Genomic DNA, 105,519 nt, shown 5'->3' on the forward strand with positions numbered 1-105,519 from the left:
TCATGGCAATGCCAGATCCTTAACCCACTGAGTGAGGCCAGGGATCAAACCCGAGTCCTCATGGATACTAGTTGGATTCGTTAACCTCTGAGCCACGATGGGAACTCCCTGGCCCTTGGCTCTTAATACCCTTGCTCTCTGCCCTGTCTATACCCCATCCTTTGCTTGTTTCACCAGGGAGCAGGTGGTTTTCTCCCCTTGGGACACTCTTTTCTTCAAATGCCCTTTGCTGCATTTACTCTTATTTATTTGTCATCTTTCTGCCTAAGTATCCTCTCCAGGAAGCCTCCCTTGTTTCTTCTCCGAGAACAGCCTGCGTGTCCCCTACTCTGGCCCTCCCCTTCCTTCCGACCACAACTGAAAACTCTTTGGAGGTCAGGAACCAAGTCCGACTTTCCTGTTTCACAGCCAAGTTTCTGACCCACACAAGTAGTTCCTCACAGGTATTTTCAAAAGTTCACTTTATGCCAACTTGCTTTTACGAAGACCTACATTAGTGCTTGTTTTCACTAACAGAAAGAAATCTGAGGAAGATTTTCACTTTATGAAAAAAAGACAAAAAGAGAAAAGAACATTCAGTGTTCATTTTGCAGCATGCCGTTACAGAGGCAGCATGCACCCCGTGGCACCCCAAGCAGTGAACATGGCCCAGCAAATTCCTTCTCCAGGAACTACACCCAGCATCTTAACATCAAGCTGCCATAGCTTTGAACTGTGTCTATGAGCATCTGTGGGTTATCTTGATTTATTTTGTGTATCTGTTAGCAAGATGTGATAAGGTAATTGCTTCTTCCAGTTTGACTTGTGAAAGGTTTCATGAGAACCCTCTCCTCTCAGACAGTGAGGGAAACCTGTCACTGGTATTTATGAAACAAATCAAGGGACGCTCCATCTATTAAAATGTCTAGGCATATGTTGTTTATTATTTTGTTACCTTCTTTCCATTGCACAATTCCACATCTATTTATTTTCACTTTTATTTTTTTTTTTTACAAAGGTACAAGGAATTTCAGAAACAACATTAAAACAATCAAACTGTTTCAGGCACGGTTTCTTATTAAAAGCATAGATCGATTTCTGACTTCCCGCTTCCCTCTATGATACAATCCCAATGATTGTAGAGCTGAGGTGGATACACCCCAAAGCTCATCTCCCAATGCTGTCTTCATTCTCAGAAAGGTCCTGAGTCAACAGGCAGGGGGCTCTTAGGGCATGGAGTAAGGAGATGAGTACATATTCTGCTTGCCCTGAGCCTGAGGGCCCCGCAAAGGCTGGGCGAGTTCCACTTCATCAGTCAAGACCAAAAATGTAATTTTAAAAAATGGCTTAAAAAAATATCTGATAAAAATTACCTATCCCTCTCCCTTGTTGTGAAATAATTTAAATAATTTATTGTAGATGTAAAAAAAAAAAAAACAAAACAAGAAAAAGAAGTTTGTTCTTGGATGCCTTCGCATTGCTTTCAAGCATGAAGTCTAGGTCCCTTAGGGATGGGGAGAGCTTGAGAAGGAAGGGATGGCTCTGGGCAGAGGAGGCATGCGGGAAGCTCCCAGACTAGCCCTACCTCCATGCTTTGCAGCCAGTACTGTGGGCTTGATGATTCTTCATTCTCTGGGGCTAGGTCTTCCCTTCTGATCTTGGAGATACCAACACCCAGCTGACTCATAGGAGAGTAGGATGTGTCAGTGAGTGGGGGTGGGAGGGCTTGTAAACTCTAAAGTGCCGGCCACAAATGAGGTGAGAGAGGTAGCCCCCTCCAGTGAAGCTCTGCTCCCTACAATTCTGGGATTTAGCCTTTGGCAAGCTTGGCGGGCCCCTAGTGACTGAGTAAACACAAGGAATGTGGGCATCTGGTATGTGTGGGCAGACAAGGGGACTCAGCCATGGCTAAGGGAAGGGGAAATCAGAAGCACAGAGCCCTTATTGTGTTGCAGCTGGGGGTCCGAGACACCTAGGACAATGCTTCTTGACTTTTTTAGGAGCTTCCAGCCTGGACTTAGAAGATCGGGTTGGAGTCCCAAATCCTGTCTGGTGCTCATTGTTCTCATCTTTACTGCAGATAGGACCAGCCCAGTGAGTCTCTATCCTCACCGAACTGCAGAATCACCTGGGAACTTATAAAAACATACACAAGGCCAGGCCCTACTCTGGAGCTTGGGCCTCAATTGGTCTGGGGTTGGGTCTGGACCCTGGCATTTCCTAAATGCTCCCAAGGGAATTCTAATGTACAGCCTGACTTGAAACCTACCAGGCTAGGTGGCCTCCTGCAGTCCCCATCTTAGCTCCAGGATCGCCCTGTGCAATGGGCAAAACTCATCGTCTGCAGCTCTTTGGTAAGGAGGGGCACATTTAACGTCCCAGTCTCTACTGGGCTGTTGTAAAAGAGAACCATGGAGACAGGGCTCAGAAACCGATTTACAAAGGAGGGACACAGAAAAACCCTCAGGCTGAAAGGGAAGGTCAGGGTCATCTGGTCCCACTTCCTTGCCCAGTGCAGTCATCCCTCTCCAGCAGCCCTCATGGGTGGGCGGCCATTCAGTTCTGCTGGAACACTTCCGGTGCTGGGGGCTCCCTATCTCCTGGGGAATCTCTTCTGTGACTTTGAGCTGATATCTGCCTACATCATCCTGGAGGAGGCAGGCTCTATGCCCTGAGGACTTTGGTGGTGGCTGTCAGTGGTCCTGGGCACCACTCTGCTGTCTGCATCGCCACATGAGCAATAGTGTCTACCCACATGTAGCTGATTCTGGTGAAAAAAGCATGGCCTCCTGTTTGTGTTCTACGATGAGGCTGAACCTTGAGTTACTTCCCTGAAAGTAAACTTCCTCTGCCCTTTGTCAAAGTCTTTTGAGTCCCTGCAGCAAACCCAGATCATCACCCTACATGTAGTTTTCCTCAAGTCATGGCCAAGGTTTCTTATCTCAGGTGGCAGATTCTACAGAAGGCAGTGCATTCCTGGGGCCCCCTGGTTTAGATGAAGAAAGTGAGACCCAAGAGGAGGTGACTTGCAAGAGGTCACTGAGCAACTTGGGGGCACAGCTGAGGCCAGAACCAATAGATTCCTGCCCCGTGGGCTGAGAATTGCACAACTGCTGCAGCATAAACAGCAAACAGACAGACCCAGGAGACCAGGAGCTCAGCTCAGCTGTGCCATGAACTCTCTGGGGACCTTGATAACTTGCCTTTCTCTGGGTCTCAGTTTCCCTACCTGTAAAATAAGGAAGTTGGGCCACATCACTGGGTTTCAAACTTCTAATTTTTTTTTCTTTTAGTAGCAGAATTACATAGCCCATGGAAGTCAATATATAAAACAGAGGAGGGGAGCTGTCTGGTTGGAATGCGGGTCGGGGGCACTAGCTTTTCACATAGCCTTCACCCCTTGCGATGGACCTCAGTTTGAAATCCACAGGCAGGTTCACCTCCTAGGTCCTTCCAGCTCTAACTTTCTACAGTGTTCTTCCCCTTGAGAAGTTGTCATGGACCCTTCAAAACAATTCAACAGAAGGCAAGGCATCATCTAAGAAGAGTCAATTCAGACACTGTTGTTTCAAGAAGGCAAATAGAAAATCGGCACCAGGTCCCACTGGAATCTTTCAGCGACCAAGAGTTTTGCTTCTGGTAAAAAATATAGAAATTGTGGCAGTCTCGGGGAACCTGCGGTTTGGTTCCGGACCTCCACGTGGAGCCAAGTGGTGTCCCTGAGGGCGGAGGAGGGCAGAGGCCTCTGCTCAGAACCTTTCTGAGCCCATCCGCAAGTTTTTGATCTCCAGTTCCAGTTGTTTGGCCTGGACCTCGCGCTGGGTCAACAGCTCTCGGAGCCTTCGGATCTCCTCCTGTTGCCGATAGAACATCTGCAGCAGCTGGGAAAGCACAGAGCAGAGGAGAAGGTCACCTGCGTGCCCAGGGATGCAAGGGGCAGGATATCAGCAGAAAGAATTAAACACTGCTCCTTTTGACTCAGAAAGATAGGAGGATTAAATTAGAATGGCTGAAACCTGAGGGGCTTCAGAGATCTTTTACAAAAACCTTGTTTTCTTCCCTCAGTAAATGAAAATTTAAAAGACTTGACACTTCAGACATTTTTGGCCTCCTTAGATTGCCATGTGAGTGGAACAAAAGATATGTGGCCCTGAAGTTTTGGAGATGGAAGTTTTCACTGTGCGACCTCCAGCAAGTTACTTACCCTCTCTGAACTTCGATTTCCTCCTCTGAAACTAGAGGTCAGAAAACTAACCTCAGCAACATTACAATATTGCTGCTATAGAGAATGGTACTAGATGTCCAACAGGTGTCCCCCACTAAAGATCATCATTATTCCACTGGATGCTGATAACACCCCTATGGGGGTGGTATTATTAGTACCCTCCTCTTCACCACTGAGGAAACCAAAGCCAATACGAGATTCAGCCCTCAGGTCCCAGGCCCTGGAGTTAGCAGTCAGTAGAGCCAGGATCAGAATCCTGCTGTGAGACTCTGGCCCTTGTGGTTTTAGCTACTACATACTGACTTCCAGGGCTGTTGAGAAAACCCAGTAGATACAGAAAATATATCCAAAGTGCCTCCCTACCCAGAATGTGGCACACAGTAAACACTTAGCAAATGCTGACTGTGAGAGCACAGAAAATCCTAGAGTATCAGAACTGGAAGGGTCTTTAATATCCACCAAGTCAAACCCTCTTCATTTTACAGATGGTTCCCCACCACCTGTAAGGAAACCCACCACCTTGGCATACAGATGGTGCTTATTATCTGTTTGTTGAGTGAATTAGCAAAATGCGTTGAGCGGCTAGGCTAGGCCATGCAGCTGGTTATTTTTCTCACCCATTTTCCTCCCTCCTGATTCCAGCGGCTCACAGCTGCCTTCCCTCCCCATGCAGACCCACCCGACCCGTGTTCACACCTCATTCTCTGTCTTTGGTGGGGGGCATTCGAAGATGTCAAAGCCATTTGTGAGCCAACTTTTCTTCTCCTCCAGCCTGTGTTCTGTTGCCCACTTTGGCGACCTCTCCTCTAGCAGAGAGAAAGGCCTCTGGCCATCTTCTGCAACCAGCCTTTCTGTCTGGTTGAAGAGCCGAGGCGAGGTGGGGGCTGTGGAGTTGGAGAGAGGTCTCTCTGGGGGCAGAGGCCGGGGGCTCAGCAGCTCGGAGCCAGGCCTAAGGGACATCAGGACTGGCCCTGGGAGGGAGGCAAAGGGCTGTGTGAGGACTGAGTGCCCCTGAGCAGATGGCAAAGGGGCACTGACACACACAGGCACACACAGGCAGAGCCACATGCAGGCAGAGAGATACACGTGACAGGTGTGGCAGATTCGGCCACATACAGACAGACACAAACCCACAGACTAGGGCAATCTGAGTACAAGTGCATATTTCTGTGATTACCAAGCAAGGCTTGGTTTGCAGGAGCTGCCCCAAACTCCGTAAGCTCCTCAGGCAAAGCCTTAACTGTGTTCTGTAACGACAGTCTGGCCTGGGTTGCACTCTGCCATCTACCAGGGCATGAATTCTGCCAACACCCCGAGAAGCAGGGGAGATAGGCACCACAGATACAATGAGGAAACAGAGCCCAGAGAGAAGCGAGACTGAGAGATAACACATAAAAGGAAGAGGGTAGCAGGAAGCTGCAGGGTGGGAGTGGGGGTGGGAGCATGCGCTGCCTTGCCCTGCGCTGCCCTTGTGTTCACCGGCCAGGGAGGGAAAGTCAGGGCAGGCAGAGTGGACAGAAGGGCTGCTGCCTAGAGGGTCTCTGGGGTCAAACAGTAATTGCAGAGGTAGCCAGAGGATGGGTGGGGCAGCATCCAGCGGAGATTATCCAGTCACTGCACAGCCCGGGGTTTAAAGATGTTTTCCATGGAGCAAAATCCCTTAATTCAGAGGGAGTTTCCTGAGCCACCTGGGACAAGCCCCTCCCTTCCTGGACCCATTTGTGACTAACCAGTGGGGACCAGTGGTCAAGGACCAGTCCTCTAGGGTTACAGGAGAACATAAACACCAGCCAAAAACTTCCCAGCTACTTGGGGCCACTGCATTGACTCCCCACATTCGCCCGAGGCCCTTTCTCACCTTTATTTATTCCATTGAGCCACTCCTGGGCCGTCATAGAGGGCTGGGCACCTGGCGTGGGTGGGTAGATGTCCTCTTGGTAGGATTCTGACTGTGGGAGAATCAGGACAGTGAGGGCGGAGAGCCCCCTTAGTGATCTGGGGGTGCAGCTCTCCCTAACCTCTGTGAGCTGAGGAAACTGAGGCCCAGAGAGAGCAAAGTGACAGGCCCAAGGTCACAGAGTAACTCAAGAGCAGAGGTGGGCTGACAGTCGGGACTCCTAGCTCCCAGGGACAGCTCACTGACCAGGAGAAAGGCCTTTCCTTTGAGGCTATCAGATGCCCTGTTGCTGCCCTAGGGGGGTGGGCTCCAGGGTCCGAGTCCTGGGGTCCTTCTTTCTCCTGGAAGGATTCCCCACCTCCCTTGCAGACAGCCCCGCCACCCTTACCCGTCGGGGTACAATCATGGATATGGGCTCAATGAGGCTTTTGGTTGTAATCAGCTTGTAGAAGCGGAAGATCTCGCAGGAGGACACTTCGAGACCTCTCTTTGGCATAACACCTGCGGACAGACAGCCAAGGGGGGCCCAGAGGTTCCTCAGGGTGGGCTGCACACCTGGAAGTGAACAGAGACCACCCTCCTCCCACCGCCCTTCCTTCAACAAACAGTCCCACACTGGGCCAGGCCCTGTGCTGGGGAAAAGGGGTTGAAATCATTCAGACTCTGCCCCTACTTTCGAGGATTTAAGTGATTTTAGCTGAATCTTTACAGGCAGTGTGCTCTGCTCAACACTCTCCATTGCCATCCCCACAGTTCCCCACCCAGATGCTCTTAAGAGATTGACTCCAGCTTCCCTTTGATTAGTCTTAACATGCTATCTTTTGTGTGTGTGTGTGTCTTTTTAGGGCCATACCTGGGGCATATGGAAGTTCCCAGACTAGGGGTCAAATTGGAGCTGCAGATGACTTCCTATGCCACAGCCACAGAAAAATCAGATCTGAGTCATGTCTGCAAACTATACCACAGCTCATGGCAACGCCAGATCCTTAACCCACTGAGTGAGGCCAGAGATTGAACCCTCCTCCTCATGGATAATAGTCGGGTTTGTTACCACTGACCCATGATGGGAGCGCCTTAACATGCTATCTTTCTCTATTCCTTTACTGGTTTTTTTTGTTTTTTTGCTTTTTTTGCTTTATAGGGCCATACCATACCTGCAGCATATGGAGGTTCCCAGGCTAGAGGTTGAATTGGAGCTGCAGCCACTGGTCTACACCACAGCCACAGCAACTTGGGATCCAAGCTTTATTTGCGACCTACACCACAGCTGAATCTTTAACCCACTGAGGGAGTCCTCATGGATACTAGTGGGGTTCGTTACTGCTGAGCCACAAAAGGAACTCTGCCATCCATTTACTTTTTTTTTTTTTGTCTTTTTAAGGCTGCACCTGTGGCACATGGAGGTTCCCAGGCTAGGGGTCGAATCCGAGCTACAGCTGCCAGCCTACACTACAGCCATAGCAACACAGGATCCGAGTTGCATCTGCAACCTACACCATAGCTCACAGCAATGCTGGATATTTAACCTACTGAGCAAGACCAGGGATTGAACCTGCATCTTCATGGATGCTAGTCAGGTTCATTTCCCCTGAGCCACGACAGGAACTCCCATCCCTTTACTTTTAATCAAGCTGTGTCTTTATGTATACGTTTCCTGTAGACTGCATATAGTTGTATCTTTTTTTTTTGTTGTTGTTATTTTTTTTTTTATCCCTGAACACACTTAAAAAGTAGGGCCTCTCTCTTAGGTCAGTGCCTCCTATTGCCTTGCTGCTGTTTGGGCTAGAGCACCTTCATCTTCTGCCCATGCTGTGCTCAGCTTCCCTTTTGGCTCCTCAAGTCTTGCCTCCTCCAGGAACCCCTCCCTGACTTCCTCCTGTGTGATCCCAGAGAACCTCCCACACATCTCAACTAGAATTCTCATCAACTCAGAAAGCTGATCTGGGAGTTCCCGTCGTGGCGCAGTGGTTAACAAATCCGACTAGGAACCATGAGGTTGCGGGTTCGGTCCCTGCCCTTGCTCAGTGGGTTAATGATCCGGCGTTGCTGTGAGCTGTGGTATAGGTTGCAGACACGGCTCGGATCCCGCGTTGCTGTGGCTCTGGCGTAGGCCGGTGGCTACAGCTCCGATTCGACCCCTAGCCTGGGAACCTCCATATGCCGCGGGAGCAGCCCAAGAAATGGCAAAAAGACAAAAAGACAAAAAAAAAAGAAAGCTGATCTGCTCTCTCCATTCTGGAATGTGAGCCCCTCCAGGTCCCCCTGCATCTGACTTATCTTTGTCTACCGAGGCCCCCAGTGGCCTTGGTGTCCCACACTCACCTATCCCCTTCTGTGGGTTATAGGAGCGGTATTCGGTCAGGTAGTTCAGGTGCGGTTTGTCAGCGCTCACCTCATAATAGCGGATGTTTCCATCTCCCTGAGGAGAGGAAGGTACAATTCAGAGCTGGGTCCCATCAGCCCCCCTACTGGCCCCCATTGCCATGTAGTAGAAACCTGGCATTCACTCTGAGTCAAGAGTTGGCAAAGCCACCTCACACAAGGGCACACCAAAGAACTGCCACTAAGGCAGTGGAGGGGGGGTTCCTAATTTTAACACTCAATCCTCTCAACCAAGACCCGAAGCCCACCCATGTGCCTCCAAGGCAGAGGCTCTGGGAGCACAGGCCTGAGCCCTACTCCCATCTGAATCACACCCAAAGGTCAGAAGTGGGGTGTCCTGAGACTGTCCAGGGGGTCTTACCCCTGGGGCAGTTCTGGTTGTTACTGTCATAATGACTGGGCAGAGGTGGGTGGGCATGGCTCCTGGCATTGGTGGATGGGGGCCAGGGATGCCAAATACAGGAGAGTCCTACTCAATGAAGACCCACTCTGCTCCAAATTGGAAGGTGCCACTGCTGAGAAACACCAACTGGTCCTTTCTCATCTGGACCCAGAACTGGGGAGGGTCTAGCTCAGGGTGGCTGCCCAAAGTCCTGGCCCCAGGTGTTCCTGTGGAGCCAGAAAGGTGGGGACTCAGCAGGGGTGAGAGTATCCAGCCACTCTTGCCTGCCCCTGCCCCTGCCCCTGCCCTGCACCCCAAGGGTCCCAGGCTGCTGTCTGGTCACCAAAGGGACTAGGCTTGGGGTAGTTCTGCCTCCCGCCTCAGGGGTCCAGGCAGCCACCTCCATCCCGTGCCAGACTGACCTTCCCCACCACGTAGAGCATGTTGGTGTCCGGGTCATAGAAGGGAAACAGCACACCTGAGGAGCCATCCAGGTCCTCCTCCGTGAGAGGCACAGAGAGGTCGTCCTGCAAGGGAAGGGAGACCAGGAAGGCCCGTGGGTCCCTCACAGAGGCCTTGATGGTGTTCTCTGAGATAAGATTTCCTCCCACAGGGCTGTGTGTGCATGTGCATGCGTGTATGTGTGTGTGTGTGTGTGTGTGTGTGTGTGTGAGAGAGAGAGAGAGAGAAAGAGAGAGAAAGATCCCCACCTTTTCTCTTTCCAGCCTTTTGCCTTTAATGAATCACTTCTCAAACACATGATGTCACTCCAGCCCTCGCCCTCCTGCTTTAGATCTACTATAGTAGAAGGAGATTCAGAGAGAGGGGAAGTGATTTGTCCAACTCTGGCCAAGGGCTCCTTCAAAACAATCCTACTTGGCCTGGCTCCTCCTTCAACCCCCCCCCCCCGCCCCCACCGCCCCAAGGGCCTTGACCAGGCACACACGCCTCCCTATTTCATTCCAAGTCATCACTCCAGCTGTTCCCTCCTCTCAGAAGGCCCTCTCCTCCCATCCCCTCAATCCTAGTCCCTGACCCAGCCAGCTCCCCTCCCCCACACGGAGGCTTCCCCTGGGTCCTGACCCCTCCCCGTCCTTGAATGACAAGAGGCGCAAGGTCTGGGCAGGCACCAGCAGGCTGTTAGCGGCGTCTCCCTGGTTTTCATCAATCAATCCCATCAGCCAGTGCACGCGTGAATGAACAAATGACGTCAGGGCGCAGCTGAGGGGGCGCTGGTGGGGTTGCTCAAAAGACTCACCTGATCCCACAGGGCCATCTGCCGGTTGTTCCATCGGGATGTGCCCGTGGACAGCAGCTTCTTCAGGTTCCCCAGAAACAGCACTTTGTTGGCCCGGTGCCCCTTGTAACTGGCTTCCTGCAGGGGTGGACATGTGTAGCCAGGGAGTCCCTGCCTTTGCTTCTGCTACTTCTCCACCTGGAATTCCTTCCTTTCCCGTCCCAGCTCTGCCTGGAGAATCATGCTAGAGATACCACCTCCAGGAAGCCTTCTTGGGTCTCTCCCATCCGCAGGGAATCTCTCCCACTATTTTTGTTTATAGAGTTCTTTTTCTGAGCTAGAACAGAAGCAAATTCTGGCCCAGCTCCATGTTCTTCTAGAAGATTATGACGGAGTACCCACTATATGCAAGGCATGGGGCTGGGTGGGCCCTGGCACTTGGCTTATCTCATTTAATCCTCCCAGAGGAAGGACTAGTGGTCCATTGCTGCAGATGAGAAAATAGAGGCTCAGAGAGCAGTACGTGCTTGTCTAAGGTCTCATAGTGGATAAACAGTGGTGCCCTGAGGTCTCTTGACACCATGCCATGCCTCCTGACAGAGCCGAGGCATAGTGACAAGCTTTGGAGGTAGACCAGGTTCAAGTCCCAGCTTCTGATATGGGCCAGCAAGTCACTTAGCCTCTTTGGCTTCAGTTGCCTCATCTGAAAAATGGGGATGGCATCGTCTACACCTCCCAGCAGATGGGATCACGCATCTGGCTTGACCAGAACCACGGACGGCATTACTGCCCTGTTCTCAGAAACCTCCCCCGTTCCCACTCCATTCCTTGCTCCTCCCACCCCGAGCCAGACACCAGCCCAGCACTGACCTGGAGCACAGCCCCTGCTCGGGGGTCGAGAACCCGAATCTTTCGGTCTTTACAGGCAGTGGCCAGCAGGCTGCCGTTGGTGTTGAAGGACATGGAGAGGATCACGTCTTGGTGACAGGTAATGGTCCTCACGGGGCTCATGATTACAGACTCCTTTGTATCCAGGTTCCAGACCATCACCTACATGGCAGCGAGCCGGCTCTGAGCACAGCAGGCACCCCACCCCACCCAGACTCACACACCAGCCAGGCTGCAGTGAAACGCGGTATCCCCAGGAGGGAAGCCACAGATGGCAGTCTGGCCAAGAGGCCTCAGGTGGGAGGATGGATCTGCCGGCTAAGGCTGCCATGTGGCAGGAGGGGGAGGCTGGGAGTCAGGCTATCTGGCCGTGAAAAGAAAACACCATCTGTTTGGAGCAGTGAAACATCCATGCTGGGAGGACCCAACGGGACTGGCTCGTCTGGAGGGTTCAGTCATTAGCAACCATTTCCACCACACAGGTAAAAGGGGCTGCCGTGGTGAGCTGCACAGGCTGTGTGCTGCACAGCTCTGGGGAAACCCATTCCCATAGTCTATAATGTAAATAGTGCCCCCTGGAGTTGTGTGCAGAATACACTGTATAACTATAGGCAATAGCATACCCTACATAAACAGATAATAAAGCATGTCTGATCAGAAAGCGGAAAAGGTCCTCTCAGCCACTCCTATCCCATCCTCTTATCCATCACTGAGGCCCTGAGCTACATCTGTAAAGCCCTACAGAGAGTGGCCCAAGAAATAGCAACAACAACAACAACAACAAAAAGACAAAAAGACAAAAAAAAAAAAAAAAAAAAAAAAGAATCTAGGTCTCCTTGGGAGTTCCAGTTGTGGCTCAGTGTTAACGAACCCAACCCTTATCCATGAAGATGCGGGTTCGATCCCTGGCCCCCGCTCAGTGGGTTAAGGATCCAGTGTCGCCATGAGCTCTTATGTATGTTGCAGACATAGCTTGATCCCTGCATTGCTGTGGCTGTGGTGTAGGCCAAGAGCTGCAGCTCTGATTCAACCCCTAGCTTGAGATATTCCATATGCTGGCAGGTTCCCCATCCACAGGGCTTCCAGCTTGTTAGCTTGGCAGTCAATGGAGCAGGGGGAGGCTTCTCCAGGTGTGATGCTTCACATTCTCTCCAGGAAGACAATGGATTGAATAGTGACCCCCAAAACTCATGTCTACCTGGAACTCAGAATGTCATATTATTTGGAAATGGGTCTTTGAGGATGTAATGAGTTACAATGAGGTCACACTGGGTTTGGGTGGACCCTAAATCCAGTGACTCAGGTCCTTATAAGAAGAGGAGAGGACGCAGATACACAGAGAAGGCAGAAGACAGAAGCGGATTGGAGTGGTCCAGCTACAAATCAAAGAATGCTTGGAACCACTAGAAGCTAGAAGAAGCACAGGATTCTGCCCTAGAGTCTTTGGAAAAAGTATGACCCTCCTAACACCCTGATTTTGGATTTCTGGTCTCCAGAACTGTGTGAGAATCCATTTGTTTGTCTGTTTTGCTCTTTTTAGGGCATGGGTGGCCTATGGAAATTCCCAGGCTAGGGGTCTAATCGGAGCTGCAACTGCCTGCCTACACTACAGCCATAGCAACGTAGGATCCGAGCCTCATCTGTGACCTACACCACAGCTCACAGCAACACCAGATCCTTAACCTTCTGAGCGAGGCCAAGGATCGAACCTGAGTCCTCACGGATACTAGTTGGATTCGTTTCCATTGCACCACTACAGGAACTCCTGAGAATACATTTCTGTTGTCTTAACCCACTTGATTTGGTCCTGTGTCAAGGCAGCCTCAGGAAGCTAACATACAGACCTACCTTGTAGTCATAGCCGGAGCTGAAGAGGATGTTGGCGGCTGTGGGGTGCCACTCCACCAGGCCCACTCTGCGGGCGTGGCCAACCAGCTCCTTCTTGCAGGCTGTGAGGTTCTTTGTCATCAGCTGCTTGGGGATGTCCCAGATTTTAATCTGTCAGGGGAGACACAGCCCAAGGGCAGTGTTAGCCAGGGTTACCTCGGTATCCCCACAACCCCAAGCTACAGAACAGGCAGTGCTCAGCAGAAGGGCCAGGAGAACTCTCTGTATCTACATGTCACTCAGTGGAGAGGCAGCTGGGATCCCTCAGAGGGACAGGGGCTTAGCTAAGGTCCTCCAGCCTCAGCAGGGGCTGGAGGTGAGCCCAGGCCTCTGATAATCCTTGCAATCCTAATGACCTGAGGCAGTGGGTGAATGGATGGGACACAGGCCTGATTCCCAGGCTGGATGTCAGAGCATATTGGCGTCCCAGCCTAGAATATCCCTTAAAGTACAGTAGGCTACCCCATCCTGGTCCCAAAGGCTTAGGGTATAGCTTCGAATGCCAAGGGGAAGAGTTTATGCTATTTCCTCAGGCCATTAGGGAGCCAGAGCTGTCTCTGGAGCAAGACAGGGCAGGGAAAACCTCTTCGTTTATAGGGGCCCTTTGGATGTCCTGGAAGAGAAAAGACTCAAGGCCAGAAGGCAGGGTTGGATGGGGTCACAGGCTTATATTTCACAGTGAGGGCCTCGTAGGAGGGGCTGCAGCTTCCTTCCAGAGTAGGGTTGTTGAGGATGGAAGGGGCTTACATGGTAGAAAATAAGCTCCCCTTCATGGAGGCAGAGAAATGGAGGCACAGAGCGATGCTGCAGAGGGTGACAAAGTTTTTCCAAAAGATGGGCTTTCCCATTAGAAAATGAATCTCACTGAATCTTCCTTAGATGGTGGGAGCTATTATGCCCATCTTATAGAGGGAGGATTGAGGCCCATAGAGAGCAGGGGTGGAGCCCCAAGTCCCACAGAGCCCAGAACTTCTCCTCCTCAATCTAACTTACCCCCTCTGCACACAGTGACCTCACCTCATGAAGGATGAAGGAGTCAGGAGTGTTGGAGCTGAGTCCAGACACCCTCTGTCTCCCTCTGTCCCAGTCCTAGTCCTCTCGGAAAAGGGAACCGCCTCACGCACTGACGCTCACCGTGGCATCTTCTGAACAGGAGGCGATCTCAAAATCATCAAAAGGATTCCACTTGACGTCTAAGACGTTCCCTCTGTGTCCGCAGACCTTCGGGTAGTGGGGGTCCAACTTTCCTGTCTGAAAAAAGTGCCCAGGAAGGTTGGGGAGGGCAGGGGGCTACTTCCACCTTAGCATCTGGATGGTCACTCAGCAAACACTGAACAGACAGGAAAATGAACTGGGCGTGGATCTAGGACTTACCACTAATCCCTGTGTGATCCTGGGGGAGTCATGGCACTTAGCCTCAGTGTCCTCCTCAGTGAAATGGAAGCAATGATAGGTATTTCAGAGGGTTTATTCGAGGATCATATGAGATGAAGTGTGGAAAGCATCTAGCACAGTGCCTGGCACATGGCAGGTGTTTTAAAAAAATGACATTCCCAGAGTTCCCGTCGTGGCTCAATCGAACCATGAGGACACAGGTTCGATCCCTGGCCTCGATCAGTGGGTTAAGGATCCAGCATTGCCACGAGCTATTGTGTAGGTCACAGATGTGGTTTGGATCTGGCGTTGCTATGGCTGTGGTGTAGACCAGTGCTACAGCTCCAATTCGACCCCTAGCCTGGGAACCTCCACATGCAGCAGGTGTAGCTCTAAAAAGACAAAAGACAAAAAATAAATAAATAAAAAGATAAAAAAGGACATTCCCTTCATACCCTGCTGGTGGGAATGCAAAAATGATGCAGCCATTGGCAGCTCCTCAAACAGTTAAATAGAATTATTATATGACCCCTTAATTGCACTTCTAGGTCTATACGCAAGAGAAATAAAAACAGGTCTACAAAATACTTGCACCCTAATGTTCATGGAGTATTATTCCCAATCACCAAAAGGTGGAAACAACCCAAATGTCCAGCACCGAATAAATAGATATAAAATGTAGTATATTCATACAATGGACTATTTCCCCCCAAAGGGGAATAAAGTACTGATACATACTACTACATGGATGAACCATGAAAACGTCATGTTAGGGAAAAGAAGCCAGCCACATAATGCATGGTTCACTGTTTGAGTAAATTATAACATAATACTTGCAACCCGGAATTCAGAGGCCTGACTAATGCATACGAAAAATCTATAATAGGTAAATCCATAGAGAGTAAGAGCAGCTTAGTGGTTGCCTAGGGCTGGGGGGAGGGGGCAATGTGGAGTGACTGCTAATGGATATGGGGTTTCTTTGGGGGGGTGGTGAAATTATTTTCAAGTTAGTGTTGATGGTAACACAATCATGTGAATATCTAAAAACTATTTTTTTTTTGGCCAACTTTTGTGGAAGTTCCTAGGCCAGGGATCAAACCCGGACCTAGGAACCACAGCAATAAGCTGCTGCAGTGAGAACACTGGATCCTTAATCCATGGCGCCACAAGGGAACTCCTTAAAACTCATTGTACACTTAAATGCTGAATTTTATGGTATGTGAGTTATATTTCAGTTAAAAAAAAAAGGGCAGGAGTTCCTGCTATTGTACAACGGGATCGGCAGCATCTTGGGAATGCTTGGATGCAGGTTCAATCACCAGCCTGGCACGGTGGGTTAAGCACCTGGCATCGTCACAGCTGTGGCTTAAGTCACAACTGTGCCTCAGATCTGATCCCTGGCCTGGGAACTCCATATGCCTGGGAGTGACCAGAAAAGGAAAAAAAAAAGAAAAAAAAAAGAAAAAAAATAACAAACAAACAAAAAGGTATTTAAGAAAAAACTCCAGACTTTCTGAAAAGACAGAATCCTTCCTTGTAGGATTAGCCAAAAATTTCTTACAAAACTGCAGAGCTTGAGAGCTCTGAGCCCAAAGAATGGTAAACACCCCAAAGCTCTCCTATCCTGCACCTGTGGCAGGTGTTACTAATGGATCCCAGACCCCAGATGGGAGGAGGCACTTGCCAGGTCACTTGGAGTCCCTGACTCTGGCTCCCAAGTGCAGGTCTGTGGCTTTCTTACTCTGCTCTGTGGGAGCAGCAGCCCTCTCTGAGTCAGTGTCCAGCCGCCCTTCCTGTAGACAGCCTTTCCCGTCTCTTGGATCATTTTTTGGGTCAAAGGGCATGAGCAGCGCTGGATCTTTTGCTATGGCACACCCAAGCACTCTCAGGGCCTCGATCTCTGCTTTCTGGCCCAGGGCCACGCGCCTGTTTCTGCCCCGACTGTTTCTCAGAAGAGCTGATTGTCCCCTGGCCTTGGCCGACTGGAAGCAATCTGCCCAGGAGCCCTATTCAGACTCCTGCCTCCCTGCTCTGTCGAACCACAGACTCAGATGCCTGACAGCCAGGCCTGGCTCTCACAGATGCTTCTCCCAGGCCTCTAAGAGCAGAAGCCCCAGCCCCAGACAGCTTCTCTTCCTTCTCAGTGAAAAAGAGCTGGCTGGTACTCCCTGGAGGCTGGCAGGTTCTGTGCCTAAAAGGGTTTGTGCGGAGGACTGACATTAACAGGCATTAGCCAGTCCGATGGGCTATTGACCCAGCTGCTAAAAGCCTATGAGGGCAGGGACATTTATAATCAGGAGGCCACTGCTGCCTTTTAGCCCATTAGGGCAGCAGTCAGCCAGGGACAGGCCTCTGATTTACGGGGGTGCAAGCTCTCAATCAGAGGAGATACACCTGCCCTCTTTGTAGACCCCAGGGAGCTGCTTAGCCTGGAGAGATGGCACCTCTGAGTCTCTGAGGAGCTGCCCTGGGGCAGACAGAGTGGATGGGACCCCAGGAGGGAGAGCCAGGTGGGAGGGGACCTCAGCTACCATGAGGGGATAGGCTACAGGGTCTGTGGAAGAGATTTTCCCCAAAAATAAAAAAAGAGACTAGTCCATACCCTGCCTTTCTAGAAGGAGAATCTGAGTGTGGAGGGAACAAGAATATGCTATGGAAGCCTCTGAGGTTCAAAACATCAGCTGGGATGGGATTGTGGGCTTTTTTTTTTTTTTAAAGGACTGCACCCAAGGCATATGGAAGCTCCCAGGCTAGGGATTGGATCGGAGCTGCAGTTGCCGGCCTACACCACAGCCACAGCAACGCCTGATCTAAGCCATGTCTGCGACCCACACCACAGCTCACGGCAACACCAGATCCTTAAACCACTGAGCAAGGCCAGGGATCGAACCCTCATCCTTATGGATCCTAGTTGGTTTTGTTACCACTGAGCCACAAAGGGAACTCCAGGATTGAAGGGCTTTGATGAGAAAGGCAGGACTTTGTGTGCAGGGGGAGAGGGGGTCCTGGGAGGTGTTTAGGCAAGGAAGTGACATGGTCTGACATATGCCGAAGAAGGGTCCAGCTGGCCTCCAAGAGCACAGCAGTGAAGTGCTCCCCTCCCCCCACCCTGCTTCCAGGCACCTATAGGCCATGTGTTCATTTGCACCCCTCTGGCCCATGCCCCCACTGGTGATGCTGCAAGGCCCACCCCTGGGGCCCTGCCTGCTGTTGCAGGCATTCCTCTTAATCTCCACACTCCATGGCAAAGTCCATCTCCTACCCTGAGAGGGTGGGTCTATTGTAGGACAGACTCCAGGATCCAGAGCCCAACCTGGCACAACTCCAGGCTCAGAGCTGGCCGGTCCCCAGACTTTCCCACTGCACCTTTGTTCCCTGAACACAGCCCTTGGTTGCCTAGGCTGCAAGCGCCACCCTGCAACGGGCTCAACCAGGGTCACAGTACATAAGAGGAAGGGACTGGGAAGTCATTCCCTTCAGGACACATGACACCACCTGGGGCAGCCTGGCCCTTCTGAAAATAATTTCCGGGACACAGTCGTGAGGCCAGGCACCTTCCAATCCTACTCTCCGATAAAGAATTCGCTAGCTTGGGATTTCCCATTGTGGCTCAGCAGTAACAAACCCAACTAGTATCCATGAGGATTTGGGTTCCATCCCTGGCCTCACTCTGTAGGTTAAGTAGCTACCTTTGTGTCTGAGTTTTTTTCAAAAAAGAATTAGAAAGAATTAGAATAGAGCTTAGCTGCTGAAAATGTGGTTTGTACAGAGCAGCACTGGTATCATCTGGGAGGAGAGAGGCCAGATTTAGCAACTAAAAAAAGAGGATGCTTAGTAAAATTTGAATTTCAGAGAAATAGCAAAGAATTTTTAGGAGAATTATGTTCCATGTAAAATATTACTTAAGCTATAAAATTATTTATGAAAATAGCTTGGCGGTTTCTTGTAAAACTGGAACATGTGACCACTTTATAATCCAGCCATTGCACCCCTGTGCATTTACTCCAGAAAAATGGAACATATTTATGTTCACACAGAAATCTTGTTCACAAATGTTTATAGTGGCTTTATTCCTAACAGCCCCAAGCTGGAAACAGTCCAGATGGCCTTCAACAATGAATGGTTTGACAAACCGCATGGAGCCACACCACAGCCTACTACTCAGCAATAAAAAAGAATGAGCAACATACAACAACCTGGATGGATCGCCAGAGAATTGTCCTGAGTGAAACAAAGGCAAGCCCAAAAGACTACATGGCATTCTTAAAATGGCAAAAGTAAAAAAATGGAGAACAGATTGACCATGGCCTGGGATGAAGATGAAGGTGGGGGTGGAGGGAAGTGGTTGTGACTATAAAAGGCAATATGGGAGATGTTTGTGAGATGGCAACATGCAGGTCCACTAAATCAGAAACTGCATTAGACACTCAGGTGTGACCGCTGATTAGTAGCTTCTAGCTCCTACTGTGCTTGGATTCCTAGGTAGCCATTAACCTGTGTCCTCTAGCTATTGATGATGTTCCTAAAAGCCCAAAGGGAATCACACATTTTATGCAGGATCAGGTTGAGCTGACAGACAGCTGAGTTTCAACCCTCTGGTGGTTTCCCATTGGTCTCAGAACAGAGCCAGAACTGCTTCCCTGGCTTACAAAGCTGTCACAGTTCTGGCCCTGCTCTCCTCTCTGACCTCACCTCCCACCATGCTTGCCTTTGTGACAGTGCACCAGTTCGTTTCTCAAACACACCAAACCCATTCCCACCTCAGGACCTTTGCACGTGCTATCCATTCTGCATGAACATTCTGTAGAGCTTCAAGGCTTTCTGTGCAATGTTACCTCCCTAGAAAGGGCTTCCCTCCAGTCTATACAAACTAGGTTCGCCCCTTCCCACCCAGGTCACATTCCATCACATCAGACCAATTCATTTTCTCACTATCCAGCATTAGTACTCATTTATACTGGGTAGTTCATGCTAGCTAGAAAGTGACAGTTCTGAAAGAGTCTGAGTAATAAAAATCAGAAAAACACATTAATCAATTAATCAATCAATTAAGCATACAGTTTGTTAGTGGAATCTTATTATTATTTTTTGGCCTCACCCATGGTATGCAGAAATTCCTGGGCCAGGGATTGAACCTGTACCACAGCAGTGACCTGAGTCACAGCAGTGAAAATGCCAGATCCTTAACCCACTGTACCACCAGGGAATTTCTGGTGGAATCTTTTAAAAACACTCAGAGCATGGGAGAAACAAGTAGCTAAACAGGCCATCTCTAGGGATCCTTCCAGTCCTGACTTTCAAGCCTTTCCTTAAATCTCATCTTACCCTTGTCCCTCCGCAGCATGAAAAAATTTCATATCTCTAGACTACAGTTCGCACTTCTCACCCCCACACTCAAAGCCCTTTTCATCTGGTCCCAATCCCCTTCCCCAAGGTATTTCCCTTCCTCCAGCCTCTTCACAGACTGTTCATCAGTTGAGGTCAAGACTGCTTTCTGCACTGTTTCCTGAATATTCCATGTATAGTCCCACCTGTATTCCTTTGGCAAATATGCCCTCCCTATTTTTTTTTTTTTTTTTTTTGGTCTTTTGTCTTTTTAGGGCCAAACCTGCAGCATATGGAGGTTCCCAGGCTGGAGTCAAATCGGAGCTGTAGCTGCTGGCCTACACCACAGCCAGAGCAACTCTGGATCCTTAACCCCACTGAACAAGGCCAGGGATCGAACCTGAGTCCTCATGGATAGTAGTCAGGTTCGTTAACCGCTGAGCCATGACGGGAACTCCAGGCCCTTCCTGTTTATTTGGATGGACAATCATTGAGCAATTTGTTCAGTCAATGAAAATTTATAAGCACCAACTGTGTGTGCTCACAGGTGATACATGGATAAACAAAGCAGTGGTTCTTCCCCGCCCCTGCCCTGCTGCAAGTACATTAGGATGTGCTACCAGAAGAACACAAAGAATGCAAATGACTCTAATTCAAAACACTCAGGGCATAGTATCCTAAGAAAAGAATGTACAGTGGAATAGGTCATAAAAAGGAGAATGCTGTGGATATTTGGGGGAGGGATAAAAAGTGGCTATGCATGAACACCATATATAGTTCCATTTACTTAGGTCATCTTCAATATTAGCCTTTCAATGATGTTCTGTAATATTCTCCTTCTGAGTGTTGCTTACCTGTTCCTAGGTATTCCCTCTTCTCTTATTCTACTGCAAATATATCTACATTTTCTAAGCATTCCCAGGATGTAAAAATTGTAATTCATTAAAAAAAAATCTTTTTCAGGGCCACACCTGTGGCATATGGGAATTCCCAGGCTAGGAGTCAAATTGGAGCTGCAGCTGCCGGCTTAACACCACAGCCACAACAACTCGGGATCCAAGCTGGGTCTTCCACCTATACCACAGCCCACAGTAATGCCAGATCCCTGAGCGAATCCAGTGATACTAGTTGGGTTCATAATCCACTGAGCGAGTCCAGTGATACTAGTCGGGTTCATAATCCACTGAGCCACAACAGGAACTCCTACAATTCATCTTTGTATTCTGATTTTTTTTTTTTGGTCTTTTTGTCTTTTTAGGGCCGCACCTGCAGCATATGTTGGTTCCCAGGTTAGAGGTCCAAAAGGAGCTGTAGCCACAAACCTATGCCAGAGCCACAGCAATGTGGGATTGAAGTGGCATCTGCAACCCACTCCACAGCTCACAGCAATGCAGGATTCTCAACCCACTGAGCAAGGTCAGGGATCAAACCCACATCCTCATAGATTTTTTTTTTTTAATCCATCCACCTTCCAAGCATTCTTATTACTATTTTTCTCACAAAGTAACATTTTATTGCTTTTCATCAGAAAAGTGAGGTTTGAGGATAAAAGTCACAGCCAGTTACCCCCTGTGGATATAAGGTGGTGGAACAGTTCCCAAAGTTGTGTGATTTGCTCCACCAAGTGCCCCACAGCTCGCCCCTGCTCTAGGTCCTGTTTCTTTGATCTTGAGAATTAGTTTTACAATTCTCTAGGCAGGTCTAGCTTCCTATGAGGACTAGAAGAAAAATTCCCCGCTTGACAACCTGAACACCTCAAGCAAAGGAAACTTTTGACTCTTTTGTTCTCGCCTATGTCTTGAGTGCCTGGCAATTACAGTCCTCGATAACTGTTTCTTCAAAGAATGTACGTCTTGAATACCAAGCTGGCCTGCCCGCCCTGGTGTTTCTTCCAATCCAACCCCATCTCCCTCACACTTGACAGAAAGTCATCCAAGTTTCTGGACTTTTATTGTCTCCCTCCGTGTTCTCCATATACGTGTTTCTAGTTCCTATTTCTGTTGCCGTTTCAATCGATTTGGGGGTTGACGATAGGGATAATCACAATCAGGCTCTTTCTGGGCCCTCAAGATGCCATTTTGAAACTAGAGCCTGGACACAATAAGATTTTGTTAATTTTAACACATATCTGGGTATGCATACTTATTTCAGGTGTGCTTCTAAAGCACTTTCGGGGTGAGCCGTGTATCTGACGGCCGGTCAGCCTCTTTGTCTTGGGACGGTGCTTCCCTGGGGGCACGTCATCGGCCTGCGCGCACTCCCTGAGCGTCCCAGGCCGGTGCAGTTGTGCAGAGCGGCCACCCATTGGCTGAGGCGCTTCCCATGAGCCCCCACACCACCTCTAGATGCTCCACCCGTCACGTCCCAGTCCTCAGGCATCTCGAGGTCTGGCCACCTGCTGCCAACTCCCCTCGCTTGTCCATCTCTACTTCCTCTGCTCACTCGAGGCTGGGCAGTGGGCACCAGTGGGCACCAGAAGCCCGGAGCGTGGTGCCTGAAGCCAGCTTCTTCTCCTCACTCCCGTCAGCAGAAATGTTGGCTACCGCCATCACGGTGAGTGGAGGAGACCTGAGGGGGTCCGAGGGCAGCCGAGTTGAGGCGTGGTAAGGGGTGAGAGCGGGGCTACCCCAGCTTTGATGGGCTGTTGGCCTGAGGGTAGGTTGGGGAGAGGCCAGAGGCGGCCGGAGAGGCATGAGGCCTGGCTGTCGGAAGGGAGCATCTGGGTCCCGATGAGCACGCGCACAGCTTGCCGCCTTCCCGCCGCCTCAAACCACCTGCCAGCCCACGGGACAACAACCACTCTTATTTTTCTAATCATTTGTATCTTATTTTGGGTTTCTGTGTAGATAATCACATCAGTAAATCATGCAGCTTTCCTTCTTCCTTTTCAATCCTTATACCTTTAATTTGTTTTTCTAGTCTTAATGTGAAGGCCAGCATGATTTTATCTTATTGCTAATATTAAAAGGATGTTTCTAATATTCCTTCTTGATGAATGATGTTTGCACCATATTAACAAAGAGATCAAATATCACCACTAATGGGATAGGTTGCCATCATGTGTCATATGACATAATGAACTGAGGATACAACATCACTTGTTTAATAGTCTTGCCAAAAATGTACAATATGAATCTAATCATGAGGAAACCGTGTGACACATCCAATTTTAGGATTGTGCTGGAAGACAGCAAGGCTTACTGCTTAAAAATGTCAATATATAAAAAAAAGTCAATATCATGAAATAAAGTGGACTAAGAGATATAACTAATTATAAGGCACAGTCCTCAGATTCTGGACCACTCATACAGAGAAAAAAATCTAAAAGGAAACAAAAAGTAAATTTGGAAGAATGTTAACAACTGGTGAATCTAGGTGAAGAATATTCACCAATTTTTGCAGCTTTTCTGTAGGATTGAAATTCAAAACAAAAAGTTTAAAAAATTCTGTGTTGGTGAAATTTCCTAGTTTGCAAAGAATTTTTATCATGAATGGGTATTGTACTGTATGAAATGCTTTTTTTGCATTTATGGAGAAAACCATATGTTTTTCCTCCCTTACTTGTTAACATAATGATCTATGTTTATAGATTTACTAATATTAAACCACCTTTAGTTTCTGGAATAAACCCAACTTGGTTAGAATGCATCCTTTTTTAAATTCACCGCTAGATTTGACTTGTTGGTAATTTTGCACTCATCTTCTTGAGTGATATTGGCCTGTAATTTTTCTTTCTTGATCTGTTCCTTTTTGGTTCTGGAATCAAGGCTATCTTGGCTTCAGAACAAGGAGGGGAGCAGTCCCTCTTTTCCTAGTCTCTGGAAATGTTTGTAAAAGATTGGAATAATTGGTTCCTTGAAAGTTACATAGAAATTGCCCATAAAACCATATGGACCTAGTGTCATCCTTATGTGTGTGTTTGTGTGAAATATAATATACTAAAAAGTGCATACAATGTAAATATTCAGCTTAATGAATTGTTGGAAAATATATTTAACCATATAACTGCCACCCTCTCAGGTCAAGACATGAACTATTACCAGCACAAAGGAAATTCCTCCCTATGGAACACTTGCTGGTCAACTCCCTCCCTCCCCCAGGGGGTAACTATTATCCTGGTTTTCTCGATAGTCCCTTGCCTGCTTTTCTTCAGGATTTTTCTACCATGCATCCCTAAAGTAGAGTTTAACTTAGTCTGTTTTAAAATTTAGGTAAATATAATGAGAGTGTAATTTATTTGGTTTCTTCCTTCAACATTGTTTTTATGATTCTTCCATATTGTGGTATGTGTCTATGCTTTGATCCCTCTAGCCCCTCCTGCCTCAAGGCAGAGACTATGGATCCAGAAAAGATCTGCTATTAAGTTAACCTATATATTTTTGGAGGTCAGAAACTGTTAAATGTCAGCAGTTGCACATGGCCCAAGTTATTCTGTCAACATTTGCCACAGGACAAGCCTGTTCTTCCTGTTCACTTGCTGCTTACCTCTCCTACTTAGATTTCAGCTCAAGGTTTTTTTCCTTTCTTGGGGCAAGGGGGTAGCTTTGGAGGTTTCCCCAATGTCTTGGGAACCCCGCAATGCACTAAGAATTAAATATTATTCAGGAGAGAATTATTTTGCAATGGGGGTAAAGGAGAGGTCCTAGAAGTCCTAGGACTCCTAAACAACTGCTAGAGGCTGAAATCCCAGGAGAGGTATACCTTTCCAATGAGGAAACCAAGACTCAAAGGGGTGAAATGACTGATTCATGGTAACAGGCATGGTATGTGGCTGATAACAGGGTTAGGACTCGAACCCAAGTATGGAACTCAACCTGACACTTCCTACTTTCCCTCTGTCTTGCACTGCCTCCAGAGGGCTCTTTGGGCCTGGGCTTAGCAGGTGTCCTTACCTGGTGCAAGGGGATGACAAGGAAGGCCCCCCCACCAGCACACTCAGTCACAACCGCAATGAAGTGAGGATTCACAGCGCAGAAATGATTGTCATGGACGCTGCGGGTGATGGGCACAGAGTCGTAGCAGTTCTCCTTGGAGGCTGGCTTGCCAAAGACATGGCGGAACTTGGAGCTCCGGTACTGGGGGTGCCATGACATCTGCAGGAGACAAACAGGATAGAAGGGGCATGAGGCTCATTGCCCTGATAGCAGGACACATACTCTCCCCTTGGGAGTACATAAGAGGGCATGACCAGGACAGTGGTCAGTTCTACAAGGATAGTGTTGCTCTAAGAAGGGCCCCCAGGCGAGCAGGCTCTAATCGTGGCTACTTCTTGGGACTTAGTGAGATGTGATGAGATGGTGTTTGCTTTTCATTCTTTAAAGCGTGAGCACAAAAAGGCATAAAAACCACATTCCCTCCCATATATCCAGCACCTCACCAGACAACCTAGCCTCCCCACCCAGCTCAGCCCAACTAAGTGGGTAACACTGTGTCCTCTGGAGCCAGCCTGCCTGTGCTCCAAATTCCAGTTCTACTCTTGCCAAATCACTTCTGAAGTCTCAGTTTCTTCATCTATAAAATGGAGATAATGAAATTATTTGTCTCATAAATTCATCATGAGGATTAAATGAAATGATATACTAAGATCTCTTGCTCAGCAGTAATAATTGTCACCACTGTTATCATCCAGGCATCTTGACCTTCCCTTGCTCCTCATCCACACTTGTATTTGTTCACTCAATATTTACTGAGCACCACCGTATGACTAGGCCCTGGGCCAGGCCCTGGGGGTTTCAAGAGAGCGCGGCATTACAGGAGTGAAGAGCCCTATGAGTGACTCTACTAGGGGCGTCTAGGCCACTGGGACCCAGTGTCCTGTAGGTAATAATGGAGGTTTGTACCTGGCAGTCAAGGAGGGCTTCCCAGAGGAAGTGACATGTGACCTCTGATGTGAAGGATGAGTTGGCAGTGTAGGCCAGACAAGGGTGAACTGAGAGGAAGGTGTCCCAGGCAGATGGAACAGCCTGAGCAAAGGCACTGAGATAGAATCCAGCATAGAATGTTTGGGAAACTCCATGTGATTTGGTAAGATTACCAAGGAGATGCTTAAAAAAATATATAGTCACACACACACACATGTAAATTGGACAATGTGAACAAAGAGAATACAAACTGGCGGGGTGAGCAGGGCTAGTTCCTGAATGGCTTGTAAGAAGGCCTAGCACTCATTAGGGGCCAAATATATGACACCATGTGGCTTCTCTTGGCCCTGGCTCACTTGCTACTTGGTTCAAAACCCCTCCCCTTAATCTTGCTGACCCACTGGGCCCTCCCATCCATGATCCTTGTGCAGCCAAAGGAATTGTTCTGGACAAGCCTGGCTATATTCCTCCCACCTTGACCCCCACCTTAGATCACCTTTTGATGCTCCCCATTCACTGCTGCCCTACAGGATCAAGGCCAAACTCAGCTTGGGTCCCACCTCATATTCCAAAATTTTGTTTTTTCTTGCTTGTCTTCTAAATGGCACCTTCCAAATAAAGAATACCACCCAGCTTCCCTTGTACCTATTCCTGCATTTCTACTCTGCTGGGCCTTTACCCTTGCCTTTCGCTCTGCTTGGCTTGCCCTTCCCAGCCCCATTTTGCATGTACCCACCTCTACGAAATTCAAACCTTCCCCTCCCCCAGCTCCCAGGTGCCTTTCTCCAGAACTGACCCGAGTAGCAGAGATCTTACTCTCCTCTGTCTCTCCTCCCTGCCCTTTGGTCCCTGACACGTCTGCCCTGATTTGGAGTTTGGTATCTGGTCTCTATCAGCTTGCAGTTTCTTCAAAGAAAGGCTAGGAGTGCCCAGCACAGTGCTTTGCCTACTTCAGGCCCCAGGCACTTCTCAGGGAAGGCATGTTTAGGTGGGCACCCATGAGGTCAGGACAAAGAAGGTGCTGGCCTAGCCTGTATGGCCGGCCCGTGAGGCTCTTCTCTATGCTTAGTTCGAAGGCACAAAATTACACTGTTAACCTCAGGAGGTGACAGTGATCAGGGGCCTGACCCATAAGCCAAACCCCTTACATAGCACCAGACAGCCCACAGCCTTGTGGGGGTGGGTCTGTCCTGTGAAGCTCAGGTGTTTTAACTCTCCTTTTGGGAGCTTTGCCCCAAATCCTTGCTGCATTTGCCAGAGCTACAGGAAGCAGCACAGAATGCAGGGATTGCCTAGTGACTGCCCATCCAATTCCAGAAAGGATATAAGAAGCCTTACAGAAATAAAGAACACAGATAGAAGGAAATAAGGAAATGGGGACAGAGGGAAAATGCAGGAACAAAAAGAGATCACCTGAAATGTGGGGAGAGTCAGGCTATAAATGTGTACTGCCAGGTCCTACACACAGAGGAAGTGGACCTCAGGAATTTATGTTTGAGCTTTCTAGTGGTCAGTTCAACAAAGGAAATAGAATCAGAAGGATTTACTCAGTGTCTTTTAGATAAATGCCACCACTTGCTAAGGAGTAGCACAGCTTTTCTCTGTACTGGGTCCTGAGAGAAATAAGTCCTAAAGATTGTCTGAGGAAAGAGCAGGGACAATGATCTCCCTAGGATCTTGACAATTACTGGTAGCTGAAGAGTTTGGTGAGGCCTGGGCTGGGGGTGGGAAGATTGGGGGGCAAGTCAGCAGGCTCAGCTCCTGGGTCTCCACCCCTGCCTCACCTTGGGCAGCAGTAGGGGGAGGGGCACTTGTCTGTGGCTGATGGAGATGCCCACCAGATATTCCATTGCTCCCACCCCATGTTCCATCCTCTTTGCAGTTAGGCAGCCACCATTAGCTGTAGCCAGTGGATCATGGGAGGAAGTGATGTGTGCCACTTCCAGGATGAAGCATGTAAGACCTGCGTGTGACCCTCCAGACCTCTCATCCTTGTCAGGAAGGATAAGGAAGCCACATGTTCCATCGTCTTGGGTCCCAAGGGATTGTGTGAACAGAGCACCTCCCTCTAACCAACTCACGTTGGACATAGAGCTGACAGAAGTAGGGTGAACCACTGATAAATAGGGTTATTTGTCACAGAGCATAGTCTACTTGTTCTAACCAACATGCTGCCCCAGGCAGGCCCAACCAATGGTAGATAGGCAGTGGCTGTCTGTGCTTGGTGTGGCCAGAGCACAGGACCCTGCAGGGAAGAGGGAGAAGAGGAGGCAGGACCCAGCTCCCCTCAGGAGCCATGTGAAAGGACTTGGATTTGAAGGGCAATGGGGAGCTGCTGAAGGGAAGCGGGAGGACAAGCTTTCACTTTCAAGTGAGTTCCTCTGATGGCTGAGAGGAAGAAAGGGTGGAATAGGTGAGAATAATGGTCGCCTGGGCTGAAGTAGGGCAGAGAGGATGCATAGAAGGGGACAAGTTAGTGAGAAACCAGAGTAGGGGATAAACTAGCCTAGGTGCTGTGCCCATCGTGGGCTGTGGAGTGAAGGGGCTGGTCATGGCTGCTGAAATCAACATGACCTGACCAGTATCAGCTGTTCTGGCTCCTCTGGCCACTCCATGCTCTCCCTTCACAGCCTGAGGCTTGGCCCCACATCTGGTGGATAGTTTTGGTCCCAGGTTCAGGGTCGGGGCCGTAAGATGCCTGGATAATGACTCTCCTGGAGCTCACAGTCACTTGCATGACAGTAACTCTTAGTTTTGGGTGATTGCTGGTGCCAGATAGTGTTCCAGGTGCTTCCCCTGTATGAATTCCACAGTAGGTGCTACCTTGCTCCCCATTACAGATACAGGGGTTCAGGCAGAGAAGCAAGGCAGCCTTCCTAATGTCACACATCTAGAAAGTAGTGGAGCTGGGAGCTGAACCCAGCTCTGTCTCTGGATAATGACCGTGATGATAAAAGTTCTTTCATACTCATTATACCCTGGATCCCCCCTCAGCCCCCAGGGGAAGTATCATGACCATTATCACCCTTAGTTCACAGAAAGAGAAAACGAGGTTCAGGAAACCAAGTGGACACCCTTTGGAAAGGGGGCTTTGGCTTCCACTGATGGAGCCAGTCAGCCACAGAGCACAGTAAACATCGTGCCCCCCAACCCCTGTGCCAAATTCCTCTCCCCTATCCCAACCCACCTGGCCCCAGGACCTTATCTCCACTGCTAAGCTTCTTCCAGACCTGTTGCCATGCCGGAAACTTAGTGGGTGGGGGAATAGCACAAAGCCAGGTGGGCTGTCTCTCCCTTTGCCCCAGATGTAAGAGCGTGCATGCATTTATGTGGCTGAAATTTGTGTGAATGTGTGTGCACTGTGTGTGCAAGTCTGTGCGTGTGCACGGCACTGATCAGGGTGTTCCTATGTGCTTGTGTATTCCTGTGGGTGTTGTGCACTTGTGCACCTGTTGGGGTGTCTGTGTGGACTAGCACATGCGTGCATGTGTATATCAGTGTATGCATGAGTTTAAGGACTCAGCAATTCAGAGAGCAGGAGTTTTCACTCCCCACAAGCAGGCACTTGCCTGGAAATGTGGACCATAGCGGGCCCTCAGCACTGTGAGGCCCTCGCCCACGGGCTGGGCTAGAACAGTGATTTGTGGGCCAGGTTTACCCCATGCCACTTGTCCTATCCTGCCCAATCCCATCCACCTGGTCCCACATCAAAACCACAGCAGGCCTTCTCAGGTGTAGCGGGCCAGCCTGCTGGGGCACAACGCAGGGGTGGCACTGATTGTGCTGCTGCTATCCCAGGGGTGCTTAGTGGGCATGATGCCATGGGATTAGACTCTTTGGGCTTTGAATTTTCTGCCCTGCAAAAGAGATTTAGTCATCACTGGGTTTAGCATCCCACTGAGTTCATTTCTTAATGCCTGGCAGTGGAATGGTTCACTACCTGTCCCATCCCATACAACTCTCCTAGGGCTTGTTTTCATATTAGCAGGAGCAGTGGAGATGGGAACCAGAAGCCAGGACCTGGTCCAGATGCCCCTCTTCTCACCACATGCTCCCTTATGGTGTGTGAGATGGAGACAGAACAGAGATTTTCCTGCCTGGCCCCAAAGGCCTGTCTTCCCAGCCTAGCCCTGAATCATTGCGGGACAAGGGTTAGCTGCAGGGTGGTTGAAACCAAACCCAAACTGGGTGTGGTACAAAGCAGCATAATAGATTATTCATTAATTGTGCTGTTCCTGGCCTCAGGGAGAGCATGAAACTACCTGATTTGGTCTTTGAACGTCAGGGATGGGGAGGAGTTGAGCGTTGCTGGCTATCATTTTCCCCTTATTAAGTTTGTGGTTTCACATCTAATATTTGGAGTTGTATTTTATTTTTTCTCTTAAAACCTGACCTTATGGTCATTGATCTGTCCCCAAACACACCTCATGGGAGGGTCTGAACCACCACACTTACCTCACCCACAGTTAACAGGGTGATTAGAATCACAAGTTTCCTAGGTTTAAAAAGATTACTGTAAGAGCAGAGGACTCTGTATTTGAAGGTGATCTATGAAGAGCAAGAATTAACACAATGCACACCTAATTATGGGTGGGTCCTGCACCTTGACTCCAGTCCTGGGTTGACTATTATCCATCATGGAGTTTGTCTTAATCCTGGCCTTGACCCCAAAAGTAGCTGGAAAGTTCCTTTCTCAATTCATCCTGAATCCTTATCAGGGCCTCTGATCCACCCCACAGAATGTGAGATATCCGGATCAGGAAGCCAAGGCCTAGTTGAGATCAAGCCTGCACTGCTGTCAAGCAGGTCTCTGCTTAACCATGGAGCCTTCCTTTCCCATCAGATAGAAGGAAGAAACCACAGGTCTGCTTGTACTTCTCCCAAGTAGAATTTTATCCACAGTCCTTTTTGTTCATTGGAAGCCAGGCCCTGGTTTAGCTGTCACTTCTCAGCACAAGGTATCTTCATTTTTGCCTACAGAATACCAGCAACAGGGTTTGAAGTGACAGGGTGGGACTCAGGAACCTGGGCCCTCAGGGTCTCACCCGACAGACTTAATTTTCTTCCCTCATTCAAAGCAAAAGAAGTCTTGTGGCTCTCCACAGAAACAGGGTGACCAGTTGTTCTGGGTTTTCCCAGGATAGGGTGTGGGGGTTGGTATTCCTGCCATACAGGAGTTTGGTGTTAAAATCAGAAAAGTTTTAGGCAAACAGAGAAAGGCTGGTCACCCTGCTACTTACCATAGAGGCCTCTAGAAAACTTTTATCCTATATATATATATACGCAATGATTCTACTGTAAGTCACAAGTAGCCTTGACTCAGACAACTTGCCTGTGAAAGAGAAGGGTCTTAGAACAGACTTCTAAAGAGCCCAACATCCTGAACCAGAGAACAGAGCTTCTCAAAGCAGAAAAATCCAAGAAGGTCTGTAAAGAGATGTGAAGATGATTTAATTTAGTCAACAACCTTCCCACTGTTGGCTTAGTGCTTATTCTGTGCCAGGCCCTGGGCTGGGAGCAGGGGTAAGGGGGCCTTTGAGTCACTGCCTTCCCCATCTGTGCACTTCTCAGGGAAATGGCTGAGAGCAGGACAGGATGAGATGTTACCATCTCAACAAGCTTCTAAAGCACAGGCAGTGGTTTGCAGTTTTGAATGCACAATTAGAAGTACTTAGATCACCGGGTAGAGGACCCAGCCATCAGCTCTGTCCAATATGGGAGGCTTTAGTCACACATGGCTTGTAAATTAAAATCAATTAAAATGTAAAATACAGCTCCTCAGTTGCACTAGCAACATTTCAAGTCCTCAGTAGCCACACGTGGCTACTGGTACCCAACTAAACAGTATAATTATAGAATATATTCATCATGCCTCTGTGACTTTGGGCCAGTTACTTAATGTATCTGTTTCCTTACCAATAAAGTCAGGCATAATGACAATTAATAGCTAACATATTGCTTACTATGTGTGAAGTATTTGCCAGGTACTAACTTGACCCTCCCAGCAATCCTGTAAGTACTGTTACTACCTCATTTTTACAGATGAGAAAACTGGGGCACAGAGAAGTTAAGTAACCTGTCCAAAATTGCACAGCTAGTAGGCGGCTGAGCTGGAATCCGGAGCCAAGCTACTTAGTCCCAGGTCCACACTCTTTTACAGGGGTGCCCTGACAATTAAATGAGATAGTCCACACAGCACACGGAGCAATACAGGGTATATATTTAATTCTCAACAGATGTTTGCTGTGAAGACTGTTGTGATCCTGTTTACAGGACACAAAGATTTGATTTGGCATGTGACAGGTATGTGATGAGGGCCCAACATTTTGGGGATCTGAGTAAAAATCCCAAATCAAAAAATGCAGAGCAACCCGCTGGGCACAGAGTTCTGACCAGGTGCTCAGAGGTTAATGGAGGGAACAGATCCATGAAAGGCTAATACTTTTCATCAACCCAGAGATAAAGAGCTTGTATCTCTGCAGGTCTCTGGTGAGGCTTTCCAGTGAAGCAGAGCAGAACCCTGAGGGGCACTCCTGGGTACAAAAGCCTCTCTGGCCAGAGTTTCTCGTTGGTAGGAAAAAGGCTTCAGCCTCTTGAGCTCCCCTGAGTTCTAAAGGCCAGATTCAGTTGCCAATCAGGAAGGTGAGGGAATGCAGAAACAAAGGAAAATCATCAAACAGTAATGCAGTGATAAAGGAGAGTCCAGGTCCTACTCAAGGGATATATGTAACAATGTATTTTTGAGGGGAACTGACATCCCTCCCTCCCCTGTAGAGGTGGTAAATTCAGAGGAAGCTTAAGATTCCTGGACCACCACCCAGTTACCTTACTACCAGCCAGTCATAAGAAAGTCATATGCAGCCCTCACCCCAAATTTTGCCCATAAAAACTCTTCCCTGAAGGAATTCCCGTCGTGGCTCAGTGGTTAATGAATCTGACTAGCCTCCATGAGGACGCAGGTTCTATCCCTGGCCTTGCTCAGTGGGTTAAGGATCTGGCGTTGCCATGAGCTGCAGTGTAGGTCATTGACGTGGTTCAGATCTGGCATTGCTGTAGCTGTGGTGTAGGCAGGCAGTTGCAGCTCCGATTAGACCCCTAGCCTGGGAACCTCCATATGGTACAGCTGTGGCCCTAAAAGGCAAAAACAAAACAAAAAACCTCTTCCCTGAAGACCATCAGGGAGTTCCTTTCTTCTGAGCATGAGCCATCTGTTCTCCTTGCTTGGTCCTTGCAATAAACCTTTCTCTGCTCCAGTCTCTAACATTTCTGTTTGACCTCACTGTGCATTGGGTATGTGAACTTGGGTTTGACAGCAGAGGCCAGCAACTTAGCTCAGCCCTTTGCTTGGGGGACTGGTGGTCTTGGTGGGAATGGGGGCAGAAGTTGGAAGGGCAGAGGAAGCGCTCTGGTTTTCTCCACCTCACAGGTGGGAAAGTTGAACACTGCTGCCCAGAAACCCCCACTTCCCCCTCCAGGGCTTAAACCCCAGACCCTATCAGCAGTGGAGGCAGAGGAACTCTGCACTGAGCATGGTAAAAACAGTCCTGTCCCCAGGTTCTCTCTGCCTCAAGTACTCTCCCGCCTCTGCCTTTATCACCTCTCCTCCAGCTCTACGGTCCTTCTGGTCTAGCACAGATGCATCCCTGTAGGCCCACAGGAAATACAGATTGAGTCTGAGAGTGAGCCAAGAAAATCCCTCTTTCCTCCTAAAGAGATTAGGCCTGAGGGAGCAATTCCTCCTGACATCTGACACTGCCCAGAGTCAGGTCTCCAGGCCCTGAGGAGGAGCAGAGCATCTCCTGAGATGGCCTGGCCTCTTCTGCCCCAGGGCACCCGTGCTCTCGACCCTCCCCTCAAGCTGTGCTAGGCCTGGGCAGCCCTTTTCTCTTGGTGACTTGTTTTCTTCTCCTATCCTGCCCCCCCCCAACTCTGTCATTTCCCTTAAGACAACCCCTCCTAGGTCCCCTCTGTCCTCAGATTAAAACCCTCTGCTGGACTTAAGACCCTAACACATTCTTGATGCCATTACCCTCATCTCCACACACCTGCCTTTGAGCCACACTGGTTTATCTGCTCTTGCCTCAAAGTGTCAGCTCAGTCTTCCTTCACACCTCTTCTCTCTGCCTAGAGCCTAGTAGGCCAGGTAAGTCCAAGGTTGGCACTTAACTGGGTTCCTAGAATGCCCTGTTCTCTCACTCCACCTTTCTGGGCCAGCTGGTGGGGGAGTGCTTCCTAAGCTCCACAGTCCAAGTGGTCTCTCTAGCTTATTAAGTCCTCCATCCTGATACTCAAGGAAGGGAAGCAGAAAGCACCTGCTTCAAATCCTGGACCCTCATTCGTCTCTGGACCCCAGCATCCTCATGTGTAAGAGTACCCTAATATCTACTCATGGGGTCTTGTCAAGGATTAAATAAGATAATAGCTGTAAAATACCGTGCATGTGGCTGGTACTCTTACTGAATGCAAGTTCGTGTGCCTGACACACATTGAGGCCAAACACACTGAGATGTTGTCGGAGTTTGGAACAGAGCAAGGTTTATTGCGAAGGCCAAACAAGGAGAACAGGTGGCTTGTATTCAAAAATCCCAAACTCCCCTATGGTTTTTTGGGGAAAGTTTTATAGGCAAAATTTGGGGTGAGGGCTGCTTTTTTCTGATTGGTTGGTAGTGAAGTAACAGGTTGGTGTCCTAGTAATCTTATGCTCAGTCTGAAGTTGCCATCCTCCACCTGGGTGCGGGCCTTAGTTCCTGCAGAAGAGCTCAACAATACTGTTATGCATGTCCCTTGAGGAGGAACCAGGATCCTGCTTTAATCGCTGAACTATGGAAGACTGTTCCTACTCTGTTTCTGCAGTCCCTATATCCCTGATGAGTGGCTGTTGGAATCTGCCCTTTGGAACTCAGGGAAGATCTAGGAGGCTGAAGCCTTTATCCTGCACATAAGAAATGGGGGACCTGGAAAGGCTTTTGTGCCTTTCAGTACTAAGTAGAAACTTAGCTAATGTATACTCTCTTTCCCTTCCTTCTGTCCTGCTCCTTGTGTTTTTTTCCTTCTTTCCACCATCCCTCCATTGGACTGTCAACCCCATATAGTTTCTTCCTTCTTCTTTGCCCACCCAAAGGCCAGACCCTGCAGGCAGGTACCCAGGGGGAGACTGACCTGGCTCCTAGATTGAGCTTTCATACACTCTCACCCCCTTTCCCTGGCCTCTCCTGAACACCCACTTTGGGTACTAGGAGCAGGGAAGAGGGGTAGGGGGTGCTGGGCCTGTCACTTCATAGGAGGCTTGTTAGTCAGGTTGGAGAGTACTAATTTTGACGCCAGTTTGCTCCATGACCTTGGGCAAATCTTGTCCTCTCCTTGGGTTTTGTTTGTCCACCCATAAAATAGTAATACCTCTGCCCTGCCCACTTGTTAGGACAGTTCACTGAGGGCTCTCTATGTAGCCCACATGTGCCAGACCCCAGGACCCACGAGGGTGGTGGGAACTGCCTGCCTGGCAGCTGTCCCAGCCCTCAGAGACCTCCCTACATTGACCCTCTGGAGACCAAGAACAGGGCTTCTTCCTATTTATTCCCCCAAACCGGCCCTGACAAAAAACTCCATGCAAATTTATTGCCCCACGTCTCCTTATCTGAGAGTTTCGAGAGACAAGGGTCATAGAGATTTTTTTTTCTCCTTACGGAGACTTTTTAAAGATGCCTCCTGGAGGTTGAACATCTGGTGGCTCCACTTCCTGCTTATTGTTCATTCTCTGGTAGAGCTTCTGGATCTGTCTTTGGACAGAGAAGGACTATGAGATACAGAGAGGGAAGGCACCTTGCTTAGGGCCCCACAGTGATCCTGGGTTCGGGCTGAAGCCCTGCAACCTTGTCCTGGGATGGGCTTCTGGCCAGCGGGGCCTGAATTTTGTTGTGAGTGGGCCACAAATCAGTTCTCACCCTGTCCTGCTTCAGGAAACTGGGGCCCAGAGTCAGTCTAGGCAGCATCATTGAGACCTTGTCTGGGCCAGGCCAGTGCTGGGTGCTGCGGGGCAGAGGCAGGGACAGACTTTACCCCCCAAGGAGCCCAGACTGATGGGAAGGGCCAGCAAGCTCAGTTCAGGGCAGCAGGGAGAATGAACTCTGGGGAGTGAGGGAGGGCTAGCGGAGGCTATATTTGAGCTAAGACTTCAAGGCTGAGCAGATTGAGCCGAGCACAGAGTAGGGACAGATCTGCAAGTAGAAGGCTCTGTGCTGAGATATGCCTGGCAGCCACTTGGCATAGGCAGAGCTAGGAGCATGTAGTGGGGGGTGGGCAGACAAAGGCATATCCAGGAAATCAGAGAGTCCAGTTCAACTGGGGTATGAACAGATGCAGGAGAGCAAAGGGGAGCACAGCTAGAAAGGTGGTCGGGCAAAGCTCTGAATGCTGGCTGAGCTGGCACTTGAGACCACGGAGAGAGGTGTCAAAGTTTCTAACCAGGGTATGACCAGTCAGGTTGAGGTGGATTTAGCTCCTGCCATTAGGGAAAGGAGGTATTTTCTCTCCTCAACTGTGGACTGTGTCTAAGGAAGAAATAAGTGGGTTTCATTTCATGCCCAGCTCCAGTATACTGGAGGGGCTGTGGAGGAGAAGGAGGAGGCTTCTGAGGCCTTCCTCATCGGCGCTCAAGACGAGAGGAATGTTACTGATTAGGGAAGAGCTAGGGGATGGCTGACCAGGAGTCAAGGCCTGATTTGCCTCCACAGATCTCAGCTCATAGAACACTGAGCTGGGAGGCCCCGCCTCTTTCTTGGCCACTTCTCAGCAGCTGAGGTTTCAAATCAGAAAATAGCTACCTTTCATTATTCAGCCCATTTCCCTGTGAAAAGAGTCTCCAGGAATGACTCAGGGCTGCCTGCTCCTGCCCATGCCCAGGTGGCCCAACATTCCATTTCCCAGCCATCACACAGGGGGGTGATGGGAAATCCCCACCTGCCACTCCCCCACCTGCTTGTCAGCATGGATGTAAATACTGCTGCACGGCCTTAATCAGTTCCCCAGGTAGACTCTAGGAGAGGATGGTGAGGCTACCTTCTCCCCATTTCCAGCCTCCCTGGCCTCTGCCCACATCTGTTCAGTCTGGGTCTGTAGGCCAGGGACAGCAGGAGGTCCAACAGAGCATGAAGAGTATAGGAAAGATGTCAGCTACTAGAGCTGCAGAGGCACTCTGCTCCAAGATTGACTCTGTCTCATTTACATTTTCAAGAAGGTCTTTCTTTGCAAGAAGACCCACCATTGGGTCTCCGACTTGAGAGTACAGCAGGGTCCCCTAAAGGCTGATTAACACCCAGATTGCTGGGCTCATCCTAGAGTTTCTGATTCAGCAAGTCTGAGATAGATCCTAGAATTCTGCAATTCTAGCAAGTTCCCAGTTGATGCTGATGCAGCTGGTCCAGGGACCACACTGAGAACTACCGTTCTAAAGCCCTGTGCTCCTTGATTTACAAAGTCCTTCCTTCCACATGGCCCCTACTTCTCGCTGGGTTGCTATGAGATGGGGCAGATAGCCAGAAAGAGCCTCTAGCCTTGGCACAGAGTGAGTCCTCAATAAATGGTAGCAACCAGGGGGCCCAGACAAGAGTCAGTGAGGGATGGGGGCAAAGACACTAAACCTCTCTGTGCCTCAGTCTCCACATCTGTAAACTAGAGTCAGTAAAAGAACCTACCTTGTAATGGAGTTGTAAGAATTCCATGCTTTTGGAGTTCCTGTCATGGCACAGTGGAAACGAATATGACTAGCATCCATGAGGATGCAGGTTCAATTCCTGGCCTTGCTTAGTGGGTTAAGGATCTGGCATTGAACTGTGGTGTAGGTCGCAGATGCGGCTTGGATCTGACGTTGCCGTGCCTGTAGTGTAGGCCGGCAGCTGTAGTTCAAATTCGACCCCTAGCCTGGGAATCTCCATATGCCGCGAGTGTGGCCCTAAAAAGAAAAAAAAAAAAAATCCATACTTTTATCCATTCACATTGCTTTAGAGCAGTGCCTGGCATGGGGCAAGCTGTGTGTTTATCTCCTACTTCTGGTCCCTTTGCTAAGCATTATATTTTAGCACTGAATGCACACTCTTCATCCATACATGTAAGCAAACCATTAAATAATAGAGTAGGCTATGGTGAAGTCAGAATTTAAAAATTATGGCGGTGATGATTGCACAACAGTGTGAATATGTTTCATGCCATAGAATGGTATACTTAAAAATGGTTAAAATGATACGTTTTATTTTTTATTTATTTTATTTTATTTTGTCTTTTTGTATTTTCTAGGGCCGTACCTGCAGCATATGGAGGTTCCCAGGCTAGGGGTCTAATTGGAGCTGTAGCTGCCGGCCTTTGACACAGCCACAGCAATGCCAGATCTGAGCCCCGTCTGCGACCTACACCACAGCTCACGGCAATGCTGGATCCTTAACCACTGAGCGAGGCCAGGGATTGAACCCACAACCTCATGGTTCCTAGTTGGATTCGTTAACCACTGAGCCACGACAGGAACTCCCATTTTATGTTTTGTATATTTTACCACAATAAAAAAAAGGAAAAAGAGACAGCAGAACTGAGCCAGATCAGTGCCCAGCCCTTCTGCACTCCTTCAGTGGGCTTCACCTCTGCTTCCATGATAGTTTCCCCAGGGAGCTCCTGGTTCATTTAACCCTTCCTGACCCTTGGCCTTAAAGTTGGTTCCTGACATGACTTCAGGGGTTGGGGGGCAGGTTGGCTCCCCCAGCTGCTCACTCTTTCGCTCCTGGCTAGTTAGGGCCTTTTCTGGCTTGGCCTTGGGCAGAATGGGCCCTGTGGGGTGAGGATGCTCGCCACTCACTCCTCCAGGCAACTTCAGGATGGCCTTGACCTTCTCCCAGGCAGAGAGTAGCTCTTCCCATCCACTTCCCTCTCTGTGGAGCTGGCTCTGCTTTTCGTGGTGAAAAAAGGGGCCCCTTGAGGGAGCAGTGACTTCACTAACCAGCACAGACTCCAGTGGTGCTTCAGCTGGGAGCCCTTGTCTGTAGAGGGAAGGTGCACAGATATTCTGAGATCAGGGGCTTGACTCCATTCTGCTCTGCTCTCTATCTCTGTATGACCCGCTCAAGTCTTTGGCCCTCTCTGGGCCCCACTGTCCCATCCATAAACTGGGAATGTGCATTCTTGCCTGAAACCCTCCCGAGGCTCTAAGGAGGCTGAAAGGAGAATAGAGGCAAAGGTGCTTTGTTTCTTTATTAAATGATATGACAGCATTGAGAGGCAGTAAAGCAGTGATTATAGATGTGGTCAGGAGACCACTTGCCAGGCTTAAACACCAGCCCCAGCTCACACCAGCTAGAAGACCTTGGACAGTTAATCAGCCTCTCTAGACCTTAGGGTTCCATCTGTAAAGTGATGTGATAACAGTAAATGAGTTCATGTCTGACAAGCACTTAGAACACTGCCTGGCACATCATTAACATAAGACAAATTCAAAATAAGTAATAATGGCAAAAATATGGATGGACCTAGAATGTATTATGCATAGTGAAATAAGTCAGAAAGATAAAGACAAATATGTTATCATTGTGGAATCTAAAAAAATAAATGTCTATGTATAACAAAATAGAAATAGATTCATAGACATACCGAACAAACTAGTGGTTATCAGTGGGGAGACGGAAGAGAGGAGGGGCAATATGGGGTAGAGGATTAAACTACTGTGTATAAAATAAGCATCAAAGATATATTGTACAGCACAGGGAAATATAGCCATTATTTTGTAATAATTATTTTTTTTTAATTTAAAGTATAGTTGATTTACAGAATTGTGCCAATCTGTAGTAAATTTAAGTGTAATCTTATAAAAATATTGAATCACTATGTAGTATACCTGAAACTAATAAAATATCATAATCAACTATACTTCAATTAAAAAATAAATAATTTTCTTTCTGTGGTGAATGGGATTGGTGGTATCTCTGCACCACCCTAACCCTAACCCTAACCCTAACCCTAACCCTAACCCTAACCCTAACCCTAACCCTAACCCTAACCCTAACCCTAACCTAACCCTAACCCTAACTGGATGCAGGTCTGAACCCTGGCCCAGCACTGTGGGTTAAAAGGATCTGGTGTTGCTACAGCTTTGGCATAGGTTGCTACTGCGGCTCAGATCTGGTCACTCCATATGCTGTAGGGCAACCAAAAAAAAAAAAAAAAAAAAAAAAAATGAAAAAAAATGTGTGTGTGTGTGTGTGTATATATATATATATATATTTTTTTTTTTTTCTTTTTAGGGCTGTACCTGAGGCATATGGAAGTTCTTAGGCAAGGGGTCCATTTGGAGCTGCAGCTGCCTGCTTATGCCACAGCCACAACAATGTGGGATCTGAGCCATGTCTTGGACTTAAGCCACAGCTCATGGCAATGCTGGATCCTTAACCCATGGAGTGAGGCCAGGGATCACAACCACATCCTCATGGATACTAGTCAGGTTCATTACTGCTTAGCCACAACAGGAACTCCAATAATTTTTTAAAATAAATAATAATAGTAACTTCTATTGACAATTCACTGTGAGGAGGCATGGTTTCAAACTCTCACTGTGAGGAGGCATGGTTTCAAATTAACGGGTTGAAATGAATATTTAGCAGAAATGAATAAGGACTTTGAATAGGGCTTACAGGTTAAACCAAAAGCACAAAGTACTCATGTTCCTTTTCTCTTCAAAGTGGCAACACCTGAAGATCTAAAGATTCAGGAGTGAAAAGGGTCATCTCTGCTGAGAGGCACCAAAGTCCCCTTAACTGGATGGAAACAGGAAGCCTTGTGCCCCTTCCCCATTCCTCACTGCTGATTTAGAATCTAAGTCTCTAATTTTTATCTAATCTAATTCTTAGCTAGACCCACCAATTCCCTCTCAAATGATCGTATTACATATGGAGGAAAGAAATAGACACAGTGTCCTAGGGATGCCCAGGATCAGGGACCCAGCTCTCTCTCTCTCCTTTCCGCACCATTCTATCTGAAAAGTCCGAAGGTCTCGGCTTATACCATTCTACTGAAGGGAAGCTCACTCCTTCCGGGGTCAGAAGAATGCAACCATTAGACTTCCTCCTTCTGCTGAGCGGAAATCTACAATTTCCCCCACTGCCCTGTCTCCATCCCTGGAGCCTCACCAACCACATCCGTTTCTCTGCCCCATGACATCCCTTCAGAGATCTGAGGCCCTTGACAGCCTGCCCCTGGGATAGCTCTGCTCCAGATTGGGGAGTTTCTTGCGTGACTTGATTTTCCACTGTCTTCCCATTTTGGTTGTCTCACAGTAGTGCTCCAAGCTGTCCCCACCTCTCACTCAGTTTGAAGCCCAGAGGATACCCACACCTTCCAGATGGGGGCTGAGAACCACTCAGTAGAGCAGGTCTCCAAGAAAAATCCCAGATTTCTCATTTCAGAAAAGCAGCACTGGCCAAACCCCCAGAGATCATGAGTTACAGAAAGGAAAACTGAATCAACATGGGCAGGGCCTCCCACACAGGGAAGAACCAGGAATGGGATCCAGATCTCTGGCACTCCAGCCCAGGAGAGTCCTCTAAGACACAGAACAAAGTTTCCTTTGATCCTGTGCCTGGACACAGTGTCAAATATTTTGTTCCTTATCTGTGTTGCTGTTCTTGGAGGGACAAATTCCAAAGATGGCTGGGGAAGAAGTTCATCCAATTGTTAGGCCGAGGGTCATTCACCCTACCTGGGCCCTCCTGAGGCTCAGACCTTTGAAAGGTGGGCTGCATTTCTCCAGAGTGTGTTCAGGCTGGGAAAGATGGGGCTCCTTAGGGTTAGAAGAGGAGACAGACCCCAAGTCCTTACTGCTAGAAAGGCCGAAGGGTAAATTAAAGCACATCGACTCAGTCCATGTTTTCCAAGTCTCCAGTTGGAGATGGACCCCCATGCTGGGCCAAGAGGTAGCCATGGAGTCTCTGCCTTGGGAATGGGTAGAAAACTGGAGAAATTGCACCCTACTCAAAGAAATTTGTGATCATGAATGTGGTGATGTGTCAAGTGGAAGAGCACCAAAAAGACCAGAAAGTGAGAGAAGTGAACTAGGACCAAGCTGTTTTGATCATTTTACTCCTTCCAAAGGGAAAAAATCGAGCTGACCCATCCCAGTATATTATAATATGTACAAGTAACCATCACCAGTAGCCATTGAGCACAACATATACAAGAGTTGGGATTCATCATTAGCCAGAATGACTATAAATCTCTATTTCAAATAATGTCCTCCCCCCAAAAAAATCTTGGGCTGACTTCCTGTCACATGGTTTTTTCCCCTTGTCTGTGGCTGATGAAGAAGTCATGTTGGAAAGCCAAGGGTAAATTCTCCTGCTGCCTCATCTGCATGTGCTGTTGTTATTAGAATTACTAACAACCCAGTGTCCTGGCAGGAATCTTTTAAAACTGCTTGTTTGTTTAGTTAAAACTGGTGAATATAATCCACAAATCCAATCTGGGTTAATTAGTCTAGATTAACCTAGATTAATTGACCAGGTTAATTAATTGGGATAACCTGCCAAAAACAAACCATGCCAAAACAAATCAAAGAGTATGGTATCCTAGTTACTTCTTTTTTGGAGACTTCTGGAGACATGAGACATGAGGCTGCCTGAACCCCTGACTGGAGAGGGTGTCATTGTGTCTACACCTGGCAAATGTGAGCAAACCTTAATTATTTTCTTATTTAGATAATGTTTTTTCCTGCACCCCAGTGAGCACTTTGAGGCTGCCAGGATGGAAGATAGGTGGACTCTCAGAGAGGCTATTCAGGCTGCAAGGGACAGTAGGGATCTTCTAGTTCAACCTCTCACTTTGCAGGTGAAGGAACAAAGACCCAGGAAGGAATATAACTGGTCCAAGCTCACCTGGCTGGTCAGTAGCAGATCCCAGAGAGAACAAAAATCTCTGGTTCTTGATGCTAACATCTCAAGCCCCTTCCTGGCCCTCTCACTGGCCTGACCTCTCACCCTTTGAGCTGCCTCACCTGTGATGTGGGATCACCTCTGGCTCTCAGGGTAGCTGTGGGTAGCAGGGAGATGTGCATCTCAGCAAAGGTTACAAGTACTGTCAGGGCAGAGGATGAGGGGTCATCAACAGGCCACAGTTCTAAGAGTCACTCTGAAGCCTGTTTCCTCATCTGTGAAATGGGACTAATTGGACCCAACTGTTGTCTGAGTGCTCATGAGGCCTTAATGACATCTGTGGGCTGGGAAGTAACCCCTGAAGGGCATTACTGCTATCCTTATAACTCTGGAAGGTTTTGTTTAGGAAGGTGAGACTTGGGCTGTCCCAGAGTCTGAGGGTTCTGCTTGTGACTGCCAACTGCAGCCCTGAACACTGCGGGACTTGGAGTTCTGCAGCCCAGCAGCACCCAGGGTTTGCCAGCCCAGGGCTGGTAAGGCAGTGGGCAGCTGTGGACATGGACCTTGGGCCTTCTAAGGCGTAGGTTGAAATCTGCTCCCTTCCTCTTGCTGGGAAGGGAAAGTGGGGACAAAAGCAGTAGGGAGGTGAGTAGTCAGCCAGACAATAAGGGGGTGCGTTTTCTACAGAGAACTTATATACAATAGTAAAATTGACTAAAACTCTTATTAACTTTTTGTTATCATGATGTGTCTCCATTTCTAAACAATATCAGTAATAAAACACTCCTCCCCGCCACATCCCTGGCCTTGAAATCTGACTAGTATCTGATACTATTCCCTTTAGATTGAACCAGACCAGACTGTATGTTCACTGCATCCCAAACAGGCTCTGTATGCTCCCCATCGTCAGCCCTTGGCTTCTTTTGTCCCTTTGTCATTATCTCCCTCTCCATCACGCTGTACATCCAGCTGCTACAAAGCTCAGCTTAGATATTCCATCTTCCAGGAAGTCTTCCCGCATACAGTCCAAGTCATCCCTCACCTGGCTACAACTCCCCTCCCAGGTTGCAGACTTAGCAGTGTCATGTTCTCAGCTTCAGAGCAAGATTCAGGGAAGGGAACTACCCTCTGATTCTGGAACTCACAGCATAGAAAACCATACCAGGGAGCTACTTTCTGGCTGTGTGACTTCAGACATGTCCCATGAATGAAGAGTTCCATCTGCTTCCAAAGTCACTGGTTCAAGCACCGCTTTGCTGACCAAACCCTCCCTACCTCCACCTTCCTGACACCTCCAGATGGGACCAGCCCTTTGTCAGCACCCCCAGTGGATCAGTGAAAACAGGTTCAGGCCCAAGGAGAGAGCCTTGGACTGGAGACCCTTCTCCAGGACAACATAATCCACCAAACTTGGCTCCAGGTTTTCTGAAAAGCCAGTTTGTGGGATGGTGGCCAAGCCATGTGACACCCTCACACCAGGATGCCCATTTCTTACTGGGACATATCGGGCCAGGTCCACTCCCACTGCAGAACTTCCATCTCTAGCCTTCTCTACCTTCTCTCCCCCATATGGCCCATTCTCTCTTCACTCTTTTTTCCTTCCACAGGCTCCATAAAACAGCCTGAAGCCCTTCATCCTGCTGACTTTTCCCATATTGTTTGGCAAAACCCTGATGCTGGATGAACCAGGATATCTAAGCACTGCTAGGGAAGAAACAGATGAGAACCAGACAAGTGCAAGAGGTTCCAACAGGGTGATGCTTTTCCCTCAGTAGTCCTGCCTCTGCGAGTCAGGCCATGTGAAGGGCACTGTAGGCAAGCTAGATCAGAGGGGTTACCTGTGTGGCTTCCTTCTCCTTGTGTCCACAGTCCCATCACTCACCCCACCCTCCTCCACCTCCACAACACCTCTTAAATGAGCCATATGGGTCCATTTCCACAGATACCATCTGTTCTCACATGGGCACTTAGTCTTAGATACCAGCCATCTTGTCCCTGATCTTTTCAAATAATGGAAATCTGAGCATGTCACTCCAGGGCCAAGGCCCGAAGGGTCTGGCCCACTCTCTCTCTCCAGCCTTTCCTTGCCCAGTGTCTGAGCTACTGACATTAAGTGCTTTTATTTCCTTAAGCCTCATTTCCTTCAGCCTCAGGGCCTTTGCACCTGCCGTTTCTCTGATCTATCTAGTTCCCCTCCCCGCCCACAGCAGGCTGCTCCCTATACATCTTTCAGGTCTTGGCTACAAAATCCTTCCCTTAGAACAGCCATCTGCAGTGTTCCTCTACTCTGCATGCTCTTCTTTTATTTTTATTTATTTTTTTACTGCTGCACCTGTGGCATATGGAAGTTTCCGGGCTAGGGGTCAAATTGGAGTTGCACCTGCTGGCCTACGCCACAGCCACAGCAACGACAGATATAAGCCACATCTGTGACCCATGCCAAAGTTTATGGCAACGCAGGATCCTTAACCCACTGAGCGAGGCCAGGGATTGAACCCCCATCCTTGAGGACACTATGTCAGTTTCTTAACAGGCTGAGCCACAATGGGAACTCCTTCCTGCATGCTCCTTACACCCTCTCTTCTCCAGGTTTTGTGGGACTCTGTGAGCTCACGAGCATAGCTCCTTCATCTGTTTTGCTCTGCTCTGTATCCCTAGCACTGAGCTGTGTTTCACATGCAGAAAGTGATTAGTACATGAACAAAGATCTCATTCAAAAATTAATTGAGGATTTCCCTTGTAGCACAGTGGGTTAAGGATCTGGTATTTTTACTGCAGTGGTTTAGGTAACTGTTTTAGTGTTTGACCTCTTGCCTGGGAACTTCCACATGCGGTGGACATGGCGAAAAAAACCTTAAATTGAAAAATAACTCTTCAGGGAATGAATGAATGGGACAGTCTGGGTGAGGCTCTAGGATGATCTGTGTGGGACAGGCCTCGCAGTCTCTCTCCAGGGGTGGGCCACAGGCCAGCCTACTCGTGATAATGGTTATAACAAGGATGAGACTAATAACCAAGCCAGCAAGCTCTTAAAGCTCCTTTCCTGTCCAGTAGCTTCCCAGCCCTCCTCCAGGCTCCCCCATTACTCAGAGTACCCGGTGTTTGATGGCAAGTCCACCAGGGCATTTCTGCACTGGTATACATTTACTCTGCTGGACATTGTCTTCTTCCCAAGGGTCAGAGCTCAGGAGTCCTGTCTTTGTGAGGATGGATAAGGAAAAAGTGGTGGAATCCAGTTAGAATAGAGTTCAAATCCTAGCTTTACCTTTTGCTAGCTGTGTGACCTTGCAAGTTACTTAACTTCTCTGGGCCCTTGTTTCCTCACCTCTAATAAGAGGACAAGAATATCTAGCTATGAGGTTACTATATAGATTAAATGAGTGAATATACATTAAGAATCTAGGGTGGCGCCTGTCACATGTCATATCTAATTGATTCTAAGACACAGAGTTTTTAACATTGTAACACCTCTGAAACTGGAATGCAACTTAGTTTAACTCTGCTCTTTTTCTTTCTTAATGGATTGTAAAATAGTATATCTCAAAATAGGTGGTGCCCTGCATTCAATGAAATGGGACAGGAGCTTGGTTTCTTTACTGTCTTTGCAAAGAGGCAGGAAGGTCTGTGAGAGTCCTAGGGACCAAAGACTGAGAATGCACATCGCTGAGGGCAAAGGGTCTTTTGGGGTCTGGCTTACTGAGGTGGAAGCCTGAAGCATCACTGAATCTGAAGGCACAGGCTCTTCCCCAGCCTGATGACTTCTGGATTTGTCCCAGCTGTCCCAGTTCCACTCAGGGGCCAGCCCAAACTCCAGCCCGATAACTCACTTTCTGGGTCTGACTCAGTGCTCCTGCTGATGTAGCCTGTGGTCTCTGGCTTCGGGCAACTGGTCATAATGCTGACTATGCTTGCAGCCACCTAAAACCCTTAGTCTTTGTCCCAAGAAGGGAGTCCTGGGACCTACTCCAGAGACACCCCCCGCAACAGAAACCTCTCCTCCCAGATGACTCGGTCATCGAGCCATCCCTGAGGATGTCATCTAGGCTTCACCCAAGTCCTTGTGCTGGGAGACCTCCTTGAACCCTCCAGCCTGGTGACGGCAGACTGGCCAGATTATTATACTGTCTACATTCCACTGTAATGTATATTACATGTAGCCACATCTTTGTGGAAATAAAATGTTTATCATATATATCAAAATTCAGAAAAGACAAAAAAAATTCTGCTGTCTAGTGATAATCAACTAGCGTGATATGTGTCTGTTTTTCTGTATTTACATGTGTGTAGAACTATTCTTTCCTCATATTCAAACCAAAACAGGCTCATTCCATGCATCCTGCTCTTTTCCTTGCTTTTCCAGGTAAAGCGAATTTGCAGAGCTCTCTTTATGCAGACCGGTGTCTTTTTGGTGACCTCACAGTGCTCCCCTATCCTCCATCCCTTCACCACGCAGGTCCCTACAGCTCCCCTTGGTCAGGTCCATGATGCTTGACCAGGGTGCCCAGCCTCTACTAGGATGGAGTGCTTTCTGCCTGGTGGGTTTCTATGGACACCTGTCCCCTGCTTCCTCAGGACAGGGTTGCGATCAGGTCATGGCTGCCTTTTGAGCCTCCTCAAAGCAAAGCTGCACCCCAGCATAGAAATATATTTTTCCTCCTTTTTGGTCAGCGCTTGGCATATGGAATTCCTAGGCCAGGGATCAGATCCAAGCTGTAGTTGCGACTTAAGCCACAGCTGCAGCGATACCAGATCCTTAACTCACTGTGCCAGGCTGGGGATTGATCCTGTGTCCCAGCTCTCCCGAGATGCTGCTGATCCCATTGCACAATAGCAGGAAGTCCCAGAAATACTTTTGAACTCTTAAACCAAGGAGTGTAATGTGAATGGTGGCTGTCTGTCGCTGCTGGATGTGATCGTAAATCTTTCAGAACAGGCCAGATGTTCTCCTAGACCCAGATGCTGCCCTGCTATTTCCCTAACCCCCGAGGATTCCAGATATCATAGTAACAACAGTAAACAGGTGCCTGGCATTTTATAGTTCATAAAGCGTTTCCATGCTCTTTATCCAGTTTTGATACTCAGAACTACTTTTTGCATTAGGCAAAGGAAGCATTTGTTACCTCCAATTTACAGATGGAGACAGAGGCTCAGAAAGGTGGGATAATTTACTCAAAAATCTTTCTTCCTTTTTTCCCCTTTAGAGTCTGGCCAATTCCACATCCCACTAACAACCTGGCCCAGGCATCATCTTCTCCAGGGAGCCTCCCCAACTCCCACCTCTACCCCAGGCTGCATTAGATGCCCCCTCTTGAGGGCCCACAGTTCTGGGCTTCCCTATCAGAACTAAGCCCCACCACTAGACTGTGCACCCTTGAAGGCAGTGATGGGTCTGGCTTTTCTCCAGCCTTACTCTCCAGGAATAGTAGAACCGAAAGAGATGGCTGCTGGGAAAGATCATTATGGTTATTAAGGCAGGAAATGTTCTCCCCACTTTACAGAAAAGGATAGGGAGAATAAAGAAGGGACAGGACTTGCCTACAGAGCATGGTCAGTGGCCGGGTTAAGTCTCCCTCCTGAGAGGTGCAGGCTCTTTCATTCCACTGTGTCCTTTCTTGTCTGCACTCTTGGACTCCAAGCCACTGCATCAGGTTTATTTCCATCTCCTCTTGCTCTGGCTGGGCCTATCTGGTGGAGCCAGGTGTGCGGGGGAGCATTGTGGAGAGGGCTCTGGCTGGGAAGCCTTAATCCCCCAGCCTGGGCCAACATCCTGGGGTAGCACAATGATTAAGGAACAACAATAGTTGAGTTCTCTGTTGAGTTCTTCCATGTGCCATGCCCTGTGCCAGTTTCCATCCACATCTCCCTTCATCCTGCAGTTTGCACCATTATGATGTCACTTTGCAGGTGGGGAGGAAAAGACCTAGTCCTTGGCTCATCAGTGGCTGTGCTGGGATTGGAAGCCAGGGCTGCATCTCTGGTAGCAGGCGGCTTCAGGAGTTTGCTGGCACCAGAGCCAGAAATAAATGCATAGTCAGAGTATAAGAGACAATCTCAGGGGGTCAAAGCCTTGGCAAGGTCCCAAACTCTCCCTCCCCATCTCTTGGACTCCTCCCACTCAGGGCCTGTTGGAGAGTTAAGACTCTTGGGCCCAGGACACACAGGTCTGCCCTGGTAGTGCCCAGCATTCCCTGTGGGCAGGGTTATGGCTCGTGCCAGCCCCCCTGCAAGCTCCGGGCTAAAGGCCAGGCTGGAAGCAACTGTCACATCAACCCTGTGCACATGCTCAGCTCTCTATCTCTTAGAATGAAACCTCACATATCTTTTCCCAGCTGGTTGAGAGCTGATGAGCAAGGCCCCACCTTTCACTGGGCCTCATTTTCCCTAACTGAAATGATGGCCTGGGAGGGGGTGAGTTGGGGGGTTTCTCAGTGGAACCCACCAACTGACATTCCAGGTTTGCCTATAGGCAATGACTAAAATCCTGGACACTAGAGGGAGCTCCCATTGTGGCTCAGCAGAAGTGAACCTGATTAGTGTCCATGAAGACACGGGTTGGATCCCTGGCCTTGCTCAGGTGGTCAAGGATCCAGCATTGCCATGAGCTGTGGGGTAGGTCGCACACACAGCTCGGGTCCCATATTGCTGTGCTGTGGCTCTGATTTGACCCCTAGCCTGGGAACTTCCACATGCTGTGGGTGCAGCCCTAAAAAGCAAAAAAAAAAAAAAAAAAAAAAAAATCCTGGACACTGGAGCCAGATGATATGGGTCCAAATATATGACTTTAGGCAAGCTGCCCAACTGCCCTAGACCTCAGGGTTCTCATTTGTAGTAGGAAAAAGGACAAATGTACCAAAATATTTATATTGACTGAGATAGAAGTAAGTGATTTATTTTCTGTTTTCCTGGCTTTTTTCTAAATTCTCCATTTTTATCAGTATTTATAATAGAAAAAACAAATATCTTTTCTTTGTAAATTAACTTTATTGAGCTATAATTTACATTCAATATAATACACTCATTAAAATGGGAATAATAATGTGCTAGTATCTATTCTATAGATTGCTTTAAGAATTGAATGGGTTAATGTATGTAAAATCTTAGCTGGTGCCTGGAGCATAAGAAGTCCTATTAAGTATTTGTTAAATAAATAAACCCAAGACCATCCTGCTTCCTCCTCTTCCTGCTCACCTGGCCTGGACCCTCTCTCACCCATGGCACCAAGCTTGGCAGATCCTCTGCTCCCCTGTTCAGTGGTTCACACTGACCGGGTCCAGCCTTATCATGCCAGGCCTGGATTATTTCCACAGCCTTCTCTCTGCACCCTAGAGGAATTGCACTAACACTCAAATGTGGCCTTGCCCTTGCCTTGTTCAAAAGCTTTCCATGGCTCCCACTGTCCTTGATCAGAACCTAGCTCCTCTGTGAGACATTGTTTTAGCAAGTTACTTTAACTCTGTGTACCTTTGTTCCTTTAACTGAAAAAGAGAAATAAAAATAGTATCTCCCCAAATTCGCTTGGTGGTGCAGTGAGTTAAGAATCCAACTGCAGTGCTTGGGTTGCTCTGGGGGTTCAGGTTCAGTCCTTGGCCTGGCACAGTGGGTTAAAGGAGGTGTTGTTCACATCTGGGGCTTGGAATCAGTCCCTGGCCTGGGAATTTCCATACGCCATGGGTGCAGCCGAAAAAGAAAAAAAAAAATAGTACCTCCCTCACAAACTTATAGGACTCAGTGTTGTATGAGACAGGGTACATGGCCTGACCCAAGGCCTCTCTTACCTGTCTCCTCTTCCCTCTCTTTCACTCAATTCCAATCTGTTTTTCTATGAATGTGTCAGGCATGGTCCTACCTCAGGTCTTTTGCATTGATTGTTTCCTTTGCCTGGATGCCTCTTCCCCTAGAATTCAGTCCAGCTCAATCCCTCACCTCCTTCAAGCCTTTGCCCCAAAGTTATCTTCTCAATGATTCCCCCACCCTGCCACCCTATTTGAAACCACAACCCTTCTCTTCCATTCCCCCTCACATCCTGGAAACATCTTCCCATGTTTTATTTGTTCTATCTCATTTACCATCATCTATTTTACTTACTGTTCTTTGTCTACCTTTTTTTCCTATTAGATTGTAAACTCCTTTAAGACAGATTTTTTTGGGGGGGTCTCTTTTGTTTACTGTCAAGAACCCTACCTGTCAACACTTAAAAAATACCTAGCACAATGTAGGTGCTTAATAAATGAAAGGCTGAATAACTGAATGATGTTAAGCACTTAGGATAGAATCAGACACATAGTATGTATTCAGTAAATGTTAGCTTATTATTATTGTTGTTATTGATTCTTCAAGGTGAGGTTCCCATGTCTTTCCTCCTTGACTTCTCCAAGCTTATAATCACACTCTCCTAGTCCCCACTGCACCCACCAATCTCTCTATTATGGTAAGGAGCACACTGCTCTTTAATTACATCTTTTTTCATTCAGGCTGAACCTAATAAAATGGCCACTTCTTGTAAGTCCAAAAACAGCCAGGTACTGGCCATTTCGTACAGTTTAATATAATACGTTCCCCGTGGCAGCCTGTACCTCAAGGTGGAGTATGTGCCCAGTCAATGTTTATTTACCTATTTCATGGTAGGTGTAATTGCTAAACACCTCCTTGTTCTGAAGGAGGCAAGGCACAACCTATAGACTTAAAATAATAAATGGAGGATCTTGCTGAATTATTTTCTTATCCTCCTGAAAAATCTGTCTCCTGATACTTGATAAAGAGGATTAAAAAAAAAAAACCACACTAGGCTCTAAAATAATCCAAGTTCTGGCCATTTGAAGATAATGTCCAAGGCTGAGGGGAAGCCCTTTCCCCAGAAGAAAAAGGCTAGGAAAAGGCTACAGGATTCATTTAATGATGGGGGGGTGGTGGTCAGAGGCTAGAACATTCTTTGGTTATCCCTGCTTTCACTGTTCCTTCTTCTTCTTTTTTTTTTTTTTTTTTTGTCTTTTTGCCTTTCCTAGGGCTGCTCCTGCGGCATATGGAGGTTCCCAGGCTAGGGGTTGAATCAGAGCTGTAGCCGCCGGCCTACGCCAGAGCCACAGCAACGTGGGATCTGAGCTGCGTCTATGACCTACACCACAGCTCATGGTAATGCCAGATCCTTAATCCACTGAGCAAGGCCGGGGATCGAACCCACAACCTCATGGTTCCTAGTCAGATTCGTTAACCACTGCGCCATGACAGGAACTCCTGTTCCTTCTAATAAAGGCTTCTGTTACAGAGATTTGCTAAGTCTAGAATGTGGGTTGTCAGAACTAAAAGAAACTCAGCACTGAATCTACCCCATTTCACAGATAGGGGAAATGAGGTACAGAAAGGGCCTGGGATTGCCATAAGCTTACACGGTGGGATGGAGGAAGAGTTCATCCTGGAATCTACATCTGCTGACATGAGTCTCATGGCTTTTCCTCTGGACCACACTGCTCCTGTGCTGGCCAGACTACAGCAATGGAAGCTTTGGTGTCACCCCGTGCCCCCCACCGCCCCATTTTTGGCTGCCCCAAGACATACGGAGCTCTAGTGCCAGGGATCAGATCCAAGCCGTAGTTAAGGCCTAAGCCACAGCTTCAGCAATGCCAGATCCTTAACCTCCTGTGCTGGGCTGGGGATTGAACCCCAGTCCCAGAGCTCCCACGAGGCTGATGATCCTGTTGTGCCATAGCGGGAGCTCCTAATGTTTCTATTTTTAAAGCTGTATTTTTTAAATGAAAAGTTTATTAATCCTCAGGTAAAACACCAAGAACCTCTTCACTATAACTTCTTTAGAAAATAATAGCACTACACTCAACTCTGTAATTACTTCCTTAGGGTAAAGTCCTCAAAGTAGAAGGCTAGGGGCAAAGGAAGTTAGGATCTTTGTCATAGGACTTTTGAAACGAGCTGACAGATAGCCCTGCAAAATTAAATGCTGCTGGAGAATCCTATAGCTTTGCCAGCATAGAGATTTATCCTTTTATATTTATTTTTATTAATTTTATAGGAATAAATACTGATTGCTTTCGTTTACTATATGGTATGTGTTTTCAAACAAGCAAACACACACACACACACTCACACTCACACTCACTCACTCACTCACTCACTCACTCTGGTCCTGGAATTAAGATCCCTGGGCTTGGTTGCTTGTCTGCTGGGTGACTTTTAACAAGTCACATCCCCTTAGGGGATACCTATCTGTAAAATGAAGAGGTTGGATGAGATGATTTCCTAAGATCTGTTTTAGCTGGATATTCCATAATTTCATGGTGCATTTTTTAATTATTGGCACAGGATGACTTTTTAATAACCACAATCTGCCATACCTCTAAATCAAGGCCCAAATGGCTCGGACTAGCAGAGCAGGAAAAAAGAGCCCAGATTATACACATGTAGTGATGATGGGAGACATAGGTAGCACTTAAGCCTGTGCATTGGAGCTACGCTCGGGTGATAGCACATATACTTAGCCTGCTTTTATGAGAGAATAATAACACTCATTTGTGGTCTAGCTTCAAGTTGTGCAGCTCCATCATGGCCAGAAGGTAAGGCCCTGGTTACTCTATTTTGGCCTTAAGAGTCCCAGACTTACAGTCAAGTGTAACCCTGGGAAGTGCTCATCCAGCCTTTGCTCACATCTCTGATGACACAGAGCTTATCACCTATCCTGGCAGCCCCTTCTTTTGGCTGTAGGAAAGTTCCCAGGTGAGGGGCAGGTCAGGAGGGGGTACAATCGAGAAAGCCCAGGCTCGATTTTCAGAAACTACTCCTTCAATCAGAGCAGGCAACAGAAGACAGGGACCCTTGGGCTGGAAGGGCTGGAGAGAGGCTCCTCTGGCTCCTCCTCTCACTCCAGACCTCTAAGGCAGCTACCTTTCCAGAGGTACAGGGGACACATTCCAGTCCTGATGAAGGTGGGTTCTGAACAAGCCTCAGGCTGACTACTAACTGCTCCAGGGCAGACACCTCAGCTCTCTTGTCTTGCCTTTGCTCCCTTTGGCTCTGACAGGAGAAACAGCTCTGGATCTGGGGCTGTTTAACCCTGAGGTGAACTGATTTAAGGGACCAGATAATTGCCCTGGGGTGGGGATGGAGGGGTCAGATGTTGTCTGTGTGCCAGAGCAGGACTAGCAGACTCTAGCTCTGTTTACAGCGAGTGAGATTCCCATCATAAGGGGTGTGCAGTGGGGCAGTGAGATGGTCCAGAGGGATCTTACCAAGGGGCCAGGACAGACACCAGAGGTCGTCTTTACCCAGAAATCTTGGAGCCACAGTCTCTCAGACATTTGCTCTGTCCCAGACCCGACCCCACCCAAACACCATCTCTTGGCACTGTAGCTCCTCTAGGTCCGTCTATGCATGGACAAGCCAACCATATCACATCAGGCTGGGACTTAGATTTGGGCGTTAGCACCTGGTGGGGAGACATTGCATACCATGCCCTAAATCCAGGTACTTGCGTGGGTCTGGTCCAGGCAAGTCTGTGCCAGAGGGCTCCACCACCTCCAACCTAGGGCTCCTCCAGCCCCAGACCGCGAGGAAGACTAGGCTTAGACTCTGACTGCCCCACCCTGCATGCCCAGGCTGGCTTGACAGGGACCTGGGGGTGTCGCCTATTAATGTTTCCTGTGCAGGGAAGCTGAGGCCCAGCAGGTTACCCAGCCAGGAGAGGGAAGAGTCCCAACACGGGTCCCGCGGGGCACCCAGGCCACTAGGGGGGACTGTCGGGACCGGCTTGCCACACCCAGCAAGAGCAGCCCTCACTGCGGGTGGGCTGTGCAGACAGTGCCCATCCGACCCTGCGCCGTCGGGAGCCTGGAGCTTGAGGCGGCCCCTCCCCACAGCCCAGCGACGAAGGGGCCATCCTTGTGCCCGCTATCCCGATGGGGAAACTGAGGCCTGGAGAGAAGCAGTGCTTTTTGCAAGGTCACGCAGAGGTGTCGAACGCCAGGTTCCCCGCGTCCCGCCAGGTCCCCAGCGGTGCGCCGAGCCCCAGCATCCCTCCCCAGGCGTTGCAGCTCAGAGGCGCAGCACGAGCACATCGCGCAGACGGGGAAGGCATAGCCCGGCGGCCCGGGACCGCCCTACCTTGATGACGGCCGCGCAGGTGGCGGTAGCGGCGGCGGCGTCTGGCTCTGGTTCTGAGCTCCTCGCTGCCCGCCGAGTCCCCGCGCCCAGCGCTGCCGCCTCCTCCCACCCTCAGCCCAGCGGGAGGGGCCGGTGGGAGGGGCCGGGGCCGAGCACAAGCCCCGCCCGCGAGTCCGCCAGGCCACCCTTCCTTCCTCGGCCCTTGGGCCGCGTTCCTGGTACCCCGGAGCTTGTCTCGGGGCGCGCATTCGCACAGAGAAAGGGCTCGCACAGCGGCGCGCACACGCCGCAGTGAATGGGGCGGGCTCCCCGGGGACCGAGTAGAGGCTGGGGTTGCCTTCCTTCACATCCCGTCGCTTTCTCGCGGAGTGGTATGAGACAAGGGATTCGATCCTTCCGGGAGGGTCACTTTACCCTTAGGTGGAGTGGAAACAAACCGTGTCTGCTTCAGAGTTGTTTGAGAATTGGAAGTGACGATCTAATTTACCGGCGCAGTAATGTGCGCACTCAGAGACGGCCACAGGAGTAGCGCTTGGTGAACCCGAGCTGTTGGAGTAATTCCTGGGGGTTCCCGGTACGTCGAGAGGAAGAGGGCAGGGAGGATCTCTGAGTATGGGAGGACGCCCTTCTTTCTATCGGTAGCCAAGAGGGGGCGCTGCTGCTTAGTCTTGCCGCCTTGGGCAGTGGGGGCGGAGATGGGGAAGCCCAGCCTTTTTGTAATATCACCACCCAACTCCTGAAGAACCGGGCACTGTTCTGGGCACCTTAAATGCATCACCGCAGTTTATCGACACATAAACCTACTAGGTTAGCTTTTACCTATTTTACACATAAGAAATCTGAAGTTCACAGAGGTTAAGTACCTTTCTTAAGATGACACCAGTATCAGTACAACCCTAGGCAGTGTGGCTCCCAAGCCCAAGCTTATAGTCACTCCACCACACCGTCTCTCATGAGAACAACTGTTTGTTCAGTGGTGTATCTCCAGGGCCTAGAACAGTGCCTGGCTCAGTAAGTGTTAATTCACCCGAATGTCTTAATTCACCTAGGGCTTCAGCCAGTAACTATGGTATGCATTTCCTACCCATTTGCACTCTCATATCTTTGTGCCCTTGTTCGCAGTCCTCTCTGCCAGGAATTCTCTTCCCATATCATGGTCTACTGTCTAAACAGATTCATTTCTTCCTTCCATGTCCTTCCCCAGGAAGGCTTCCCAGAACCCTTGTGGACATTCCCTCCCAGCCTCATATCTGCATCTTCCCAACTCCTGAAGAACCGGGCACTGTTCTGGGCACCTTAAATGCATCACCGCAGTTGCCATGATGATAGGCGGCTGGGACTGTGTTTGGGGACCTCTCTGGTTCCACATGGGCATAGGACCAATGGGCCAGAGGGGAGACCATTGGAAGCCTCTGTAATAGACAGAAGGTGGTACCTTTCCTAGAGATGCTCCCTGCACGTGTGTGTTCCTCATTCTCTTGTCCTGTCCTTTCCTGTTATCCTGGTTCATTTTATGAAGGCTACCTCTGACCATGTGAATTGCACACATGGGGAAACTGAAGCCAGAGTGGGGATGACCTGCCCAGAGTTCCCTAGCTATGAAACCACACAGTAGGTCTGGCCCCAGAGTTGGGCCCATTTGCTGGCACCTTCTTTTGGGCCTTATTGCTTATTGAGATGGGCCAGGAAACCTTCCTGTATCAACATGGCCTGCTTTGTTTAATCTGCCAAGTGGGCGACGAAAACGTGTGCGTGTGGTCCTGTGCCCATGGCAGACAGAGCTGAGAAAGAAGGAGGGGCAGGAGTGCCTGGGAAGTAAGATTCTGAATATGGGGGAGGGAACCCTGAACTTAGATGTTCAATAGGAGTGTATGCTTTATCTCCCACTTCAGGGTGGGGGAGGATCTTCCAAAGTAACCTCCAGGCCCTCCCTCTTGTTTTGAGGAGTTCATTTGTTTTTGGGGATATTTCCCCAGGCAGTTTTCTGAGTAACTCCTTTCCTTTCCCCTCCAGGATGAAGTATGGACCTGAGCTTGCTAGAGACCTAGTGTTTGGAAGAGGGATGCTTTGAGCCAGAGGGCCTATCCCCTAGGGTATGGAGGTGGGGCTGTGAAGGATCAGATCCTCCAGCCCTGGAAAGCAGCGGCCCCTGGGGATGGGGGCAACAGCTGTGGTGCGGAGCCAGGAACCTGACACCGGGAGTGGGCCCCAAACCTCTTTTAGGAAAAGATACGGAGAGGGAGAGTGGGCAGCTACCTAGGAGCAGCAGCAGCTCTATATATTCTCGGGGTACAACCCCACCCGCACCAGTCCCTGCTGCAGCCTCCCTGTAAGGTGGAGGTTCATCCTTCCAGGTTTCTTTGCCTAGAGCTATCCCTACGGGCCCTATGCCACTCAAGAAGCCACAGGCCAGCCTTACCCTTTCCCTTGGGTTCTTGGGGGAGGTGTTCTAGGATTCAGAGAAGGCACTGTGAGCTTGGAGGAGCCCTCCTGGGTTTTGTAGTTAACCCCTCAGTGGCTGTGTGACTTTGGGTAAGTTAATTAACCTCTCTGAGCCTTGTCTCCTTATCTGTAAACTGAGCTTGGCCTGGAGTGAGCGAGTGCTCTGGGACAAGCTCTGGCTCCAGCTCCTTGCTGCAGGGCTAGGGGCCTCACCAGTCATTCCTCATTGCCTGTGGGGCCCAACCATGTCAGTGTATCACAACACCCATGCCCAACAATAGGTTCTGAGTGTGGGGTCCAGCACTCAGGTGATTTTGTCATGCAGTGAGGTAGGACTCAGAGGTGACTTTGTGCTAGGTCAGCTGCAGAGCACCACCTCTCCCCCTATTGGAGGAGGGGAAGCAGGGATAGACACCCAGCCTGGGCAGAGCTACTCCTCTGCCTAGGTGTGTGTGTGGGAAAGATGGAGAAGGGGGAAGAAAAGAAGAGAGGAGAGATGAAGGAAGGAGAGGGACACTCACCATCTGCAGTGCTTTACTCTGTGCCAGTATCAGAGTTAACTCTTTTAACCCTCCTGGATTTCCAGGAGGCTGGACCTCTTGTCTTCCCCGTGATGGCCCTGAGGGTTACAGCCTCTCCAGCCACCCTCAGTCCTTCATACCAAAGATTGCTTAGCTGAAGGCTATCCTGGCACAGTCACAGGTCTTGTTGAGAAATAAGCTGCCAAGATCACTTGTATAGCTTCCATTCCCTGACTTGAGGGGAATGGGGAAGCCTGTCTGCTGAGGAGGGGCCTGAAGAACCCAGAACCAGAGCTGAGTTTTGCACACATAAAAAGCTAGCCTCGATCTGGCAACAGGCTGCAGCTCTGTCCCTCTCACCACCTTTCCCTGCCACCCTGTCCCAACCACCACATTTTCAAAGAGGTGGCTTTTCTTGCCCCAGCCTGTGAAGTTGGTGGTGGGAGATTAGAAGTTGGGCACCCGCCTCAGGGCTCTCTGCCCAACCCTCACAACATGTTCCTCCTGGTGGTGGACAAGGGTTCCCCCCCACCCCACATCCCCACAGCCTCCCAACATGGGCTGTACACAGAAAGAGAGGGTAGGTGCAAGGTTCAGGAAATAGGTCTCAGGAGGCAGAAGCTGGGCCTGAAACAAAGGCCCAACCAGCATCAGACTGGTGCTGTTGCCCAGAAAGACAGAACCCCCTAAATACACATAGCTCAGCTCTCCTGAGACTGGCCCTGCAGAGACACCCTCAGAGACAGCAGCCAGAGCTGTCCCAGGCTGGGAAGGCCCTGGTGGTAGGACACTCTGGAGCCCTGAGCCCACCCAGGAACAACTGGTTACTGGAGAGTTGTTTAAGTTCCAAGGCTTGTGAACTATTTCCAATATTTACACTGTTTTACAGAGATAAAACTTAGAGATATGTCCAAGATTACCCTACATAAAGACAGCACTCTTGCCTGTCTATGTGCTAAAGTGCTCTGCTGAGGAAATGAGAAGGGGTGCATCCTGGGTGTGTGCTCATGAGGAGATAATCCAACCCATGGCTTTAGAAGCCGATGTTCCAATGGAGAGACTAAGTCCCAGGCTGGACCCCTGGCTCCATAGCCGTCCTCCTGTGGGCCTGCCTGATAAGGGTGAGAAAGGGCTTTGGAGTCAGCCTTCTGCCTCCACCTCCCCCTCATCCTCGCTGATGCAACCCTCAGGCACCGAGGAGCCCTGGGATGCCCTGGTCTCCAAGTACTCGGCTTTGAACTGCTCCAGTTCATGCAGCTCAGCCTCCAGCCGCTCCCGATGGACTATCCGCAGCTGCTGCAGCTGTTTCTTGGGAAAGGGGTTCATGTCGTTGAAGGCGATGTTCATCAGCTTCCTGGGAGGAGAGCACAATCACATTCACCAGGCATCCTAGGCACCCCTGCAGTCATCCTGCTCATGCAGCTGAGGCCCCTTCCAGGGAGGAAACAGTGACTAAGAAGATAATTTCCACACACAGTGAGTGATGTGTACTGAGGCAGGAAGAAGCTTAGGGCTGTGGAAGCTCTAACCCAGGAAGGAAAAGTAGGTCAGGGAAGCCTTCTTGGAGGAGGGGACGGTGAGCTGAGTTTTGAAGAATGAGTAGTAGGGAGTTCCCATTGTGGCTCAGTGGGTTGAGGAGCTGATGTTGTCTCTGTGAGGATGTAGGTTCGATCCCTGGCCTTGTAAATGGGTTAAGGATCCAGCACTGTTGCAAGCTGAGGCCCAAGTTGAAGATGTGGCTAGGATCCAGTGTTGCCATGGCTTTGGTGAAGGCCGCAGCTGCAGCTCCGACTAGACCCCTGGCCCAGCAACTTCCATATGCCACAGGTGCAGCTGTAAAAAGAAAACAAAGAATGAGTAGTAGGTCAGGGAAAGATGGTAGTGGTGGAAGTGGCAAGGAAGCTTTCTAAGAAAAGGAAACTGCAAGGCCAGAAGCCCAGAGATGGAGGTTGTCCTAGGAACTTAAGTAATTCTGTTTGGCATTATTAAAGGGCATGGGTGTTGGGAGCAGAGAAAGGTAGGCAAAAAAAAAAAAAAAAAAAAAAAAATCAAACTGCAATGGAGGCCTGGAATGCCAGGTTAAGGGGACAGATAGCTACTGAGGCAGTGGACTATCTGTGAGGATTGCTAAGCTGTAATGTAAGATAAGCACCACTAATGAACCTATGGTTGGAAACACTAGCCTCCTCTTTGGTATGTGTCCTGGGTGGGCATGAGGGTGGTGTGGGTGTGGTGGAGGGGGCAGGGTCGGGGCAGGAGCAGGTTCTCACCGGCTGTTGCAAATGGTCTTGGTAAAGAAGCGCAGGTACTGGTAGATCTCCAGGCTGTCCTGCAGCCTCAGGATCTCCTCCTCATTGTACTTGAAAATGGCCAAGGCATAGCGGAATACCACCTGGGGGGCAAAGTGGGGACTCAGGTGGGGCAAAGGGAGCCAGGGCAGGGGGTCCCCAGAGGGAGAAGAATCCACACCCCAGGCAGTGTGAAAGGCCCTAGACAAGCAGCAGAGGTTGAAGGTTGGAGGAAATGTGCAGGGCAAGGCCAAGGGGAGGGGAGGATTGGAAACCCAACAGGGGAGCACAGCTTGGAATCTGGGGACTGAGACTGATTTGTCCTGGGACGCTGGTAGAGGCATCGCCCCTGTTGGACCTAATGGGGTAACACTCTCACTACATGGGAGTGCCAACAGGAACTGAAAATGGAGAAAGACAGATCCGAGGGTACTTGGTAAACTCTGAGGCTGGGAAAACTGGGCGGAGGCCAGGGGAGGGCCTGTCCAGGTACCTTAGCAAGGTTAAGGAGAGAGCTGGGACAAGACCCAAGCGCTAGCCTTCCAGTCTGGGGCTCAATCCAAAGAGGAAGAAGAGAAGGTTGGACCTGGGTGACTGGAGGGGCAATGGATAGAATGGCAGTGTGCCTCCTCTCCAGGGAAAGGGAATCCCTGGAGAGGAGGCACAATTTTAAGACGCATCTTCAGAGGCAGAAGCACCACTTCCCCTCAGGGGTGCAAAGCACTTGACTTTTCAGAGTCATGCTGCCAGGAGAGGTCCTCCACAGCCCTGATAGGTGAGCTGGCCTCCCACTGTCCAGGGGCAGATTCGAGATTCTGCTCACGGCCCCCCTCTCCCCACCCCCCCGCAGCACCCTACCTTGGTGCCCTCATAGAGGAAGGCATCCCAGACCTGGAGGAGAATGTTGCTGATAAGGCTATCTGCAAAGACTACGAGGAACCAGTTGAAGGTGATGAAGGACAGGTCTACATGGCGCTGCCCCAGGTGAGCCATCAGCCTGGGCAGCTTCTCTGAGAGGAGGTCTTGCAGCACCCGCTGGTCCACCTGCAAGCCAAGAGAGGGCCTGTCAGCTGCTGCCTGTGGAAGGGGCTGCCTTTCTCCCACCCACCCCTTCACACTTGGCCAGTCCACATGCAGCCCTGGGGCCACTCCCAGTGGGTCCTTGCCCATCTCAGGGGCTCAGAGCACCTGGAGGAGCTGGAGCCAAGCCTGGCTGGGAGACAGGTCACTTCACAGGTGAGCAAGCATCCAGGCTGGAGCTTTGACAGAGAGGTCTGTGTGGACTGCAAGTCCTTGGCCAGTGGAGTTCTGGCCTCTTTGCCTCTGAACCTCAAGCCAAGCAGGAACTCAGGCTTGTATTGGCTGATTCCATGGCTGCTTCTCTACACCTATTTTGGGCCTGATGCACAAGATGCTCAGGGTAAGGTCCTGGGGTAGGTGTTGGGGGAGCCACGCTTGACATCAAGGGGTGATTCTGATGGGTGACAGCTGACAGTGACCTCTCTGCATGGTCACTGTCATGCCTCTGTCCTTGTTTCACTTGATCCAGTTGATCATTCCCAGCATCGACTCCTTCCCAGACCCCAGCATATGGTTGTTCTGTGGTTGCCTCCTACATCTGTGACAAGCCCATTTTAGGCTCCTCTTGCCTTTTTTTCTCAGAACTGCTGGTTTTTCAGCCCTCTCCTTCCATTTAAGTCTTCTTCTTGACTTTAGCTGTTGGCTGTGGCAAATACTCTCTCCCTCCCTTCCTTCCTCACCTTAAACTCCAGGTCTGGTGTGGAGGCCAAGTGTCCAGCTCAAAACCTAGGGTAACTCCCTGAAACTGAGATGCCACTGAACTTACTGAAGGACTTGTGGATAAACTGATAATGATGTCTGAACTTTATTTACTTCAAGGTCATCAAAGCAGGAGGAGTGGGTATGAAAACAGCACTGGCCTCCCAGTATTGATAATTATTAAAGCTAAGCAATGGATACATGGATGGTCATTAACTGTTTTCTCTATTTTTTTTTTTTTGACATTTGAAATTTTCTGTACTAAAAACAAACAAAAAACCCCACCACAATATATTGCCTATACATCTCAATTCCAGAGATATTAAAATGTGAAAATAGGAGTTCCTATGGTGGCCAAGTGGTAACGAACCCAATTAGTATCCCTGAAGACGCAGGTTCGATCCCTGGCCTTGCTCAGTGGGTTAAGGATCCAGTGTTGCTATGAACTATAGTGTAGGTTGGAGACCTGGCTTGGATCCCGTGTTGCTGTGGCTGTAGTATAGGCAGGCAGCTGTAGCTCCGGTTGGACCCCTGGCCTGGGAACTTCCATGTGCCGCAGGTGAGGCCCTAAAAAAAAAAAAAAGGTGAAAATAAATATTTGTAAAATAAAATACTTGTATACCTACCAGACTGCCTTGCAACCTGTAACCACATGTGCCATGTGACACAATTCTGGCCAATAAGATGTAAGCAGAAGTTGCTGTGTCGGGGAAAACTGTTGGAAAGGGAGCCAGTGCCTGCCTTTCACCTCTGCTCCTTTCAGTCTGGACCGTGGCCACAGTGCCAGAGGTGGTGTGACCAAGAGGTGATAAGCAGAAGGATGAAAATCACATGGCAGAGCAGAGACTGAAAGGAATCTTCAGCTTTCTATCTGGGAAAAATAATCTCCCATTTAAGCCACTGTTAGGTTGGGCCTTCCTGCCACACAGCCACAGTCCTTACCTGATTCATGATGACTCCTAGATCTTGCTCTCCATCCCTGATCTCTCTCCTCACCTTTCCACCCAGGGGGACACCCCGGAAGGATGAAACAGTGTTGAGTGCTTGTAGCAGGGAGAGCAGGATGGGTGGGCAGGTAATGATGGCTTGGTGGGTCTTGGAGGAAAGTGATTTCCTCTGGGTAGCCTCTCTCCGTAAAGCAGACATGCTGATACAGCAAGAATGGGACAAAGGGTGAGGAGGGAGAGAGGCTGGAGGGTGGATGTGGGAGGTTTGACATGGTTTCATATTTACACCTCTTAATAAGCCCAGCAAGTGGTATTACTCCCATTCAAAGCCAGGCAAGGCCCGGGGTTTCCTAGAGGTGATGCTACTTGCTGAGGCCACACGGCTAGTTTCTGAGGGGTTGTCTCTGAACTAGCTCTGCTTGACTGCAGGGCTGGCCTGTGCTCAGAGGGCAGGGGAGGGGGGTCATAAATGATGGAGGCTGCTATGCTTCTCAGTAGGCAATGATGAGTGTGTGTGTGTGAAGCATCACTGTCACCTCTCATCCTCCCAGTCCCAAATTCCACCTTCCTGATTTCTGTTTTGAAATTCTTGACTGGCAAATACCAAGCGACAATAGGTTTTTTTCTCCCCTCCCCAGGATATCTGTTTCTAATGATGTAACATCCCACTGGAATAACAACAGTCTATCATGTGGACAGGGCCCCAGCAATTCTCAAGGCCATCAGCTCACCAGAACTTCACAGGAGTCCCAGAGAAGGTAACCAGCTGTGCAGGTGGAGAACTGGAAGCCTGAGAGGTTCCTGAATTTTCTGAGACACACTGGCTCCTAGGAACAATCCTGAGGCACCGACTTGCATGGCCCCCAAATCCCTCCATGCCCTGCTCACCTGAGATGCTGAGAGCGTCTTGCTGTAGTAATCAGCCGGCATGATGGTCTCCACAATGGCCACCAGACACCAGAAGGCACTCTCCTCCTCATCAAGGACCAGCAGAGCGATGGCTGCCAGTCTGGAGAGGGAGGGAAGGAGGCTGGAGTGATCCACAGAAGTTACAGCCAGGCAGCCATGACAGAGATGGCTCCCTGGGGAACGTCCTGCTCAATCCCCCTCCTAACCCCACTGGAGTTCCTGGCACCTGAGGTGAGATGAACATGCTTTTGAAGAGGACTGCCTAGGGCATTTCCAGAGCAATGAGAATCATCTTAGAGCAGGGCCTCTGGAGTCCTGCTGCCTGGGTGTGAATTCTAGTCTTTTCGCTTCCTTGCTAGGTGGCTGAGGGCAGATTACTTAACCACTCTGAGTCGAAACTTCATAATAGTCACAGGACTGTCATAAGGATGAACTCAGTACATACATGTTAACTGCCCAGCACAATGCCTAACACCCAGTGAGAGCACTTTATAAATGTTAGCTGTCCTCATCTTAATATTCATGGGCTTCGAGACCTTGGTAAGTGTGCCAGTCTCTCTGAGCCTCACTTTTATTACCTGTCAAGTGAGGTTAACAATATCCATCTCCCAAGGCTGTAGGCATTGGAAGACGGACGTATAACGTCTTGCTCACTTTCTGGCATATACCAGGTGTTCAATACTCAAAGTTCTTTTTCTCCTTTGCTTCCCTCTCCCTAGAGTTAGCATGAGGCTCTAATGAGATCATGCATACAAGAAGAAAACTCCACAGTGCTGAGCAGGGATATCTGCCTGGAGGAAGCACTATTTTCTCTCCTCCCTCATCTTCCCTGGCAGGTCCTGTCCAGGGTGAATCTGAGAATATATTTCCCCAAATGTACTGGTTTCTCAAGATGCTAGGTAAAGACATGTCCCATGTTCAAAGATGGTGAGGAATGCTGCATACTCTAGCCCCCTTTTAGAGGCTTATGTCCATAGTATCTTAGCAAACCCTCTTAGAAATCCTGTGGTTCAAATAACAAGTGCTGGAGGGGCTGTGGAGAAAAGGGAACCCTCCTGCACTGTTGGTGGGAATGTAAACTGGTACAGCCACTATGGAGAACAGTTTGGAGATACCTTAGAAATCTATACATAGAACTTCCATATGACCCCGCAATCACACTCTTGGGCATCTATCCGGACAAAACTCTACTTAAAAGAGACACATGCACCCGCATTTTCATTGCAGCACTACTCACAATAGCCAGGACATGGAAACAATCTAAATGTCCATCGACAGATGATTGGATTCGGAAGATGTGGTATATATACGCAATGGAATACTACTCAGCCGTAAAAAAGAATGACATAATGCCATTTGTAGCAACATGGATGGAACTAGAGAATGTCATCCTGAGTGAAATGAGCCAGAAAGACAAAGACAAATACCATATGATATCACTTATAACTGGAATCTAATATCCAGCACAAATGAACCTCTCCTCAGAAAAGAAAATCATGGACTTGGAGAAGAGACTTGTGGCTGCCTGATGGGAGGGGGAGAGAGTGGGAGGGATCGGGAGCTTGGGCTTATCAGACACAACTTAGAATAGATTTACAAGGAGATCCTGCAGAATAGCATTGAAAACTATGTCTAGATACTCATGTTGCAACAGAACAAAGGGTGGGGGAAAAAATGTAATTGTAATGTATACATGTAAGGATAACCTGACCCCTTGCTGTACAGTGGGAAAATTAAAAAAAAAAAAAAAAAAAAAAAGAAATCCTGTGGTAGCACAGCCCTAATGCGGGGCTGTCCAGTGGGGCTGTCCAAAAACTCTCATTGGACTTAAAGAGCATATTTCATTGTTCAAATATTCATGCTTCTTTGTATTCTTACTAGATGGGATTTATAACTTCTAGCCTCTTCTGAGGTTTATGCTTTTTTTCTTTCCTTTTTTTTTTTTAAAGGGTTTCTGAAAAGAAAAAAGAACCCCTTTTCCTCTCCCTAGTGAATTGGGAAGGATTTTTTTTCCACTCAGGCTAATATTTATACAAACCTTTCATGAGTTTAGTGTAGTGGATGGAGTGAACAGTTACCTTTCTCCTGGAAATAGGAGGTATTGCCCTCTCAGAGATGGGGAAGTAGGAAGGCCTACAGAGATTACTTAGTTCAGAGAAAGCAACTATGGTACACTGGCCACAACTCTTTGTCTATAGCCAGGGCAGACATAACATGGATCATAGCCCTCTTTCTCACTGAGCGTTTCTCACTCAGAAACTCACAAGATAAGGCTCCAGCTACCTGCTTTCTACTGGTCATCCCGGCTTATTGCAGTGATAAGGCCCAGAGCGAAAGTGACTTGTTCAAGGTCACATAGTTAGTGGCAGAGTAGAAACAGAACCCAAAGATTCCCAAAGTCCAGCCTCTGCTCTCTATCCCACCTCATTCTACTAGGAGCTGGATATCAGCATTAGCTTAGATTTCTGCTTGCATTAAAAGGTCAGAGATTTGATGTGTGAGTCTGTTGGTAATGTTCAGTGATTTTTACTATTTTTACTTTTTGGACTGAATCCTGAACCAGTAGGATAAAACTTCTGTGTCAGAAGGGAAGTGTAGTCCTGCTAAGATTCCAACCATGGGATACCCTAAGCAAGGTCCAGGGCATTTGGGAATGGACACCATTGTTTTTGAAAATCCAGTAATGCCACTGGGGGCAAGGGTATGACATGAGCTCTGAATCCAGGAATGCTCTCAATATGCTCGGTGGGGTAGTCAGGACCCCTCCTCCTGATGGAGGAGGCCAAAGGACCTTGTTTTAAATTCCATGAACCTTGTTTCCAAATCATATTGTCCTTAGCCTCCCAAAGACTGGCCCCTAAGGATGCCCAAGGTTCTCATTTACAAGAAAATTTGCTGGTCTGTGCCTCTGTCTTGGGGCTTATCTTCTGAAGGACAGATCTGGGAAGCTGCCTCACCCTTGCTCCCCCACCGCTGCCCACTCTTGACATGTGCCAGCCACCCCTTCCCTCCTGACTCCTCGGCAGGTCTCCCTTCTTCTCTATGAGCTTTATCTGTTGGTGTTTGGAAATTTGTTAGGGCGAATGAAAATGTTAGATGTGTATTTCTTGTGACTTTTTCACTTTGGGGGCATCTTTTAATACTACAGAATAATAGCACAAACAAGAAGATCTGTGGTGGACTTCTCATAACCAAGAAAAAAAAAGATTTAAATACTTTTTGGTGCATTTAGACTATAGAAATTGAGCTTCTGTTAAAAATAATGCATTCAAGAGAAAGGAAAGTATACATCCACACAAAGACTTGCCCAGGAATGTCCATGGAATTATTCATAATACCCAAAAGGTAGAAACAACCTAAGTGCCTGCTAACTGGTTAATGGATAATCAAAGTATGGCACATCCATGCAATGGCATGCTTCTCAGTGAAAAACAAAACACCCACTACGCCATGGATGAATCTCTAGAACATGCTATGTGGAAGAAGCTTGAGGCCAAAGACCACATACTGTATGGTTGGTGTATGAACTGTCCATAACAAGCACACTCAGAGAACAGAAAGTAGATTTGTAGTTGTCCAGGGCTGGGGTGGGAATGGAGAGTGACTACAAATGGGCACAAGGTGTCTTTCAGGGGTGATGGAAATGCTCTAATACTGGGTTGTGGTGATGGCTACGCAGCTCTGTGAACTTATGAGAGTTGTACACGTAAAATCCCGGGGGGATAAAAGGTCAGTGATGAGAGGCTGCTGGCACTCACTAGGGTCCTATCAACTGCTCAAGGCTATAGATAGACTCCAACTGAAGACTTTCAGGCCCAAGGAGGTCTGCAAAGGAGGGTGATATGAGGGAAAAAAAACCACTTTAAATCACTCCACTTACATTTTAGAGAGAAATGGACTTTAAAATTTTCCCCTAAATTAGCATTAAATCCATACTATGCTGTCTATCTCCCTCTAAATCTGGGTTTATTGGATAAAAAGCCAGTTCTGTCCTGAGACACCACACTGCAGTTCTAATGGTGCCACTAGATGGCAGCACCCAGACAGGCAAAAGTCGCCAGCCGGCTGGGTTTAAGGTCTTGGAAAGAATACAATGCACTCTACATTCAAACAGGCTCTATTACAAATAACTCTCTATTTAAAGCAATAGTATGAATATCTGCTTAAATACCAATTACTGGTAAAAATATCACTCAAAGGAAGAAGTAAAGAAATACTGCTGGTCTTGGTCTCAGCTGTTCCTACATATCCTTCAGCATCCTTTGTATTGCCTCTGGCCGCAGAGGGAGAAGTTTCTTTCCTTCTATGTGGCTTACCTCAAGACCCCCTGCTATTATAGGATTTTCTCACATTCCTTTAGCACAGATTAGATTCCAAAGCCTATATGAGGCTAACCCCATTCCTGCTCTCAAAAAATGTTACGTCAGGGAGTTCCCATTGTAGCTCAGTGGGTTACAAATCTGATTAGTGTCTATGAAGATGTGGGTTTGATCCTTGGTCTCCCTCAGTAGGTTAAGGACCCAGCATTGCAGTGAGCTCTGATGTAAGTCACAGACATGGCATGGATCCACGTTGCTGTAGTTGTGGCGTAGGCTAGCAGCTGCAGCTCTGATTCAAACCCTAGGCTGGGAACTTCGTATGCCACAGGTGCGGCCTAAAAGAAGAAGAAAATAAAGATTATATCTGATTAGGAAAAAAGGTTTCTGAGTGTCTCCAGCACACTCTGCCACAGTTCCAATTTTGAGTGAGGGCAGATGGTAGGAAGGACCAGGTCTTGGTGCTGGAGACCAGGGTTAGCAGCTGGACCATGCATGGTGCCCCCATGCATCATGAGGCCTAGGTAGGCTTCTTAGTTTCTTAGGACCCTCTCTTGTCTCATCTGGGCAATATGGACACCAATGCCACCTCACAGAATTTTTCTGAGGATTAGATGACGTCAGATATGTAAAGTCCCTGGTTTCCAGGAGGCCCTCATCAAGTCTTAGTTCCTCCTGACCTTTGCATGAAACATAACAATTATTTATACTAACCTCATAGCTTCCAGCTCCCTTCAAATCTCATTTTAAAGAGGATTAACAAGTTTTGTCCCTTCTGGATTTTAACATGTTCAAACAGATGAGAAATGCATAGGCTTCTGCTTAGCTGCTGAATGAATGAATGTCTATGGACAGCCCCATAGCAAACGTTTAGAGTAGCATAAAATCTGAACATGTTTTCCAAGGATGCTTAGACTGAGAGGCATTACTGTTGGGCTTAACTCTGAATTCTCAGTGATTGCACTTGTATATACTCAATTTCATCCAACTGAAGCTGGGAAAAAAAAATCAAAAATATCTACCATGGGAACCATTCAAATTTGAATAGGGACACTCTGAATATTTATTCTGTGTTAAATAAATGTCACACACTGCCTATTCTGAAAAAAAGAGCAGAATGGCTTAAGTAAATTTTGCTGGAATATATATGTATTTAAATTTAAAGTTGAGCCAAAACTTGCTTTGGGAATATTTGAGATTATTACTCTATCAAGATCAAGATAACTCAGGGCAGCCACGAGAGTCCCCCATAGTACTGGCAGGGGCAGCCCTACCAAGTCACCCCACCCTTTCCTATCCCTGATCTCTTGTCTCCTGCTGTTGGACCAGAAGTAGAAATTAATCCAGGCTGGGCTAGCTTCCTTCCTTTGGCCTGGGACATGAGGGTATCGACAAGTGGGTTGCTGAAAGCCTCGATTTAGAGGCTGAGGTCTCTATTCTGACAGCCCTGATGGACCCTGAATGTCCAAGGAATGGCAGACAGAGAGGCTGGTCTGCTGAGAGAGAAGATAGCAGCCAAGTACTATGAGAGAGACAAGAAACCATGCAGCCCACAGAGGGTTGCACAATCTCAGGGGACTGAGTCTCCTTGGGATGCGGCACCATGGCACCGCCTTGGGTTGTGCTGTGTTGCAGCCCTGCTAGAGTGAGCAGTTGCCTTGGCTTCCAATGACCATCTGGTCCCTGGTTCTCTTTCCTTTTCTTGGCTTTTGGGAGCATCCTCTGTAACATTTAAAATTTTTTTTCTCCTCTGAGTGGATTTTGTTTAAAGCAATGATATCTGACTCAGGCAGTCATGTAATTTGTGAGCTGGCTGTGTGCTACACAGCCCCAGGGGCCCCGCTCATGTGCTCTCTATGGGAGTGGCACCACCCTGAGGACAAATAAGGATAGGGCATGGGACAGGGAACCAAGGCTCTGGTCCAATTTTTTTTTTTTTTTTTAAATGGCTGCACCGCAGCTTATGGAAGTTCTTGGGCCAGGGATTGAATCTCAGCTACAGCTGCAGTCTACACTGCAGCTGTGGCAACACCGGATTCTTTAACCCATTGTGCAGGGCCAGGGATTGAACTGCACCTGTGCAGCAACTTGAGCCGCTGCAGTTGGATCCTTAACCTACTGTGCCACAGCAGTAACTCCCCAACTCTGTCTTGAACATGTCCTTTCACCTGCTTGTCCCCATCTGTACAGTGGGGACCAAGCCTCCTGAATTGCCCTCTCCAGGTCGTTGCAAAGCTCCAAAGAGAGAGTTCTCTTGGAAGGTAGAGGCTGGGCCCTCAGTGGGGCTATGGCTCACCTGTTTAGGCCCTGACAGTAGCCGATGGTAGGGTTCTGCAGGAGAAGGCCAGCAGCACCCGGCGGAGCTTGTCAGGGAAGCTGGAGGTGGGACAGGTGAAATGCTTGTTGTTGGGGAAGGTCCGGTTCAGATCCAGCTCAATCTGGCGGGCAGCGGGGTGCTTGCAGGCCTGGCCCGGGTTAGCAACTCCTGGTAGCGGCCGGGGCCTGTAGGTGCTGGACGCGGAGGTGGACCAGCCACCTCCAGACACGTGGCCGGTGCTCGCGGGGCACGCCTGCCCGCAGCAGCTGCTTGAGCTCTGCTGAGGGTGCCAGCTTGCCCAGGGCAGCCCAGCGCTCCCGCAGTGGCTGCTCCACAGCCTCGTGGGCCAGCAGGTGGTGGGAATGCACCTCCAATGCCTGAATCTTGGCCAACAGCTTCAGGTCTTCCACCTCGTAGTTGGGCACCGTCAGGAAGCCATACTCGTCATACTCACTGCCAGCAAAATCCCACATCAGTGACACCTTGCAAGGCCTTTCCCCAGATAAAGGGTGGCAGGGATAAAGTGGGCCCTGGGTAGGGATCCCGCCTGGGCTTCACTGCAGGTTGGCCATGCAAATCAAGGCAGGGTCACTTCAGGGTTCCGAACCTCAGTTTGCTCTGTGCAATGGGTGCAGGAACTCCTGTTCTGCCTCATGAAGACCCAGTGAGATCCTCTGATGTGAACTGCTAGGGGCTAGATGGTGTCTGGTACATGGCATGTGCTGAAAAGTTACTTATTCATTCATTCTGTGCCAATATAAAGGACTCTCAATAAGAGAGTCCTGTACTGCCTTAGGCCCAAGGAGTCCTGTACTGCCATTACAGAATGCCATGTCCACAGCCAGTAAGCCCAAGGATGGATGGGGAACAGAGAGCCCCAACAATAAGCAGAAGAGAGCTGGGGACCTATTCCAGCTGGCCTTTTACTGAGCCAACATTTATTTGCCCCTATTATGTGCTCTGCTTGTGCTATCTCACTGAATCCTCATGATCCTGCAAAGCAGGGGACTTGGCCCACATTATATGGAGGCTGAATATGAGGCTCGGAAAAGTAAAGTGACTTGTCCAAGGTCACACAATGAGAAAGCCTGGTCTGGCTCCAAAGCTTGGGTTCCAGCCACTGGATCATCCAGCCTCTAGGGGCCTTTGACCCCAGCCACAGTCCCTTCCATTATATTTAACTGCCCAGATAACTGTCCTCAGCAAGGACTTGGCTCAGAGGAGGCAACTAGCTTATCTCCCCTCCTCTCCTCTGACAGACACCTCTGGGAGGCAGCCTGGGGAAGTGAAAAATACAGAAGTCTGGAGGCAGGCCCGTGTCAGATGCACTAATGTGCTGTGTGGCCTTGGGCAAGGTGGCTGGCTCCTCTGAGCCTGCACAGAGGGCACAGAGTGCTAGCACACAGGGCAGCTGGTGGCCCCCAGGGCACGCAGACCCAGCCCTGTTCTGGGCTTACCTGATGGGGCTCAGCATGACGCTCTCAGCTGAGGCCTCGCTGGCTTCCCATTGCAGCGCCTCCTGGATAAGCTGCCTCAGCAGCTCCGAGCACTCACCAGCCTTGACCCCCATGGCCTCCTGCAACCTCCGTAGCCCTGCCAGGTACTTGCTTTCCACCTGGCAGTTCTTGGCTTGGAGGTAGGCACACTGTGGGAGGGAGGGTTGGGGCTGGTTATGCCACTGGTTGGGCTTGAGGTCTGACTGGCTTTAGGCAGTCCACCCCTTCTTCCAGCTCTCATCTTCCATCCCCCACCCCAGCCATTCAAGTAAGGGCAAGGAGATGGGCCCTGAACCCAAGGGTTTAGAGCAAGGCAGAAAGGGCTCCAGGCAAAAGGGGGCAGGGCTGGGTTCTGAGAAGAAAGGAGAGATAGTCAGGGGCAGCACAGGCTCTTGCATGGCCTACAGTCCATCCTGTTTCAGCCACTGCAGGCTATGTGACCTATGGCAAGTTACTTAAGCTCTCTGTGCCATAACTTTATCTGAACAATGGGGATGATACAGAGTCTGCCTCAGAATTCTTGTGTACTACTCAGATGAGCCAATGCATGTAAAGGCCTTCCAGGCACTTGGCTTAGAGCATGCTGCCCTTAGGTGGTACATCTGAGCACTGCCCAGGGGACAGACATAGAGCTCTGGACACTGTCCTTGTGCCTCCTGCTGCCACTATGTGGGCTTTCTCTTTTCCTCCAACACACCTCCTCTCTCCCACCTCCTGGAACACAGTACATATTCTCCATCTGCCTACCCCTATATCTTCCTTTTTCTTGGTTTACCTTGTGATATTTTGTTGCAAACTGAACATCTGAACCTAATAGGGTGGTGGAATTAGTTAAGAAAGCTCAGCTGAAAAAGGAGTAGAGACAGGCCGGAATGGGGAGCTCTCAGGCCCTGCCACAGGCATCATCGATTGCTCCGGAGGAAGAGATGTACATGTGCATCTCTGACAGTAGGTGCCTCTACTTTACTCTCCAGCAGGTAGAACACTCTCCATCCCAGGACAGCCAGCCAGTCAGGAACGGTAGCAATCCAACCAGTGAGAAGCCTCTATACGTGGGACTCCTAGTTTCCTCTAATGGATTTTTGGGTAGCATGACTCCTCCCAACCCCTCCCTTTTCCCTATAAAAAGGAAGTTCCGGAGTTCCCGTCGTGGCGCAGTGGTTAACGAATCCGACTAGGAACCATGAGGTTTCGGGTTTGATCCCTGGCCTTGCTCAGTGGGTTAAGGATCTGGCGTTGCCGTGAGCTGTGGTGTAGGTCACAGACGTGGCTTGGATCTGGCATTGCTGTGGCTGTGGCATAGGCCGGTGGATACAGCTCTGATTTGACCCCTAGCCTGGGAACCTCCATATGCCATGAGAGCGGCCCAAGAAATGGCAAAAAGACAAAAAACAAACAAAACAAAACAAAAAAGCAAGTTCCCTTTCCTTGTTCCCTGAATTTACCTGTGGTTCACCATAGTTCATGTATCCTGAATAGTAATTCCTCTGGTTAGCCCCGAATAAGCTTGCTTTTGCTGGTAAACAACTAGCTATAATATTATTAAAGTTGACAGTGGTAACTCTGGAAATTGGATTCTCCCTCTTCCTTAGGGTTTGCTGGGTTTTTTTGTTGGTGGTGGTGGTGGTTTTTTTTTGTTTTTTTTTTTGTTTTTTTTTTTTTTGTTGTTGTTGTGGGCTGCCTCTGTGCCAAGGACCAGTCTTGAGGTATAAACTTAAGTTCATCTTAGGTCTTTTCCGAATCTTACCCTGGGCATGCATGGTTACTTTCTAATTTTTCCCAAATTTGCAGTTGTTTTGGAATGTAGAGTCTTTAATACCTGGTTCCCAAAGGGGAAAAAGAGAAATATAAAAGGAGGTAAAGGGTGCTGGCCTTTTAAATTCCCTAGCAGTTACTTTAGGGGGCCTGGGGCATGCAGGAAAGTGGAGAGGTGCAACAGTATTGGCTGCTTGCCTCTTCCTTTGCTCCTCTGTGATCAGAAGCAGCAGTAGGCAGAGCACAGACCCTTGACATTTGGAAGACAGCTCATGAAGGGCAAGGTCTAGAGGGAGAGCAGTCAGGTAATGAGAGAGTGAGACAGTGGTGAGATGGTTCGAGGACTGGAAGGGCAGCTGGGAACAGAGATGGCCAGAACAGGGCTCCCGTCCCTCACCTTCATCAGGAGGGCCTTCTCCTTTTCAGCCGCCTTTCTCCAGATCTTTGTGACTTGGTGGATCTCAGAGTTGAGAAAGCGATTCTGGGTCCGGTATGCTTCCATGTCATCCTGGAGAAGACAGCAAAGCATTTAATGAGCTGCACCATAACATCTCCCTGGTCCTTGAGCAAGCTACCAAAACTTCCTTCCTTTTGAAATTTCCAATAATGGCAAGAGAAGGGAAGTTTGAGAGAAAAAAAATATTGCTAATAGCTCTCTTCTCTAATCCTCATTCCAGCATGATATGGTGGAGAGAGCACTAAGCTTGCAGTTCAAGTCCTGGCTCTGACTTTCTGGCTGGGAGGCCTCACTGAACTACTCTGACCCTCTGTTTCCTCATCTGTAAAAGCGGCAAGTACCACCTATCCCACTTGGCAGCTGGAGACTAAGTAAGGTAAAGTGCACATTAAGCACAAGGACCAAAACACAACAAACATTCAAGTATTTCTTTTTTGAATAAACATTTTATCATATATTGGTGATAATACTGAACAATTTTTTTTTTTTTTTTTTGGTCTTTTCTAAGGCCACACTAGCGGCATATGGAGGTTCCCAGGCTAGGGGTCTAATTGGAACTGTAGCCACTGGCCTACACCAGAGCCACAGCAACATGGGATCCGAGCCACGTCTGCAACCCACACCACAGCTCATGGCAACACCGGATCCTTAACCCACTGAGCGAGGCCAGGGATCAAACCTGCAACCTCATGGTTCCTAGTCGGACTCGTTAACCACTGAGCCAGGACAGGAACTCCCAATATATTGAACAATTTTGAGTGAACATTTTTTCACTTAGTGTCACTTTGTAGATTCTTTTCTATGTTGCTACAGAAGCTTCCCCATTATCATTTTTAATGTCTGATGACTATTCTGCTAGGTGAGTTTACTATAATTTAGATATACTCTTTCTCCTGTTGTTTTTTTCATTTGAGCCCTGGGTAATTTTGGTTTGTTTCTACTATAAATAAAGCTATGATGCTTATCTCTGAGCTTAAAGTTTTCCTCCTGCAAGCTAATCCAGTGGGTATGCATGGAGAAGCTGGCCACACACTGGGGGGGTCAAGCAGGAGGCTGAGCCTCAGAAAGAGCAGCTGTACTCATGGCTCTCGATCTTTACCCTGCTTGGGTGGACACTGCAGGAGCAACAGGTGATACATGCTCACAGTGATACCTAGTAATTCCGGGGCATTTACCAGCAGAAACTCAGCTCCTTTCTCCTTCATTTAAGAAAATGTACTGTGCTGTAGGTGAGTATGAGAGAGAACCGCAGGTATGACTTTGGATAGGCCTTGGTTTATCTGGAAATTAAGAACGGCACACCTAGCCTGTGGCACTTCATTATCAGGGATGCATCACTTGCGCACAGCTCACAGGCCATCCTGACCCTCTTCATTCTGGCCAAGATCCCTCCCAGCCCAGAAGCTCCAATTCATGGCCAGGGGCTCTCCAAGGCTTTGGGCCTGTTGCACAGGGCAGCCTGCTTGCAGCCAGACAGGGAGGGCCAGTATGAATGCCCCTTGGGGCAGCCATGACCCTGGGTGGAGGTGGCAGCCAGGAACATTCGGCTCATTGCCCTACCTTGAGTGTTCTTCTTGGCTCAGAACTGTAGGGAGGAAAAAGAGAGACCTCAGAGAAGAGAAAAGCCGTATCACTGTCACCAGTAAAGCCAAAGAGGAAAACACAACTGGAGAAAGGGGACAAGGAAGAAGAGAGTCTCCCGCCTGCCTTCACAGGGACCAGGGACTCTGGAATCCTCATTGGGAAATGCTGTGTGGACTAGCCTTTGTTCTGGTGGGAAAAGCAGTGTATTGGACGTGCAGAGACCCAGGGTCTAGCTGCAACCCTGCTGCTTGTGCTGTGTGACCCTGGACGGGTCCTTTCCCTTCTCTTGGGCTCAGCTGACCCTGGCAGAGAAGGAGGGGGCAGACTAGATCTCTGATGTTCCAGAGGTCAGTGATTCTTCTCTCACACTGACAGTTTCAATAATAAGGGGACGTTTCCTTAAAGTTGGGTGCCCTTAGCCACAAGACCAAATAGGAAATGGGAACATGCTCTGTCCTAAAACTTAAAGACAGTGGAGTTTTGATGGGTCTTCTATTTTTTTTTTTTACACATTAGACACCTAAAGGCTAAAAAAATAAGGGACTCTAGTACATGCAGCTCTTACTAGCACAAAATACCTCCGAGGTGTCAGCTGAAGGACAGATAGCTTTCTAACAACCTCTGAGGAGCAGCTGTAAATGTAAGCATATTAATGCGAATTGTACTCAGTCTCTTCCTATCTGGCTCATTGATAAATTCCTGAACATGCAAACTCAGGGGCATGCTCAGTCTCCTAGGTGCACCCATGCTTCCGATCAGCTTTCTGAGGCAGTCTGGAGGCAGCCAGCCAGTCTCTCTCTCTCAGCTCACCCCACCCTCTCGCTGCTACCCTCCCTTCCTCCCGCCCCAACTAGGTCTTCAGACAGTAGATTCCAGCAGGACAGGCGCAGAAAGAAGATACTTAGCAGCTCCGAGGAGGGGCAGAAAGCAATCCGAAGGAAGCAATTTTCACTACTATGTGAGAGACTGATAGCTTTCTAACAACCTAACTGCATCTGCATTTGAAAGGTTTTGTTATCATTCTGAACTCCAAAGAATCTCTGACTTTAGACTAAATAAGGGAAAAGGTTCGAGACTGGTTATGTGGTTTTTTTCATGCTGAAAGTAAGGGAAGGGAATCTGGGTCTCACGTCATCTTCTGTCCTAACAAGTCTGTGTACAGAAGGACTGGTTAGGCCATGTTATACAAAGGTGAGATAACTTGCTTGGGGTCATACAGTTGGTAAGAGGCACTCTGCCTGACTTCAGAATTTGGGGGAATGGCTACTGTGCCCCACTGCCCACTGGTCTCTCAAAAGCTCCCAGATTTCTCTTTTTTTCTTTCCCCTGCTCACCCTTGCAGCAGTAGTTCTTTGATGCAGCAGCACGGAGTTCCATGGTAATCCAAGGTGTACACTGTGGCTGTGAGTGACCGGTTGGGGCAGGACTGACTCAGGCTATATGGCTGCCTTTAGGGACAGTGGGGACTATGAGCACCAATCCCCAGCCTCAGGCCTCCAAGTGGTCTGGCAGCTCTTGTCACCACTCTCCAGAGAGGAGGCGCGGCAGGTTTCACCCCTAAAGTAAAGTTCCTGCCCCGTGTTGCAGCTGGTCCTTAAAGAATGGGGCGGCCTTTCCTGAGTGAGAGCCGCAGCCTGGGCGAGGATGAGGCATGCTACCCTGGGCAAGTTACCTCACCTTTCTTAGCCCCAGTATTCTCATCTGTAAAGCGGGGAGCACATAAGCAGCTGTCTCACAGGGCTGGTGCGAGGATTAAATGAAGTGATGCAAGTAAAGCACTTAATGACAGTGTCTGCCCACAGCAAACAGTCTGTAAGTTGGAGGAGCCATGACTGCTGTTATTGTGAGCAAGCCATAGCCAGTCACAGGTCACCTGTGTGCAGCACTGCTAGGGAGGGCTGCCGGGCACCTTGGAGGCTCCTGAGAACATCAGTGTGACCCTACAGGAGGCTGACCATGCCAAGCCCCCAAGCACTTAGGAGTCTGAACTCTTATCTTCAGGTCTTTCATCTCTAATTTGATAATTTGGAGATACCTTTATGTTCAACCTAGGATATCGTGAAAAGGTCAGGTTGCATCAGACCTTCTGGTTAAGAAAGTGAAGAAGTGTGTAGCACCATTTCCATCAATATCTATTTCAAATATGACTACTCCAGTATTAAGAAGTACCCGGCTCTATCTAGAAAACCCTTAGGGTAGAGAGTGGTGCCCTCCCCAAGAGCCCAGGGCCTGGAGGAAGGGGCCTTCCTACCTTCAGGTGCTCCATCTTCTCCTGCTGGCTCAGGAAATCCCTGCTGGCCTCCTCTGGGGGCGTGGGGGACTGGTGAGGGGGATGCATGAAGTCCTGGGTGACCTTCTCAGAGAGCTTGCAGATGACCTGCTGCTTGGCTTGGTTCTTGTCCATGAGCAGCTGCACATGCTGCTGCAGTTCCTGCACCTGCTGCTCCCGCAGGCTTGCCATCTGCAACAGGCTCTCCCGCTCCTGCTCCAGGGCCTCCACCCGCTTGCCCAGCTCTGCGATCTGCCGCACTTTGTGCCGCACTAGCTCCAGCCGGTCCTTGTCCTCAGCTGCTAGGTACGCTCCAGACACCCTCTTCTCCTGCTGGGCAGCCTCCAGCGCCTTGTGAAGGATCTTCACCAGCTCCTGGGAGGGAAAAGGGAAGTGCCTGGTGACTCGGGGAAGGCTGAGTAGGTGTCAGAGGTGAGGCGTACGCTGTCATCAGTTCTCCTAAGAGCCCCGAGAGGTGACTGGCGTCAACCCCTGGGGCATCTTATTCCAGCATCCACATTCTCTCTTTCTGTTTAAAAGAGTTTTAATTGGACACATGGTGCCCCAGCCAAAGACTACATGTATCCCAGCCAAGCTCAGCTAGACGTGGCCAAGTGACTATTCTGCCGAGAAGTGCTGATGGGGCGCTTTTGGGTCATACCTTCAAAACTACTACACACACGGTCCTGCCTCAGTTCCCTTTCCTTCTGGCTGGGAAATAGCAAGAACTAGAGTAGCTGTGTTAGGCTCACAAGCAGAAGCTGCATTTTGAGGATGGCATAGCTGCCTCACCAGCCTGGAATTGAGCACTTATCTCTGGATTCTACACTGTCAGAGAGGAATAAACTTTCAATTTGATTTAGGCTACAGCACTCTAAGGCTTGTTTGTTACAGCAACTGAGTCTGTACCCTGGCCAATACTGTCTGTTTCAGAGTTGGACAATCTGAGGAATTCCAGCAGAGTGGGATTTAATCCCAAGTCATCCAGATGCCGAGCAGCCTGTGCTCAGTCAGTAAAGAAAGCAGGGTTGGCAGTGGCATCGCATGTGGGCATGGCTTCTCTCTCACTCCTGAGGGAGATCACTAATTACTTTCAGTACTCTTTCCTGCTAAGCCTTGTTGAGGCTCAAAATCCTTCTGAACAAGGTATTCAGGCAGTCACTACCAGTTGAGCTGAGGCATCATTAGAGGAGACACGCTGGCAGTTCTTACACCAAGCGACACACTTGGTCTCATTCAACCCATCTGTGCCCACTGCTCAGCCCACCACATGATACCTGCAAGGCTGGTGCAAAGAAATGCAAGGGAGTTCAGAAGCAACAGACTTTGATTTATTCCTTGGCAGGGGCACCTGATTCGTGTGGAAATTCAAGGTTTGGCTCCTTGTACCTTCCAGCTTCCAACCTCCCCAGCACTCAGGGACCTCTTCTGCCCAAAGCAGGGATGTGAATTCATTCAGCAGGATCAGAGTATCAGATGCCAGGGAGCCCACGTGAACCTAAGACCTGGCCATTAGGGCCTTTAGGTCACACTGCCGGGCTCCGTGCCAGTCTCATCCGGAAAAACATGATTTCCTGGATCTGCATTAACTGTATGCATGCCAAAGTAATTAAATGAACGATTGGCTGGATAAGGTTATTGCTAAGAACAATTCCATTTTGGAGAACTGCCCCAAACCATGACTATTTGAGAAGCTAATGACAAAACTAAATTAGCACATGTCTTCTGAAACCTTGGTACTAGTGACTGCCCCTGCTCTTGTTCTCTCTCTTCTATCCATGTATCCAACCTTTATCAAGCACCCGCTCAGTTCCAGATCCCATGCCAGGCCCTGGGACCCAGAAAGGGACCAGTCATAGTTCCCACCTTCAAGGACCAAAAAGGCTGGTGGAAGCAAAAGTGAACCATGGAACAATGTACTGCAAGGGGGGAGCAAGGGTGTTTGTGGGCCCAGGGAAGTGAGCAGTAACTTCTGCCTGGGAGAGAGGGAGGGAAGTCCAGTAAGTACAGTCTGTAGAAAGGCAGAGCAGTTTACATTGATCCTAAAGAATGAGGAGGGACAGAGATGGTCAAACAGCAGGTGGGAGGTGAGGGACAGAAAGTGAGAACTGAGGGTTGGGAGGGCTTTCCAGACAGGGCAGAGTCAACAGCTTGAGCAAAGCTCAAAGGAAGGAAAGAACAGGTACGGAGCAGTGGGTCTTGGGTGTGGCAGGAAGGTAGGGTGGAAGGGTGGTTGCAAACCAAACTGGAATGTTTGGAATGAAGTAGTCAGCTTCCCAGGGCTGTGCAGAGAGAGATTAACATTCCTGTGGCTGCAGGATAACTGAGAAGCCTAGACCATTTTCTGGGTCAGCTGAGATTTGGAGATTACCTTGGGTAACTGCCTGGTGAAATAACCAACACCTGCCACTGTTCAGACTTGCCCTGGGCTCACAACCAGGTGGGTATCTCCCAACTTCAGGAGAGTCAACTCTGAAGCCCATTTCATTACATCAGCTGTCTCCCCACTTCCCACATCTTGGCTCTCAAAATCTAAGACCAAGACACCAGCCCAGGAGGCTGTCCTCCTACCCCAGGATCCCTGCAGTAGAATGAGAAAGGGAGAAAGGAACCCAGGAGCGGGATAGAGCCAGAGCAGGAAGTGTGAGATGAGGAGTGGGACTGGATCATCCATTCGGAAAACCTGGAGGCTGGACGGCCCTGGGAGATGACCTAACCCAGTCACCTCACTGTCACATGGGGAGGTTGAAACTCAAGAATGGAAGAGCGAGGCCTAAAAGGACCTGGTCCAGCAGTGGGAAAAACTGTGGCTACAACAGAGGGCTCCCAGCTCTAGTCCTAACATCCTTCACTGCTCCATGATGTGTAGGTAATGGACTTTGCACTGAAATGCTTTTTTCGATTTCTTTAAAAAATGGAACTAACTCATGTTCATAACAACATTACTCACAAAACCCAAGAGGTGGAAACAAACCAAGCATCTGTTGATGGTGAATGGATAAACAAAACATGGCATACAGGGAATGTTATTCCATCTTAAAAAGGAAGGAAATTCCATCACATGTCATAACACAGATGAACCTTGAGGACATTATGCTAGGTGAAAGAAGCCAGTCCCAAAATGCAAATATACATCAAGCAGAAATAATAAAAAGGAAACCTTGACTATCCCATTTGGAAGCTGCTTTTGTCCTTATGTGATGGCACCTCTCTGGATCAGTCATTATCAAGCAACATTATCACTTGTAAGGGTTCAAGAGTATTCCCTGGACAGACTACCCCAGTTCCCTTCATCCCACCTCCAGGGATGGTTGGTTTCCACTCCCATAGTCATAAGCAATGCCTCAGGACCAAGTTTTAGAAGTAGAAGAGTTGATCAATTGATACTTTCTAATATTTCTTTTTTTTTTTTTTTTTTTTTTTTTTTTTTGGCTTTTTGCCTTCTCTAGGGTTGCTCCCGCGGCATATGGAAGTTCCCATGGCTGTGGCTGTAGCTCCAATTAGACCCCTGGCCTGGGAACCTCCATATGCCATGGGTGTGGCCTAAAAAGTAAAAAAAAAAAAAAAAAAAAAAAAAAATAGGGGAGCCTCAGCTTTCTCATATGTAAATGGAGATAATGATCCCTATTCTACTGAGTGTCGCCTAAAGAATGAGAAAGTGTGGCAAGTGTCCTGTCCAAAGCTGAAACAGCCAGGGGCCCTCTCAACCCTCCCTCCGTGACCTCAGGCCCCAGGGGCGTATACTCTGAAGTCTCTGTATGCTGCAGTCTCTGGCTGGGGTTCCAGGGAAGTGAGAGGCTGCACTTTGCTCCCAAGTTTCCTTAGTTCCATGCCTTCACCAAGTAATCCTGAGTGAGCTAAGCTGGCCCCAGCCAGAGCCTGGGAGGGGCTCATCATTCCCGGCAGCCAACAGATGGCCAACATCACCACAAACAACAGCCTTCCATTTGCTGAAGCAGACAGCCTTCAGGCTGAGTGCAGTGCTGTCACCTCTGAAAGCCTGAGTCATCAGGCTAAGCTGCCATCTGGTATGTCTCCTAGAATCCAAGTCTCTTGTGGGGCCAGCGCTACAGGGGCCTGGGATGGATAATGGCTTAAGAGGTATCCAAATCACAGGGAGTGCATTCATTTTTCTGAGGAGTAGATGTAGTGCTTGCGTCTGGTACTAGGCTGTCCCTCGAGACTATGGAGGAGGTGGCCTGGATGTGAAGAGAGTCCTGGACCTTGGGAAGGAGACCAAGGCAGAGCCCTGGCTCTTCCACCTGAGTGACCATGGACAAGTCATTCGCCTTCTCTGAGACCCTTGAACATAGTGCAGTGAAACGGGCAGAAGCTTTAGAGGCAGAAAGACCAGAGCCTGAACCCTGGCTTAGCACCCAGGAGGCCTGGGCAGGCAGAACCTCTCAGAACCTCTGATTCTCTATGAGGAAAAGGAGAGGATAACAGCTGTGAAGATTAGAGATGGTGCATGGGAGGTGCCAGCCAGCTCTGTGCTGGAGCCACACTTCACACCAGCAGTTACTTGTGCTCACGTCTCCTCCCTACTGGATGCTGAGGTGCCCAAGGGCAGGGATTTGGCTTAGTGTAACTCTTGGCCCTCCATAGCATCCAACAGAATTTGAGATACAAATTCTTCTTCTTGATTTTTTTTTTTTTTTGGCTGCACCCACAGCATATGGAGGTTCCCAAGCTAATGGTCAAATTGGAGCTACAGCTGCCAGCCTATACCACAAGCACGACAATAAGGGATCTGAGCTGTGTCTGCGACCCACATCATAGCTCATGGCAATGCTGGATCCTTAACCCACTGAGCAAGGCCAGGTATTAAACCCGCATTCTTATGGAATATTAGTTGGGTTTGTAACCTGCTGAGCCACAACGGAACTCCCAAATGCAAATTCATAAAAAATCGCTAAAGCTATTGGCTGTGTCCACCTGGCCGGCTGAGTCAGGGCAAGATCCCAGTTCCCATGCCCTCTTATAGCCTAAGGCCGGAAGGTGGTGCCTTCCCACTGAAGAGACACAGGAGGGCCCCTTGTAAGTAGGGGCCCAGGAAGTCCTGGGGAGTTTCCCAACTGAGAAATTAGACTTAAAAGGTCTCAGCTGGAGAGCTGCTCTCTGACAAGCATTTTTGAGTACCTGGGGTCCCACTGGGTGCCCCAAGATTTTGCCAGCCTCTTCGGTCTTACCTCTGGGCCAAGAGCCAGTCTCTTTTTCTTATTCTTCCCTTTTGGTTTTGATATTTGTTTTGAAGGTGAAACTCCAGCATTGGTAGGGCTGGGGTCCCCTTTCCTAATGTGGAATGAAGGTTTTCATGGACTCTGCCCACTACTGCTATGCTCCACAAGCATGTTTCCAGGAGCCCCTCAGAAGGGTGCCTCATTCCTTGTAATGCAGGAAGGAATCAATGAGGACAGCAGGGAGTGCCACAGTAACAGCCAAAATCATCAAAGTCTGCATGTCTCGGGCAGCTTCTGGGTGCCAGGCACTGGGCTTTATGAATCCAGACACAGGCCTCCTCAGTAAACATGATTGTACTTCCATTTAAAGAGGAAGAAACCGAGGCTTAGAGAGGTTAAGGAACTTGCTCAGGGCCAGGACCATTTTATTTAAAGGCCTCTGCTCTGAATCACCCACTAGACTGAAGTGCATTTGGAAGATGGGTCGGAGAGCACACAATCTGCTCATCTCATGAGTCAAAAGCTAAACCCAGGAGTTCCCATCGTGGTGGAGTAGAAACGAATCCGATTAGGAACCATGAGGTTGTGGGCTCGATCCCTGGCCTCACTCAGTGGGTTAAGGATCCAGCATTGCCGTGAGCTGTGGTGTAGGTCAAAGATGTGGCTCTGATCTGGCGTTGCGGTAGCTCTGGCGAAGGCTGGCAGCAACAGCTCCGATTAGACCCCTAGCCTGGGAACCTCCATATGCCTCAGGTGCGGCCCAAAAAAGACAAAAGACAAAAAAAAAGGAAGCTAAACCCAGAGACTTGATGTCCCCACCATCTCTGTCCCAGGACAGGGTTGAGATCTGTTGGACAGTGAACTAGTAAGAAAGTCCAGATTTATTAATGCTCAAACAACTTCTTCCTGACATTTTCACTCTGACTGTAGGGGAGTTGTTAATATCCTGGGCCGCCCTTACTAATCTCCAAGAGTTTGTCTCATTACCGAAGAATGGAGAGTCCTCCAGGGCTGCATAGCCATCAGGGGCAAAGTGGAATGAAATCTAGGTCTCCTGGGCCTTTCCACTTCATCTGACAATTCATAATGCCTTAGAAGGAAAGGCCGAATCATGGGAGGCTGCCCACGTTTCCTAGAAAGAAGGAGAGGAAACAGGGAAAAGAGAGGTGGTGTTTACATTCTAGATTTCTCTTCCTTCTAAGATGGGTTTGGGGCTGCGGCTGTACTGGACCAGGGATTGGGAAGCTGCTATAGCTCAGCGTAGTGCCCTCAGCTCTCAGGAGCGGCCAGCAGCCTTAGGGCAGGGACACAAAGGTGACAGGGGGAAAAGAGTGGCAGCCGGGTTGCTAAGTGGCATTGGAGGAGACTTTACATGCTCGAAGACTGTATCCATGTGCTGGATGGAAGGCCTGCAGGGGCAGGGCTGTGTCTTTTCTCATTGTTTGTCCTCCAGCACCTAGAATGCTGCATATCTGTAACAGGGCCTCAATAAAGATTCAGTGAATAAACAAATGAATTGAGAACACATGAATGAATGAGTTTCCTCCTAGGAGGACAAGAATCACCAGCTGCTTCATTAAATATAACACCTGCCCTGCCTCTGCTGGTTTCTGTAGTAACTATTTAGGGGCACGAAAGGCAGAGGAGGGGCAAAACTCAGTGGGGAGAGCATTTTTTCTGGACTATATTCTCCAAAAATAGAGCAGAAAGGGAAAGAAGAAATCTATAAAGGGGAGAATATTCAGAAATAGACAGAGTACACCCCCCACCTCCCCAGAGAGCAAGAGGAGAAACAAAGCAGAAGGAGACTTAGGGCAGCCAAAGCTCAAGCATGAAAGCTTAGGCCTTCCTCTCAGAGGAAAAAGAGCCTGGGGCCTCAGTGGAGCCCATCACTGGAGCACCACAGGCAGCACCCTCGGGATTTTTGGTAACACCAATCTAGCTTAATCACGTTTACTATGCTCAGGAGAGCCTATAGTCCATGCTGCAGCCATGTGACCCTTACTACGTTATGAGGTCACCCCTGGATGTGAACGTGATTTATTCTCTGGGTTGTAGGATTTAATGATTTTAATGTCTGTGTATGTGTGTAATTTTTTTTTTTTTTTTTGGTCTTTTGTCCTTTTAGGGCTGCACCCGAGGCATATGGAGGTTCCCAGACTAGGGTCTAATCGGAGCTGTTACTGCTGGCCTACACCACAGCCACAGCAACGCCAGATGTGAGTCACATCTGTGACCTACACCACAGCTCACAGCAACGCAGAATCCTTAACCCACTGATCGAGGCCAGGGATCGAACCTGCAACCTCATGGTTCTTAGTCAGATTTGTTTCTGCTGCGCCACGACGGGAACTCCAGTTCTTGCTTTTCTTAACTGATGTCATTAACTTCTATCCCTGTGAAGCCTAAATCTTCCTCCCTGTCACTGCCTCCTGTTGGGCCTGGCTCAGCTCCCAGGCCACACAGACCTACCTGCCTTCTCTGTCCTGTAACAGTCCTTCAGTGATCGGCACCTGGTCAGATCTGCCAGCTACACCCTGCAGCTGCCAGGTCAAAGATTTCCCCCACACTCTTCCTTCTGTGACCCCTTCCAGGACCCTGCATGCAGATCACCCTCCTCCAAACACTGTCACTCTTTGGGTGTGTGCTCAGATCATGCACAGTCCCCAGGAGAGATCCAAGAGGCCTTGCCCTAGGTGACCTTCTGTCACCTAGTTTGAGTGACAACATGTCCCTACCTGATTAATAGCACAGCATTTCCAGTCACCTGCAGTTTGGCCCTTAAGGACCGCAGGCTGGCTAATGCATCATGTCAAGCTTGTCCCAAGGCTCCAGGCAGAGAAGAGTCCACTAGAGCCTGGGGCCTTTTTGGGGACAGAGCTTACCTTCTGAGCCTTTAGCTCCTTGGTGAGCATCAGAACCTGCTGCTCCAAGGCCAGTACTTTCTCATGGGCAGTTCGGTTCCGTGTGAGTCCTTCGGTGAAGAGTGGGAAGGTGTTGTTGTGGCGCTTGGCTTTCTGATTGAGGTTGGCAGTCAGTGAGAACTTGGGTGTAGGCTTGGGAGAATCTCCTGGATCTTTCCCTGCTCGAGAGGAGGAACACAGAGGTTATGATCATGATCAGCGGTCCTTCTCAAACGTGGGCTTGCTTTAGCACCTGGAAAGCTTGGTAAAATGCAGACTGGACCCTACTCCCAGAGCTTTCCATTCAGTAGGCCTGCAGCGGGCCTGAGAATTTGCATTTTTCAACTTCCTAGGTGATGCTGATACAGCTTGTCCAGGGATCATACTTTGAGAACCACTGGACTATATAAACATTATTTAAGGGGGAGAGAGTGGGAAGGATCGGGAGCTTGGGCTTATCAGACACAACTTAGAATAGATTTACAAGGAGATCCTGCTGAATAGCATTGAGAACTATGTCTAGATACTCATGTTGCAACAGAAGAAAGGGTGGGGGGAAAAATGTAATTGTAATGTATACATGTAAGGATAACCTGACCCCCTTGCTGTACAGTGGGAAAAGAAAAAAAAAAAAAAACATTATTTACTATTTACACTGTGCTGGCCAGTCATTTAGCCCATCCTCTAAACCGTGTCTGTCCCCTAGGCTGAGACCCCAGCCCGCGTGGGCTCTCTCACCCCACCCTGCTGGTGTTTACAAGGTGGCCACTTCCTCAGGCACAGGCCCAGGCAAGATGTCTTTTCTTCTTATTTCGGGATCCCACCTCTACCCTCTGGGCAATTTTCAAAGCACACAGCTCTGTCCACTGAGAGAAGCACAAAATATCTTTATTCTGCATTCTTGCCTTAGTGAGTAATTTAAACTCTCATTTGATTCTTATTGCAAGCTAAATGAGGAGACATATTTTCCACAGCCAAACAATATCTAAAGGCTGTATCCTTTTATTTCCTCTAGAGCCTGAGGCAGCAACCATGGCCCACAGTCCAGCTGTGGCCCCTGGCCTGTTCTTGTAAATAAAGTTTTTTTTTTGTTTGTTTTTTGTTTTTTTGTCTTTTTGCCATTTCTTTGGCTGTTCCCGCAGCACATGGAGGTTCCCAGGCTAGGGATCCAATCGGAGCTGTAGCTGCTGGCCTACACCAGAGCCACAGCAATGTGGGATCCGAGCCGCGTCTGCAACCTACACCACAGCTCATGACAACGCCAGATCCTTAACCCACTGAGCAAGGGCAGGGATCGAACCCACAACCTCATGGTTCCTAGTTGGATTCGTTAACCACTGCGCCATGACGGGAACTCCAATAAATAAAGTTTTACTGGAATATAGCCATGCCCATTTACTTGTGCATTGTCTGTATTGCTTTTACTCGACAAAGGCGGAGTCCAATACTGGCAACAGAGATTGCGTGTCCCACAATGTCTCCAGTATTTACTCTCTGGCTCTTTATGGAAAATGTGTGCCAACTGGTGCTAAATTTTGTTCTTTTTCTTTTTTGGCCCTGCCTGCAGCAAGTGGAAATTCCCAGGCCAGGGATTGAACCTGAGCTGTTGCAGTGACAACAGCAGGTCTTGTAACTCCCTGTGCCACAAGGGAACTCCACTAAATTTTATTTTTAAATCAAATTCAGTGTTAGAGAATCACTCACCCAGACTGTCTTGTCCTGCCCTGCTCCCAGCCTGTGCTTTATGGCTCTGCCATCAGCCTGCATCCAGGAATGTGTGATGCTGGAGTATATGGTCAAGGGACCCTGAGATTTTGATCACGTGGCACATATACAACATGTCCGTTATGAGGTCCCAACAGGAGAAATTCTCCTCAGCTCTCAGTGCAAGAAAAAAAGCTTTATTTCTTCCAAGAAAATATGTGTTTAGTCTTATGGACATTGGAAATAATGTAATCACTTGCATTTACCTCTTTGACTTGGCTGCTGAGAAGCTTAGAGCCACATTTGCTGCCCACCTTTGGTATGCTGTAGGATTTTTTCTTGAGTTTATCTAAATTTCCTAGCCTGAATTACTCATTTATCTTCTCCCTAATATACATTTTAATAAATTATACCCAGTCCTTTTGGGACTAAGATGTTAAAAATAAGGATGTGGTATAAGATCCCAGGGGAGGGGACAGGCAGGGCTTGCAGGATGAGCTGAATGACTTAGCACCTTTCTTCTGGGGACTAGGCCAAGAGTCAATCAAATGGTCTGGAACAGATAAAGAACTACTCTAGTGGGTGACAGGAAGTGAAACTCCTTGGCTTTGTTGAGTATAAGAACAGAACGGTCTTGTTCCAGACTTAAATCTGGTCGAGCCAGGTGGAAAGCAGCCTGCAGAGCTCAGAGGAACGCAATGCTTCTTTCTCTTTCCTGCCATGGGGGTCTAAGAGAGCACGGAGGCTCCCTGGAGCCCTGCTGGCCTCTGACAACACTACTGTCCACCACCCCAGGGCAGGCAGGGCAGGATCACTATGCCCATCTTACAGTTGGAAAATGAGGTCTAAGACAGTGCCCTAGGATTTCATCAGAGCACCTCAAGGGCTGACTGGGAGAGGAAGGCAAGTCCCCTTCAGTTATTAAATGAGGAGAAAAACAGTATCTACTGCTCAGATTGTTGTAAGGATTAACCAGGTTATTGCAGGTAAAGCGCTTAGTGCACACGGATGAAACTTGAAAAATCCTGCTGAGTAAAAGATGCCAATTACAAAGGACCACACATCGTAGATTCCATTTATATAAAATGCTCAGAATAGGCAAATCTATAGAGGCAGAAAGCAGATTAGTGGTTGCCTCTATAGCTGGAGGGAGATGGAGATTGAGAATGATAGTTGAGGGGTGCAGGGATTCTTCTGGGGTTAATAAAAATATTTTAAAATTGATTTTGTTGATGGTTGCACAACTCTGAATATACTGAAAGCCATTGAAATGTATGCTTCAAAGGAGTTAATTGTACGATATGTGAATTATATCTTAATGAAACTGTTACAAAAAAAAAAAAAAGCTTAGAGTAGTTCTGGTATAAATACCAAGTACCTGTTATAAATAAGTGCTAGTTCTATTACTGTTATTGATTCGATACTGTACCGATCTTCTCTTGGGCTGCTCATTGTTAGCTGCAGGGCCTCACTAGGCAGTGCTCTCAAGGGGTGCTTTTTCTAGAGCTGTTGCCAAGTGGTCTCCTTTGCCATAAAACCCCTCAGTGCTGCCCCAGCCAGTTTTCTCCCAACTGTACCTAAGTTAAAATATGTTCTAAGGGCATCAATGCCAGTTTCAAAGATGCTAACCCCCATCCCCCATGGTGTGGTTCACTTACATTTTGTAAAAGAAATAATGGGAATTCCCATTGTGGCTCAGCGGAAATGAACCCGACTAGTATCCATGAGGATGCAGGTTCGATCCCTGGCCTTACTCAGTAGGTTAAGGATCCGGCACTGCTGCGAGCTGTGGTGTAGTTTGCAGATGCGTGACTCAGATCCTGCGCTGCTGTGGCTGTGGTGTAGGCCGGCAGCTGCAGCTCTGATTCAGCCCCTAGCCTGGGAACTTCCACATGCTGCAGGTACGGCCCTAAAAAGAAAAAAAGACAAGAAAAGAAGTGCCATGTCTTAGCTGGGATGAGTACCTTGAGGTCATTTGCTTTGCTTCTTCAGGCAGATCTGACTTTAATCATCCCAGAAAGGCATTTTTATATCCTTTCCTTATAAATTAAAAAAAAATGTAAGAAAGAAAAAGTGAGAGATATTTTCCCTTATTACTTCAAGAATCATTGCCTGGTGTTTCAATTTGGGAAGAAGAAAAATATTCTGGAAATGGATGGTAGTGATGGTTACAAAAGAATGCAAATACACCTTATGCCACTGAACTAACTGTATACCTAAAATTGGTTAAAGTGGTAAATTTTATGTTATGTATTTTTACCACAATTGAAAAGAAAAAAAAAGAATCATTACTACTAGACCATGGAAGCCCAGGAGTGACCCAGAGAGTTCTATCTCTGATACACAAGAGCACAGATGTTGGTTTTGGGAGAGGAGAGTCTCTGAAGGCAACCCAGACCCGGGCAGAAGCTCACCTGGGGCCCTGGGGTCAGGGGGCTGTTCCTCCCTCTGAGGCTCCTCGCTTGGTGAAGAATCTTCTCCTGGGGGTCCCTGGCCTGTTCCTTGGGTTTGCTTGTTGCCCCGGATGTTGTACATTGTGTTTCTGAAAGGAAAAGAAAAGATCAGGAGGCTGACAGCCCTGTCATCTTGTCTCTTGCCCTCCCCGCTGCCACTGTTGGTGCTCAGGCCCTATCCCCACCCTCAGTCATGGCCTGATCAGCTGGCCTGATTCCAGGCACCCTGCAGGATGCCTCACCCTGATTCCCTCACCCTTCTCTTTTTCATTCTTTCATCATACTTTTCACCGTCCATACATAATATTGCCTGTAAACAATATGAGCTTGACTCCTCTGCTTCCAATCCCACTGCTGGACTGTAAGCTCCACAGGGGCAGGGATATTTGTCAGCTTTGCTCACTGAAATGGACTTGACAAACTTTCCTGAAACTTTCATCTGGTCCTAACAACCTGGCTTAAAAATCAGGATAATACTGGCCTTATAGAATAAACTGGAAAGTGTTCTCTCCAATTTTGTGGGGGCGCGGGGGGATTTGTGAACAATGGTATAAAATTCTTCTTTAAACATTTGGTAGAATTCACTAGTGAAGTTACCTGGTCCTAGGTTTGTGTTTGTGTGTGGAGGGAGGGAGTTTTGATAACTAATTCAATCTCTTTACTTGCCACAGGACTATTTAAAATTTCTATTTCTTCTATTTTTTTTTTTTTTCTTTTCTTTTTAGGACTGTACCTGTGGCATATGGAAGTTCCCAGCTAGGGGTCAAACTGGAGTTGCAGCTACTGGCCTACAATGGCCACAGCAATACAGGATCCGAGCCAGGTCTGGGACCTACACCACAGCTCACAGCAAGGCTGGATCCTTTAACCTACTGAGTGAGGCCAGGGGTCAAACCAACATCCTCATGATTACTAGTCAGGTTCATTACCACTAAGCCAAAATGGGAACTCATTCTATTTCTTCTTGAGTCAGTTTCAGTAATTTATCTTTGTACGAATTTATCCATTTCATCTAAGTTATTTAATTTGATGGCATATAATTGTTCATGGTATTCCCTTATAAATCTTTTTTTCTTTTTTTTTGACTGCACTCGTGGCATGTGGAAGATCCTGGGTCAGGGACTGAACCCATGTCACAGTTGCAGCCTTTGCCACAGCCTGTGCCACAGCTGCAGCAACACTGGATCCTTAACCTACTGTGCCACAATGGAACTTACTATACATCTTTTTATTTCTGTAAGGCTGGTAGTAATGTCCCCTCTTTTGTTCCTGACTTTAGTCATTTCAGTCTGCTTTCTTTTCCTGGTCTTTCTAGCTAAAGGTTTGCCAATTTTGTTAATCTTCCCAAAGAACTATTATTTGATCTTATTTTTAAAATAAAGTCCAGTTTTTTGGTATATTTGGGTCCAGAATAGGACCCAAAAGAATAAGTCTGTACTTTACCTGAGAATACAGCTGACTGAGGGAAGGTAAGGTTAATCAATTAAATTAAGAACAGAGAATAAATTAGAATCAGCACTCCCAACACCTAACCTTGAATAAGGAACCCCTGACTCAGCATGGGAGTCATGGTCATAAAGACATGTTCTGGAAGGATAGATAACCATGGGCAAGCCACTTACTCTCTCTGAGCCTGGATTTTCCCATCTGCAATGGGATGAGAAACATATCCACAACAAACAATGGCCGGGTGCTTGCATGGGCCAAGTCCAAGCTGAACACTAGTAATTCAACTCATGTAGACCTCACCCACGTGCATTCAACTCATTTACTCCTCACAATGCCCACTGAAGGAAGTACTATTATAATTTCCACTGTACCGAGAGAACTGAGATTCCGAAAGGCCAAGAAACCAAAGCCATAGAGCGAGTAAGTGGTGGGGCTGAGCCACAGACTTGGCTGTCTAACCCATGGCCTGAGAATTTAACATTAGATACCATTTCACACGTTTGTCTGGACAAATCAGTAAGAGTGTAAAGCACCTAGCATAGTGTCCTTCCTCGAGTATGACCTGGGCTTGCAGAAGACCCAAGAGCAAGCTCCAAGACCAGCCAGGAGAGGAGGGCAGCCTTGTTCCTTCCAGGGGTGTCAGCAACCAGGACACTTGCAACACTGCCTAGAATTTTCTGTGGGTTATTACTTGGAAACTTCCTTCCTTTCTTGGTCTCTGCTTGTTCTCTGTTCCACTTCTGCGGTTTGGTGGCCGTCATTAGGCATGAATCTTGGTGAGACTGCCCTAGACACACACTTGCTGGGTGGCTGGGCTTCTCAGGTCCTCTTCCCACAGCAGGCTCCCCACGCACCCAGTTTCCTCCAGCTCCTCCAAAGGGAAGATCCCCTGCAGGGTGCCCTCCTTGTTTGTCCACTTACCCTGAGGGGCTCAACCATGCCCCTAACCCCCGAGTCTCTCTCTTCAGTTCACAACTGTCTCCTGAGTTCCAGAGGACACTCATCATATTTTTTTCTAAAAACCTACTTCTCTTCTGGGAACAGTATCACTTTCCTACTAGTTATCCAAGCAAATTCAAACACAGAAGCTGACAGAGAGAAATGGTATGCCTGAGTCACTCACACAGAATCAGGGGTCTCTAATCCAAGTCCAGTGAAAAATCTATTCTGCTTTCTAAGAGGTCCCAGTGTGTCTGAAGCTCACATAGAAAATAAGCACCCAAACAGGATCAGTAGTGGGTATAGTCTGATTCCTCAAAGCTTCCATTCCTTCAATAAGAGCAATAATAATAGCAGCAGGTAATATTTATGTGCTTATGGATCCCTCAGCACAGTTCTAAAGCAGTTTACGTGTATTAACCCATTACAGCCCACTTCACACCTTCAACACAAAACACTAATTTTGTAAGCAAGCACTGTTGTATTTACATTTACTGGCAATGAAAGTGAAACAAAGAAATCAAACAACTTGCAAAGGGCAGCACAGCCCATTACTCGTGGAGCCAGGATACAAATCCAGGAAGTTTGGCCCCAAAGCCCAGGCCATAGTGCTATCTTCTTAGCAACTATTTAAAACAAAGCCTGCCAGTGGGAAATTGTATATATCATACATTATTAAATCAAAAAGAAGCTGACGTGATCAATGTACAATAAATTACACATGTTGAAAGTGAATAATTTGGTATGTTTGATATATGTAGACATTTGTGAAGTCATCACTTCATTCCACTGAATATGATCTCAATTATGCATATATGTATATAGAAAATGTGAGGAAAGATATACACTGCATGAAAAGAATGCTTGTCTGGGTAAAGGGACTATGGGTACTTTTCAATTTATACCTTTCTAGATGTTTCTAATTTTCTACAAAGAACAAGTGAGTACTACTTTACAAATCAGAACAACACATGTAGCTTTTTATTTTATTTTGTTTTTTTAATGGCTGCATTGGTGGCATATGGAAGTTTCCTGGCCAGGGATCTGAACTGCAGCTGCAACCTACGCCATAGCTCTGGCAATGCCAGATCCTTTACCCACTGTATCAAGCTGGGGATGGAACCTGCTACTCCCCAGTGACCTGAGCCACTGCAGTTGGATTCTTAACCCAATATGCCACAGCAGGAACTCCACAAATGTACTATTTTTAAGTAATGATGTGATACATTAAAAATAAAGCCCCTAACCCCTACCCAGACCCATCTCCCTGCAGGGAATCAAGCCAGATCACTCTTAAGTCCAAAGAAGGGTTGCCTGCAGCTTGGCTGGCCTCTCAGCTTTAGGGCACTTACTGTATTTCAGTTCCCAGGTGCTTGATGGAAATATTCTGAAGGGCCAAGGGCATAGAAGGGACAGGCTGCAAGGCAGCTGCCATGCCCACAAGCCCAGGGGGTGTTTTCACGGGACACAGGAACTCCTCCAGCTCCGTCTCCTCTTGCTCTGGGGAACAAAAAAAAAAAAAAAAAAAAAAAAAAGGGAAAGCATCCACTAGGGTTACTGCAATTAGAAAGACTAGACAGTGGGTGCTATGGACTCAGCTCCCTCTGAGAGCAGGCAGAGGTCTATTAGTGGCAGAGCAAGCCTTCCTTCTAGGTTAACAGCAGCCAAAGAGTCAGGCTTTTCTCCAAATATTCTGCAACCAGTAAAATGATGCATCTTGCTGGGAAAGCCTTCCTGGACACCCCCTCAAAAATTTACAGAACTGCAGACAAAGCTTTATGAGCCAAGAGGTTCACCCTGGCAGTGTTTAGCCTCAAGATCTGGGGAAAGGCTAAATAAATCATGATGCCTTCAGGCAATGGAATATTACTCAACCATTTAAAACAATGCTAATGAAGAATTCTTAAGAATATGAGAATGTCTGTGAGATATAATATTAAGTGGAAAAAGGGAGCTAAAAATTGGGATTATAGTATACCCTCAATTGTATAGGAACAGTCTCAAAGAAATACATTCTGTAATCTTAACAGTGGTCAGAATTGAATGATGGGATTAGAAGTGGGCAGGTTATGCTCATTGTAATTTTTCCCTCAAATTTTCTACAGTAAACATGGATTATATTTATAAACAGAAAAAAATATACATTCATCAAAAGTAGATGTTTATAAAGAGATTTTATAACCCAGGGAAATTTTAGGGTCACAATACTGAGTGCCAAAAAGCAAAGTAGGGTGTTTTGTATTGTTATATGATCTGAAATAAGTTTATTTATTTATTTATTTTGTCTTTTTAGGGCCGCACCTGAGGCATATGGAGATCCCCAGGCTACGGGTAGAATCGGAGTTGTAGCCGCGGCCCACACCAGAGCCATAGTAACTCAGGATCTGAGCCACGTCTGCAACCTACACCACAACTCACGGCAATGCTGGATCCTTAACCCACTGAACAAGGCCAGGGATCAAACCTGCAACCTCGTGGTTCCTAGTCGGATTCCTTTCTGCTGTGCCACAATGGGAACTCCTGAAATATGTTTAAATAAAAAGCAGATGGGGCTCATGACATAATGTTAACACTGGCTGTCTCTGGGTGATAGGATTATGGCTATTTTTCTTCCAGCTTTCTATGTTTCTCAAATGTTCTGCTTCCTTCAAAACGTTTAATGTTAAGGAGGGTTCCAAGGAAACATTATTTGGGGTATAAAAGAGAGGGAGGCACAATATTTAGGTCAATTTTGAGTGTTACAAAAAAGTGGGAGAGAACTAAGGCCACTTATGGGATGGTATGATCTTGATCAGGCAGCCCCTGAGGACAACAGGGCAGCAGACACCTTTCACCTGGAGCCTGCTTACTGAGAGGGTGAAAAATGTAGGGGTAGAGGAAATTTACTTTTGCACTACATCTGCAAAAAGGGTGTGGGTGCAAAAACATAAAACACAGGCACACCTCAGAGATAATGGGTTCGGTTCTAGATAGATGCTACTGTAGTAAACAGAACTGATGAACCAGGCTCTGCTCTGGGGCCTCTGGGTTCCTCTCCAGCCTAGAGAAATGCTCTCAGAGAAGTGATCACACTAATAATTTTCAGCATTTACTTGTGATTCTCCTTTTGCCTGAGCTGTAGGAGCTGCCCCATCACCAAGAGGGAAAAATCGTCGCTCAATGAAAAGTGCCTCGGCCAGAGAGTTGCTGCTTCCCCAAAGGGCCCTGGATACATGATCAGCTGACCCAAAGCCTGAGTGGAGCTGGGGGTAGAGTAAGTCTACAGACTAAGGTTCAAACTTCAGGCTGATGTTTTCTTGCTGTGTGACCTTGGACAGGTCTCTTGACCTCTTCGAACCTCAGTTTCTGCAAAATGAGAATGACACTAACTACCTAAGATTGCTGTGAGGATTAGGTAATTGATGCACGTAAAGTATGAGAACAGAGTAAGTGGTATGCGTGTTTTTATGATGATGTACATTTATAAAACTCCTTTGCAAACTGTGGCCTAGTTTGGTAACATGTTATTGTTATTATAAATCTGCTGGCTTCCCCTTGATTTTACTTAGCTCTTATGGAGACCAGTGTTTAGGTAAAGTATAAAATAAAGGTATAAATGGGAGTTTCCCATTGTGGTGCAGCAGAGACAAATCCGACTAGGAACCATGAGGTTGTGGTTCGGTCCCTGGCCTTGCTCAGTGGGTTAAGGATCCAGCGTTGCCGTGAGCTGTGGTGTAGGTTGCAGACGCGGCTCGGATCCTGCGTTGCTGTGGCTGTGGCGTAGGCCGGCAGCTATAGCTCCAATTCAGCCCTTAGCCTGGGAACCTCCATATGCCACAAGTGTGGCCCTAAAATAGCAAAAAAAAAAAAGGCATAAATGCTTAAATGCTGTAGAGAATATGCAGCCTTGCAGATTGCTCAATGACATGATGAGACACTTTTTTATAAGATGATGTGTCCGTGACTCAAAGTCAGATGTGACTCTGTTGGTTTTCACTGCCCAGGGAGCAGGCCCCTGCTTCCTCCAGGAAGGGTGGAGACTGGAGAGGTGGGGCAGCTTGCTCCAGACAGCTAATCCACGGTCTGCCAGCTTGCTCAAGACTCCAGAAATATCTTTCTGGGGGAAATTTCGCAGGGCCCTGGGGCCAGGGGGGTGATGGCTTGCTGTGAGATGAGAGAGGCTTTAGAGGAGAAGGCCAGTGTCCCCCACTGTCACCTCCTCAGGAGCCTGGTCATTGTGGCAACCCCTCCTCTCCCTCCCAGGCCAACAGTAGGGGTTGGCCCAGAAGAGGCCCACCAAGTGTGCTGAACCAAAGCCATTCTTCTGATAACCTGGTTCTTCTCATTTTAGTCCCAGACACTTGGGAATCCTGTCATTGGGAGGGTTTTCCTGTTGCTTCTAGTCTGAGGCCGATCCGGCAACTGTGTCAGCTCACGCTGCAGTTTCCCCCTCTCCACAGATGGGAGTGGAGGGTGAGTCGGAGTGCAGAAGCGAAAGCCAAAGCAAACAAACCCTCCCCTAAAGAAAGTACTTACAAGCATAAAACACCTAGAAGGTTCTCTGAGAAAATTACGCGTGATTGTTATAAACCATTAAAAGGAGCAGCTATAATGACAGTGACAGTGTGCACATACACATATAATAATCACCAGATCACACTTATATTGAGCACTCACTGTGTGCCTAGGTAATTATGCTAAGACCTTTATACTCCTTTCTTTACTTAATGATAAAATCAATATATTCACTCAACCAATATCCAATGCACCCAGTAGGGCACTAGTTACTGGGGACACAGGTGACACGGACCCTCTCCTTGAGGGCCAGGGGAGGGGCAGAGACTGACAAAGATGCTGTAATTAAGACACAATATAGCCATCTGCAAAGAGTGTTGAGGGCTCATACAGAGTCTAGCTGGCAAAGTCCTGGAAGCCTGCCAAGAGGAGGTGACAGTGGAGTTTGGCCAGAAAGTCAATAGGAATTTGCCAGGCAGAGAAGAGTGAGTCGTGCTGCTTAAGTGTACAGCAGAGGTGGGGTGCTGGGGAAACGGGCAGAGGTGAGAAGAGGAAGGATGAGGCCTGATTGGGTTCTAAAACGCTGGGCCTGGGCCTGGGACGTGGAGAGCAGTTGTGGGAGGCACGTGGGGCTCAGGCTTTCATTTGAGAAAGCTCACTCTGACTGCAGTGAAGAGGTTGGGTCTGAGGTGGCAGGCTGGGACAGGGGGACACCAGAGAAGAGGCTGCTGTGGTTTTCCAGTTAAGAGTTGGAGTCTGATCCAAAGCAACAACAGTGAGAGTCTGGGTCTGACGTATAGGCCAGAGGGCAGACAAGGCAAGCCACAGTAACTGACTGGACTATCTGAGGTCCAGGAAGGGGCAACTGGGTAAATGAAGGCCATTTGCTCAGGGAAGGAGAACTGGGGAGAAGGGGAAGGGCAGATGAGCTCAGTCTGTAAAGCATCTGGGTACCAAGGTCCAGGAGATGCCCAGCCATAGTTCCTGACCTCACCCCCTGGCTTCCCTGTCAATTGATGGTGAGGCCGGTGAGCCTCACTGCAGCCCTGTGCTGGGCACTCACTCTCCATGAGCTTGCAAGGGCAGCTCTGTGGGTGATCTGTCTCAATTCTAAAGCCTGCCAGTCATAATCCTGGTTGCAGCATGGGGGTGGGGGTAGGAGCTCCCAGACTCCTCCATGCTGGGATGTTTTAGGGTTTGGGATCATGTGGGCCACATGGGGGTGAAGATTCTGCCTTATGAGAACAGAGAATAAAATCACAGATCTACATAACTCATAGCACAAAAACATTTACATAAGAAGCAACAATAATAACTGCATTTTCTTATTAACCTTCCTCGCAAGAACTCTGAGAAAGTTTCATTTCTTGAGATCATCCCATAGTTTCATTGTCACAATAGTAGCTGACAACTCCTGAGCTCTGACAATGTGCAAGCATCATTCCACCACCTAAGGTAATGGTTTCATTTAATCCTCATAACCCTAAGAAGTAGGTATACTTTATTAACCTCATTTTACAGGGAAGGAAATGGAAGCTCAAAAAGGTTAGGCTACTTGCCTAAGACCTCAGAGGATTAGGATTTAGACTGAGGCAGCCTGGCCTCAGAGCCCATGTTTTTGCCCTTGATGCTATACTGTTGCCCTGAGTCTGAGTTACATCCCTGGCTCTCTGCTTCTTTAGCAGAGGGCTCCTCCCACTCACTCCCAACAGGAGGGTAAAGGCTTGATCACCAAGAGCCCTGGGTGTGCGGCAGGAGGAGAGCCCATTAGGTACCTAGCTCAAGGCGCAGGGCAGGCCCGTTCCCAGCCAGGACAGCATCAGGGGCGGCGGGAGGTGCAGGTGGGCTGTTGTGGAACTCCCAGCGCTTCGTCTGCAGCTGCTGCAGCCAGTACAGCATCGCTTGCTTGGTGGCGGCCTGAGAAGCACAAGGGTTAGTTGGCAAGGCCCTGTGCCCACATCATGGCACTGGGTGAGGGATGTGGGAAGGTCATGGGAGGCTCGGCAACTCTCTCCTTCCCAGAAAAAACAAAAACAAAAACACAAAACACCCTGTTGTTGCAGATGGATGCTTACCTCTGAAACACCACATGATTCTTGGCTACAAAAGATAATGAGGCTGGGATCTCCAACTCAAAGTTTCCCTAACCTTTCTGGGCTTTGGTTTTCTCTGTACTATGAGGTGATGATAGTCCTCACTTCATTGGGTGGTTATGAGGGTGAAATGAGGTAAGGACAGTAAAGTGTCCAGCCTAGTTTCTCACATGCAGTAGGTGTTCAAGATGTGCTCACTGGATAAAGGAATTTGGAGGTGGTAAGAAAGAGAGAGCTTTGAAATTCTGACCTGGTTGGGGGTATCACTACCTCCCCATCTGACATCTCAATGTCCTAGCTGACTTGGTGGAGTGGGGAGAATCCCTCCTGTTTGAGGGCTGCACGAAACCATGGATATGATTGGAGACTGGAAAGCCACATGCACACTACGACATGGTGGCATCCTCCGGGCAGCCCACACGATATATAGTCGATGGTAGTCACTAGTTTCCCAGCACTGGATAGTCCAAATACCTACTCTCACAACCATAATGCTGCTGGATCCTCCACTGGGGATGCAGGGCAGGAGTGATCCATCCCTTCGATAGATGGAGAAATTAAGGCTCTGAAGTCACCCAAGCAGGTGGTGGTAAAGCTAGTCCCTCTTGATCTCCTACTTCTCGATATCCCATTTCTAGACCAGAGATTTCTTGTAATTTATGGCCAGGAGGATGTGGATTATGTAGAGAAGGCCTGGAATCTTTTGGGCCGCAGGGGCTGGGCAGCTTGCTGGGAGTGGATGGTGAGCCCACAGTGCTGCCTAGAGTCAATGTCATGCGAGAGCAGTAGCAGACTATAGGCAGCCAGGGCAAGCCCCCTCTCAAGAGGACCATGGGTGACGACCACATGAGCCTCGGGGGCTCCATGAAAGAGGCCCTTGACTTGTCATAATGTTATCAAATCAGATACAATGATGCCCACCATTTTCTCTTTCTACCCACTTTCCCTGAAAAACCTCAGCCCCTCCTAGGGCTTCATCATGACCTTGTGCTGATAAGCTCCAGCTCATACCCAGACACCTGATTTTATTAATTCAGTGGACAAGTGTATACTGAGCATCTCTATACATGTCAAGGACCATGTGGTAGGCACTGGAGACACTGGTGAGCTGACACACATGGCCCCTATCCTCTTGGAACTTAAGAGGCTACTAAGGGGGACATATACCTGCATGTCCTACAGTTTTTTCATCCTGGGTTCTCCTCTCAGTGACCGGCCCAACCAGGCTGACAGCCAGTTACATAAGCCATCCCTGACTCCTCCATTACATGCCTAGCCACCGGTGATTTGTCTTGCTGCTCACTCTTTCAGCTCTAGCTCAACTATCATTCTCTCTCTCTTTTGGGGGAGGGGGCTGCACCCATGGCTTATAGAATTCCCAAGCTGTGGATTGAACCTGTGCCACAGCAGAGACTTGAGCCACTGCAGTGATAATGTGAGATCCTTCACCAGCTGCGCGACAAGAATTCCAGCCATCATTCTCTCTTGATCACCTCCTGACGGACTCTCAGGTCATAGCCTTGCCTTCTCCTTAATTGCTCTCTAGCCAGTAATCAGACCGAGATTTCTCAACATTCTAATCTCTCAGTGCTTCCTTGCTTGAAGCTCTGACAGTATCCCATAGCCCATAAGACAAAGTCCAAGCTCCCCAGCTTCAGAAATGCCCTGCCCTTGGGCCTCTGTTCTCCCACTCTGTCTTGGGGACCCCTCTATATACTCTAGGCTCCTGGGATATGCCTGGACGTTCCAGGCAGTACCTTGTTTTCCTGTTTTTGCTCAGGGGGCTCTCTTGGCCTGGAATATCTTTCTTCCTCTGGTTGGCTTGTAAAAAATTGATTTCCTCTTTCAAGCCTGAAGGTGTCATTGTCCCCTTCCCATCCCACTTCCCCCCTCCCCAAGGTGCCCTTTGAGGATAGCCCTGCCCACTCAGTGGAACTGATCCCTTTTGCCACCACATCTTCTTGGTAGACACTTATCATAGTGTAACTATAAAACATTTTACTATACAAGCCAGTCTCCCTGCCCGTCTCTTTCACCAGGCCTTAAGCTGTTTGAGCCACAGAGGGCAATCTGATTTGGCTTTACACCACAGTCCTGAGCACTGTGCCAACACACACACGGATCAATGGAATAGTAAAAGGCATATTTTGGAGACCATGTAGACAGTAGCAATGTGTGGGAGGAGACAGATAACCATAAGATAACCAGAGACCCATAAGCCACATGACCCCTAAAATCCCTGCCTTCCTGGCTTGGAACTCCTGGTTTGATTTATTTTTGCTGATCCTCTTAGCTTGGTCACCAGCCTGACCAGCCAGTATAGGGAAACTAAAGCTGCAGGCTACATCCAAGGGGCTCAAAAGAGGCCTAGTTGGCTGGAGGTGGGGTGGAAGATAGGGCAGGGTAGGGGGCTGGGGAGGCAGTTTCCCGGCACAGTCTTCTCTGATGAGTGTGACTCGAGAACTCTTAGCCCACATCTCTCTTTCCAGTTAAGTTCTGGGGCACTTCCTCTTGACATGATACAAACTCTTTACCTTGCTTGGTTCTATCACTATGTGTGTTCATTCAACAAATACTTATTGAGCACCCAGTAGGTACCAGGCTGTATTCTAGGCACTGAGATTAATTCAACAACTCGTAGCTGCCTGTGATGTGCCAAGTGCTTAGACATCTTGTTTTAAATCTCACAAACTGTCTAGGTACTAAGAGGTTCACTTGCCCAGTTACATAGCTAGTAAGTAGCTGATGCAGAATTTGAATTCAAGCCTGTATGATTTCAAAGTACATGGCCTTGGCACTGTTTCAGGCTTTCTCAGTTAAATATGATTAAACAAAACCTACTGATGAGAAAACAGGTTTAGACATGCCTCAATGAGCAATCTAGGTTGATCAGTGAAACCTAAATTTTTCTCTCACAATACCTGCCAACATTTTCTCAGCATTCACTCCCCTTGGCCATAATATCAAGAAATGTGATTCAGGAGTTCCCCGTTGTGGCTCTGTGTGGGTTGAAGACCCAATGTTGTCTCTGTGAGGATGCCAGTTCCATCCCTGACCTGGCTCAATGGATTAAGAATCCTGCCTTGTCCCTGGCTGTGGCATAGGCCACAGCTGCAGCTCCGACTGACCACTGGCCTGAGAACTTCCATAGGGGTCCATGCTGTCCAAGGGGTTTGCATCCTGTGCGGTCTGCAAATAGTACAAGTGACTGAAGGTATGGCCATAAAAAGAAAAAAAAGTAAAGAAAAAAGAAACGTTATTCAGAAGTTTCTGCTGTGGCACAGTGGGTTAAGAATCCGAGGTCGCTGAGGAGGTGTGGGCTTGATTCTCAGCCTGGTGCAGTAGGTTAAAGGTTCTGGCACCCGGGCAGCTGCAGCGAGGTGTAATTCACAGTGTGACTATGATGGATTGGATCCCTGGATGGGGAACTTCCATATGTGGGGGGGGGGGCATTAAAATTAAAAAGAAAACTTTTTTAAAAGTTAAGAAATAAAAAGAAACGTGATTCAGAAGTCATGCCTTGAGAGAGGGCAGCAAAGCTCATATCTTGATTATACTTCAACCCGAAGTAAAAAAGTTAAGGCAACTGCATTATTAGCCACACCCAAAAGTAAAAGTTTTGATCAAGTGCTGAGAGGTAGAAAACCCACGGGATTCCAAGTGTGGGCTACACCACTTTTTAGTTGTGTGACCTTGGACCAGTCACTTCATCTCTTTATGACTCAATTTTTTTTTTTTTTTTTTTTTTTTTTTGTCTTTTTGCCTTTTCTAGGGCCGCTCCCGCGGCATATGGAGGTCCCCAGGATAGGGGTCTAATAAGGAGCTGTAGCCACCCGCCTACACCAGAGGCACAGCAACGCCGGATCCGAGCCGCGTCTGCGACCTACACCACAGCTCACGCAACGCTGGATCCTCAACCCCCTGAGCAAGGCCAAGGATTGAACCCGCAACCTCATGGTTCCCAGTCGGATTTGTTAACCACTGCGCCACAACGGGAACTCCTATGACTCAATTACTTGATCCGTAATATGCGTATATCATGTGGGCCTTTGTTATGGGAACACAATGAGGAAATGAGTGTGAATGCCCTTTGTAAAGCACAAGACCCTGTGAACCCAGGGTTCACAGGGGTGTTTGGGGTCGGTGATTATAGTTACAGTAAGTTTATTGTGACCACTCACTTGCACCCCGCTGTGCTGAAAAGGAGAAAATTGCATCATTTACCTTCAAGGTAATAGTCCGGCTGGGGGTCTTGATTTCGAAAGTCCCCTCCTCGGCGTCCGCCTTGCAGTCAAATACCGCACAGGAGAGGTCGATGCTGTCCAAGGGGTTTGCATCCTGTGCGGTCCGCGAATAATACAGGTGACATTTTCTCTCGTCGTAGAAAAACCAGCGGGATTTCCAACCCCGGATGGGCCTTTTGCCTCCCAACTTGCTTAAATATCCACAAAGTTTCTTGGGGGCCGCCTCCAGAGGTCGGGTGCAGACCGTCGATTCCTCTGGAGGCAACACCTGGGAGCCCCTGGCCAAGCTGGCAGGCTCTTCGGACACGGGGGCAGAGGAGCTAGACTCCGCGGGGTTCTCCTGGGCGTCCTCCATCGCCACTAGGGACTGCGGAGGAGCTGGATGTCCACTGCCCAACTCCGGCCAAATCTCGGAGATTCAGGGGATACCTTCAAGACGGAGATAACTGGACGAGGGCGGGGCCTTTAGTGACCCGCCTCCAAGAGACGACGGAGGGACGCAGCTCCCTGCGTTGCGTGCACTTCATTGATCTAAAACCCAGTACCTGAGGGTGGCCACGCCCATCCGGACCCCTCCGTATCTAGGACAGGCCTCGACACGCCCCCTGCCGGCTCCTCCCACACTGCTAACTTCCGACTTTTCTTCGCTCCTCTCCGCCATATTTACTGAGGGCAGCCGCGAGCGTGGGGCGGTCCTCGGATTGAAGGCGTGGTGTCCCTGAATTTGGTTAACCAGCGGAAGAGAGGCTGGAGGAGACGCCCTCCACAAATACCTTGTTCTGGTAACACGCGTAATAACGTAGAGGGACAGTCCCTTCTCCAGCTTTACGGGCCTCCCGCCTTTTCTCCCCAGGTGCCGCGCAGGTCCCCGTTGCGGGGCGCACGGCGCGTCCATTGGCTGAAGGGGACACCCGGCTGCGTGGCGACATTTCCGGCGCCGCTCAAAGCGCGCGTGCTTAGAGGGCTCTGCTGGTGGCCTATATACCCGTCAGCAGTTAAGCGACCCTGTGGTTCTCCCCTGACCGTGGCGGCCTCTCCTTCCTCGGTCCCAGTTCCCGCTCGCCTCTTTCCTGAGCTACTCGAGTTATATGGGCGCCCGGCCCGGCTTCTGCCCTTGCTGGAACCCAGTGCTTGGGACGGGTTTGGGCACAGTAAATTGTGGAATCAAATGTGTCTTTACTAACTTTCTCAACTTCTGTCCTCAGTCTGTCTGCCTCTTGTCCTTAAGTTTCCCCCCTTTACTCCTTTAGGCGCTTCCCTCCGCTTGGGCTATGGAGCCCATTTCCTACCACCTCTTGAGGAGCTTCACGGTTCTTCACTAGCCCTTTCTTAGCCCCTCTTTCTTTAGCTTCTCTCTCTTTGCCATCCTTAACAAAATCTTCCTTGTTTTGTTCCGGGCAAATTATACTCAAGGTCTGAGGTTGTCTTTTCTTAAAATTAACTTAACACAGGTTCACTGCAGAAATTATAATAATATTTTGTAAGTCCATAGCATATCTAAAAATGTCTCTTAATATGATAATAGAGAAATAACATTCTCCAAACCGATGATAGATTAATTATACTATTGTTAGGCAAACGGGGGAATGAAAGAAATAAAAGTCCAAATTTAGTTCAGGTGTACCCTTCTGTTACTGACAAGGGTTTTTGACCTCGTTAATACAAATTGATGAGAGGCCAGACAAATTTAGTCAAGGCTTTATTGGCACCGGTACTGCAGCAGGAGGTAGGAAAACAAGTAACAGCTGCCCTTGCTTGCTCCCTGAGGAGGTGGTGGGGATAAGGGTGAGTCTAGGGATCTGGTGGTCTGCCCCCTTGGTGGTGCTGTGTGCAGAGTGCATGCACAGTGCCCTGCTTTTGCTTCTGCCTCCTCAGAAGTGGCTATTAGGTTTTGGTCTTTTTGAATCTTGTTGGTAATTTGCCTCAACTGCATGCGTGTAGTTATTTTTAGTCCCTTATGGTTTCTTTATATTTGGTTGCTGGAGGAGATAGCTGTCCAGGTGCAAGCACTGTGGCAAAGGGTCCCAGGTCCCAGATTTTAGCCTGTCTCTCTTATATGAGTTGGTTTCCAGTAGAGTCTTTCCTTTCAGCTAAAAGCTGGGCACTAGCCAATAGCTTAGGTCTCAGTACCAGTGTTGGCAGGTGAAGTGGGCTGCTCCAAAGGTGGTTATTCTAGGGACCCTTACGTGGCTTGTGCCACTGCCCATGAGGACTAGCATTGCCAGTGCAGGAATGGATATCCCTTCTCTTCTTGAGACTACTGCATGGTTTAACACCACTGTTGACCAAGAATAGCCTGGCCTTGGCAGGAGCAAGTGTCTCAAGGTCTTTGCAGAGCTATTGGGTCAGCACAGGGTAGCCTTGCCTGGATAGAACACTCCAAAGACTCAAACCTTTTGGTTTTTATCATTTAAAAGTCCATCGTGTTATGGACACCATTGCTGTTACCTGGTGTCAATGATGTCGTGGTTCTCTCCACTCCAGGTGTGAAATTTCTGTAAGAAAGTCCTAACATAGGGAGTTCCCTCTGTGGCTCAGCCGTT

The 105,519-nt window shown here is 48.5% G+C and overlaps 2 protein-coding genes across 2 annotated transcripts; both read right to left on the reverse strand.

Annotated features, from left to right (window-relative positions):
- On the reverse strand, positions 896 to 54,561 carry CORO2A (coronin 2A). Its single transcript, XM_005660267.3, has 12 exons — positions 54,438 to 54,561; positions 24,469 to 24,669; positions 14,012 to 14,128; positions 12,839 to 12,988; positions 10,973 to 11,152; positions 10,124 to 10,240; positions 9,288 to 9,392; positions 8,424 to 8,520; positions 6,490 to 6,602; positions 6,063 to 6,153; positions 4,901 to 5,175; positions 896 to 3,860 (listed from the first exon to the last, which is right to left on the reverse strand). Exons 2-12 carry the CDS (start codon positions 24,667 to 24,669, stop codon positions 3,729 to 3,731), a joined length of 1,578 nt encoding a protein of 525 aa, XP_005660324.1. The 5' UTR covers positions 54,438 to 54,561; the 3' UTR covers positions 896 to 3,728.
- On the reverse strand, positions 55,195 to 103,524 carry TBC1D2 (TBC1 domain family member 2). Its single transcript, XM_021066519.1, is given in 16 exon segments — positions 55,195 to 58,754; positions 59,671 to 59,792; positions 60,547 to 60,732; positions 63,303 to 63,423; positions 69,936 to 69,975; positions 69,978 to 70,112; positions 70,115 to 70,141; positions 70,144 to 70,409; positions 71,414 to 71,601; positions 73,605 to 73,715; positions 77,500 to 77,892; positions 85,583 to 85,779; positions 89,719 to 89,846; positions 93,498 to 93,645; positions 98,415 to 98,556; positions 102,957 to 103,524. Coding segments are annotated over 16 exon segments (2,793 nt in total). The 5' UTR covers positions 103,332 to 103,524; the 3' UTR covers positions 55,195 to 58,540.

This window comes from Sus scrofa, chromosome 1 (genome assembly GCF_000003025.6).
Source record: "Sus scrofa isolate TJ Tabasco breed Duroc chromosome 1, Sscrofa11.1, whole genome shotgun sequence".
NCBI classification, from domain to species: domain Eukaryota; kingdom Metazoa; phylum Chordata; class Mammalia; order Artiodactyla; family Suidae; genus Sus; species Sus scrofa.

Coding starts and splice junctions, on each gene's coding strand:
- CORO2A (XM_005660267.3), bottom strand. CDS start 24,669: ATGTCATGGCACCCCCAGTACCGGAGCTCCAAGTTCCGCCATGTCTTT. Junction 6,154..6,489: donor CCATGATTGTACCCCGACGG/GTAAGGGTGGCG, acceptor ATTCTCCCACAG/TCAGAATCCTACCAAGAGGA. Junction 3,861..4,900: donor CACCAAAGACAGAGAATGAG/GTGTGAACACGG, acceptor GTGCTTTCCCAG/CTGCTGCAGATGTTCTATCG.